Genomic DNA, 136,463 nt, shown 5'->3' with positions numbered 1-136,463 from the left:
TGTTCCCTCTCTCGCTGTGTCTCTCTCTGTCAAATAAATAAAAATCTTTAAAAAAATAAAAAAATAAAAATAAAAAAAAGGTTACAAGAGCTCAAACTTCCTTGTCACCAGTCTTCCAATCCTATTCCTTCCAAGTCCGAGACCATCCAGCCAAACCATTAGCAACTGCCCCTGAATGAGTATAGCTGTGTACCTCTGGCCCTTTCTCTTGCCAGACACAGTAAACAACCAAATGCTCTTCCTGAAGATCTGTCCACTTTTCTTCACCCCCATCCAAGTGGGTCTGGTGTCCTGCCTGTCCCTGTCAGGTCACAACAGCATATCAGACAGACTCATTTGTATAGCCTTGAGTTTTTTCTTCCTCAATTAGCTGGGAATAAGGGCCACCCCAGGATGTCATAGGCATTGATTGAGGGAGAGAAGACAATGCAACAGGAACCACCTGCTCATATAAATGGCTCATGCCATCTGGATCTTTCCAAGCCTCGTCTCTTATATACCATTTTCACTTGATAATACATTAGTGCTGTTCACACTCAACATTTTGATTATGTTGGGCACACAACACTCAATTCATGATGAGAATCTCAGGTTGCAGGGTCACCTGAGGTCACCCAGGTACGTGTTTGGTCCCTACTAAGTCCCAAGAGCAAACCAGAAACCGTTTCTCAAAAGTAGAATAGTTGTGTGTAGAAAAGGGCCTACATTAATCAAATATCCTGTAAGTCTGGCTTTAATTCTGCTATTAGTGAATACTGACTGGTTCCTGCTAGAGGATCCGTATGGTGTCCCTGTTTGCCATGGACACTTTGGGTATCATTGGCTCTGCTAGATCATTAGCACCAAGTGGCAGGGCGGCATGAGCTGCCCCCTAACTGCCTGCACAGTCTATTCTTAACTCTGGTCCCTAGTCCAAACTGGCCCCCCATAGGTGACTCTATTGATGAGACATGTTACCTCCAAAATCCATGGGCCTATACCAACCATAGTGCCTCTTTTGGAGTAAGTAGTTGTATGAGGTGCAACTTGTCTTTCACCTTGGAGGGGACAGCCTTATATACTCTAGACCATTGGATTCCCAGAAACTTCACTGAGTTGGCAGGCCCCTGAATTTTTTGTGGGGTTTATCTCCCACTTTCTAGTTTGCATATGTCTTACTAAGGCAATTAAAGTATTTGTTACTGCCTGCTCATTAGCTCCGATAATGCCATCAGTAATGGACCAGTGGGATGTTCCGTGGGATGTTCAGGTGATCAAGATCTCTGCAGATTACATTATGTCAGAGCAGAACTGACATAGCCCCGAAGCATGCAGATGCATGATGATGGCCTTGCCAGCTAAAAGGAAACTGCTCTGGTGGACCCTTTGTACTGTCACGGACAGCAAGCCAGGTAACAGCTACATGCCAAATACCAGGGGCTGTGCTGACTTGCTCTGGGAAAGGTACTAAATCTGGGACGGCAGCTGCAATTGGAATCATCCCCCAATTTCAGTTCCTGATGGTCCACAGTCATTCTCCAAGGTCCATCTGACTTCTGCACAGGCTATACTATGGCTTAAGTGAGTATGTGATAGGACTCACTACAACTGCTTCTTTCAATTCTTTGATGGAGGAATCCATGGCATGAATCTCTACACTTTTCCCAGGGATGTGGTATTTTTACTGGGTTGTTGTTTTTGTCGGGAGGGGAAATTTCCAGAGGCTTTCACTCAGTCCTTCCTACCCTATTGTCCCCCAGTCTGTGGGTAAGAGAGCCTATGTGGGGGTTCTGCTACTATGTTAGTTTTCAATTTATTGCCTCTCAGCTCCAAATTCACCCTCCAGTATCTGCTCCGAGATAATGGGCTGGACCATTTATGCATTTCTCAGTGCACTGAACGTGATGTTAAGCTTTGCCAGGAGAGGGCGCCGGAGGGCCACTGAACGAGGAAGGGGATGCCCTTCCTGGTTCTAGTCCTGTTGAGGTTTCAGTTTTCTCATTTTTGCTGTGCAGTTTTGCAGGGCTACATATATGTGGGCACATCTAGTGGGCCTTAGATGTGTGTCCAGAGTAAGGAGTTCTTTGGGGGAGCTCATAGACCCCACCTTGCAACCACCTTGCTGCACCTCCTCTTCCTGGACTCAGACACCAAAAACCGCAGACCACATGCTGCCTTTGTGGTAAGTGGATTCCTTACACTTGGACTCCTTTTGCACACTCACCCATCAGTCTTGACCCTTGTGTAGCCTTCTCTAGCACTGAACTTCTGCAGAGCAAGCTCTTTCTAGAGCTTGACTTTTTTTTTTTTAAGATTTTATTTATTTGACAGAGACACAGCGAGAGAGAGAGAGAGAGAGAGAGAGAGAGAGAGAGCGCACAAGCAGGGGGAGTGGGAGAGGGAGAAGCAGGCTCCCCGCTGAGCAGGGAGCCCGATGCGGGGCTCGATGTGGGGCTCGATCCCAGGACCCTGGGACCGTGACCTGAGCCGAAGGCAGACGCCTAATGACTGAGCCACCCAGGCGCCCCTAGCACCTGGCTTCTGTAGTGATCTGGTTTTCTCCCCCACTGTGCTTTACCAAGTGCACTTTCTGTTTGAGTCCTGCAATGGCACGGCTTGCTCCGGCGCTAGACTCCTGTGTTGGTGCAGTTTTCCCCAGCACTGGGCTCCTGCAGAGTACGCATGCTCTAGCGTGACTGCTGTAATGACATGACTCTTTGCGGTGCTTGATCCCTGCCCTGCAAAGTTCCCTCCAGCACTGGGCTCCTGCAGAGTATACTTCCTATAGTCTTAGTTCTACAGCAGTGCTCAGTAATTAGCAACTTCACCTGACACTCCAGAGAATAGATTTCCAGGAAGTCCCATTGTGTGGGGGTGCCCATTACTGACTCTTCTGTCATGCCCTCTTTTTTTTTAAAGTTTTATTTACTTTAGTAATCCCTACACCAAGCATGGTGCTCCAACTCACAACCCTGAGATCAACAGTTGGATGCTCTTCTGGCAGAGTCAGCCAGGTGCCCCCCTGCCATGCCCTTTCAGATAAAGCCTGGATCTTGGACCTGGTGGAAGAGGACTCTGCCTTGGGTGTTCTGTCTCAGCCCTAGAGATAAGTAGCTGATCTTTATGTCTGCTACTTCTATATTCTTTAGAATTGTCTTTAGCTCTCATTAGCCTATTCTCTAATCTTCCAAGCCCCTATTAATAACTCTTTATGTTAAACTTTCCCATTGTGGCTTCTGTCTCCTGATTGGACCTTGACTGATCTAATAATTGGTACTGGGAGTGGTCCTAGGAGACAGACCCACAAAGATAGGGTTTTGCAATTGATTTGGTCACATTTGGACTTCAGCAGTGCTGAGTTCTTTGCCAATGGGAAATGGTATGCTAGTAATCCACAGTATGCAGTCACATCACAGTTAAAGCTGTCACCTGTGGCTGATTGGGATGAAGCACCTGCCTTGGGAACTCAAATGACCACTGCCCTTGACTGTGATGGCAGTGGCAATGACTAATGACAATGGATTCCTTTCAGTGCGTTTGATCACAGAAAATGACAAGCTCAGGTCTACTAAGTCCCAACACAAGTCAGTCTGAGAACCAGAGTGCTTCCATGACTGTTCTAGAACAATCCCTTACATAGACCCAGCTATGTAAGGTCTATATTGCTAATATTGCTAATATTGCTAAAAGTCAAACACAAAATGTGATCGTATAGTTGCTGAATTTTAAAGACAGTTGAATTCAGTATTATCAAATACGTCATGGGAAAACTAGAGCGTTGATCAGGAAAGAATAGGATCTAGAAATCTAGAATGGTGCATCTGGTTGGACCCAGATGAAGTGGACAATATTGAACTTCCAAGTCATTTTGTGTCTCTCTTGCCAGTGGAAGTAGCTTCCCTCCTGTCTGAAGAGACCACATTTCCTGTCTGAAAACTCGGTGATAACCTCACTTAAGGCAAATGACTTCCCCTCAAGTCCAACACAAGTTCCCTGTTGTCACGAGACCTTTAACTAGGGTCAAATCTCAGCATGTTCTAGGGGGACAGATGCACACTACGGTCCAGCAGGAAACAGTTTATATACCAAAAAGAATTGCAATACGTTGCTAATGTGTTGGCAGAAATCTGGGGAATGTGTGGGAATGGATTCTAAGGGTCTTAGACCAATGAGAGTAGAATATAGCACTAAATCAGGCCAAATTTATCAATATGGGTGCATTTACTAGGGATTCCAGACTTCATGCGCTAGCTCATGCACCTGAAGTTGGCTCCAAAAAGTTACTTGAGGGTCACCTGTGTAGCTCAGTTGGTTAAACATCCCCAACTCTTGATTTTGGTTCAGGTCATGATCTCAGGGTCATGAGATAGAGCCCTGCTTAGGGTTCCGGGCTCAGCGGGGAGTCTGGCTTTCTCCCTCTCCCTTTGCCCCTCTCCCTGCTTGCATGCTCTCTCTCTTTCTAAAATAAATAAATAAAAAGTTACTTGATTCACTGACTGAACTTTGGATTTGATGGTCTCCTAATGTTAGTGAAGTTGAGATGCCAGAGTTTTCCTGGCATCATGTGGAAGAAGGAATCCAAAGGCTTAGGGTAATAGACTTGATTTATCTTGTGCAACCTGTCAATTATATTCTATGAGAGGATCCAGAAGACACTACCTTTGCTAAGGCATTGAAGGGAGGATTTCCATCCTTGAGAAGTTCTATGGTTACTCTCCTTTGTAGGTTAGGTGTGGCTATAGACATGTGACTAATGAGTAATGATTACCATCATTGAGATAGGCTCCCTGATCTCAGTGGATGGGATCCAGACAAGGTGGACACATCAACTGTAAAAGGTGGCAGGGAACATCAGACAATCTGATTTCTTGGCTTGCAGAGGTCTGTGATATGGGTAATTTTTTAAAAGATTTTTATTTTTAAGTCTCTCTACACTCAACCTGGGGCTCGAACTCACAAACCTGAGATCAAGAGTCGCACATTCCACCAACTGAGCCAGCCAAGTGCCCCAGGTAATGGATAATTGATGACAGTCCCTAGGAATGAAATAGATAGGCAAACTTTGCTAGTATTGCTCAATCTATTTCCTTGTTGATCTTCTGTCTAGTTATTCTATCCATTATTGAAGGTTGGGTATTGAAGTCTCCCACTATTATTGGTGAATTATCTATTTCTCTTTTCAGTTCTTTAAGTTTTTGTTTCATGTATTTGGGGGCTCTTTTGTTAGGCACATATAAGTTTATAATTATTTTGTCTTCCTAATGGATTGACTTTTTTATCATAAAATTTTTTTCATCTCTAGTAAAAAGTTTTGTTTTAGTTGTTTTATCTGATGTTAGTATAGCTACTCTACATCTCTTATGGTTCTTGTTCTATCCTTTTACTTTCAACCTCTTTGTGTCTGTGATTATAAAGAGCATATAGTTGGGAGCACCTGGGTGGCTCAGTCGGTTGAGCATCTGCCTTCAGCTTGGGTCATGATCCTGGAGTCCTGGGATTGAGCCCCACATCCGGCTTCCTGCTGAGCGGGGAACCTGCTTCTCTCTCTCCGTCTGCTCCTCCCCCTGGCTCGTGCTCTCTCTCTCTCTAGTAAATAAATAAAATCTTTTAAAAAAAAGAGCAGGATGCCTGGGTGGCTCAGTCGGTTAAGTGACTGCCTTCGGCTTGGGTCATGATCCTGGGGTCCTGGGAACGAGCCCTGCATCGGGCTCACTGCTCTTTGGGAAGCCACATCTCCCTCTGCCTGCCGCTCCCTCTGCTTGTGCTCTCTCTCTGTCAAATAAATAAATAAAATCTTTAAAAAATAAAATAAAGAGCATATAGTTGGGATTGTGTTGGTATTTTATTATTTTTTAGGGGGCAGGGGCAGAGGGAGAGGGAATCTTTTTTTATTTTATTTATTTGAGACAGACAGACAGACAGCAGGGGAGGAACAGAGCGGGAAGGACAAGCAGACTCCACTCTGAGCACAGAGCCTGACATGGGGCTGGATCCCAGGACCCTGAGATGATGACCTGAGCCAAAATCAAGAGTCTGACACCCAACTGACTGAGCCACCCAGGCGGCGCCCTTGTGTTGGTTTTTAAAAAATCCATTCTGCTAATCTCTGTCTTTTGACTGAATTTTTAGTCCACTTTCATTTAATGTAACTACTAACAGGATAGGATTCATGCCTATCATTTTGTTATTTATTTATGTGTTTTATCTTTTTTCCCCTATGTTCCTCCATTACTTTCTTTTGTGTTAAATATTTTCTAGTATTCCATTTTAATTCCCTGTTTCTTTTACTCTGTTCTTTTGAATTACTTTCTTAGTGGTTTCCCTGGGAATTACAATTAATGTCTTAAAGCAGTCTAGTTTATTTTAATGCCAACTTAATTTCAATAGTATATAAAAACTTTGTTCCTATATATCTGTTTCTTCCCTTTTCCTTTGTGCTATTATTGCCATACAAGTTACATCTTCATATAAACCCATAAACACAGTTTTACAATTATTGCTTATTGAAGTTGTCTTTAGAACATATAAAAGAGGGGCACCTGGGTGGCTCAGTTGGTTGGGCGTCCCAACTCTTGGTTTCAGCTCAGGTCATGATCTGGGAATGGTGGGATCAAGCCCCATGTTGGGCTCTGTGCTCGGGGTAGAGTCTGCTTCAGATTCTCTCTCCCTCTCCCTCCTGCTCTCTCTCTCTCTCTCAAATAAATAAAAAGAACATATAGGGGCGCCTGGGTGGCTCAGTCAGTTGAGTGTCTGCCTTCAGCTTGGGTCATGGTCCCAGGGTCCTAGAATCGAGCCCCGCATCGGGCTCCTTGCTCAGGGGAGAGTCTGCTTCTCCCTCTCATCTGCCTGCTGCTCACCCTGCTTGCTTGTGCTATCAAATAAATAAAATCTTGGGGCGCCTGGTTGGCTCAGTCATTAAGCATCCGCCTTCTGCTCAGGTCATGATCCCAGGGTCCTGGGATCGAGCCCTACATTGGGGTCCCTGCTCAGCAAGAAGCCTGCTTCTCCCTCCCCCACTCCTCCTGCTTGTGTTCCATCTCTTGCTGTGTCTCTCTCTGTCAAATAAATAAAATCTTTAAAAATAAATAAATAAATAAATAAATAAAATCTTAAAAAAAAAGAACATATAAAAGAAAAAAAATTATAAGCCACAAAATACTTATAACATTTCTAGTATTTATATACTCTTTTATTGATGTTCTTTATTTCAAGTGGATTTGAATTACTGTCTAGTCCTTTCATTTCAGCCTGAAGGACTCTTTTTATATTTCTTGTAGGGTAGGTCTGCTAGGACCAAATTCCTCCATTTTTATCTTGGAATGTCTTAATTATTCTTGAAGAATGGTTTTGCTGGATATAAATATCTTGGTTGATGGGTTTATTAATTTAGCACCTTTTAAAAATATTTATTTGGAGAGAGAGAGCGAGCGTATGAGCACGAGCAGGGGAGGGGCAGGAGAGGGAGAAGCAGACTCCCTGCTGAGTGGGAAGCCCGACAGGGGGCTCGATCCCAGGACCTGGAAACCATGACCTGAACCAAAGGCAGACACTTAACCAACTGAGGCACCCAGACACCCCTCTGTTAGCACTCTGAATATGTTATCCCACTTCTGGCCTTCGTAGTTTCTGATAAGAAGTCAGCTGCTAATCTTATTGAGGATCCCTTGTACATGATGAATTACTTTTCTCTCTTGCTGCATTCAATATTCTCTTTGTCTTTCAAAGTTTGGCTATGGTGTGGGGCGCCTGGGTGGCTCAGTTGGTTAGGCGACTGCCTTCAGCTCAGGTCATGATCCTGGAGTCCCTGGATCGAGTCCCGCATCGGGCTCCCTGCTCGGCGGGGAGTCTGCTTCTCCCTCTGGCCCTCCCCCCTCTCATGTGCTCTCTCTCTCTCTCTCATTCTCACTCTCTCAAATAAATAAATAAAACTTAAAAAAAAAAAAGTTTGGCTATGGTGTGTCTAGATGTGAAACTCTTACAGTTTATCCTATTTTGAGCTTCTTGGATATGTAGATTAATTTTTTAAAATCAAAGTTGGGAGGGTTTTGTCTATTATTTCTTCAAATATTCTTTCTACCCCATTCTCTCCTCTCTTCTGGGACTCTCATTATATGTATGTTAGTACACTTCATGTTGTCCCACAAGCCTGTGGGGTGCTATTCATTTTTATTCATTCATTTTTCTTTCCGTTTCTCAGACTGAATAATGTCAACTGACTTGTCTTCAAGTTTGCAGATTCTGCTGCTAGGTCAGATCTGCTACTGAACCTCTTTAGTGAATCTTTCATTTCAGTTATTTACTTTTTAACTCCAGAATTTTTATTTTACATATATATAATTTATATTATTATATTTATTATATATAGATTACATATATGTAATTTTATCTGCTTATTAATATTCTCTATTTGGTAAGACATTCTTATACTTACAGTTTTTTAGACATGATTTCCTTTAGTTCTTTAGCTCTTTGAATATTAAGCTATATAATAGCTGATTTAAAGACTTTTTCTAGTAACTTCAATGTCTAGACTTCCTCAGGGAGTTTCTTTTTACCGCTTTTTACCTTTGCATGGGCCATACTTTGCTGTTTCTTTGCATGTCATAATTTCTTGTTGAAAGTGACATCTTAAATATTATAATATGGCAACTCTGCAAATCAGATTCCACCCCTCCCCAGACTTTGTTGTTGTTGCTGTTTGTTTGTTTAGTGACTTTCCTAGAGTAATTCTATAAAAAACTGTGTCCTTTGCTCTGTGGCCACTGAAGTCTCTACTCAATTAGCTTAATGGTCAGCTAATGGTTGGACAGATTTCCTTAAATGCCTCAACCAGTAAGTCTCCTGTGGGGCCTTGTGTGTGTGTGTGCGTGTGCACTACTGCTTTAATCTTCACTTCTTGCCTGTACAGACCCTGAAGGTCAGGTAGAGGTGAAAGCTTAGGATCTCCTTTGGTTTTTCTTGGGTATGCACACAACCCTACATTTGCTTGTGAACATCTAGGAATTCCCAGGAACATGTCAAAGCTTTTCAAGGACCTATGAATATCTCTCATTCTGTAGTTTTTCCTTTTAAGTTGTTTTGTCAGCCTCTCCTGACCACCAACTGGTATGGTCACTTCAGGCAGCTGTAATGTTAAACAGTTGCCACTGATTGTTTTCTACACATGCCCTACAGTTATGGCTATTAGCACAGGGAGAGTTCTGACTTAGGGACAAACTCACAACAGGCTTTCCAGAGAGCTAACAGGTCAAATAGTGGCACTTCTCTGAGGATGGAGCTGTTGTAGAGCTTCAAGCCTGTTCTGCTTCCGCTGGTGGCTGCTAAGCCATTGGTTTTCACAGCTCCCTTAGTTATGAGGCTTTTAGTTTTCAAGGTTTCTGTGGACTTGGGGAGAGGAGAATGGGACTAGGGCAAGTTAAAATTTCACAAAGTTTGGAGTACCTGGGTGGCTCAGTCCTTAAGCATCTGCCTTTGGCTCAAGTCATGATCAGATCCTGGGATCGAGCCCCGCATTGGGCTCCCTGCTCAGCTGGAAGCCTGCTTCTCCCTCTCCCACTCCCCTGCTTGTGTTCCCTCTCTCTCTGTGTCTCTCTCTGTCAAATAAATAAATAAAATCTTAAAAAAACACACACACAAAAAAAGTTCACTGCTCTCACTAGGATACAGCTATTTTTTTTTTTTTAATAAGCATTCCTTGTATTGTAGCTAACCTTTGGTTAGTTTTCAGAGTTCTGAAAATGCTTATTTTGACAATGTTTTTCCAGAGTTCTTGTTGCTTTTAAGGAGGAGTAGTTTGTTTGTTTGTTTGTTTATGTATTCATTCGAGACAGAGAGATACAGAGAGAGAGCATGAGCAGGGGGAGAGGCAGAAGCAGACTCCCGGCCGAGCTGGGAGCCCTACCTGGGGCTCGATCCCAGGACCTGGAGATCATGACCCAAGCTGAAGGCAGACGCCCAACCATCCGAGCCACCCAGGCGCTCCAGAGGAGTGGATTTTTGGAAATCTTTACTCCACTATTCTGGAAGTGTTTCTCTCCTGCTTGATCTATCTATATAATTGGAGAAATCCTAGGTCTGGTAGCCAAAACAGGAAGTGGAGAGTCACAGCCTCTTACCAGTTCCCAGACACAAGTCAATCACAGACCCAGAGCCCTTTGATTGAAGGTGATGCCGAGTCTCCTAAGGAAGGAACCTGCATCATTGTTGCAAGTACGCATAAACTTTCCTCCTAGCCTTCCCCAGAGGGACCTACAGCTATTTAGTAGGGTATCTGTGCACTGGAAAAAAGGACATACCCAGATATTTCTGGGATCATTATACATTGGCTCTAAATGTACTTATTCCTGGGGACCTAAAATGCCACTGTGGTCCATCATTCAAAGTAGGGGCTTATAGCAATCAGGTGATAGATGGGAGTCTTTTGACTCCAGGCCAATTCAGTGGGCCCAGGTAGCTCATAGGCTGGCCCATCCTGTGGTTATTTCCTCAATGCCTGAATTTATAATTAGAATAGATACACTTGGTAACTGGCACAGACAATAATGAGAGACTCGAAGATAATGGAAGAAATCTTACAACACATCAGACATATAAAGGAAAGGAAATCATACCATTACATGTAAATTTTAAGGACAAATCCAAAAGACCTAATGCAAATAATAGGAGTTTCCCAAAGAAGAGAAAAGTAACAGATGGAAAGGGAGATTTGAGCCTGGAGATTAAAAGGACTCATATGAATAAAGATAAGTATCTAGACATAGCCTGATGAAATTCCTGAACTTCAGAAATAGAAAAAAACAAAACAAAATAAAACAAAAAACCAAAACTTACAAGCTTCTGGACTAGGTTATTTAAAAAGAATGAGGATCAGACTAGTTTAAAGCTACCCATCTGTAATACTATAAGCTAGAAGACAGTAGAATACAAACTCCAGGAGAAAAGAATGTAACCCAAGAATGAAAAGTGGCAATCATGTCACTTCCCAACCAGGGCAAAAGAAGGACAACTGGCATACAAGATTCAGTGCATAGATCACGTGCATGACCTTTCTGAGGGAAGGGCTCAAGAAATCCTCCAGTTGTGATGGAGAGCTCAAGATAATGACAGATGAAGAAGTGAGGTAGCAGAGGTGAGCAATGAATCTTGCAATACATAGATACACAGATATAGATATAGATATATAGATAGTTCAGCTTAAATGTTAGCAGTAGACTGGGAATTTGTGCTTTAAGTGTTAAATAAGGATTCTTTTGTATAAGTGATTAACTTTAATGAAAAACCTAATAATAGATTAGAACAAAAAATTGTAAGCTATCTTAGCAAAACTCTTGGAGAGTGAGGAAGGTCAATGCATTCTAGAGCGATCATCTCTTGGGGGTTTGTGAAAGAGTGGGCAAGTAAATTACTTGATAAAGGAGTAGGATTATGACCATGCACTGATAAAACAATTTAGAACAATTGTGATTGCTAGGAAAAAGAAGATAAACACTGGCAGGTTTACAAAGAGGGGAAAAGGTAATAAATAGAAACTTGACCAATCCCAAAGAAGTTTTTTTTAAAAAAGCAAACAGGAAAACATTAATGAAAAAATAAATAGTAAATGTAAAATAAGGTGGAAAGAAAAAAGTATATGGATTAATGCAATAAACAGGAACACACTGAATTAACATTATGACAGAACTTGTCGGACTAAGTTACTTTTAAGACCCTCTATAAGCAGAAGAAAAATTAAAAAAAAATTCTTTTAATCTGCTATGAGCAATTTATAAGAAACACACATAAAACAAAAGTGAAAATATATTGGAAATAAATAGATGGACAAAAAAATTTCGGGCAAATGCAAACAGAAAACATGATTAAGTGGGGGGGTTTGCGGAGATTCTGGCAATGTTTATTTCTTGGTTTGGACAATGGTGGCTAGGGTATTTTAATAACATTATGTTAAAATGTCTATTTTCCTCTGAATGCTTATGCATCTGGATGATATTTCATAACTGCCATAGGCAGAATAATCGCCCTTGCTCTAATTCCTAAAATGCCCATGCCCCAAACCCCAGGACTGGTGAGTGTGTTACTTCACATGGCAGAAGGGACTTTGCAGATGTGATTAAGTTAAAGACCTTGAGATGGGCGAGATTATCCTGGATTATCCAGGTGGCCCTGTGTAATCACAAGAGTCCTTAAAATCAGAGATCCTTTTCTGGCTACAGACAGCGGGAGAAGTGACAGTGGAAGAAGGGTCACAGAGAAGTGACACTGCTGCTCTGAAGATGGGGAAGGGGACCATGAGCCAAGGGCTGTGGGTGGCTTCTGGAAACTGGAAAAGGCAAGGGAGTGGATTCTCCCCTAGATCCTCAGAAGGAACACAGCCTTGCCCACATCTTGATTTTAGCCCAGTGAGACCCATGTCGGGCTTCTGACCTATAGAATTGTAAGGTAATAAATGTGTTGTTTTAAGGCACTAAATTTGTAGTAATTTGTTACAATAATAAAATACTAATACTACAACAACAACAAAAAAATATTTTAAAAATTTGCCTTCCTGGGGCACCTGGTGGCTCAGTAGGTTGAGCATCTGACTCAGCTCAGGTCCTGATCTCAGGGTCCTGAGATCAAGCCCCGAGTTGGAGTCTGCACTCAGCATGGAGTCTGTTTCTCTCCCTCTGCCCCTCCTGCTCATGCTCTCGCTCTCTAAAATAAATCTTTTTTTTTTAAGATTTTATTTATTTATTTGACAGAGAGAGACACAGCAAGAGAGGGAACACAAGCAGTGGGAGAGGGAGCAGGCTTCCCACGGAGCAGGGAGCCCGATGCGGGGCTCGATCCCAGGACCCTGTGATCATGCCCTGAGCCGAAGGCAGACACCTAACGACTGAGCCACCCAGGCGCCCCTAAATAAATAAATCTTTAAAAAATTTTTGCCCTCCTTGTCTTCTCAGTATCACTTTTAAATTAATCTACAGTTGGGACATCTGGGTGGCTCAGTCAGTTAAGCATCTGCCTTCGGCTCGGGTCATGATCCCAGGGTCCTGGGATCGAGTCCTGCGTCAGGCTCTCTGCTCAGGGGGGAGTCTGCTTCTCCCTTTTACTCTCCCTCTCTCTCTCTCAAATAAATAAATAAAATCTTCAAAAAAATTAATTAATCTACAGTTTTCTCAGCCATAACTTTGCAAGGCAGCAGTCATGGGGAGAGAACAAGTGGAGAAAGCATGGAGCTTGAAGATAAAGGACCAAAGTTGTAGTGCTAGCTTTGCATTAACTTGCTGTGTGACTCTGAGCCTATTGCTTTCCCTCTCTGAGTCTGTAACTTTAATTATTTTATTTTTTTTAAGATTTTATTTATTTATTCATAAGAGACAGAGAGAGAGAGAGAGAGAGGCAGAGGGACAAGCAGGCACCCCGCCAAGCAGGGAGCCCGATGCGGGACTCGATCCCGGGACCCCGGGATCGTGACCCGAGCTGAAGGCAGACACTTAACTGACTTAGCCACCCAGGCGCCAATATAACTTTAATTATTTTAATTGGATTTGTAACTATAATTATAAATTGAACAAAATATTTAGCTAGGCATTGTTCAGGAGTATAATCCTTTCCTAATCACAAAGTCTACTTATACAAAATTCTTAAATATGTGGGTTTGCTTCTTTCTGTTCAACTTTTAGACAACTGTGAGAATTTCAGATCCAGTATATACAAATCTCAAATCATTCTTTGTCATGACTTTGGGACTTGAAGCTGTAAAATTAAAAAGACAGCAAACATCTCATAGAATATCCCTCTTACAGAGCATGTTACCTTTCTGAAAATAAACTATGGAAAGAATGAATCCTAAAACATTTCAAGAAAATAAGGAAGGGTATGTAGAATACCCCTTAATGGAGGAAGTAGTTTCACATGATTTAAAGTGTCACTTATTGGGCGCCTGGGTGGCTCAGATGGTTAAGCGTCTGCCTTCGGCTCAGGTCATGATTCCAGGGTCCTGGGATCGAGTCCCGCTTCTTGGGAGCCTGCTTCCCCCTCTGCCTTTCTCTCTCTCTCTGTCTCTCATGAATAAATAAATAAAATCTTTAAAAAAAAAAAAAGTGTCACTTATTGCCTATTCACTGACTTTCAGTAAAAAAAAAAAATATTTTTTTTTTCATAGGTTTATGTATCCCATCTAGCTGCTGAGTGCTCATGGTACAGTCTGACAGACCTGGGATATTGGTCATACCCCATGAGACTCATGAAAGTCATGGGGTCCCTAGAACATCCTTGTTCCAACTTAGAAGTGACACATTCATGGGGCGCCTGGGTGGCCAGTCAGTTAAGCATCTGCCTTCAGCTCAGGTCATGATCCCAGAGTCCTGGGATCGAGTCCCGCATCGGGCTCCCTGCTCCGTGGGAAGCCTGCTTCTCCCTCTCCCGCTCCCCCTGCTTGTGTTCCCTCTCTCACTGTGTCTCTCTCTGTCAAATAAATAAATAAAATCTTAAAAAAAAAAAAAGTGACACATTCATTCCCAGAACAGTGAGCCCCCCCCCCCCGACTCCTGATATGGGTTTTCATGGTTCCCTGTTTCAGTCTACTTTTTCTGGGTCTGGTTTTCAAACTTTCCAAGACATTAGCTGATTAGCTGGGTGGGCATGATCCAAATAAGCAGCATTTCCAGGTCCAGACACTTCACCAGGTCACCAGGCCACCCATAGGAATCTGCTGCCTAGTGAGTTACAAGATGATCAATCAGCCTCCCTTGGCCTGGCTCACTGCATGCCTCTAGCATCCTTGAAAGTTATGACAATCAAGTCTGCCCTCATAACTTTCCTAATGCTCAGGCCCAGGACCACCCTGTTGAGATTCCCTGTTATGGAAAGTTGGGTTCAGATGCCAATCCCTAGGACTATCAGGGATTTGAGAGAAGTGGGGTGTCATGACATTTGGTTCCTTTACTCAGGAGCTGCAGATGTGGCTGCCACTTGAATTAAGGGTACACCCCTCTAATACAAGGTCTTGACTTCTTTAACTGGAACTTCTCCCACCATGGGGGTTGTGAGGCATGTAATCATTTAAATTGTAGAAAGAGTACTGTAATGAGTAGAGGCATTCTATGAGGGAAGGGAACTGATCATTATCATAAAGGCGGAATATGTGCATTGTAGAAAGTTAAGAAATACAGATAAGCAAAAATAAGAGTAACACTATAGTCATACCACCTAGTGATTCCTATTGCTAACACCTAGAATTGGTCTTTTCTATCTTTTCTAAGAGCCTGCCATGGGGACTAGCAGAGAATAGAACCATCATGACTGTTGGATTGAGCAGAAGTGATTCCTCGCCTCTAAATTAGGAGGTAGGATGAAGTGATATCAATAGAACTCCCCTCTAAAAATGTAGAGTAGAGTGGTGGGTAAAAACATGACCTTTAGCATATGTGCTGTGACTGCACGCACATCATACACACACACACACGCCTTAGCCCAGGGCCTGGCACGTTATTAAGACCCAGTAAATAGAAGCACTGTTACCGTCTTGTCCTTGTTCCCCACACAGGCTCAAGTGTCCCCATCTTTTCCCCAAATTCCAACTCCCCAGTCTAACTGCTGTTCTAGAACCCTAGGCAGAAAATGTCTCCTTAGAGCAGACTGTATGACTCCCCAAAAGGGAAACTCCTTTATGGGAACACCCTCTTGACAGCAGTCTTTGAGTCTAATTTTGAAACTGAAAACATAACAAAACAGGAGCACCTGGGTGGCTCAGTCGGTTGGGCAACCGACTCTTGATTTCAGCTCAGGTTGAGATCTCAGGGTCATGAGATCGAGCCCTGCACCGGGCTCCGCTGAGCACTCAGTGCTGAGTCTGCTTGTCCCTCCCCTCCCCCCCCCCCCCCCCCGCTTGCATGTGGATTGCAAGGTCAATGCATTCTAGAGCGATCATCTTTTGGGGCTCCCTGCTCCTGTTTTTTAAGGATTAATAAAATCCTTAAAAAACAAAACAAAAAACTTTCCCCTACTTTCATTAGGAAGTTGAGAAACAAGAGGAAGGTAAAAAGAGATTTTGCAAATAAGGAAATGGAGCCAGAGAGGGTGAGAGACTCTCTCAGGCGCCACAGGTAGTCATCACCTCCCAGGAACCCATTCATGTGGCTCTCAACTCTGTAAGGTCACTAAAGCGTTAACAGAGCAGGAGACTCAGAAATGGGCATCCAGGTTCCAATTCTGTTGCTCCATCCACTAGCTGTGTGATCCTGGGCAAGTCACTTGGCCTTCCTAAACCTGTTTGCTTATCTGTAAAATGGGCATAATTCCTTGCTGGGCTGTACCAAAGAACAGAGAAATTATACATCTACCTAGCCGAATGTGGACACATCACAGTAACTTGGGTTGGCAGTTTTGGGGCAGGGAGAACAGCTTTAGTTAACACATGCCCAGAGAGGCAGGAGCTGGGGAGGGAGAAAGGTGTCCTGAGTTGAGAGACCCAGGTCTCAGAGTGCTCGGACTCCTCTTTGGGGAGGAGAGTCCTCTCCAATTCTGCTTCCCAAGTAGCTACAAACTACTTTCCAATATATAAGGAATACTAAAATGTTGCTGTAAATGATAGAGGAAAGAGAGCACATACTCTGAAATCAGACTATGTGGATTGAAATCTGCCTTTACTATTTACTAACTGTGGTGCCATGGACAAGAGACTAAACTTCACGCCTCAGTTTTCCCACCTGTAAAATGGACACAATAATAGCACTTACCTCACAGAGTTGTTGGAAATGATTTTTGTGACATTATGCATGTAGAGCTCTTAGAATATTACCTGGATCAAAGGTAATTATTTTGTCTTACAATGGTCAAAAATTACTCTTAGATCTAAGTTGTTTGGAGTTAGGGCTGAGACTCACTCAAGCTGAGTAACAAGTCTGGGTCCAAGTTGAATTGCACAGCTATGAGATGAGAGGATTGAGTTGCAAAGGTGTTGACAACAGTGTGGCAGGAATTGATTGTTTTGTCTTCTACTTGCTACTTTTTGCTTAAGTTAAGGTTTAAAAATTAAGCTCTCTCCGCCCTTGAGGAAAAGGAAACTAGTTTTATTGAAAATGGGCTGTGAGTTTAATGTGCTATTGAAACCCAGAGTGAAAAAATACGAAGTGGAATTCATATGAAGAAGGGTTTGAGGGGGGGAGGCAGAGGATCTTGGTGAAGGTTCCTGGCCTGGAAGAGGCAAGAGGGAGTCCTAGTGCATGCCCCATGGCCGTGCGCCAGAAAGTAGCCAGCCTTGAGAGCAGGTGGCTGCCTGATCTTCTAGGAAACACGGGACCCTACATACAAGGAGTCTCGCCGGCCCAGAGATTCTGGTGCCCCACACATGATATAGGGCAGAAGCCATGAACTTGAAGGGAACAGTGTGGGCTTGGACGGTGATTACCAACAGCAATCAAGATGGACCAAAGATTAGAGTCTCCCCAGCACCAACATACACATGTGCTCAAACACACACACACACACACCTTCCCCCCCTCCCCCCCGTTATCCAGGCAACACCTCCTGGATTCTGGTGTGCCCTTAAGAAAAGAAGAAAGCCCCAACAGTGACTGAGATGGGATTTCTGTTTAAAGTCACAGATTAAGTTATTTTATAGAAATATGTGAATATTTGTTGGGATACCAAAAACAAGGTCACCAGCCTGGTCCCCACATGTTCTGGTATTTTGGCTAGAATCCTCCCTCAAGCCTGCTCATCCATTCCTCACCCCGTTTTAGGTCCAGATTTGGTAAGCAGGTGGTCTTCGGAATTAGACCTTAGGTTAAGTCTAGGTTCTGTCACTAGCTGTGTGACCTTGGACAGGTTACCATACTTAACTTTTCTGCATCTGTTTCTTCCTCAGTAAAATGCTGTGCTTCCTTACAGAAGTTGTGAGGAGAGCGAAATGGAATAGTAGGGTGGTTTTCAAACCATGTCCTGGAGAACCTCAAATCAGACAATCTAGTGTTTTCCAAACTTCATTCACGTCCTATCTTCCCACCTTTTGGACATACTTGTGTACCACCTCTACTACTGTTTATTTACTCTTGTCCTTTAAAAGTGTCAACTCACTTTTTTGTGGAAACAAATTTATTCAAAAAGGAAATTTTGTATCACTATCACAAACAGGAAATACCTATCATTCACCCCGGAGTGGTAAAAATAAATACAACAAAATCTAAACGGTGCTATTCAATTCTAGCTGGGTATGGTTACAGGCCAAAGCTCTGAGCTAAGGCCGGGACTTTGTTTAAAAAAGATTATCTCAGTCACAAAAGGCCTTATCCGGCCTTATAGGAAATGTCTGTAATAGGCAGATCTACAGAGACAGAAAGTAGATTAGTGATAGTTTAGGGCTGGGGGATGGGGGGGGTGATAAAAATGTTCTAGAGTTGACTGTGGCGATAGATGCACAACTCTATGAATATGCTAAGAACCACTGAGCTGTACATTTTACACGGGTGAGGTCGGGTTCCGTAGGTAGCAGAGACTGACTCAAAAGTCAGCCCTAGACACAAGGGTTTGTAACTAAAATAATAAAATAAAATAAATAAATGGGTGAATTGTACGATATGTGAACCTTATCTTAATAAAGCCGTTACTAGAGAGAGATGTTACAAATCTGTTTCTTTCACCTTGAGGAAAATGATGCAAAGGGATGCAAAGGCACTTGACCCAAGTGGACCCATGTTCCACTATTATTTAACTTAGCCCAGTCTGTGACACTCCCTCCCACCCCCATCATCTCTCAGCTTTTGCCCCTTGTGGAAGGATTCAGTCGCAAGCACTCAGGATTGGCTACTATTCCCCCAAAACAGATCGGCCAGTCAAGTGAGACAAACCTGAGTTTATAGATCTCGCTACTCAGCCACTGACCTGCATCATGACTCTGGAGAAAATCGCTCTGAGCCTCCCTTTTCTTACTTGCAAATGTGGACAACAGCACCTGCCTCAAGAGGCTGTAATAAGGCTGAGAGGAGAGAGGCAGGTGCGGCTCCGGACACACTCAGATGTCCTTAGACGCCCCTGCGGCGGCGGCGGCGGCGGCGGCGGCAGTGCTCGAAACCAGGAGCTACGGCTTGGAGCCAGGCGTCCGCCCCGACTAGAGAAGCTGGCGGCAAAGCATGCCTTGGCTGTTCCAAAGGAACTTCGAGCTCCTGGGTCTCGGTTTCCTTGACTGTGCAACGGGGATACCCTGGATTCCAGGGTGCAAGCAACTGAAGAACCCGACCGTCCTCGGCCAGGCCCCGCATTCCAGCGGGGGAAACCAAGGCCCGGAGGGGCTCAAGCGCCGCCCACGGTCGAACACCGCTAGTCCGGAACTCGGGGACTGGGGCAGGGGGCGGCACGCTGGCGGGGGACCCGGCCTAGATGACCCCAGGATGCCGCCGCCGCAGCGCGCGCCGAGCCTCAGAGGCACAGTCCTCCACCCTGGCACCGGCGGCCTACGGAGAAACCGCAACCGGGGGACTTGGCGGGGTGGGGGGGGCACGCCGTTCCGCCGCCCACCGCCCTTCCCGAAGCGGCCGCGCGCGCGGGCCGGGAGCCCCGAGCACCCCGCGCCGGAAGTCCGCCGCGGCCGCTCTAGGCCGGGAGCGCTGCGCTCGGTGCCCTTAACCCCTGCGACGCCGCGGCGCGCTCGCCCGCGCTCGGCCGTTTCGGAGGCCCGCGTCCCTCCTTTGTTTCCTCCGCGCTTCACAAAAGGCTGCGAGGGGAGAGGGCCTGCGGATCCCATTCTACAGACGAGGCCACTGAAGTCACACAGCAGCTGAACCAGAGCCCAGGTGCCCCATTTGGGGCTGTTCCCATTTACCCCAACCGCCTCTCTGGCCTCCCTCACTGTATCTTAAAAATATATACATTAAAACCTGGACTCAGGGTGGGAGCGCCTGGGTGGCTCAGTCGGTTAAGCGGCTGCCTTCGGCTCAGGTCATGATCCTGGGGTCGTGGGATCGAGCCCCGCATCGGGCTCCCTGCTCCGCGGAGAGCCTGCTTCTCCCTCTCCCTCTGCCTACTTGTGCTCTCTATCTCTCTGTCAAATAAATAAATAAAATCTTTTAGAAAAAATCTTTAAAACCTCGACTCGGGTTATTACAGACTACCACGGACTTTGACTTTTCCTTGGCACTGCATTTCTAACTTCCTAGAGTTCCTGCAATCCTAGCGGTGATTCTAAAAATTAAAGGTTGGAAATAACTGTTACTTTACAAAAATCTGGTTTACGTACAGCTTCTCAGGTGTTCTGCGCTTGGTTCCCACTGTTCCTGACATGTTCAAAGATGTTTGACCCCCAAAGACGAAGAAAAGATTATTGGCCCCATGTTTCAGATGAGGCAACTTAAGTCCAGGCCGGGAAGTGACTTGCCCAGGATTACACAAGTTAATACAAATCAGCTGAATCTGAAAAGCTCCATTCCTATCCTATCCTGACCATTCACTACACCACAGCTGCCTCTCTGAGCTGATTGGACGAACAAAGGAGGGGATTGGCAGAAAAGCCATCGCCAACTGAAAATCAATAAGACAAATGTAAGGGAATGGAAAGTAAGTTACTACACTCTGCCCTTGTGCTTGTCCTGTGTGGGGGGCCCTAGGGGGCCCACAAGACACAGCCCTGCCTTCACAGATGCGCAGAGACCCAGTCAACCGATGTGTGGATTCTGTAATTGCGGCTCCAATTATGCATTCTGATACTGGGGAAACAACCACAGAATGGGTTTGGTGACCCACTGGACTCACTGTGCGATAGACCTGAGCTTAGTGAGGTTTGGGGTCGAGCACAGAGCTGAATACTATAGTAGAAATGCAACCACAAGAGTAGAATTTTGCCAGTGGAGGAAGGGAGATGTGCTTCCCCTTTCCTTCTTATATTCATTTGACATTGATGAACACCTACTATTTACCAGGCACTACACTATTTACCTAGACCCTAGGAGGACAGAGATGAACATCATAGCCTTATTCTAGCAAGGGAAGTGAGATGTCAAGCAAAAGAGGAAGTACAGTGACTATCCAGTGACCTGACCTAGTTCTTTGAGGGTCAGGGAAGCTTCCTGAAGGAGGTGAAATCTAAGCCAAGGCCTGAAAGAGAAGTTCGCATTGGCCAGGAAGAAAGAAGAGAGGGAGAGAAGAGTTCCCCAGGCAGAGGGAGCAACAACCGTGGGGATGGGGACCAGGCTGGCCAGCCTCGGTGTGTTCGATGACCTTGGGAAAGAGTGGAGAGAGAGGCGGCAGTGGCCAAACTGAGCAAGGCCTTGTCTGCCTTGATGAGGAGTTTGGTGGAAAAACTGCCTGGGCAAAAGCCAGTGTAGAAAGGGCCTCCTGAGGCCCACGTGGCCAGAGGGCAGGAAGTGAGAGGAGTGTATGGAGCAGTGTGAAGAGGCTGCGGAGCTGGGGCCTTGGCCTGTAGGCCATGCACGTGGACAAATGGGAGCAGAGGAAGCACTAGGGAGTGGTGGAGATTGCGGTGACCAGAGGACACATGTGTTGTCTCCAAGAGCAGGCAGTGCTCCACACCCCCTGGGATTTCCATCCTTGGAAGCACTCACTGTCTCAGACCTTCCGCTTTGTCAAAGGTAGCTGTGAGTTGGGGCACCTGGGTGGCTCAGTCGGTTGAGCATTTGGTGGCTTCGGCTCAGGTCATGGTCTCATGGGTTGTGAGACTGAACGCCGTGCTGGGATCCATGCTTAGTGGGGAGTCTGCCTGGGATTCTCTCGATCCCTCTCCCACTGTCCCTCCCCCGTCTCGTGCATGCACACGTGCTCATCTCTCTCTCTCTCTCTCTCTCTCTCTCTAAAATAAATACATAAATCTTAAAAAAAAAAAAAGGTAGCTAGGAGTCTAGATTTTTATATGAACTCTTTTGATTTTAAATGTTGGCAACATAAGCAAGCAAATCATATCCATAGGCCAGTGGTTCCCAAACTCTGCAGCCTATCAGCCTCACCTGTGGAGCTCTTAAAACTCCTAATGCCCAAGTCACATCCTAAACCAATTAAAATGTCTGGGGTAGAAGCCGGGCCTCAGAATTCCTCAGGTGGTTCCATTGTGCAGCAAAGTTCAAGACCCACTGCCATAGGTCAGTACATCTTTTGGGTTGCCAGGCAAAGCCATGGGGAGCTGTGGGAAGTTTTCGGGCAGGAAAGAAGCAGATCAGTTTAGAGTTTACAGAAAATCAGTCCTTAGGAGGAAGGGAGTATAAGTGTAGTCTGGGGTGAGAAAGGGCCTTGGGCCCTAGGGGCAGTGGTGGGATCCTGCCAGGGCAACCACCCATCCCAGTTTTCCCAGGGTTTCCCAGGAACAGGACTTGAAATGCTAAAACTGGGAAAGTCCTGGGCAAACCAGGATGCTTGATCACCCTACATCCTGCCCCTGAAATAGTTCTGTCTCCCTAGATTTCTGGGGGACTGAAGTCATGGACTGACTACATTCTAGAAAGGTCCTGGGGAACAAGCTGTCTGTCTTCCTAGGGTACACTCATCCAGGGCTCTGATCCCCAGGCTTGACAGGCTTGTGCAAGGAGCTAGAAACAGGGAGAGAGGACTTGGACCTATCCGTTCTCCATCCGGCAGAGCGTTCCTAGTCAAAGCCAAGTCTATGGGCTATAACCTGGCAATAGAAAGGAGCATACTATTGATCCAAGCAACAGTACAGATGACTCTCAAAAATATTATGCTGAGTGAAAAAAAAGCAAACGCAAAGAAGTACACACTGTATAATTCCATGTATATGAAGTTCTAGAACAGGTTAACCTACTCAAAACAAAACCAGAACAGTGATTGCCTCTGGGGAGTTGGGGGTGGAGGGGAGGGAAGGGGCAACAGGAAACTTTTCAGGAGGGATAATGATGTATTTGGTAAGAGCTTGCATTGTGCAGATGTGTGCATTTGTTGGAACTCATCGAATCATACAATTAATACCTGTGCATTTCACTATGTGGATATTTTGTTTCGAGGGAAAAGAAAGACAAACCTGTAAGTAAATACTGGACTCTAGTTAATGACAGGCATGCTCAAGTACTTAAGAGGGAAGTACACCATTGTCTGCAACTTATTTTGAAATGTATCAAGAAAATAAGCTAGATTGATAGATGGATGGATGAATTAGAAGATGTGATAAACAGATACGGTAAGATGTTATAGAATCTAGGTGGTCAGTATATGGGTATCATCGGTATAATTCTTCCAACTTTGCTGCATGTCTGAAACTTTTTATAATAAAATATCGTGGGGGAGGGGAACCTAAGTCTGATCATGTGACTCCTCTGCTCAGATCCTTTCCATAGCTCTTCATCTCGCCCAGAATAAAAGTCCTGACAATGGCCTCCAAGCAGGATGGCCATACATTTTGGTTATCACAGGTTTCACCTGTTACCTGGGCATAATTATTAATACATCCTCTTTTATTCTCAAAGTTTGATTGACATATTATGTGCCTGCCGTGCCTATGAGGCCCTACATGACCTGACCTCGCTTCCCACTGCTCTCTCCCTGCCTCCCTCTGCCCGCCTGCTGCACTGATCTCATTTCCAGGCACACTCCCCCTCAGGGCCTTTGCACTGGCTATTCTCTTGGCCTGGAATGCTCTTCCTCGAGATATCTGTATGGCTCTCTTCCTCACTCCTTCAAGCTTTTCTTCAAATGTTTCCTCAGTAGGAGGATCTCCCTATTTAAAATTGCAATCTGCTCTTTTCCCATCTCCCTGACTCTATTTTTTTTTTTAACAAGGTACTTATAACTTCCTACAGATGGTATAATTTATTGAAGGTAAACTCCACGAAAGCAAAGATTTTTTCCATTTTGTTTATGCTTTATTCCCGGGACCTAGAATAGTCCCTAGCAAACAGTTAAGTGCACAATAAATACATGTTGCTACGGGGCGCCTGGGTGGCTCAGATGGTTAAGCGTCTGCCTTCGGCTCAGGTCATGATCCCAGGGTCCTGGGATCGAGTCCCGCATCGGGCTCTCTGCTCCTTGGGAGGCTGCTTCTCCCTCTGCCTCTCTCTCTGTCTCTCATGAATAAATAAATAAAATCTTTAAAAAAAAAAATACATGTTGCTACGAGTAAAGGAATTCTCCTGCCCTTGTTGAGTGGCAGTCTGGTGCCAAAGACCGAAGCCAACATAGACCATCACAAGGCAATACCTGATGTTCTGTGAAATGGCAGAGGAGGAGGCAGGGGACGTGACAACAGAAGTCACCAGGAAGCCAAGCTTGGAAAAAAAAAAAGAATGCATTCCCCCAGATGAAGGGAGGATAAGAGGGGCACTCCTGGCTGAGCAAACAGCATGAGCAAGACCCCACAGGTGAGAAACAGCGAGGTGCGATTATAAGCAGTTCTCAGGGGAGCAGTGTAGGGGTGGGGTGGAAGGGGCAGCGGGCAGCTCCATCCTGCCAGGAAGGAGGACAACAGCAGGGTTTTCGCCCAGGGCAGTATTGGTGGGTTTCTGAGACTGCCCAGCTGCTGGGTGGAGAATGGACTGGGGGTGGGCAAGAGTGAAGTGGGAAACCCACCAGGAGGCACCTAGCAAAGAGGAGGGCCCTAAAGAAAGGGGCAGATGGGGGAATTACTCAGGATAGAGACTTGCTCACGGGACTCTGACCTCCGGATGCTCCAATCTGGGCCAACTCTGGGGGATTGAGGGGCCATTTCTGGGTACAGGCGATGGGAGGAACAGGTTGGGGGGGGAGGAGGAGGCCAAGGGTCTGGGCATCCCAGGGGTCTTTGAGTCTAGAGGGAGGGTGCACCACTTGGATGCAGAGACTTGGGAGCCATTCATTCCAAGAATAGGTGGATCTGGCAGGGAGCGTTCACGAAGAGAAGAGCTAGGCCAGGACAAGAGATATTTAAGGGATCAGGAGGAGGAGAGAGTGACAGAGCAGAAGAGAATGGGGGAGCACCAGAGGCCAGGACCTCGAGAGCCAGGGGTGGAAGAATTTCCAAAAAGAGAGCGTGGACATTGGGAGGGGGTGGGAAGGGGGTTGGCAGGGAGGGCGTGGTAAGGTGATGACTGGGGGGGGGGGTCGCCATGGAAGAAGTGGATTTTAAACCAGGTCAGAGTGGATCACAGAGCTGGAGGGGGCAGGCCTGGGAGTGGGGACAGACTGTTGGGGTCTGGGGCCAAGAGAGGGACAGGAATGGGGGTGACACAAACTTCAGCCTTTCAAGTGTGCTCAGAAATGGACTCTCCTCCCCAGTCTCACCAACAGGCAAGTCTCTGGCCTCTATCCCTACACCCTCGTATCCTCATCTGTAAAACGGAATAATAGGAAAACGGCTGCCATTTATTGAGCACTCACTATGTGTCAAGCCAAGGACTCTCCCCACGTACTTCCTCATCTAATCCTCACAACACTCTCACCAGGCTGATGTTAATATTATCCCCAGTTTACAGATGAGAAAACTGAGGCCCAGAGAGGTTAAGTCACTTGGCTCAAGGTCACAAGTGAACAAATGGAGATGCCGGTATTCAAACCCAGAGCCTGTTGTCTGGGCTTTCACACTGTACTGCTAACCCATAGAAGGCACTCTGCACTCTACAGAGCACTCACCTCACCTCCTGCGGTGGCTGCAGGGACTAGTGAGAGGACCTCCCCACCCAGAAAATGCTGAGATTATTACCACATGTAGTAGGCTGAATAATGGCCCTCCGAAAAGGCCCACGACCTAATCCCCGGAACCTGTGAATGTTATTTTACATGGCAAACGAGATTTTGCAGGTGTGATTATGTTAAGGGTCTTGAGAAGAGTCTCCTGCATCATCCACATGGGCCCAATGCAGTCCCAGGGTCTCTAGAAGAGGGAGGCAGGGGAGGCAGAGCCAGAGATGTGATGATGGAAGAAAAGACAGAGATTGGAAGAAGCCATGCTGAAGATGGGGAGGGGAGGGGAGTGGTGGGGAAGGGAGGGAGAGGGGCCCAAGTCAAGGAATGTGGGTGGTGTGTAGAAGCTGGGAAAGGCTGGGAAACAGATATTCCCCTACAGCCTCTTGGAGGAACCAGCCCTGCTGATACCTTGACTTTAGCCCAGTGAGACTCATTTTGGACCTCTGGTCTCCAGAACGGTAAGATAATGAATTTGTGTTTCTTTAAGTGACTAAGTACATGTGTGGTAATTTGTTGTAGCAGCAAGAAGAAATGAATATACCACGTCACTCTACATCTGGCTCCCCGGGCTGGCCCTGGCTCAACTATTACAACTTTAGCTGCTATCAGGAAACAGCCCTACATTTTAAAATGTTCTTTAAAGTTCCAGTTTGGTCCCTCTGAACCTTTTAACCTTTGTTAAAAATAAAAACAGGGCTAATGCACCTAACTCTACCACTTTGCCAGGCACAGAGTGCAGGTACCTTGTATTATTTGAAGGTTCCCAAAACCACTAGGGCAGATGAGCCCTAGTTATTGTCCCCATTGCTCAGATGAACAAACTAAGGCTCAGAGAGGGGAAATGGCATGCATAGAGCCACATACCTAGTGAGTAACAGAGCCAGGATTTGAACCAGGACTTCTGACTTCAGATCTACCACACTGAGGTTCCTATCTCACATTCTGCCTCCTCAGAGAAGCCTTCCTGGATAGCCTCAGCACATTCATTTACTCATTCATTCACCGAACAGTTGCTATGACTGCTCTATGCCCAGTGTGATGCTAGATAAGGCTGGGGACCAAGATCGGCCCGCAGGAGCTCAAAAGCTAGTGGACAAGACAGACACACAAATGAGCCATCCCAAACAGCCTGATAAATGCCAAGACAAAGAGGAGGAGACACAGCAGGTGATGGAAGCCCGAAAGAAAGGAAACTGATTGAGCCAGGGGTCAAGGAAGACTTCCTGGAGGAGGTGGTGATTGAGGGGAGGACAAGTAAGACTCAGCCAGAAGTGTGGGCAGGGGTTCCGGTGGAGGAATGGCTAAGCAGAGGCAGGGGGTACAATGTTGTAGCTTCTTGAGGGTGAGGAACAGGTTAGGTCAGACCCCAAAGTCCCTCCGAGCCTCTGCGTTCCTGTGTATGAACAGGAATCATGGGCAACTGCCCAGAGCTTGGGTAACTGCTGGGCCCAGGGGAGGGCTGAACAGGAAGAAGAGGGATCCTGGGATTCCCAGAGGAGGGCTGAGGGTCAGGAAGGGTCAAAGGTAAGGGGACAGGGCAGGGTGGAGGGAGTTTGGGGAGGCAGGGTCCTGGCTCAAGCTCCCATTCTATGTCTGACTCATGGTATGACTATAGGAAGGTCCCCTTAGAGCCTCAGTGACTCCATCTGAGAAATGGAGCATGAGACAAAACTGTCTCCAAAGACCCTCCCCAGCCCTGACGGGGAAATGACATGACACAAAATTACAAAAGGGTCTTTATTTGTAAAAAGCCAAAGGGGCCCTCGGGGTGACAGGACAGGCAGGCCAGCTTCTCAGGGGTCAGGGGCATTTGGGCAGATGCGCTTGAGTGGGGGGGCGCCCTCCGAGTCCTCTGTGTCACCCTGGGCTGCCTCGGGGACAGGTGGCACTGGCTCAAAGACGGGGTAAGCTTCAGGGGCCTGGAGAGGAAGGGCGGACAGGCATGAGCTCCACCCAAACCCAGGAGTGCAGCCTCCTAGCCTCTGCCTTCTCCAACGCCTCCACTCCACTCCCCTCCTGGACCTAGGAGTCTGGTCGGGGGACCCAGGAAGCAGATTAAGTAGGGTACCAGAAACAACAACAACATCGTTTTGGGAAAAGAAGGTGATACTTGATATTTCTGGAAAATGCATCAAGGTAGTCCTTGTGGGAAAAGTCAGAAGTTGTAGGGGACTGACTCTCTTAAGCTCATTTGATAGTTTAGGACTAAAATAAAACAAAATACTTGGAGGAGCACCACGATCTTTTCAGGCTTTTAATGATCTTAAATCCGCCCCAATCCAGCCCACAGGACTTTGTCTTAAAACACCCTTTCCTTTTCCGTCCCCAGAACCCAGCCTCTGAGACTTGATCTGTGCCAGAGGTCTACATGTCCTGCCTGGACCTCAGGAGTGCAGCCCCCTAGCCGTTAGCTGCCCCAGAGCCCCCACTGCCTCAGAGACCCGGGAGTCCAGCCTTCTGGCCTCTCTCACCTCAGCCTCCAGCAATTCTGGAACAGGCTCCTCCTTGGTCAGCATTGGGGGTTCATCAGTGCTGCCCGCGGTTATGCCCCCAGGATCTGGAACATCAAGTTAACAGACATCCCCTGAGCGGCTGCTCTGTGCCACAGCACAGGCCCAGGCTGGGGGACACTGAGGAGGGAACTGGGAACCTGGCTGCAAGCCAGGAAGAAGCCACAGGAAGGACGTGGAAGTGGGATCTTGACAGGTGAGTAGGATTTGATCAGGGAGACAAATGGGGCACATTTTAGGCAGACAGAACATACGTTTAGTGAGTACAGATTCTGAGACTGGACTCCCTGGGTTCAAATCCTGACCTTGGGCATGTGACTTAATTCCCCTGGGCCTCAGTTAACCCATCTGTAAAGTGGGGATAATGATAAATAATCACCACGCGAGACTGTGGTGAGGATGAAATGAGATGATACAGGTAAAGCCCTTAGTACAGTGTTTGGCACATAGTAAGTGCTCAATAAAGGCCCGTTGTTTTTATATTAGGAAAGGTACACCAGTGCGTGGCACCATCTGGACACAGCCCATAGGCCCAGGTCATGGTATTCTTGGAAAGGAACAACGAGACCGGCAGGGGTAGTTCACAAAGGGCCCAAAGTACCAAGTGGAGGAGTCAAAGGCCATAGGGAGCCATTGAAGGCTGTGAAGCACAAACATGAGCCTGCCAAAATGTGCTTTAGACAAAATTGCTCTGGCAGCTGGTCGAGGTGACCAGGGGAGAGGAGACCCATAAGGAGGCTGGAGCCCGGGGAGGGAGTAAGAGATGACTCTTACAGGAAGGTAGACACATTTGGGAGGTAGTTCTGACCAGGCAGGGGATTGACTACATGGAACAAAGAGGAGCCGAGGAGGAATTATGCCCAAGATGCTGGTGCACTGGCTATGTGAGCTTGGGAGACTTAATTCTCTGGGTTTCAGCTTCTCATCCACATATGAGGATCATAACCCTCGTAGGGTTATAGTGAGGATTAAATGAGCTAAAACATGTTCAGTGCTTAGAAGGAGATCTGGCACACAGAGCTCAATAAGTCTTAGCTGTTATTTTCACTTATTAATCACCCTCAGGAATATCACTATTATTTACTCCTCAACAAATACTTATTGAGCACATTCTATGTGTCCCATGTTGTTCTGAGCATTCAGTAATGAACAAGAGTAACGTGGGCCCAAGGTTCAGGAAGCTGACATGAGGTGGGAGCAGGGGAAGAAATCTGAGTAGTAAAAAATAAAATTTACATGAAAATCTCAGACGGTGATGAGTTATCTAAAGACCCAAAGAAGCCGGATGAATGAGACAGACAGTCACTGGAGGTAGGACGGTGACTTTCTGCAGGAGTCAGGGAAGACCTCTGGGAGGGGAGAACACAGGAGGAGAGTACGTGTAGGTAGGGGTAAGCTGGTGGCTTCAACTTTGCAGAAGACTCAGAGGAGAGGGCTGCAGGGAGTCACCTAGTCCTACCTCTCTCTTGGCCCAGCCGTGGGGGCTGAGCATCCTCTGGGACCCCTTCTGGTGGTCCAGCAGGTGACACAGGGCGGCTGGGCTGGGGGGTGCCCCCAGGGCTGGGCTCGGTGCCCTTTTGCAGAGAGCCTTCCGAATGGAAACTCTGGTTACTGTTCTCATCTGTGGGAGCAAAAGCCAAGAAGTTTGGGCCTGAAGGTCTCAATCCCCTCCTTCAATCCCCCAGCCCACACCGCCCCCCGAAATCCCAGGATCCCTACATACCATTGAGATCCAGCAGGATGAGAGGGCCACCCCCTCGGGGACTGGCGCCCCTGCCCCGCCGCTCCCGACCTCGGGATCTCTCTGCCCCGCCACCTGCCCTCCGTCGCTCCTGGGGGTTAGAGGGGTAAGGGTCAGTGACAGTTTTCCAGTTAGTGCTTGCAAAGCCCCCACTGTACAAATAAGGAAACTGAGGCACAGAGAAGCAAAAGGCCCTGCATGAGGTGACAGAGGCTGGCACCACACCGTTGGGTTAGGTCTTGAACTCTGGGGTCTGAAGCAAGAAAAAGGGAGAAGGGGGTGGAGTTGCTAATAATTGTTAACATCTGTCTCGGCTGCTGCATTTGAGGTCTCACAGTGGGACTGGAGGTGGAGGCCAGCGTTGGGAGGGGCTCGCCTGGGGTCGCACAGATGAAAGGCTTGGTGTGGGAGAGTTTGCTCACCTCCTCCTGGGGGTCCACCACTGGCACCCACTTGAAGATACGAAGGGAAGTGTCGCCCACAGTCACCCAGCGCTTCTCCCTGTGGGAGGGTGGGGGGGGACTGGGTCAGAGTTCTGAGGAGAGAACCCCCCCAGGAGCTGAACACATCTGGGGAGACCTGTCGAAGTGGGGGTGGTGCGGTTTTGCTAATGGGGCATATAGTTAGAAGGAGAAAGAGAGTCCTGCAGAGCCCAGGCCATACACAGGGGTGCCTCTGGGGAGAGAGTACGGCTTGGGGCCATGGCTCTGCAGACCCCTGGGGTATACAAGGGAGCAAGGCTGAGGGCCCGGCAGGGAACCATAGCGAAGAAGATCCTGGGCATACTTGAAGGAGGAGTGTCAAAGCTTTAGGGGGCGGGGCATAAATGAGCGTACGGCTTGGGAACACGCTTTGTAGACCCTAGGGTGTAACCAGAACGGGGACAGAGCCCTGCAGCTCCAGGGCGCAGCTGGGGGGCACACCTAACACCTGGGGGCCACGGCTGGCGAAGGGAGGGTAGACGCATTTGGGAGAGAGTGGTCCCGCCAGGTCCCATCCCTGGCCCCCCGGGCAGCGCTCACCATCTCCGGACCTTCTCGATGGTCGCCATCACCTTCTTGATGTCATCCTTGGCCCGGCTCCGGGTCTCGGCCCGCACGGTCCGGCCGGCCATGCTGGCGGGACTGGGGCCGAGGCCGAGCCCGCGGCTGGGCCGCCTCCCGTCCGGCGGGCTCAGGCTCGGCGCCAGAGCCGGGCGCCGCTGTCTCGGCCTGCCGTCCCTCCGGGAGTTGGCCGCGCCCTCCCTCGCTCCCCAACGCCTCCGCGAGTCCCCGCCCCGTTTCCTGCTGCCGCGCCCCGCCCCGGCCCGTCCCCGGAGCGGCCCGGCGGCGCGGGCGGCCAGAGCCCTTGCCTGGAAGCCGGCCAGCCCCGCCCCGACCGGGCCCGCCCCCTCGGGGCGCCCCGACGCGCAGCGCCCCCTACCCGCCGCCAAGAGGGAGGGTTGGGGACAGCTTGGCGCCAGGACTCGCGCGGCTGGGCTGAGGAGGTGCGTTCAGACCACGTGGGCACGGGGAGGGGGAGGGGGGCGCGAGAGGGTCACTGTCCCGGCCCGCGTCCTCTGCGCGGGGGCGGGGGGCGGCCCCGAATGCTGTGTGCAGGGTGTGTGTCCAGCCTCCCCTGGCTGTCACTCCCGCACTGTCCAGGTCTTTCTCCAGCCATTCATTCAGCGGTCTATTCACTGAGTGCCCATGACGGGCCAGACGCCGCAAATATGAGTAAGTCTCCACCCACCAGAATGGCTAAAATGAGAACGACAGACCATATCAAGTGTAGACAAAGAAGTAGAGCAACTAGACCTCTCATGTCTCTGGGGGAGTGGAAATGGGTAGCGACGCTTTGGAAAACTGGCAGTTTTCTAGAGAAGCTGAACTCACACGATCCAGCAATGCTACTCCTAGGTCATTAACAGCCAACAGAAATGCGTGGGTATGAGCACCAAGAGATGTGTACTGGAATGTTCATAGCACTGTCCATAGCGGCCTCAAATTGGAAACAGCCCATCAAGAGCAGAGTGGAACTGAACTGTAGCCTGTTCATACAGTGCACAGAGCAGAGTGATGTCCTGCTACAGCCCACAACAGGGACATGTCTCGTGAAAGAAATCAGATACACTGTGTAATTCCTGTTATATGAAGTTCAAAAGAGACAAAACTAATTTGTGGTGTGAGAAGTCAGAATAGTGGTCACCCTTGGGAGAGGCTAAAAGGGAGCCCCTGGACTGCTCGTGTTCAGTTTCTTAATCTGGTAATCTGGTGCTGGTCCCCCGCCCCCCAGTATATTTACTTTGAATAGTCATCAAATTGCACACTTTTCCCTATGTATATTATACTTCAGTTAAAAGTTTACGTAAAATGAGTGTGTTTTGGTTGAGTTTATTTGAATCTGTGTTTGCTGGCAGATATGACATGTGTTACTATGTGTGTGTGTTTCAAGGGTTTGGCTCTTGTCCCTGTGTGTTTTGGTGTGATTATGTCCGGAGGGGTTAAGGTATAGGAGGGGGATTATGACCGAATTTCTGGAGCCAAACGGCCCCTGGGAAAATCCCAGCTCTTCTTGTCCAGTGACCTTGGACAACTCACTTATCTCTATTCCCTCAACTATAACATGAAAGTAAGTTAACATGTAACTCCTGGAACAATGCCTTGCACATAGTAAATGCCCAATACATATTCACCGTTAGTAAGTGTGTGATTGTGGCCCCTACCAACAGTCTGACTTCAATGGCATCTCCTATGCTCTCTGCCAGTTAATACCTTCCTTTATTCTGGCAGTTGTCTGCTCATGGTAATATCCTCACGGAAGGAACACAGGCCTCCCTCCCAGTCCCTTCACTCACAAACCCCATTACCTGCTCTTGGTTATGGTCGCCTCCATCAGACTGTGAGCTCCTCAGGGGGCCAGAGACCCAAGTATGGATCGTCTCTGGGTCCCAGAGCCCAGGACAAGTAGGTGCTTGGGAATCACTTATGCGTATTAAGTGCGTGCAGACCTTTCATCGTTTATCTGCACCAGGTCAGTGGGGTTGACATGTCGGTATGACCCCCTGTACCTGACTCTGAAGCTTGTTCCCGGGTGAGAATGAAGGTCTACATGCAGTAGATCAGAGGGGTTCTCGTACTGGGCCTGGTAAGGTGAAGTGAGCGGCTGTTATCTACTCCCCGTCTAGTAGGTGTGCCGAGAGAGGGCAAGCAGAAAGTATCTAAGATAGGCCAGGAGGTATTTGTCTGGGCAGGTGTGGCCCAAGCCTGAGGGCCCTCAGCGAGGCCTCTCTCGCACCCAGCTTCCCCCTTCCCCCCCAGACAGGAGGGAGGACCAGCACATTCCTGTCTTGCCCGCTCCACCCTCTCTAATCCACCGCGCCCCCCTCCCAGCTTTCTCCGAAAAGAAGCTCGCTCACTAAGCCCTCGCCTAAGCCTCCTCCTCCCGGCGGTACCAGGGCTGCTTCCCAGGCCCCGGCACACCCAACCTCAAGGTTTTGAGCCCACCACGCAGACAACCTGCCAACCCCCCTCAGGCCCCCTTCCTGACTGGGCCGTGCAAGTAAGGAGCTGAGCTCAGAGCCAAGGAATCCAGCCTGGGGCGGGCGGCGGGTGGGGGGGGATTGTTTGGGGTCTGAGCCCTGATTGGCTGCGCCCGGGCCACGCCCCTAGCCCTTTCCCCCTCTTCCCCCCCCTCGGAAGGGGGGCGTGTAGGCAACCGGGATCAGCCAGGGGCCAGCATGAGCCGGAGGGAGGGAAGTCTGGGTAAGGGGCTGAAGGGCTGGATGTTGAATGCCTGAGGGGAGCAGGGGTCAGAAGGGCTGGAAGCTGGGGTCTGGGTCCCCACCACCCCCGGGTCCGGGAAGGGAGCGGCCTGAGCTGGGGAGAGCAGGGCCCGGGTGTCAGGTAACGAGCGGGTGAGCTGTGGGTGAGCTGTGGGAAGGGACAAGCGCCAGAGTTTAGCGGAGGCCTGGTATGTGACTTCAGGGACCTGGGCTCAGGGTTTAGATCACAGGTTCGAGTACACCCTGGGAGAGAGGACTGGGGTCGCAGCTGGGGCTGGACGCCTGAATCCTCTGAGTATTGAGAAAGAATCAGAACTGGGGACCAGAGGGAGGGATAGAGTTAGGGAAGGAAGTCTTTGGGCCTCAGGAGCTAATGAGTGACAACAGGAGACGAAAGTCGAGGCTGTTAAGGATAGAGACAAGCGGTGGGAAACTCTGGCGCGGGGAAGGGGGGGCGGGGCGGGAGTTGCCGCGCCGGGACTACATTCCCCAGCATGCCTTGGCACGTGCGCCGGCATCTCGGGAAATGTAGTCGTCCTTCCGGGGCTCCACCCCCTAGCTTGCGCTAGGAAAGGTTAGTCATTGATGCTGCAGGTGTCCAGTCCAGCGTCTTGCACAGACTGTCCATCAGTTTCCCAATCTGTAGAATGGGTTTAAAGGAGCATTTCGTTTTGAAGTTCTGTGCTTCAGTGATGTTAAATTTCACCAACAATCAGTGATGTACGGGGATATATGAAATCTTCCCTCAAAGGGTTCCCAGGCTAAGGCCAGTTCACACAGATAAAAGAGCTGTCGAAAAAACAACCTTGGGAGTATGAACAAATGGCCTTAAGTAAAGGAAAAGGTTAATTTAAGGAAGAGGAGAATCCGGAGGCCACACTGAGGAGGCAATATTTGAATTTGGCTTTAATAGGATTTAACAGTGATTTGGGGTCAGGGAATACATTTCAGGTGGGACAACTGTTTGGCAAATGTCCGGTGCCTCGTTTACCATCAGTTGGAATGGGACAGAGGCTGCCTGGCTTAAAAGTTAGAGAATTCAGAGCAGAACTTGTGGATTCAGGAAGGAAGAGCCAGCCTGGAAGAAGTAGTCAAGGAGCAGCGGTCTGGGCTGCCCTCATTCCTCCCCCTTTTTCCCACCAGAAGATCCACAGGCTGACTCCTCAGTCTCACCCCTTCCCCACTTGGAGGCCAAGATCCGTCAGACACACAGCCTTGCCCGCCTCCTCACCAAATATGCTGAGCAGCTGCTCCAGGAATATGTGAGTGGGAATGGGGGTGGGGGTGCCAGAGGCCTGAGGAACGGGGAAGTACAGATCACAGAGGTTCCTGACCACCCATTTTTCCGACCTCATTTCCCAGATACAGAAATTGGAGCAAACCAGAGGACTCTCCCTGTGCTCCAAATGCCCCTCTGTCTGCCTCAGCTTGGAGGTTCCCCCCACAGTGCATTAAGACAGAGGCTGAGGGGCGCCTGGGTGGCTCAGTCGTTAAGCGTCTGCCTTCGGCTCGGGTCTTGATCCCAGGGTCCTGGTCGAGCCCCGCATCCGGCTCCCTGCTCAGCGGGGAGCCTGCTTCTCCCTCTCCCGCTCCCCCTGTTTGTGTTCCCTCTCTGTCTCTCTCTCTCTGTCAAATAAATAAATAAAATCTTTAAAAAAAAAAAAAAGACAGAGGCTGAGAGAGTGAAAAGAATTCTGATCTGGGAGTCAGGAAACCTAGGTTCCAGGCTCTCTGTGGTCTTGTCACCTCACCTCCATGGGCCTTGGTCTCCCCAGCTATAAAAGGAGACAGTTTGACAAGATGAGTTGTGAACTCTTCTACCTATGCTATGCAGAGAGACCGAAAAGGGTTTCAATCTGGGGCAAAAATTCCAGCCCAAGAGGGGACTTTAACAGAGGAGGGGAATCTGCTAATATCTTTGGTTGGGCATAGGGCCGTGCCCAAGGAAGGAGGATATTTCCATCAGTTACTCTAGTGTAATGGAAGGAGGGTATAGGCCTGCTAACTTGCTGTGACCTTGGGCACTAATGGTAATATGAAAAAATAATGATGTAACAATTATGCAAGTGGGGTAATAGAAAGAACTAGCTTTGTAGTGCTATGAACTTTGGTTTCAAAATCCAGCTCTGTCCTTTCCTGGGTGGATGACCTAGGGCAAGTCAGTTTACCTCGTCAGCCTCCATATCCTCATTTGTAAAAATCATCATCATAATCATCATACCCATTTGGAAAGATTAGGAATAATGTGTTTAAAGCAGCAAACAGTGCCTGAATCAGAGACAAGATGTTAGCAAAGGATAAATGGTATTGTTGTAGCATTTTTACAAATTACAAATCTCCTTTAATTTCTTCGTTCATATAACAGTTATTCATTGAGCCCCTGCTCTGTGCCAGACGGGCGCAGAGGTGGTGGAGGATGGGGGGAGAGAGTGAAACAGACCAGGTTTCTGCAGTATCTGTGTGGATTCTCAGGCTGGGGAGCCGATCCCCCATTTTACAGATGAGAAGACTGAGACTTAGAGAAGGGAAATGGTTTCGCATGAAACTGCACAGCTAGCAGGTGGTGGAGACTGGATCGGCACCCCGCTCTGTAGGATAGCATTAATAAAATCGCTGACATTTATTGTGCCCCCTCGGTGGGCCAGGATTTGCCTGAACCATTTTAACATGCTCATAACTACTCTTATGAAGTTGATACTGTTGTCTGCGTTTGAGAGACGAGGAAACAGGCGCTGGTGTAAAGCCCACTTTGTGTGTGTATATGTGTGTGTGTGTGTGTTGTAGTATCTCAAACGCAACAGCTGTGTTGGGACGAATGCGTCATTTGCGAGGGGGTAAACTGAGGCCCTAGAGAGCGGAGGAGGAGCGGGGAGTGGGGGAGTTCCGTCGCGCCTCGCGGGCCCCCCTTTCGCGCCTCCCCCCCCCCCCGCCCCTGACTGCCGTGTCTCCGCAGGTGCAGCACCAGGGAGACCCCTTCGGGCTGCCGGGCTTCTCGCCCCCGCGGCTGCCGGTGGCCGGCCTGAGCGCCCCGGCAGCGGGCCACGCGGGCCTGCCCGCCCCCGAGCGGCTGCGGCTGGACGCGGCGGCGCTCACCGCGCTGCCGCCGCTGCTCGACGTGGTGCGGCGCCACCAGGCCGAGCTGAACCCGCGCGCGCCGCGCCTGCTGCGGCGCCTGGAGGACGCGGCGCGCCAGGCCCGGGCCCTGGGCGCCGCGGTGGAGGCCGTGCTGGCCGCGCTGGGCGCCGAGACCCGCGGGCCCCCGGCCGAGCCCGCCGCCGCCGCCGCTTCTGCCGCCGGCCCCGCCGCGGGCGTCTTCCCTGCCAAGGTGCTGGGGCTCCGCGTGTGCGGCCTCTACCGCGAGTGGGTGAGCCGAACCGAGGGCGACCTGGGCCAGCTGGTGCCCGGGGGCCCGGCCTGAGCGCGGGGCGCGGGGCTGCAGCTCGCTGTCGTCCGCTCGGCGTCCGTCTCCGTCTCTCCGTCGGTGCCTCGGGAGCTCCGACCGTCTCCGTCTCTCTCCCTGCCTCTGTCGTCTCTCTTTGCTTTGTATGCTCTCCGTGCCTCCCTGTCGGACCTCCGTGTGTTCGTGACTTCCCGTGGACATCCTTTTCTTGCTTTGCCCCGCTTCTTCTCCACCGCTTGGGCCTGCCTCCGTTTCTCTTCGGTCTCCCCCTTCACCCATCTCTGGGGGGCTTCTTTGTCTCCCCCTTTTCTCCATCTCTTGGCTCTCCTTGGCCCCATGTGAGCATGTGTACCTCTCAGCCTCATCTCAAGGAGGGGACACCTCATCAACTCTGGCCTTCCCTGGCCAGGGAGGTGCCTGCTAGCCCGGGTGGGAGGGCTCCTCCAGACAGATTTCGGCCACCTTCCCACAGTGTCACTCCCCCTGCTGCGCTCTCCCTCCCCCATCCCTGCCCTTTGGGTGGGCCGTGCTTGCTTCTCCCTTGGATGTCCTTCCCCTCCTTCACCTCCTCTGCTCTGTCCCTGCACCTCCCCTCCCCCCAAGCCAGGTCTCTGGAGAGAAAAGATCAACAACACCTTAAAAGAGTTTATTTCTGAGAATAAATTAATTTTTTGTAAATAAAATGTTTAAAAATAAAAAGAACACTAGAGTTACCGGTATATATAGTTGTTGAAAATGGGGAGACACCTTTGAGGAGAACAGAATCCTTGGGGCACAGCCTGGTCCCCCAGACAGACCCAAAGGCCACAGTATAAATAGGAGAGTCACAAATGCCCCCAGGCCAGGGATAACATCAGTCACTCTAGAACAGGAAGTGGATGTGCCCCGAGCTGGAAACATCTACAGGAGTCTTCCTTACTTTTTTCAACTGGACTTCCATGGATCGGGAAGTGAAGTCCCTCAAGATGGAAAGTTGGAACAGTGGCCCTAGTCAGGGAGGTAGACTAGGGGAGGCAATGAACTCCAGCAAGAAGGGAGGCCTCTCTGCTCAGAAAGCCCATAGCTTCCCACAGGAAGTGAGGTAGAGACAAGAAGGCAGCCCCTCGACCTCCCCAAACTTAGAGGAAGAGGAAGGTCTCAGGGAGAGCCCAGGAAAGAGACCAGCTGTCCTCTCCCTGCAGAGTGGGAAGTAAAGCCTCTTCAAAAAGGCACTTCTTTCCACCCAGGATGTGGGCAACCAGGACCACTGGCTTGAGACTCCACGAAATGATACCTGTAGAGTCCTACCCAGATCTGGAAGGGAGGCCATTGGACCTAGGCGGGAAAGGCCCAGGCAACAGGGACTTGGGGCCTGGTTCCTAGGAAATATTCCCAAATATACACACCCTGTCTGCTAGACAAGACGTGTCTCCTTTCTAGCCAAGAAGCAAGGCAGAAAAGAGTCCATTGGGAAAGAAGTGTTGCAGCCTCTGACAGGATGTCCTGCCTCCTCTATCCGGGGTATTTGGCCTTGAGCAGAGCCAAGTCCCTCACAGCTCGGTCTGTCCAGTGGCCATATTCCCGGGTCACTACATAGCCTCGACATTTCCTCTCAAAGGCTGAGGCTCCGAAGGGGACAACGCCGAGAGTGTCCTCCTCTGGGGGGATGGGCAGGCCCAGAGCAGTCATGATTGCAGCCATGTTGCCCAGCAGGCCTTGGGCCCTGAGTCTTGCAGCCCCGAGCTGGGCCAGCAGCATAGGACTGCCAGGGTTCAGGTCTCTCTGGTCGTCCCCCACGAGCTGGAGGTGCTGGGTCAAGGCCAGGAAGGCCCCCTGGGCATGGTTCAGCCGCTCCCTGTCATCCAGGGCATGCCAGGTCTTGAAGGAGACGATGGCAGGAGGCAGGCTGCTGAGCTGAAGCTCAGGGGCTGAGAAGCCGGGGTCACTGAAGGGGCTGCCCTGGTACTGGAGCTGCATGAGAGACAGAGACAGACGGGAGTGCAGGGACTAAAGTGGTCCCCTGGGGCTCCCCCGACTTCACATCTGACATCTTCCCAGGGGGAGTTGGTGGGCATCTCCTAGCACAGAGCCTCGCAGTTTCATGTACAAGTTGTACAACTTTGAATCGCAGCTTCAGTAATTGCCAGGCGTCAGTATTCTCGTGCAAATGATAAGAAGTAATAGATAGAAAGCACTTAGCACAGCTCCTGGCGTACAATAAGGGCATAATAAGCCACTGTTTATAACATCTTAATATCATGACACTGTGATTATATTATTTATTATACTCTGTTCAGTCTAAATAATTGACAATGTAGTTAGAGTCTATATGGTTCTTTTTTATTCATAGCATTTAGTTGTTTGTGCTTATTTTATTAGAATCATTAATAAATAATTGTTAACATTATTAAATTTAGTTGAGTGCCTTCTCCATTAAAGTTCTCGCCTCCACAAACCTAGACCCACAGAATCTTGGTGCACACTGATAAATCCCCAGATTGATAGACCTCCTAGTCCTACATCCCTATTTCACAGGTGAAGAAACTGAGGCTTAGGGTGCCCAAAGCTACCCAGGGAATGGTGGCAGCTATGGGACTAGAAACTAGATTTAGTAACTTCACATGGGCCTGGAATATAGTACAGTAAGAGGAGTCACAAACCCTGGCTAGGGGCCAGGCGGATCGTGTAACTTGGGGAAGAAGGCAGAACTAAGATGGGGTGAGGGGCTAGGAGGGCCCCTGTGCCTGTTTGAGACAGGCAGCCACGTTCAGAATTTGAACAAGTATTTCATGGCCCGAACAGAAAACATCTGTGGGTCAGATTCAGCCAGGAGACTGCTAGTTTGAGCTTCTAGACAGTGTGGGGGGTGGGGGAGGCGTCCGATGCCACAGACCTGGCTTAAGATCCTGGCACTGCCAGTGATTTAGCTGTGTGACCTTGAGCAAATTATTCACCCTCTCTGAGACTCAGTTTCCTTATCTGATTATAATTCCGTCCCTCAGAACTGTTTGAGGAGTCAGCGAGATAATGGGGATGAGTGCCCAGCACAGCATAGGGCTCACGTGAGCACCCAGCACGAGGTGGTTGTGGAAATAATCACGACCCTGTAAAGTCTTTCTTTGTTCGTGCTGCCTTTGAATCTTTTTTTTTTTTTTTAATTATTTATTTATTTGAGAGAGAGAGAGAATGAGAGAGAGCACATGAGAGGGGTTAGGGTCAGAGGGAGAAGCAGACTCCCCGACGAGCAGGGAGCCCGATGCGGGACTCGATCCAGGGACTCCAGGATCATGACCTGAGCCGAAGGCAGTCGCTTAACGAACTGAGCCACCCAGGCGCCCGCCTTTGAATCTTTTAACAGTCCTGCAAGGTGAGCAAAAGCAGGATCACAGTTCCATTTTGCAGATGAGGGAGCTGAGACGGAGAGAGAGAGAAGGAACGACTAGCCCTGGGTCACCAGCTATCAGTGACACTGTCCGAGCGAGTCTCTAGTTGACAGAGCCCCGGAACCCTCAGACTCACGGAGGGAACCTTCTCCTGGCCTTGCTCTGCTTCCGCACCCAGGGCTGGGCCAGGAGGGCAGTGTCCCGCTGCCCTCGTCCCCTGCTTGTGCCCAGTGTCACTCACATAAGTCTGCAGCAGCGTTGATGTATTCTTCTGCATGTAGAGGGCCAGGCTGTAGGCTTGACTGATGGGCTCAGCTGGGGAGATGGGGGCCCCCGGACTGAGGGGTGACAGCAGCAGGGGCAGCAGGCAGAGCTGGGCTGGTGGAGGAAATCAAAGGTCGGCATCCAATCTGACCCTGAGCCCGCCTGCTGGTTCATTCATTCTGTGTCACAGCTCCTCAAAGCGGCACAGCCCTTGTGGCCTGCAACAATTTTGTGGATCCAAGTCGGGGCAGCAGCACCCTGTAAGATTATTTCCCGCCCAGAACGTTCCCCTGAACCCCAGACCCGATGTATTCAACTTCCTGCTTGACATTATTGGGTATTAGTAAGCATCTCCACTCGAAGTATCCAATACTCAACTCTGGGGTCCCCTTCCACCCTCCTCCCCCAGCCTTCCCCACCTCAGGCAAGGGGGCTTCCATTCTTCCCTTTGCTCAAGTCAAAACCTGGGGTCCTCTTTGGTGCCTCATTTTCTCTTGCTCTCCACATCCACCCCCACAGTAAATCCTATCGGCTCTGTCTTTAAAATGTAGTCAGCCCAGCTCTGTGTTTCTTGATCTGAGTGCTCATGACAAGGATATGATCACTTTGTGAAAATTCATTGAGCTGTACGCTTCATGACTCGTGTACTTTTCTGTTTGTTCTTTTCAATAAAAAGTTTTAAAAGTTGAAAAGATGCATCCAGAATCTATCCACTTTCCCCCTCCTTCCGTTGCCACCCCCCTGCGTCCCAGCCACCAGACCTTCTCCCTGGACTCTTAGAGCCAGCAGCCTCCCCCACCCCCGTCTCTGCTTCAACCTTTGCTGCCCTCCCCCCAACAACCCCCCAGTTCAACTAGATCCCTCCTGTGCCTGAACCCTCCCTCTGCTCGCACCTCACACAGTGGAAGTGTGTAAACCAAAGCCCTCCTGCGGCCTACAAGGCCTGGCCCCTCTGTACTGGCCTCCCATCCCATTCCCCCTCAGGCCTTCCTGGGCCCCACCCTGGCCACCCCCAAACCTCCCAACCCTGGCTCCTTCTTGTTCTTCAGGTCTCAACTCAGATAAGCTGTCCTGACCGGATATCAAAAGCCCCCTCCCCATCCCTGATTTATTTCTTATTTCTTTTTTTTTTTTAAGATTTTATTTATTTGCCAGAGAGAGAGAGTGTGAGAGCACAAGCAGGGGGAGCGGCAGGCCGAGGGAGAGGGAGAAGCAGGCTTCCCGCTGAGCAGGGAGCCCGACACGGGGCTTGATCCCAGGACCCTGAGATCACGACCTGAGGCGAAGGCAGACACTTAACTGACTGAGCCACCCAGGCGTCTCCCTCTCCCTCATATATAGTCTTCAGAGACTTGCTATTTCATTATTTATTTATTTGTCTGCTTGTTTGTTACTGTCTCTGCCCCTAGAATCTTGTCTCCAGGAAAGAGGAAACCTCCCCTGATTCATTTGCTGCTGGTTCCCCAGCACCCAGCACAGAGCTTAATAAATATTTGTTGAATGACTGAATGCTGCCATGAACATCCTTATCCCAGACTCTTTGGGCACTTTTGAAAGTGGGAATAAGGGGCGCCTGGGTGGCTCAGTCGTTAAACTTCTGCCTTCAGCTCGGGTCATGATCCCAGGGGCCCGAATCGGGCTCTCTGCTCAGTGGGAAGCCTGCTTCTCCTTCTCTTACTCCCCCTGCTTGTGTTCCCTCTCTCACTGTGTCTCTCTCTGTCAAATAAATAAATAAAATCTTTAAAAAAAAAAAAGAAAGAAAGAAGGAAGGAAAGAAAGAAAGAAGGAAAAAAGAAAGGAAAGAAAGAGAAAGAAAGGAAGAAAGAGAAGAAAGAAAAAGAAAGAAAGAAAGAAAGAAAGAAAGAAAGAAAGAAAGAAAGAAAGAAAGAAAGAAAGAAAGAAAGAAAGAAAGAAAAAGAGAGAGAAAGAAGGAATATCTGGATTGGAGGGTGTGCTCATTTTAAATTTGAGTAAATGCTGCGAATTGTCCCCTTACAGCTCAGGCCCAGTTACGGTCCCAGCTGAGGCTCAGCGGGGGTGGAGGGGTGGGGGGGGGAATTGCTTAAGGTCACCAGCGGGAAGCAATGGAGATGAGAGGCAAATTGGGATGGCCTCTTTTGTTCCCCTTTCTACATTCCTGAGTTCCCTAAGTTCAGAACTTAAGGGAAGGCTGAAAGTGAAGGCCCATTCATTCATTCATTCATTCATTCAAAAAATTGGCTCACTGCACTCACCTTATATCAAACTGGCATTATAATTTACGTACTTATTATTTTTTTTAACGATTTTATTTACTGGGGGTGCCTGGGTGGCTCTGTCGTTAAGCGTCTGCCTTCGGCTCAGGTCATGACCCCAGGGTCCTGGGATGGAGCCCCACATCGGGCTCCCTGCTCGGCGGGGAGCCTGCTTCTCCCTCTCCCACTCCCCCGGCTTGTGTTCCCTCTCTCGCTGTGTCTCTCTCTGTCAAATAAACAGAGAGAGGGAGACAGAGAGAGGGAGACAGAGAGAGCACGAGAGGGAGCAGGGTCAGAGATCATGACCTGAGATCATGACCTGAGCCGAAGGCGCTTAACCGACTGAGCCACCCAGACGCCCCATAATTTACTTACTTATGACGATGATGTGTATCGTCTGTCTGCAGAATGAAATCTCCATGAGACCATAGCTTTTTGTCTGTTTGTTCACTGCTGTGTCCCCAAATGCTTAGAAAACTACTAGCACATAATAGGCACTCAGTAATTCTCTTGAATGAATGAATGAGTGATGAACGAAGCCTTCTGTGTGTAAGGATTTGGAGGTTCCTAGCAAGCAAAGACAGCCAGGTACCTGAGTCCTAAGGGCCAGAGAGTCCAGAGAGTACCCCTCCCCTCCTGGTCTCTAGGCCCTGGCACTCCATCCGCCCCCCACACTCACCTAGCGGATAGCTCATGCTCTCTCCTTGGCTCCTTCCTCTCTCCAGTCTCTGGGTTTTTCTGGGGCACCTGTCCTCCTGCCGCTCAGGTGGCTTTATACCTGGGCTGAGCGCTGAGGCCGCCCAAGAGGGAGGGAAGGAGTCACACCCTAGGGCGGGTGTGGGGGGCACAGGTGCAGAAGCCCCAGAAGCAAGGGACAGGCAGGGAAGGGGACACTGAGGTGACACCCTAGTCCCCTACAGTCCCCAAACTCGACCTTAAACCCTGGTTGCTGGGAGGGAGGGGTCAAAGGCGGGAGGGGATTATCGGGGGACAAAGGGGCCGCCCTGCTCCCTGCTGCTCCGCACGTCCAGGGATCCAGTTTCTCGTGAGGAGGCCGCCTCCTGCTCCGCCCCGCTGGGACCCAGGCCTTGGGCCCTGGCTTCCGAGGAGTTTGGAAAAGGGGTGGGAGTGGTGGCATGTGAGCAACATCACCCACGCCGAGGTACACGCTTAGACACAGGAGCGTGCGCACGTCTACACACACACACACCACACGTTGGCACACGGGCCCACACCAGACACGTGAGCGCACTCACATTCATTCATTTAAATAGTATCGACACCTACTGTGTGCTGGTCCCTGTTCCAGGTGCTGGGATAGAACAAAGAACAAGTCAGACAAAATTCCCTGCCCTCGGGGCACCTGGGTGGCTCAGTCGTCAAGCCTCTGCCTTCGGCTCGGGTCATGATCCCAGAGGGATCACGGGTGTGGCTCTGTGTGCACAGGTCTGCATGTACCCGCGTGGACACGTTCGCACCCTCCTTCCGTAGCATGTGTAGGCCCGGCAGGGTGCGTGTGGTTCCGTAGACACGGAGGCCACGTCACAAGAGCATCAGCTCCATGAGGGCAGGGTTTTTGTTTTTTTTTTAAAGATTTTATTTATTTATTTGACAGAGAGAGACACAGCGAGAGAGGGAACACAAGCAGGGGGAGGGGGAGAGGGAGAAGCAGGCTTCCTGCCGAGCAGGGAGCCCGACGCGGGGCTCCATCCCAGGACCCTGGGATCATGTGGCGCAGACAGGTACATACGTGGGTGGACACACACACACACAGGTGCAGCTGGAGGGCAGGACTCCTGAGATCGAGCCATGTTTTAGCCTCTGCTGTCCTGGAAGATCTTGGGCCAGGGGCTGCCCTCTGCCCAGACACAGCACCGTACAGACACACGGACACAGACCTAAGGCCCTTCCCAGCTGGGGAAGCCTCGCGGCCCGAGGGGGTAGCTGAGTTCTGGTCCTTCTTCACAACGTCCCCAGTCTCTCCATAAGGGAGCATTGTCCAGTTCTCAGCCCCTGCCCACCCACTGGGTCAGAGTGCTCAGTCAGACCCCCACCCTGCTCTTATCCAGTTGGGGGATGGAAGACTGCTCTACCTTCCTCCCTGGTGTGGAGAAAAAAGGCCCACAGCCTTCCTGCAAAGGCGGGAGATACATCCGTTCACTCCTTCACCCATGTCTACATTCAGTCAGCAGATTTGATGGGACCTCTACTGTGGGCTGGTACCAGGGTGAATAATAAGATGGGTCCTGTCCCTGTCTCACAGGGGTGCCCAGTCCAGAGGGGAAGACCAACAACAAATGTGTGAACTGATAAAAACAAAATTTCCTGAAGCAACAAAGTGCTGAGAAGAAGCCAAAATAGGTTGATATGATTACCTGGTTGGGGGGGGGGGGCGATTAATAAGGAGCCTGAGGCCCAGAGAGGGACAGCTACTTACCTGGGGTCACACAGTAAGGCTAGAACAGATCCTAGACTCCCACCTCCCAGCTTGGGACCAGGTCTGGGGTGTCTCTGATCTGAACTGTGAGCTGAAGGAGGGAGAAGGTTGAAGGAAAGTTGGGCTCTGAGGTGGGGGATCCTAAATTGGATCTCCGAGGCGGGGGGCTGCCAGGGCTGCCAGAAAGGGCCTGTGCTGGGCAGCGGTGATGTCAGGGGATTAGACTAGGCCCTTTGAGTGGGTGCACTGAGGCGTAGGCAGGGCCAGGTAGTGAAGGGGGAGGTGGAGGAGGAGGAGGAGGGCAGGAGGGGAGGAGGGGAAGAGGGAGGCAGATACTCGATCTGGTGCTATTCACAGGTGGAGGGTGGACGTGGGGCTGGGCCTCACCCCAGAGGCCAGGCTCACCCTCACCCAACCCCACCACCTCCTACTTCTCTCGGGGGCTTCTCTTTCTCTCTCTGTCAACCCCTAGGTGCCCTTCACAGCTGGAGGAACTGGCCCCTAGCCCAGGCCCAGCTTTATCACAAAGCATCTCTCTTGGCAAAGGTCATCAATTCTGCCACCCTGACCATCCCCACCTTGCAGCCCATCTGTCTCCATCACTGTTTTAGTCTCACCAGAAGCTGATGCCTGGGGACCCCCCAACTCAGGAGCAGACTCGGGTGTGAGTCCTGCCTTTGTCCGTCGCTAGCTGGAGCGAACCCCCCAACCTCCCTGAGCCTCAGTTTGTTTCCTCATGTGGAAACTGGGTAATACTTCGCACCACCCTACCCACCAGGTGCCTTGATCCCTGCTATGAGGACCCTCCTAGGTCCCTCAAGGGTTACCCCAATGGCACAGAAAGCCTCCAACCAATGGCAAAAGCCTTGATGCCACATGACCCCAGGCTTGGAGGCCAATCCCCACCTGCCATACATATGCTTTCAAGAGATCTATCCTGTCCCTCCCTCAGGACACTGAAGCCTGACCTCAGTGTCATCCAGCAGGTCACATAATGAGGCCCATTCAGAACAAACAAATGGGAACTCCAAGCCAGATCCTCACCCTGACCCCCGGTATTAAGCCCAACCCCATCCCCCCCACTACAAATCTTCACCCCTCCCTCTCCAGGCAAAGGGAATAGCAAGTACAAAGGCCCTGAGGTGGGAGCATGCATGAGAGGTTTCAGGAACAGACAAGGCCGGCAGAGAGGGCAAAGACACTGGTGGTTGGTGAGATGTGACAGGTGGGGAAGAGCAAGACACTCTCCCACCATCTCCACATCTTCCTTGACTCCCCAGTGCCCTCAGGATACAGTCCTAACTCTGCAGCCTGCCCTCTGAGGCCTGCAATCCCCCAGTCCCCGTGCAGCCTTGCAATTCACTTCTTGCTTTTCCCCACCTTCTACCTGAGGCCCACAACCCACTTACAGGCCTGCTCAACACTAGGCCTTCCTCAGGTAACTCTCCCTGCATAGAAAGCTCTCCTGCCCCCCCTTCACCCAACACAATCCTTCTCATATTTTAACCTTCAACTCGGGGTTTTACCTCCTCTGGGAAGCTTTCCTTGTCTCCTCTGCCCCCTCGGGGCTCCCACAGGTCCCCAGGTTCCCCTGTCCATTTATTGATCACCCTACGTTGTCGTTCTCGGTCTCCCAGTCTTTCTTCCCAGTGTGACAGGAGGCAGGGACTTCTCAGCTCTGCAGCCCCAGCACCGGGCCCGGTACAAGGGTGACACCTCAGTGAGTGTCAGGTGAAGGAAGGCAGGAGTACCATGGTTCCAGCCGGACGCTCTGCAAAGCCAAGCCAAGGAGGTTGGTCGGCTGAGCAGAACACCTATGTGAGTGCCTCATCCTAAGGGGGCGGCAGGCCAAAGGGGCAGTGAGGGTTTGGCCTGGGGTTGTTCTAAGCTCTTCTGTACAAAATCTCACGCTTCCTTTACAGAACCCCATGGAGTGGATAGTATTGTCTTCCCATTCCACAGATGAAGAGATTGAGGCACAGCAAGGTTAAGTGATCACTTCGGGGTCACGCGGCTGGCAGGGAACCGTGCTAGGATTTGAACCCCAGCTCCAGAGCCAGGGTTCTTCATTGTTATCATCACTTCTAGTTTCTGGGGCTTGACACTTTCCGGCTCCTGGGGCCTTCCCCGAGCTCCTGTTGCCCTGGTTTCCCTTCAGGGTTATCTGACAAGGGCCTGGCATCCCCATTTTGCAGATGAGATGTAAGAAGGAATGAGATGAGAAGATAAGAAGGAAAAGAATCACATTTTTTAGCCTCTTTTGTACTACCAGTCACTTTATATGCAGATGTTATTTCATTTAATCCTTGTAACAACTCTGGGAAATGGGTTTTATGATTACTAATGAGGTTTGGAGAGGTTCGGTGACTTACGAGGATCACACAGAGAGTGAGTTGTAGAGGCCCTGAACGCAGGACTGGCTCCAATGTCTGAGCTGTTCCCTGCTATCCCCAGACGAAGCTCCTTTCTTGTCCCATCATCTGCACCACCGTCTGTCCCAAGCTGGTTGGACACCACGATGACCAAGTGAGACTCACAGACCCGCCAGTGGTCTGCCCGTATGTCCTAATCCAGGCCCAACTCAGCCCTCGGCCACCTCTGGAACCCAGCCAAGCGTTGCGTCTGCTTCCTGAGCTGCCCTCGACGGGAGGAAGAGGGCCCGAGGAAGAGGTGTACAAGCCCTGTCCTAGGAGCAGAGTCTGGTGGGGAACTAGGGGTTGGGTTAAAACTGGGAGAAAGCGGAGTTAGAACCGGCAAGGCTGTCCCTCGGCTCAGCAGTTACCCACTGAATTCTCACTCTGCGACCTGAACTTCCCAGAGAAGTAACACATAAACAGAGTCTAATCAGATGAGCAGACTCTACCAAATAAGAAAAACTACTCCGAAGCTCTACTATATGAAACACTGTGTGACGGAGATACAGAACGGGACAAGTAGGTTAATGGAACAGAATAGCAAGACCAGGAATACACCCATGGATACATAGCAATTTAGGATATGATAAAAAGGTCATTTAAAATGAGGGAGGATAAGGATAAACTATTAAAATAAAAGGCAGGGCGCCGGGGTGGCGCAGTCAGTTAAGCGTCTGCCTCCTGGTTTCGGCTCAGGTCCTGGTCTCAGTGTTGTGAGATCGAGCCCCACGTCGGGCTCTGCGCTCAGTGAGGAGTCTGCTTGAAGTTCCCTCTCCCTCTGCCCCTTCAGCTCATGCTCTCTCTCTCTCAAATAAGTAAATAAATCTTTAAAATAAAATAAAAGGCATTAGGATAGCTGGAAAATTATATGGAAAAATTTGAATGGGATCCTGTAATGCACGCAGCCGGTGTCCCACTCAGATCCCTTTGACTAGCAGAGCACCTAGCTCCTGGCTGATGTGACTGCTGGTGACTGATGACCCACAGCTGCCTCCTTCTCCCTCTGACCAAGGGACCCATTTACAGCAAAGGAAGCGTGGTGATGGACACACTGCCATTTGCTGTACCATCCGGAAGCTGCCGGCCTCTTAGGGTAAAGGAAGTCTCTGGAAGGTGCAGCTCGAATGCCAGCATGAAGAGGACCCAGCACTATTTTTTAGGATGCAATATATACCTTAAGCCAATGGCTGTTTTATGGGGCTGTGCCCCAGAGCATAGGTATATGAGTCTGGAAACCTAGGATTGGAAGCAGGAGTGGCCCTGCTTACCATCACTTCCAGTAACCTCCTTGGGGAATTTGTGCTGCCAGCCCCCTAACTTCAGGCCCTGTGCATCTAGAGATCCTAATTCCCAGAGTGGGGAGGAACACTTCTGCCAGGAGCCATGCGAGAGTCCCAGTGAATTTTGAGCTACGCCTGCTGCCTGGTCACTTTGGTCTCCTTGTGCCAACAGACCAGCAGTCAAAGAAAGGACTTGTCCTACTGGCAGGGTTAACAGACCTTGGTCATCACCAGGAGGTAAGACCGCTGCTATGCAATGCGGTCAGCAGGAAGATGTTTAGCACTCAGGTCATCCCCTGGGACATCTCCAGATAGCCATGATGAGTCTGATTTGTACCATGGCTTGATAGGGCATGGTAACTAGGGACTCGCCCCTTCAGGGTTGAGGGCCAGGGTCAACCCACCAGGTAGGCTATCGAGACCAGCAGAAATACCAGCTGAAGTCAGGAGTAGAAGGGAAGGGAGGGCTAAAATGAGTGAGTGGCAGAGGAAGGAGATGATGACTTTCAGGGGAGGCTCTAGAACTAATTCTCCTCTTCTAAGTTTACCTAGAAATTGTGACCCATCAGAATCCTGGAGAAGCTGTACCTGGATGGAGTGAACTTCAGGGGGAAAGCAAGTAGATCTGAGCAGTGCAAAGGTGAACCGTAGTGCACGCTCTTGGGGCCCCACCAGATCCCTTTACAATCGTACACCCATCACCCAGCTGCCCCCCCGCCCTGTCTCTGGAGAACTGCCCAGCACCCCTCCTCCTGGCTGACCCTGGCCAATGGCAGACTGGCACAGATGTAAGAAAGGCCTTACTACTAACCTGGTAGTACAGTTTGGGTTCCAGAGCTTTCTCTAGGATTAAACCAAAGCTAGTCCGCAGCCAAGACCACCTTCTTGCTCCCATTTCCTCCCTGCCCTATCTGATGACCTCATTCTTCTTCTTCTGAGAACCTTGTCCCAGTTGGTCGAGCCCATCTCAGGCTGTTCCTGGGGAAACCTAACCTGAGGCAGATCCCTTTCTAATACCATTAGGAAGAAATAAATGATAGATTAAAGATTTCCATGTGAAAGAGATCTCTGAAATCACTAGGCAAAAATATAGAAGAATATTTTAAAAGCTTGGGCTTGAGCGTTAATTACAATAGCCAAGACAAGGCAACAACCTAAGCGTCCATGACAGATGAGCGGATAAAGAAAATGTAGTATGGACATACAATGGGATACTATTCAACCATAAAAAAGAAGGAAATCCTGATATTTGCAACAACATGGATGGACTCTAAGGGCATTATGCTAAGTGAAATAAGTCAGACCAAGAAAGACAAAACTGTATGATCTAATTTATTTGTGAAATCTCAAAAAAATGAACTCATAGAAAAAGAGATCAGATTTGTGTTGCGAGGGGCACCTGGGTGGCTCAGTTGGTTAAGCGACTGCCTTCGGCTCAGGTCATGATCCTGGAGTCCCGGGATCGAGCCCCGCATCGGGCTCCCTGCTCAGCAGCGAGTCTGCTTCTCCCTCTGATCCCCCCCACCTCATGCTCTCTCTCTTTCATTCTCTCTCAAATAAATAAAATCTTAAAAAAAAAAAAAAAAGATTTGTGTTGCGAAGTAGGAGTTGGGGGTGTGGAGGAATTGTGTGAAGATGGTCGAAAGGTCTAAACTCTGGTTATAAGATAAATAAGTAGTGAGGATATAAGACATGATGACGATAGTTAACACTGCTGTGTGATATATTGGAAAGTTGCTGAGAGAATAAATCCTAAAAGTTCTCATCACAGGTAAAAACATTTTTGTGTGACCACATGAGGTGATGGATGTTAACTAAACTTTTGGTGGTAATCATTTTATATATATATATATATATGTATATATATATATGCACCTGGGTGGCTCCGTCAGTTAAGCGTCTGCGTTAGGCTCATGCAGTGATCCCAGGGTCCTAGGATTGAGCCCCTCATGGGGCTCCCTGCTCAGCAGGGGTGTCTGCTTCTCCCTCTCCCTCTGTCCCTCTCTGGGTTGTGCTCTCTCTCTCACTCACTCTCTCAAATTAATAAATGAAATCTTTATATATATATATATACACATATATATATACATATATGTATATATATATATATATATATATAAAGATTATATATATATATAAGGTATATATATACTGGGCAACTGGGTAGCTCAGTTGGTTAAGCATCTGACTTTTGGTTTCTGCTCAGGTCATGATCTCAGGGTCATGAAATGGAGCCCCATGTCAGGCTCTGGGCTCCACTCAGAGTCTGCTTGAGATTCTCTTTCTCCTTCTCCCTCTGCTCCTCCCCCTGCATGCTCACTCTTTCTCTCTCTAAAATAAATAAATAAAATCTTAAAATATATATATATATATGTCAAGTATTTATGCTCTACACCTTAAATTTGTACAGTGTTACATGTCAATTGTATCTTAAAACTGGAAGAAAAAAATAAGAGAAAAGCTTGGGCCAAGAGAAAGCCTTCTAAATCAAGTCACAAGACACAACACCCATAAAGTAAAAAGTAAAAAGTTGATAAATTTAAGTACATCCCTCTCTCTCTCTTTTTTTTAATTATTTTTTTATTTTTTATTTTTCGACAGAGAGAGAGAGAGAATGCAAGCAGGGGGAGTGGGAGATGCAGGCTTCCCACTGAGCAGGGAGCCCGATGTGGGACTCGATCCCAGGACCCTGGGATCATGACCTGAGCCGAAGGCAGACGCTTAACGACTGAGCCACCCAGGCGCCCTCTCTCTTTTTTTACTATAAGTACATCCAAATATTGCTCCTAATAACTGACATGCACTGTCTCACAATACAGAAACTCTGATGGGTTATGCTTCCACTGATATTTTCATTCGTAAAAAGATGATTTAAAAATATGTCCATAAATTCTTTGACATGCCTCACTCTGAAAGGAGGAGGCTGACTTCTGCCCTCGAATGTGGGCTTGTTCGAGTGACTCACTAGTAACAACCAGGATGAGGCAGGAGTGATGTTGTGTGGCTTCTGGGGCTAGGTCATGAGAAGTGTCTCTCTGGACACTTGCCCTGAAAACCCAGGCCCCATGTTGTGAGGAAGCCCAGGCCACATAAAAGGCCACAGGTAGGTGTTGGGGCTGAGAGCCTTTGGCTAGACCGTCAACCAGCAGCCAGCATCAGTAGCCACACATGTGAGGGAATGAACCTTCGGATGCTTCCAGCACCCTTGCTTTCAAATCTCGCTGAGACGCCCGATGCGGTGGAACAGACCCAAGCCATTTCTATTATGCCCTGACTCGATCCTGACCCGCAGAAACCATGAGATATCACAAGATTGTTGTTTGGAGGTGACTAAATTTAGGAAACAATAGAGAACTAAAACAAGGACCGTGTGAAATATTTGGCATAAAAATGGAGAGTAATTGAATGACATAGACTCAGTAGCAATTTGCAGAAAGAGTTCAAAAAAGGGTGTTTAACATTCTGGACTCCCCAGAATGTCTTTTTTTTTTTTTAAAGATTTATTTATTTATTTGAGAGAGCGAGAATGAGAGAGAGAGAGAGAGAGTACATGAGAGGGGGAGAGGGTCAGAGGGAGAAGCAGGCTCCTCGCTGAGCAGGGAGCCCTATGTGGGACTCGATCCTAGAACGCCGGGATCATGACCTGAGCCGAAGGCAGTCACCTAACCAAGTGAGCCACTCAGGCGCCCCTCCCCAGAATTTCTTAAGTCTTCAACAGTTCATATGCAGTTGGGCTGATTTTCCTACAAATAGTTTAAGTTGCCTTAGCACACAGAAGAAACCTTTGGCAAACTGAAAAACCAAGTTGGCTCTCCTGTGCAAGGACTTGAGTGTGTCCGTGCTTAGCAGGAACACTTGAGTGTGTGAGGCTGCGTGTGAGAATACCTCTAGGCCCAAGTCCCCCACTCTACCTATAACCTAATCGCTTTCTTTCTCACAATGAGGGCAAAACCATGAATCGAGAGTAGGAGAGGGAAAAGCTAGGCACACCATCCTACAGAGTAAATGTTGTGAGAATCCTATCCTGCAGAACAGAAGACAGAGGTTCAGAGAGGTGAGGTTATGCAATGCTCCACAGAGAGGGTGAAAGCCAAGCCTCCAAACCAGCTCTGTCGGCTTCCAGCCTTCAGTGGACAAAAGAATCCCCCAGGATGCTCTTAGAGGTATAGATGCCTGGTCCCCACTCGGAGATTCAGGAAGTTTCAAGGAGCCTGGGCATCTGCATTTTTGTATGGGAGCCAACTGCTACCCCATCTCCCGGGGGAGTCTGGGTCTCACTTTGAGGGACACTGATTAATACTCATAACTGTGTCTTCCAAACAGGACCAGGCCTGGCAAGAAAAAGACCACAAGAGGTAGGCAAACTGGTGTAGATTAGAGATTCAGGAGACAGAACAACAGGATTAGTTATCTACTGCCGTGTAACCAGTTACCCCAGAACCTTGTAATTTAAAATAACATTCATGATCTCCATTTTGGTGGGTCAGGGACCTGGGCTGAGAGGCTCTCACAAGCCATCAAACAATGTCAGGGCTGCAGTCATCTTGAGGGGCACAGGTAGCTGCTTCCAAGTTCACGTAGGTGGTGTTGGCAGGATTTGGTTCCTCAAGGGTGGTGGGTCTGGGGGCTTCAGTCCTTTCCCGGCTTTTAGCGGGAGGCTGCTCTCAGTTCTTGCCACATGGACCTCTCGGTGGGGCAGCTCACAGCATGATGTCTTGCTTTATCAGAGAAGCAGAGAAGAGCCGGAGAAGAGTGCCAAGATGGAAGTCACAGTCTTTCGTAGCCTTATCTTGGAAGTGTGGTCCCATCACTTTTGCCAATTCTAGTCATTATACAAGCGAGTCACTAGGTCCAGCCTACATCAAGGGGCAGGGAAGACCAGCAGGCAAGGATCATTTGGAGCCATGTCAGAAGCTCCCTATTTCAACAACCAAATGCAATGTGTGAACTTGGTTTGGGTTCCGATTTCAACAAACCAATGATACAGAGACATTTAGGACATAATCCGAGAAATTTGAACATGGACTATGTATCAGGTGATATTAAGGAATTACCATCATTTATTTAGATGTGACCAATGTCTGTGGTCATGTTAAAAAAATTCCTTAGGTCTTAGAGGTATATCCTGAAGATATATATATTTTTAAGATTTTATTTATTGATCTGAGAGAGAGAGGGAAAGCATGAAGGGGGTGTAGGGGCAGAGGGAGAGGGAGAAGCAGACTCCCTGCTGAGCAGGGAGCCTGACTCAGGGCTCCATCCCAGGACCCCGAGATCATGACCTGAGCAGAAGGCAGACGCTTAACCGACTGAGCCACGCAGGTGGCCCTATCCTGAAGAATATTATAAATGAAATTTTATGATGTCTGGGATTTGCTTTAAAATAATACAATAGCGGTTGGAGGAGGGGAGGCCTGGGGTATAGTGGAAACTAGATTAGTCATATGTGGGTAATGGTTACATGGATATGGGGGGCTGTTATACTGCTCCTACTTTTATATGTGTTCAAAATTTTCCACGATAGAGTTAAAAATCAAAGTGAATTGAAGCTAATAATGGTACAGTGCAAGTTGAAAGAATGTACAGTTTCTAAAGCTGTTACATATCGATTGTATTTTAACTATTAGAAAAGACAATAAAAAAAGAAACATCAGATGACCATAAATTTGAAAAAAAAAAAGGAAGGAAGGAGGGACAAAAAAAAAAAAAAAAAAAAGAAGGAACGATAGAATTAGGCCTGGCAGGCAGCTGGCTGTGGGAGGTGGCTGATTCCTGACCTCTGTTTAACCAAAGGAAGTGGGATTCAGGTCATTCTAGCAGAAGTGAGAGCTTTGGGCTGCAGCAAATCGAAGCCCCCAGGGACTATTAGTATCTTTGAAGGACCAACTGGAGTTTAGAGTTTGCCCTGAGCCTACAGGGACGGGGAAGCTGGGCTCATTTCAGAAAGGGCACGGAGGCAAGAGGCCCGGTAGCAGCCAGTGGGGAGGTATTACATGGGAATTCAGGGCTCTCCATGGTGCTTTAGATGGATTCGGTATTGTGCAAGAGGTCACAGTCTGTTTTACAGATCCTAGAGTATGGGGAGAATAAATCCCAAACCCTCATCTCTAGACATTCTGGATTAGGCCAGGAATTTTGCATCATAGCTGCCTAGCATGGGGCTTGGCATACAAGAAGTGTTTAATACCCATTTATTCAATCTAGTGGTTGTGGTCCTCAACCAGATATGTACCTTAGAATTTTCCAGAAAACTTTTTACACTATTTGATTTTTTACAGTCGTGTGTGATTCTTTACAAAGGTAATGTAGTCATTCTGGGACAGGTAACTCATTTGATTCAATATGCAAAAGGGTCAAAAAGGCATCTGATTAGGGGTGCCTGGGTGGCTCAGTTGGTCGGGTGTCTGCCTTCAGCTCAGGTCATGATCCCAGGACCCTGGGACTGAGACCCACATCAGGGTCCTTGCTCAGCGGGGAGCCCGCTTCTCCCTCTGCTGCTCCCTCCGCTTGTGTGCTTTCTCTCTGTGTCAAATAAATAAATAAAATCTTAAAAAAAAAAAAGGCATCTGATTAGTGCAAGGGTTTCCTCCCACCTCTGTTCCCCAGCCACCCAGTTCCTCTCCCTGGAGGCAACCAAAGCTACTTGTTTCTTCTGAATACATTCAAGGACGTATTATGTATATGTAATCAAATATGTATGTTTGGATTTTGCCTTTTTAAAACAAACAGTAGCAAATCATACACATTATTCTGCACCTTTCTTTTTTCACTTAATAACGTTGCTCAACCATTTGCAACGACATGGGTGGAGCTAGAGAATATAATGCTAAGTGAAACAAGTCAGAGAAAGACAAATGCCATATGATTTCATACATATGTGAAATTTAGGAAACAAAACAAAAAAAGCAAAGAGAAAAAAGAGTGTGAGAGAAAGACAAAGAAAGACTCTTTTTTAAAAAAGATTTATTTATTTGAGAGAAAGAGAGTGCACAGGCCCAAGTCGGGGGAGGATCAGAGGGAGGGAATCTTGCTCAGCAGGGAGCCCGACAGGGGGCTCTATCTCAGGACCTGTGCGATCATGACCTGAGCTGGAACCAAGAGTGGGGCGCTCAACGGACTGAGCCACCCAGGTGCCCCCAAAGAAACAGGCTCTTCTTCTTCTTTTTTTTTTTTTAAGATTTTATTTATTTATTTGAGAGAGTGAGTGAGCAAGAGAGTGCAAGTGAGAGAGAGTGAAAGACAGAGAGAGTGAGCACGAGCAGGGGAGGAGCAGGGAAAGAGCGGGGGGGGGGAAGGGGGGGGAGGGAGAAGCAGACTCCTTGTGGGGCTCGATCCCAGGACTCCAGGATCATGACCTGAGCCGAAGGCAGACGCTTAACCAACTGAGCCACCCAGGGGCCCCTAGACTCCTAACCAACAGTTGAGAACACACTGATGGTTACCAGAAGGGAGAGGGGTGGGGGGATGGGTGAAATAGGGGACGGGGATTAAGTAGTGCCCTTGTCCTGATGGGCAGAGGGTGATGTATGGAATTGTTGAATCATTATATTGTACAGGTGAAACTGATATAACACTGTATGCTAACTAACAGGTGAAACTGATATAACACTGTATGCTAACTAACAAAATTTTTTTAAAAGTTGCTCAGTCATTTCATACTAGTTGTTTTTAAATTACAATTTTGTCTCTTTATTCTGTTATTACAAGAAAGTGAACATGGGCGCCTGGATGGCTCAGTCGTTAAGCGTCTGCCTTCGGCTCAGGTCATGATCCCGGGGTCCCGGGATCGAGTCCCACATTGGGCTCCCTGCTCGGCGGGAAGCCTGCTTCTCCCTCTCCCACTCCCCCTGCTTGTGTTCCTGCTCTCGCTGTGTCTCTCTCTGTCAAATAAATAAAAAAAAATCTTTAAAAAAAAAAAAAAAGAAAGTGAACATGACTGGAATATAAATGTGAAAAGTTTCCAAGTAATATTCTGAGTTCATTGCATAATTTAAACCTGTATCTTCTATGTCTATTCTAAACTAGAAAACTTGGGGCGCCTGGGTGGCTCAGTTGGTTAAGTGTCTGCCTTCGATCGGGTCATGGTCCCGGGGTCCTGGGATCGAGCCCCGCATCGGGCTCCCTGCTGGTGGGGAGCCTGCTTCTCCCTCTGTCTCTGCCCACCTGCCCCCCCAACGCTCGTGTGCTCTCTCTCTCCCTACCTCAAATAAATAAATAAAATCTTTTAAAAAAATAAACTAGAAAACTTGTTGCAATTCTGTTCTTCTTCCCCCCTTATTATAGTGGTTTGTTGTTGATTGCGGTCAAATAAACATAACATAAAATTTACCATTTTAATCATTTCTAAGTGTACAGTTCAGTGGCATTAAGTGTATCCACATTCTTGGGCACCATGACCACCATATGTCTCCAGAACTTTTTAATTTTCCCAAATTGAAACTCTGTACCCATTAAATAATAACTCCCCATTCCCTCTGCCCCAGGCCCTGGGTAACCACCATTCCACTTTGTCTCTGTGAATTTGTCCAAGTGCCCCAGATCAGTGGAACAATACAGTGTTGGTGCTTCTTTTTCTGGTTTGTTTCACTTAGCATCCTGTCTTCAGGATGTTGTGGCGTGTATCAGAATTTCATGCCTTTTTAAGGTTGAGAAATATCCCATTGTATATACACACCACCTTTTATCTACCCAGTCACCCATTGGCAGGCATTTAGTTTGGTGAATGTGAATAATGCTGCTATGACCGGGGGTGTACAAGTATCTGTTCAAGTCTCTGCTTTCAATTCTTTTGGATACATACTCCAAAATGGGATTGCTAGGTCTTATGATAATTCTATGTTTGATTAACTAATTAATTACATGTCAATTACACGTTAAATTCATGGTTTTTTTATAAAGATTTTATTTATTTATTTGACAGAGAGACAGAGCGAGAGAGGGAACACAAGCAGGGGGAGTGGGAGAGGGAGAAGCAGACTTCCCGCCGAGCAGGGAGCCTGATGCGGGACTCGATCCCAGGACCCTGGGATCATGACCTGAGCCGAAGGCAGATGCTTAACCACTGAGCCACCCAGGCACCCCTCATGGGGTTTTTTTTGAGGACCTGCCATATTGTCCTCCACAGTGGCTGCAGTATTTTACATTCCCGTCAGCAATGCACAAGGATTCCAATTTCTCCACATCCTTGCCCACACTTGGTATTTTCTGTTTGTTTGTTTTTATTTATTTTTAAGATTTTATTTGAAAGAGAGAGAGAAAGAGCAGTGGGGAGCGGCAGAGGGAGAGAGAGAACCAGACTCCCTGCTAAGCAGGAAGCCCGAGATCATGACCTGAGCCGAAGGCAGATGCCCAACCGACTGAACCACCCAGGAGCCCCTGTTTGTTTGTTTCTATTTTATTTATTTTTTTAAGATTTTAAAAACATTTATTTGAGAGAGAGAGCAGAGTGAGAGAGAACACAAGTGGGGGCGAGAGGCAGAGGGAGAGGGAGAAGCAGGCCTTGTGGAGCCACACCCATTGCTGAGCATTTCACTTCTGGGATCTTCACTAATCAGATCCAGGCAGCTTTTGGGGCACCTTGCCTTTTTTTTTTTTTTTAAGATTTTATTTATTTATTTATGTAAGGAGAGAGCAGGAGGAAGGGTAGAGGGAGAAGGAAAGAGAGAATCTCCAGCAGACTCCAAGCTGAGCACGGAGCCTGACTTGGGGCTCGATCTTACGACCCTGAGCTCATGACCTGAGCCAAAACCAAGAGTCGGACGCTTAACCAACTGAGCCACCCAGGTACCCCAGGGGGCACCTTGCTTTTTGTGATGATTGATCCCAGGGCTGACCATCAACCTCTCAGAGGCATTTTCTGTTCACTTGTCCACTTTAGGTCAATGTATATCAGACTTCTCTCTCCTTCGTGTGGATGTTGCCATCCCATATGACAACAGAAGAGCTCACTCAGCAGGTGTCTCCTAGTGGGTGCTTGCCCAGAAAATCCACTATATGGTGGCACTAACTTCCCCTAAGGCCCTTAGGAAGCTGTCCTTGTCATTAGGGTTGCTCACAAGTATTCCAGTTTTTCCAGGCATGTGGAGACATCTCTGTTCTGCCCCCTTTGAAGTTAGGTCAGGTTATGGATTGGTCAATACAATGTGAGCAGAACTGTCACATGGAAACTCATATCAAGATGGAGCCTCTTCCCTGAGTGACTGGAAGGAGCAGACCACCCCCACTAGACATGCAGCATGAGTAAGAAACAGACCTTTGTTGTTATAAGCCACCCAAACTTAGGTGTTATTTGTTATCGCAACTTAACCTAGCCTATCCTGGCTGATATAGAAGCTATGAACATCTACAGAAATCTAGAAGAGATCGAGAAGGACAAGCAGCAAACAGCCTTCAGGATAGGGAGGAATTTCAGGATAAATGGGCTGCTCCAGCTCCTGAATTCAGTGTGCTCATTCCAAGGTTGCAGATAGTTCTGAAAGTAGGCAAGTGCCCTTCATTCCTTTTCAGCAGTTCCTCTAGATACTGAGTGGTCCGACCTATTTCTGAAACTGGTCTGTAGGCCTACAGTCCAGGCCCTCACAAAGAAAACCGCACCACTGAGTGGTCCTAAGCGATCCACTTCCAAAGTGTCTTAGACAAAATGCATAAATAAGGTTTATGAGCCTGGCACTGGGGTGCTATATATACAGTGTAAGAAATGGTCTTTACCCTCAACAGGCTTATACTGGTTGTCTCAGTTAATGGAGTGGGGCCCATAATGTTTACATTAGAACTGAAGCAAGCTGGGGGGGGTGGGGAGGGGACTGTGTTGAACTGGTGAGTACATGTCTTATCCAAAGGGGCAGCCATTTGCTCAGGTCCACTTGTTTCTTGTACAAGGAACAGGGCCTCAGTATTGCTAGATTTCAGGAAAGTGGAAATCCATTTTTGCAGGAGAAATTTGTTGTTGTTGTGCCAAACTAAGCATACACATCTGGCTGGATTTGATCTGTTTGTGGATGTTGCAGTAGTCCTCAGGATGGGTTCTGGAGTTCTAGGTTTGAATCCTGGCTCTACCACTCATCTGTCTGGGCCCCAGTTTCCTCATCTAGAAAATGGGATTCTACCTCATAGGATTCTTCTGAAGATCGGATGAGATGCTGAAAGCACTGAATTAATATGTGAAGTGGACACCTCATAAAGCTTACAGTGTAGTGAGTCAATAAATGAATTTCATCTGGGAATTACAGGAAGACTTCATTGGGGCAGTGGCATTTAAACAGAAACCTGAAGGATGAAGAGTAGAGAAGCGAGATGGGGAAGGGGAAGGACCTAACAGGCAGTGGGAAAAGCCCTTGAGAAAGTCCTGAACAATCATCAAGCCAACGCTAAAGCAGCGAGGACACAGAGGAGACAATCGTGTGGGAGCCAAGGATTTCCTGATAAGGTGGGAAATGGAAGGAGCCTCAGTTCAGCCTCAGGCCAGTCCCTGCAAACTTAAGACCCCACTACACTGGCCAGAGTTAACTTCCCCGGACAGAAAAACCACACCCACCAAGTCTTCCGCAGGGCCCTCTAACCCTCTTCTCTCAAACACAGAAGAGAGGAGAGCAGGGGTGCTGGCTTGGGGTCAGAAGTGAGTAGTTTTCCGGGCAGAGGAGGAAGATCAAGAAGACAGGTAAGAAGGCACAAAGGTGAGAAGCAGTCTCATTTGCTTTGGCAGCTGAGACGTCTAGAGGGATGCCTCCAAGCCGGGTTGGAGCTCAGGCTGGGCAGGACGCACAACCTACAACTTCAGGTTGAGCAATCTGGCGAGGCTGCAGGACCTCAGTCAAATGGAGAATGGGCGCCCCCTGGGAGCAGTGCTCGGTAGTGGACGCTGGAGGACTCAGATGAGGGGGGCGGGGGGTGGTGGTGGAGGAGGGGGTGCGGCTCAAGATGGGGGCCGACTGCCTGCTACAGTTTTCTTCTCACAGCAGCTAACCTCTTCCGGCATGATGGATTCCTGGGATCCCAGAAGAGCTGGGCAGGAAGGGACCTCGAAAAAGGAACTACCAACACGTGCCCCGTGTCAGGCCCAGAGCTGGGCACTTTCGTGAACATTGTCCTAACACACCTAACTCTACTTGGAGGTAGGTATCATTATCCCCATTTTTCAGATGAGAAAACCGAGGTTTGGTGACTTCCCAAGGAGGGGCGGGGATTTTTTATGACTTCAGAGCCTCTTTCTTCCCTGGCGTCCTCACGACCTGGAAGATACCGATTCCATGAGGTTTGGGGGAACAAACATCGGGTGTGAGGCGCCCAAGCTTTCCGAGGGGACAACAGCGTGATGGTACTTTCGGCGAGAACCACGCCTCCCTTGTCGCGACAATACGGATTACTGTTGCTTTCCTTTAAGAGCCTTACCCTCAAATATGAAGTCCTTGCCACACGCGGGGGCGGACATTATATATTCCTTAGATCTCCCGGACGTCTTTCTCCCTCACCCGCACTGAGCCCCACTAGTGACATAAATTCTCCCCCTCCACTAGCGAGTGGAGGCGTGGGACTACAATTCCCGGCAGGTCGTCCAGAAAGAGGTGGTGGCGAGAGGAGGAAAGACACTCTCGCTTTCCGTAGGCTCGCAATTTGGCGTGTCCGCCGTGATGCACATTTCAACAGCCCACGTCCTTTCTCTGGAGAGCTAAGGAAGGGACTACGTCCCCCAGCAGGCACTGCCGCAGAGAACGAGCCATGGGCCGCCATCACCATTGTAGTCCTTCCCCGCGTTTCCACAAGGGAACAGTCTTAGCGCACGGACTACAAATCCCAGGTCGCCGTCTCCCCTTCCCTTCGACCGCCATCTTTGCTGGTTGTCCCCGCCCCTTTCCCCTTCCATTGTCTCGACCAAAGATAATAGAGCGGAGCTGGGAAGACTGCAACTCCCGTCAGGCTCTGCACCACCTGGAGGGGGATTTCGATGTTTCAGGCGGGCGAGGTGCCCAAGGTGGTAGAATGAGGCGACGGGGAGAGGCCAGGTAGCCTGCCATCTTTATGGTAGTCTCCTTATTCTCGTGGTTCCGCCATTCTTAAGGCACACTAGAAGGCTACAAAACTACTATTCCCATCGCACCTCAAAAGACCGACTACTAGTCAGGTGTACGCCCCTCTTCCGCCATCTTGCTTGTAGTTCTCGTTCCTTTTCACCTTTCCATTGTTCCTGACGAGTAGAAATGGCAGCGGGAAGGCAGCAGATGGACTGCGACTCCCGTCAGGTACCACACACGCGGAGGGTTGTGGACAGGAGGGCGTGTGAGTGCCTGGGAAGGAGGTCGGGTCGGGGGAGAAGGCCATCTTGTTTGTAGTCATCGTTCCCGCTCCTTCTCTATCCTCTGCAACGGGGAGCCTCGGGGCAACCGGACTATAACTCCCGGCATCCTCGGCTCCCGGCTTGGCACGCCCTCCGCCATCTTCTTTGTAGTCCCCGCTGGCCCCAGCATCCCATTGTTCCCACGGTACCACCAGCGTCCGCAGGACTACGATTTCCGTCGTGCCCTGCGCGTGTTCGTCCTGGAAAGTGGAGGTGGTGGGGAGAGGAGGGGGCAGGGGGCGGGGTTCCTCTGGGAGAAGGAGGGAGTAAAGAGGAGGAGGAGGAGGGAAGGAGGAGGGAGGGGTGGGGGAAGAGAGGAGGAAGGAGGAAGGAGCTCAGGAGGGATGAGAGAGGCGGCCAGGGCCCCGGGCCGAAGCAGCGCGGGGCCGGGGGACCAGGGGGGCTGAGGCACCCCAATTGCCCCCTCCCCCTTTCCCTGCCCCCTTCCATCCTTTCCTTCCACCCTCCGGCTTGAGGAAGGGGATTTATTCAAATTTTATTTAAATCCCTATCTCTGGAGGGTCGCGCGCTGGGGGGAGGGGGAGAGGGCGGGGGCGCGCGCAGGCTGGGGGGGCGGGGCCGGAGCAGCTTCCTTCACCCCCCTCCACTCGCCCGGTAGCCCTAGGGCAGGGGGCCGCAGTCTAGGGGCGGGCCCAGGGGAGGGGGGCAGGTTACAGGGACCCCCCCCTCCCCGGGAACCGGCGGTGGGCGGGGCTTGAACCCCGGAAACGGTGGGGGGCCCAGGCCTGGCCCTGGACCCCTGGGCAGTGGGGGCCGGGAAGGGGCCAGTTAAAGGGCCGGGGGCGCTGGGGAGAGGCGGGGTGGGGGGAGGGGAGCTGTGACTCGGACCCCGGACTGAGTGGGGCCCGGGCAGAAGCTGAGCACCCTGCGCCCGAGGAGCCCCCGTTGGCCTGGGGGGGCTGAGGGACTGAGCCCCCCAGAGCAGGACCTCCCCCTGGAAGGGCCGCGCCGCAGCCCGTGGGAGGGCCTCGCCCCCGGCGCCCCCCATCTCCACTCGCCGCCGTCCCGGCCTCCGCCGGAGGGAGGGGCCGAGCGCCCTCGGGGGGCCGTGGACCCCGGCGTTCTGAGCGTTCCGCGCCCCGCGCCGCCCGGCCCCCCCGCCGCCGATGGCCGCCGACCCGCCGGGAGCTGCCGAGAAGGGAGAGATGGCTCCCGGGACACGTGTGAGGTGGGTTCATGCGGCTCCTCCTCACCCCCAGACCTGGGCAGCTCCCACTCCCATTCATCCTCAGCCCGGCCTCTCTCTACCTTCCCCGCCCCCAGCCTCGCCCTCTCTTTGCTCCAAACTCCTCTCATCTCCAGCCCTCCTTCCTGTTACCTCTCAACCCTGGGGAACTGGCCTTCCTTCCTAGACCCTGCTTCCCCTTGCAGACCCCCATCCCCGCCTGCAGTCGCCGCCCTCCAGGCCCCTCCCCTGGAGCGCTGGAGGGCCCCTTCCCCCCATGGATGGGTCTGGAAGTCCCTGGAAAGGGGGAAGCTAGGGTAAGACTCTGGCCACGAAGAGACCCCCTCCAGGCCTGCTGAGTCTGTATGGGATCTTGGAGGATCTGGTTTCCATGGGAAGGGGAGCCCAAGGGATTCTAGACAATTAGGGATGGAAAAGTAGCCTGGGAAGCTTGGGGGTGGGGGAGAAGACATGTAGGATTGAGCCCATCCTGAGTTCTGTGGAGATGTCAGGGTGGATTCTAGAATCCCAGGGAATCTGGGAGATTGCCCAGGCTGACCTGAGAGATCCAAGAGGAGAATGTCTTGGGGCAGAGGGAGCTCTGTGGGGAGCAGAGCAGTTGAGATCTTGGGCTGAGGAGGGGCTCTGAAGCAGCATGGGGGGGTGGAGTGTCTCAGAGCCCTGGGGATGGGGGAGGGCAAGCATCCCATTGGATCTGTTGACAATGTATAGGTTTTGGGGGAAGAGAGATTGGGTGGTAGTTGTGTGCCAGAGAGAGAAAGGAGGGAGGAAGAAAGGTCTAGAGCTTCTACCCAGGAATTTGTGGGTATCTTGGAGGTAAGTCTGGGGGAATTTTAGGTGGAGTGCATTTGGATACCAGGGGAAGAGTTGGGGCCTCTCTAAGGTAACTCCACAAACTAGGAGCCCTGGCTTTCCAAGGAGCTTTGGTGTGGGGATGTCAGTGCAGAGGCCCCAGTCCCTTTCTCCCCCGGCTGGGCAAGGGGATGCTGAGGAAGTGTGAGGAAAGAGGAGTGAGGTCAGGAAGCCAGTTCTCAGGCTCCCAGAGGAGCCAGGTGAGCGCTTTGGAGAGAGGCCTTGAGTAGAGGGAGTGGTGCTCCCCCCCGCCCCAGGAGGGACAGTCTCCTTGTTCCTTGTCTCCCCGGGGTAGGAGAGCAAGCTCTGGCTGCCTAGGAATGGGGGGAGCTACCAGGAGTTTCCCAGGCCAGGGCCTTCCCTGACCCTGCTTCCGTTCACCCACAGCCCTCGGCGTTGCTGACGCCCCCAATGTCGTCGAGCAGCCGGGGGCCGGGGGCCGGAGCGCGCCGACGCCGAACCCGCTGCCGCCGCTGCCGGGCCTGTGTGCGCACTGAGTGCGGGGACTGCCACTTCTGCAGAGACATGAAGAAGTTCGGGGGGCCCGGGCGCATGAAGCAGTCGTGCCTGCTCCGGCAGTGCACTGCCGTGAGTTCTGCCCCCAGCCCACCCGACACCCCCGGGGCTTTGGGTGCCCTTCCCCAGCCGGCCCACGAACCTTTCTGGGCTGGCCGCTTCCTAGCACACACTGTAGAGTTGCTGTCTGTTCAGATGACCACCAGGCCTGTTTTTGTCTCCAGTTGCAAGCGGGGGGTGATGTTAGGGCACCCGGAAGAATCTAACCCCGTGCTTACCTTCACGTTTTTCCCGGCTTCAGAGGCACAGACCCATAGAGAGCTCAGCTCAGCCCCTCTTGTGCTCCTTCCTGGAGGAATCTGTGCACAGGGGCGCGCTTCCAGAGCTGGCCCAAGGGAAGAGGTCTTAGCCTTCTCTGGCCTCTTCCTCACCTGCCAGAGTGGTCTCGGATTTGAGGCCAGGCTTACCCTTTGTGTGACCTTGAACAGACACTTTGAACCTCAAGGTACCTTTCCTGTGAAACATTTCCTCTGCTGAGTTGTAAAGATGAAGCAAGAGCGTGGATGTGAGTGTGCCCAGCACACAGTGGGTATCAGTGAACATGGGTTTCTTCCTTTGAGCCCCCTTTGTGGCCCTTCTCCAGCAGCCTTGAGGAGCCAGCTGCATCCTGCACCCCCTCCTGGAGGACCGCCACCTCCTTTTTCCTCCAGCCCCTCTGCTGCCTCTTTACCCTACAGCCCCCCTCTTCTCTTTCTTTGTCCTCCAACCCTTGCCTCACTTTCCTTTTCCTCCTTTCCCTACCTCTTTTTTTCCTTGGGCCTGTCTCCCAACCTTCAGCATCCCTCATATGACTCCGTATTACCCTGTTCCTCCCGCCAAAGTCAAGTTGTCTGAGGGCTGCTCTCCCCTAGGACCAGCCAGCTGCCTTTAGCATGCCCAGGAGTCTTGCCAAAACCTGATTCATTGTAGGGTCCAGAGCAACCCTTGGGCTGCCCATTGTGCAAACTCAGAATCATCCCAAGCTGCGGCCACATCCCCTGCAGCTCTCTCTTTCAACAGTATTGTCTTGTTTGCCATGGTTTCTATCCTTCCCCAAAGCCAGCAACAGTTTCAGGGTCACACACACAGACCCTGATTCCAGCTGCAACATTTGCAACAGCGATAACAACTATGTATCCAGTGTCTCCCCGAGTGATCTCATTCTTCCAGAGGTCTTGCAAAGGAAAAATGCCTAGCCCCATTTTACAGGTGGAGAAACAGACGCAAGGAGGTTAAACCACTTGCTCAAGGTCATACTGCCAAAAAGGAACAAATTCAAGATTTGACCTAGCTTGACCCATGGGTTCTGAACCTCATCCCGCAGCTGGCCAGGCTCCCCAGAAGAAAGGATCTTCCCCCTATCGCTTGCTTTCGGGGTCCCTAATACTCCCTCTTCCCCAACAGCCCGTGCTCCCACACACAGCTGTGTGCCTCTTGTGTGGGGAGGCTGGGAAGGAGGACACAGTAGAGGGAGAGGAAGAGAAATTTGGTTTGAGCCTCATGGAGTGTACAATCTGCAATGAGATCGTCCACCCTGGCTGCCTGAAGGTGATGGCCCTGGGGGCCCTGGAGTCTGAAGGTGATGGCCCTGGGGAGCGCTGCCTCTGGGTTTACTGGCACCCTACATCCACTCCCTGCCCTCTGCCTACAGATGGGGAAGGCTGAGGGTGTCATCAATGCGGAGATCCCTAACTGCTGGGAGTGCCCTCGCTGCACCCAGGAAGGCCGGACCAGCAAGGTAGGGGTAGCGGCTGGGCTGGGTGCTGGGTTCTGCGTAGACAGTGGGTTGGGGAGCTGGAGAGAACCTCAACCCCAGCTTCCATCTCCCCAGGATTCAGGTGAGGGACCAGGCCGCCGCAGGGCTGACAACGGCGAGGAGGGCGCCAGCCTGGGGAGTGGATGGAAGCTGACGGAGGAGCCGCCGCTTCCACCACCCCCACCCAGGCGCAAGGGCCCCTTACCTGCTGGGCCCCCCCCAGAGGACGTGCCTGGGCCCCCCAAAAGAAAGGAGAGGGAGGCAGGGAATGAGCCCCCCACCCCAAGGAAAAAGGTGAGCCAGGAAGCATGCTCATTAGGTCCAGCCCAAGGGATTCTGGGAACGGTAGTGTAGTTCCTTTTTGGGGAGGGTGGGCCTGGGAGGCTGCGCTCTGTGGGTTCTCCAAGGGGTTGTTGGGGGATGTAGTTTAGGAAATGTTGGGCGGGGGAGGGTGGAGCATGCTCGGTAGGGAGGAGAGGTACAGGTGAGGGGCAACTGGCACTGGGCAGGGAAGCTTTGGGAGCCCTGGGTGCTTCAGGTAGGAGGGAGAGAGCATGCTCAAATTAGCTGCTACCGAGGAGGAAGGAGGGGCTGGAAAGGGCCTGAGGGGGAAGAAAGAGAAGAGGAGAGCATGCTCAGTGAGCCAAGACACTGGTTGGAAGGTGAGCATGCTCAGAGTTCTTCCTGAGATGCGGGCTTCTGGGATTTGTAGTCTAAGAAGCGAGCATGGATCTTAGTTTTGTGGACAATGAGGGGCTAATGGGGCCTCTCCCTTTCCCCATATTTCCCTCTTGCTCTGGTAGGTGAAAGGAGGCCGAGAGAGGCACCTGAAGAAGGTGGGTGGAGACGCCTGCCTCCTCCGAGGATCGGACCCAGGCGGCCCCGGCCTTCTGCCCCCCAGGGTTCTGAATCCGAGCCAGGCTTTCTCGTCCTGCCACCCTGGGCTCCCTCCCGAGAACTGGGAGGTGTGCCGGGGACCTCCACCCTCCCCCTCCCATCTTTCCTTGCCCCACCCTCCACCCTGGAGACAGAGATCTGTCCCTTCCTGCTCACCTTGTCCTGCCCCTGCCCCATTTGGCCCCAGTGACATCTGGACCCCTGGGAAGAGTGGAGGGGGAGAGGTGGGTTGGGGCCAGGCCACAGGACTTTCCAGGAACCCCTCGGGTGTCATCTGACCCATTTGCGTCATCTTTCCAAACCTTAAAGGGAAAAGAACTGAGTTCAAATCCCTGCCCACTGACTCCCTGTGTGGTCTTGGCAACTTGTCAGCTGCTCTGAGCCTCGGTTCCTCATCTGTGAAGGAGATGATACTACCTATCTTATCCACCCATCCCACAGAACTGTTTACATCTAATGAAAGTAAATGAGATTTGTGAACTGTGAAATGTACTTAGATTTGAGGAAGATGAGGCCCAGAGAGGTTAAAAGACTTGCCCAAGGTCCCACAGCAAAGCTAGAATTCAGATGTCATTTTGCACTGACACATGAATGCAAGGGTCTGCCTGATTGTGTTCAAATCCTGCTTCTGCCATTTGTCAGTTTGTAACCTCGGGCAAGTCACTCGGTCTCTCTGAGCCTCAGTTTCCTCGAGTGTAAGAAGAGTGGTCCAGGTTGCCACTCCGTTGGAGCACTGTGAGGATGTGAGTCCGTGAGTATGAGGTGCTCTGTCACTCTCACATCGTTGAGTAGACACTTGGAATCACCTAGTCCAGTGTTCTGTGTTGTAGATGATGAGGCCGGGGCTTCCCAAGGTCACACAGAGAGGTGGTAGCCGAGCCGATACTCAAAATGACATCTCTAACTGTTCTCCGTATTTCACTGCTTTTGGAAACTCATAAGCTATTGAAACCTGGAAGGCTTCTAATTCTTTGAATCAGTGCCTTCACGTGACAGATAAGGAGACTGAGGTCCAGAGAGGGACATGATGCGGCTGAGGCCTCACGTCGTTCAGGGGCAGAGCCATGGCTGGAACCCAGGAGTCTCTCGGGCTGCTCATCCCCTGCTGACTCCTCAGGGCAGGGAGGTGGGCAAGTGCGTGCCAGGCCCTAGAACAGCCTCCCCCCATCTCCTTGCAGAAACCAAAGCCGCCTTTGGCCTCTGCTGAGGGCCCGGCAGTGCCATCCCCGTCCCCACAGAGGGAGAAGCTCGAGCGTTTCAAGCGCATGTGCCAGCTGCTGGAGCGGGTCCCTGACACCTCCTCGTCCTCCTCGGACTCGGATTCCGACTCTGACTCTTCAGGCACATCGCTCAGTGAGGAGGAGGCCCCTGGCGAGGCCCGGAATGGGCGACGGCCAGCCCGGGGCAGCTCGGGCGAGAAGGAGAACCGCGGGGGGCGGCGGGCTGTGCGCCCCGGCAGTGGGGGGCCCCTCCTCAGCTGGCCCCTGGGCCCCGCCCCACCGCCCCGGCCCCCACAGCTGGAGAGGCACGTGGTCCGGCCCCCACCTCGAAGCCCTGAGCCTGACACGCTGCCTTTGGCCGCTGGATCCGACCACCCGCTGCCCCGAGCCGCCTGGCTTCGTGTCTTCCAGCACCTCGGGCCCCGAGAGCTGTGCATTTGCATGCGAGTCTGCCGGACTTGGAGCCGCTGGTGAGTGGCCTGGACGGGCCTGGGTTCCCACTTGCCGTATGACCTGCGACAGCCAGTTATGATCTCTCTGGGTCCTGTTCTTATGTTGATCATACTCTTGTAGTATGGATGTTTTCTAGTCTGATACTTCTGTATTTGCTGCGTGCAAAGCCACTTTCCGTTGTTGGAGCTCATTTAACTCTCATAACAACTTTGTGAGGGTAGGTCCTATTATTCCTTTTTACAGATGAAGCTGAGGTCAAGGTTGTGGAGAGGAGGTAGTAGAACCAGGAATTTGAACCCAGGCCCCATGGCTCCAGAATCTTTGCTCCTAATAACCGTCATTTATGAGCGTTAATGTGGCAAAGCAGAGCGCTAAGTGCTGTCGCACGTCACCCCGTTTGCTTTGCACAGTCCTTTCTCTGAGGACGGGCTCACTAGAGGTCCCATTTACACATGAGAAAGCTCTTTGCTGAGGTGGCCCCTGCCCTCTCAGAGGCAGCCATACTTCAGGCTCCTGACTCCCCTTGTCACTTTTCTATGCCCCGGAGCCGCCACCAGCTCCCTCTGCCTATCCTCCCCCCATCTCCCCCCTGCTTCCTGAACCTTGCTTGTTCAGACATGTCGGTCATCCTCCCAAGCCCCTGGTTTCCCTCTTCGATCCTGCCCCCGACAAAGTCCTCCCCCAGTCCCATCAGACTCCCACAGCACCCTGTTCCCCTCACAGAGCACACAGAGGCCTTCCACACGTTGACGAGCCTTCACTCATTTATTCACACTCATGTTCTCATCGCTTGTTAGAGTGGGGCAGATACTGTGTCTGTTTTATCTGCGTGTTCCCAGCACAGGACGAGGGCAGTGGAGGTGCCCGAGAAGTAGTTCATTAAATGAGTACATTCAGGCTCTTTCCCAGGCACTTCTTGTGCAGCAGGCGTCCTGGTGGGCACTTTGCAAATTGTGGGCTGCCTCGTTCCTCGTAATCGCAGCCCTGTGGGAGGATGAGGGACACCTGAAGTCACAGCGCAAACTGATGGCTGAACTTGAACTCCACTCCTTTTCCTTGGGACTCCGGGGCACTAGCTCGCACCTCTGGTCTCTGTGGAGGCTGGAGAGCTGAGAGGATGGGAGTGCGGGCTCTGGAGGCAGATTGCCTGTGTTTGAGTCTTACTCTTCCCCTGATAAGCTGACAGCCACTGGGCTAGTTTCTTAACTTCTCTGTGCCTCAGTTTCTTCTTCATCTGTTAAGCCAGGAGAACCAAAGCATTTACTTCGTAGTGTCTTTATTTTTATTTATTTATTTATTTTTATTTTATTATGTTGTGTTAGTCACCATATGTTACATCATTAGTTTTTAACGTAGTGTTTCACGACTCACTGTTTGCGTACAACACCCAGTGCTCCATTCAGTACATGCCCTCCTTAATACCCATCACCGGGCCAACCCAGCCCCCCACCCCCCTCCCCTCTAGAACTCTCAGTTTGTTTCTCAGAGTCCATAGTCTCTCATGGTTCGTCTCCCCCTCCGATCTCCACCCCCCCTTCATTTTTCCCTTCCTGCTATCTTCGTTTTTTTTTTTTTTTTTAAACATATAATGTATTATTTGTTTCAGAGGTACAGGTCTGTGAATCAACAGTCTTACACAATTCACAGTGCTCACCATAGCACATAATCTCTCCAATGTCGTAGTGTCTTTATTAGCTAATGTACATAAAGAACCGAGGACAGTACCCAGGAAGTAGAAACTACTCAGTGCCCTAACTGTAACCTGTATTATTCATTCAGTTACAAATACTGACTGAAAGCACAGACTTTCTATCTTCAGAGTGCGGGCCTGGGCCCTTGAGGAGCTCCCAGTCAGCCTTCAGCACAGGAGCAAAGAGAGCGGTTGCTGGGGATCACCATCCCTGCACATGTAGTGTTCGGGGATATGTTGCTGAGGCCTCTTCAAGGCCAGCTCTGTGCTTGGCACGGGGGATCCAGGACTGAAGAGGCCTTAATTTCTACCTCAAGGAGAGACTTGTGACCGGAAGTGGACAAAGCAGAGAGGTTGGACGGCACAGTGATTTCCAGCTTGGGCCCTGGAGTCTGGCACCCATGGGTGTCATCCACTGTGACTCCTGTCCTGCTTGAATATATAGCCGTGGATGGATAGCTCTACTTTTCAAGGCTTGTTTTCTCATCTGTAGTCTGGGGTTCATACTAATACCCTGTGGGGATTAAATGAAGTGGTTCTTGCAAAGCACTTATCGCAATACCTGAAAGGTACTAAACACTCAATAAAATGGTTGTTTTTGGTAAGGACGAGGGTAGGGCGGAGCAGAGGTACAGTGGGACCAGTCAGGAGGCCCTGTCAGGCCTAGGCACAGAAGTAGGGGCTGGAGGGGTAGAGAGGAGGGACTGGGGCTGAGAATTTTTTAAGAAGCAGAATGGCAGCAGGGTGACAACTCTTCAGCTGAGTTTCTGGCCCACAAGCCTGGGTGGGCAGCAGCGCTATTCCCCAAGCTCGGGAATACCAGAGGAGGAGCAGGTTCCGGGAACGCGAAGTGCTCAGATTTGACACATTTGGTCCGAAAGGCCTGTGGGCCAGTCAGGAGCTGGCAGGACGGCAGATGCATGTACAGGTCTGATGCTGGAAGGATCCAGGTTTGGAAGTTTTCCCCCTGCAGGTAGCAGCTTCCAGAAAGAGGAGAGAAGACAGAATGTCAGTATCTGTGAGTTAGAGAAAGACCAACCAGAGACATGAAGGAGATGGTGGAAGTGTCCTGCAGGACAGAGATTGAGGAAGGAGTGAATGATAGAGTGTAGGATGTTGGCAAGAGGTCGTGGGAGACCAAGGACCACAAGCGGCAGTTGGATTTGCTACATGAGGCCCTGGTGTCCTTGGCTGTACTATGTGGGAGTAGGGCACCAAAGCCAGGTCACATGGGGTTGAGAACATCAGCTCCAAGGCAGGCACTTGATCTGTTCGTTGCTGTGTCCCTAGTTTCTAAGATGGCGCCCGGCATCCAGTAGGTTCTAAGACAATACTGGATGGATGGATGGATGGATGGATGGATGGAAGTGAGGAAACCAGGATGGTGTGAGGAAAGAGGCAGTGAGGGTGGAGCCAGAGAGAAATTTGTAGGTGGGAGAGCAGGAAGTTGCAGGCTTTCCTGTCTGGTGGCTTTTATCTCCTCTTGGAACTGGGAGGCAAAGTGAATGTACCAAGAGCGAGGGGAGGGGGGCAGGCAGAGGAAGCATGGTAGAGTTGTTGAGGCACAGAAAAGAGGGTTGGAACTTTGGGGGACATGGGCAGAGGGTGGCAAGGAAGGGACTGGACCCCAAGGTCAAGGCCAGTTGGGGCTGGGAATAAAGGCCTGGAGACTGGTGGATAGGAGGACAGTGGTGGCATCGGGGAGCCCAGCGAGCTGAGAGGAAAGAACCAGGCTGTGAGCTCCTGCCTGGCACCAGTTGGGCTGGTACATCGCATCCCCAAGGGCCTCTGCAAGACAGAGGCTTAGGACCAGAATTTTGGATTTGGGAGGTGGGCTTAATAAGGGGCTGACTGGGTCGGGGTGGCTGGAGGCTAGGGTAAAATGAACTGGGTTAGGGAACTCGGACATCAAGCCCTGATGCCCCTAGATAAGGGCAGGCCGTGCCTCTTAGCAGTTCTTCCTGCCCCTCACCTCAGTGTCATTCCGCAGCTTAGAAAGGACCCATGCATGGTTCCCTGCTGCCTTCACAGTGAACTCCCACAGCCCTGTTGGACATTTGCACACGTATAGTACCTCAGTGCCTGCACTGAATGACGGTCCCACCGGGCATTGTGGCTTCCTTGCCACGGTGTGCCACCCCAGTCTCCTCTGCAGTCTCCCCCCTGCCCCTTCCTCAGACACAACTCAGGCGCTCAATCCAGACCAGCTTGGGTTAAAACCTGGTTCTGCTGCCACTTAGTAGCTGTGGGACCTCGAACAAGTTTCCCAACCTCTCTGGACCTCATTTTCCTTAACTCTAAAAAGGAGGTTATAGTAACAGTATTTATCTCCTAGGGCTGTTGTGAGGTTACCTGCCTAATGCACAGACCAGTACCTGGCCCATAGTAAACCCTTGATGAACACTAGGTATTAATGCCGTAGTCCTCCCCATCTTCCTCATTATTAAGGTGAGGTGTGGATTGCCCTTTGTTCCTGCTGCCTAAGTTTCTCAGAGCGCTCCGTTTTCTCTCTGTATCCCAGGCCTGGACACTGGTTCTTCCCCATCTGGAACATACATTCTCTTCCCTCTTCTCACTGTCTCCCTGGGAGGCGCCCTGTCCAGTCCCCTTGTTGATTCTGACTATATCCCTTGCTGCTTCACTTACCGTGGACTGGCTGTGTTTCCTGCAGTTTCCTGACAGTGCAGCGGAGGCTGGACACTTAGGATCTGTAGGGCCCTGAGTGATTATTGGCTGCCACTCTGAGCTTTAAACCCAGTGTCCTGGTCATTCAAGGGCAAAGGGACCAATTAGTTCAAGCCAAGAAAAGTCATGGGAGACTTCCCAGAAGAGGAGACACTGGGACTGAGTGTTGAAAGCTCTGGGTTGGTTGGCGTTTCGGGCAGAAGCACAACATGTGCCAATATATGTTGGCACCAGGCAGCATTGTGTGTCTATCGGCGGGCAGGTGGTTGGGTGTGGCTGTTGTGGAGTATGATACAGAAGCAGTTGGGGGCCTGTGTGTGCCCCCAGGGGGGAAGGGTTCCTTTCTAGCCATGGAAGACCCAAGGGCTTCAGGGTGATCGTGGCAGTTGAGCTGAGACTCAAGCCTGGGTTGGAGTGGGCAGGATTTCACCGAGGGGAGTGAGAAAAGGGGCAGAAGCTCGGTTGAGGGTAGGCTGGGTTTTTTCCTTTTCTGTTTTGTAATGGGAGAGACTTGCAAGTGGTTATTGGTTGAGTGGAAGGAACCAGGAGAGGGAGAGGCTATAATACCGGGAGAGGGGGGAAAGGGGGGAAAGGGGGAAGGGGCGGCAGGCGGGACCGAGAAGTGGGGTTGTTTGGATTAAGGCCTTAGTGTCTGTGCCCCCAGTAATTCCCTAAAATGTCAGATGGGGCTCTGTGGAGAACTCCTGGCAGTTTCAAGTGGCACAAAACCATGGCTTAATCCTTCTATTAGTTTTGAAAAGGAAGTCTCTCCATTGGGTGCTATTGTATCTTTAACACCTCTCTAATACTTATCTCCCTGTTTAACAAAAATAGTCTTCAGGTGGTAGCCTAAAGCCTAATAATCCCGGTCGGTTTTTATTGTACGTATTTCCAAGGTTAACATTTTTATGTGAAACAATACTGGTTTTAAGTGCAAGGAGGGGATCGATTGAAAGATAAATTCACATTCTGAGAGAAGGGGATAGCAACTAACTGGAGTTGGTAACCACTGCTCCAGCCCAGGGCTTCTCGAAGGGAAAGCCCTCAGAATGGGGGGGTGGGAGGGAGGTCACACACAGCTTCCTGGGCCTTCCCCACCCCTGCTGCTTCTGGCACAGTCCGTCTAGCCCAGTGGGAATTTCCTGACATGCTTTTGAGAACTGGAAGAGAATTTTCAGACTAAGTCTTGATGAACTCTAGTGTGCCACAAAGTGTTCACAGATGACCTTGGGAGAGGTGGGGAAGGGTTCCTTGGTAAAGTTAAGTTTGGGAGGCCCTTCTCTGGTTCACTGCATGTTGGACCCGTCAGGGCTCTCAGGGATCAGGAAAGCTGTTTAACTTTGTGTAGGCCTCATTCGTCTTTGGAACTTTGATTCCTGGGCCCTACCATGCCTTCCATAAACATTGAGTGGATAAATGAAAAGCTGTAGATGATGTGTGTTGTTGGGGAGCGCTCAGTGGAAGCTTCAGGGACTTCATGCCAGCTTCGCACCATTCATTCATGCAACAAATGCGCAACAGATAACCCCTGGCACAGTGCCAGGTACTGGCGCTACCAAAGGGGAAAAGCCGTCCTGCCCTGGTAGGGCCTACATTCTAGTTGGAGGGACACAGTAACCCGAGACAGGAGGTAACAGGGCTGTAAGTCGAGCCTTAGGCAGCTGGCCATCAGAATGGGCCAGATGTGGCTCAAAGGCAGAGATGAATAGAGGAGATGAGAAGTTCCCACGAGTCACCATAACTTAGCCAGGGAGAACTCCAGAAGCACAAGGTGGGGCTGGTGGGGGCTGCTGACAGATCCCTTTGGTGTTACATCAAATACAATGTGTAGGGTGTTTGTGTCTTTGGCAGAATGCTTTATAAGCTGTAAGGTCTACAAACTGCAGTGACCTCATTTGATCTCACAGTAGCCCTATGGGGCAGGCTGAGTCTGGATCATTATCTTCATTTTACAAGTGGAGCGTCTGAGGCTCAGGGAAAGGAATGGGCCTGCCTGGGGTCTCACATCCAGTTAGTGATGAAACTGAGCCCCAAACCCAGTGCCCTTGGCCCGAGGCTGAGTACTTCCTGCCACCCCTGCTGTCTTTGTGGGCCAGGACAGAGCTGTGGCCAATGAACCCTTGAAGTAGGGAGTTTCGCAGGCTCCCTAAGAGCTGAGGGCTCTGTCTCCCTCTTGTGGCTGATAGGTGCTATGACAAGCGTCTGTGGCCTCGAATGGACCTGAGCCGGCGAAAGTCACTGACCCCACCCATGCTCAGTGGTGTGGTTCGTCGCCAGCCCCGAGCCCTGGACCTCAGCTGGACAGGTGTCTCCAAGAAGCAGCTCATGTGGCTTCTGAACCGTCTGCAAGGTAGGGTGGGATGGCGAGGTAGGACAGGGTGAAGAGGGAGCCAGTGCTGGGATGGAGCACCAACTTCCTGACCTCCCCTGCCCAGGCCTGCAGGAGCTGGTGCTCTCTGGCTGCTCCTGGCTCTCTGTCTCTGCCCTGGGCTCAGCCCCACTGCCGGCCCTGCGGCTCCTGGACCTCCGCTGGATTGAGGATGTTAAAGACTCCCAGCTCCGCGAGCTGCTGTTGCCTCCACCAGACACCAAACCAGGTGTGGCGTCTGTTGGCTCATCTGTAGAATGGGTTGGGCAGGGGAAGGGGGCGGGTATGAGGCCTCCAAGGTCTCTTCCGGCTCATGCTGGATGTTAAGAGATTTGAAGAAAGGGCAGAACGCATGAGTTTGGTTAGGAGGCCTTGCTTGGCCACTGTTCATTCGTTTACTTCCCTGCTATGCATTGGGCCCTGTGATAGGAGCTGTGAGGGAACAGGGATGAAGGGGAAGTGGCCCCTGCGCTCCAGAGGGGAGATGATTATGTGATGAAACACGGTATAGGACAGGAAGATGGCATAAGAACTCTGGAAGAAGCCAGTGGCCTGGCCGATGGCAGATAGGAGTGAACTCACTGGGTGTGGTGGGCGCTCCTGAAGAGCCTCCTCCAAAGGGGGCAGCGGCAATGGCCATGGAAAATGCAGGCCCAGGATGGCCAGTCACTTCCATTCGTCAAGAGAAGCCAGACACGTGGATTTTCCTGTGAAATATCCTTGATTTTAAATGACAGCAGTTAATTTAACATTCTTTTAAAATTCATGTGTGGATCAGTACGTATATGGCTGAGCAATAGATTTGGCCCCTGTGCCCCCTTGCCCTATGGGAAAAGGATAAGGGTTTTCCTGAGGGAGTGGAGCAGAAAGAGGGATCCAGTTGACTTGGAAGGTTGCATCAGGGTGGTGGTATCTTCTCCCATCAGGCCTGCTACCTCTTCACCCTGGGTCAGGCCCGGGTACCCTGTCAGGTAAAGACAGCTTTTACTGTTGGACACATACTGCAGCCTTGGCCCTATGTAGGGCCCTGGAGACCTCAAACAGCCCCAGTCCCTACCCTGGTAGAACCCCAGTAGTGCAGAAGAGAGAGAATCAGAAACAGAAGGTTACGGGGTGGTACAGTGGAGGATGTGGTTGGGCATGGGGAGCAGAGAGAGAATCCCTCCTTGAGGAAGTGCTGTTTGAACTGAGTCCTGAAAGGGACAGGGTTGTCCCAGGGAATGTGAGGCAGGAGTAAGCACTTTCGTAGGGAATGAGGCCCATACTGGTAGAGGGGAATGCTGGGAGCAGAGGCTGGTCACAATGGAGGTGTGGGTTAGGAGCACTGAGGCCTGGGGGCTCCTTCCTTGTCTAGCCAGGAGATGGGATGCTCACAATAGCTTCTCTGGCCAGGGGAACCATCCAGAAGGGCAGATCTGTCCGTGTCAGCCCTGTGCTCTAAACTCCTCCGCATAATCTCTCAGTGCTCTTTGGATAAAGACTAATACATTGTCACTAAGGCCTGGTGTGGTCTGGCTCCCACTGACCTGTGCCATCCCCACATTTCAGCCTCTTCAGCCTCCTTGCCAAGGTTGCCTCCAGCCCTCAGGCCTTTGCTTAGTCCTCTTTGTCTAGAATGCTGTACCCCCCTTTGTCTAATTAACACCTAATCATTCTTCAGGCCTCAGCAAAAATGCCACTTCCTCCTAGGAGCCCTCCATGATCCTCCTCCCCCCCCCCGAGATCAGGGTTCCTTTAGAGCTTTGAGAGCAGTTCCCTCCCAGCTATCACTGCATGGTGGTGAAGTGATTTGATGAAAACCCACTTCCTCTCCCTGAGTTCTAAGCTTTGGGAGGGCAGGGGCTGTGCTCACCCCAGAGCCTTGCTTTCACAGCTCACTTTTCAGTTCCCTTCTTCCCACTCCACCCCCCCTTCACAGCAGCCTTGGAAGGAGGTAGAGAAGCATCTAGGATTCTTCTTACTATCTGGACAAGGCACCAGAGGCTCAGAGGGGTTGACTGACTGCTGCAAGTCACACAGAACTAGACCGGAGCACTCCCCGTTGCCCACTCTTACCGGAATCGGACTGAGCCAGGAAGATTTGGGTGGGGGTGAGGGTGGGCACTGGGAACTGTGGATTCCAGAAGGTGAGAAAGTGCTGGTTGGCGGACACCGTGATACCAGTTCCTCCTGCCTGAACTACCTCAGGAGCTTGCAGAGATGAGCCTTCCAGGCCCTCAGACCTACTGTAGTGTTGGGACTCGACACCCACTTTTCTTATCTTGGCTCCCTGGCTCTGGGCAGCATTCCTTGAGCAAAACTTAAAGTTCTTCTATTTCCTTGTTTTTGTCCCTGCTGTTCTCTGCCTGGCCTGCTCTCGTCCCACTTCTCACATTCAAATCCTTGAAAGCCCAGCTTAAATGCTGCCACCTCAGTGAAATCCTTGCAGATGCCCACTTCCCCTGCCCAAGCCAGAAGTGACCTGTCTGTCCTCTGCTTCCCTCTAATGACTTTTCGCTGTGGCCCAAGATTGAGGGCATCTGTAGATGTAGCCCCTTCCCAGGCTCTCAGCTCCTCAAAGGAAAAAACGAGGCACAGTTCAGAGTTTGCCAAGTCAAGTGCCCACAAAGATGGCCTGGCAGGTGACAGAGGGGATGCGCTTGGGGAATGGCTTTAGGGAATAGCATCTTGCAACCCAGTTCCCAGCTAGTCCTTTTCAGGTGAAAGGGATAGCCAAGTGGTGCCAGATCTTATAATTTTTCAGAGAAAAGCTCTATCTAAATTTCTTTATGGAAATGCCCCTTTTGTAGCATTCGTCATTTGAGAAAAATTTCAGCACTGTGCAAATTCCATAACGCATTTGTGTAGGCTAGTTTCATGAGTTGGTGGTATCTGATCTGGTTTATCTATGGGCTAGGCTGGTGCCTGGGAGGCAGATAGTGTTGTGGTATGTTTGGTCTGGCGTCCTCTGTTGTTTCAGTCATGTGACCTCGGACAGATTGCTTTAATGACTTGAGCCTCAAAGTTCTCATCTGTAAGCAGGAGTGATAATCACATAGCTGTGGTTCTTAGAGCGTGGTCCAGACCAGCAGCATCACCATTACTGGAGAACTTGTTAGAAAAATAAGCTCTGAGGCCCTACCTTAGATTCCCTAACCTCTGGGTGGGTCCAGCAACCATTTTAGGCAGCCCTCCAGGGGACGCAGAAGAGCCCCTGGCCTAGGGGCAGGCCGCCACTTGGCCCCCTTGGCTGGTGCCTGGCCCACACTGAGTGCTCAATTAATGGTGGCTGGTGTTTAGGCACTTAGTTTAAAAAACAAAAAAACATAGGGGCGCCTGTGTGGCTGTCGGTTAAGCGTCTGACTCTTGATTTCCGCTCAGGTCATGATCTCAGGGTCGACAGATGGAGCCACCCGTTGGGCTCCATGCTGGGCATGGAGCCTGCTTAAGATTCTGTCTCTCCCTCTGCCCCTCCCCTCTCCTCTCAAAACCCAAAATGCAGGAATGTGGTAGATACAATAAAAGAAAAGCAGGCTACATGCCACATGCTTTGGCTGTAGAGATGAGGGACATGAGTTCTTCTTCCGTGGAGATGAGGGAAGAAGTGGTCTCTAACCTCAGATCTAAAAGCCAGGGACACCAGCCAGGCATAGGATTGAACATTAGGTGTCCGTGGGCAGAATCTCAGAGCAGGGTCACCTGTGGAATTTGGCCCAGGTGTTTGGGAGTGTGGGAGGGGGGTTAGGAACAGAGACAGGGATGAACCTTTATAGCAACTGGAATGTTCTAAACAAGGAGGTGCCCTCAGAGTTTTTAGTAGAGGAGGGATGGTGCCTCACTTTTTTTAAAAAAATTTTATTTGAAAGAGACCGAGATAGCGAGAGAGAGCACAGTGGGGAGGAGAGGGAGAAACAGGCTCCCTGATGAACTGGGAGCCGGACACGGGGCTTGATCCCAGGACCCCAGGATCATGACCAAAGCCGAAGGCAGATAGATGCTTAACCGACTGAGCCACCCAGGCGCCCCCTGCCCCACTTGTTTGTGAGCACAGCTCTCTTTGAATGCCAGGAAGGAGAGGAGAGACTGGACCGGGTGAGGAGGCTGGGGCAGGAGTTGAGGCAAGAGTGGTGGTGTCCCCGAGGGGCGCCCAGGGAATGGAGAGAAAGGGATTCAGCTGGTGATGTTACTAATGGAAGGAGAGGGAAGTAGGAGGGGGGCCTGGGGTGGCATTAGGGATGGCATTTGTCAGATGAGTGAATATATACTGAGCACCTATGTCTCAATTGCTAGGGATAGAGCAAGAACAAGACAAAAATTCTTGCCTTTGTGGAACTTACATTCTAGTGGGAGGAGAGGAAAAAAATAGGTTCCGTGGTGAGAAAAGGGGGGGGGGGACAATAATGGCAGGGAAGGGGTAGGAGTATGTGGAATGTTACCGTATCAAAAGGAGTAATCATGGAGGGTCTCACCGAGGAGGTGATGTGAGCAATGGACAGATTAGATGAGGTCAGGTTGTACGGGTGTTTGGGAGAAGAGCAAGCCCTGTAGAGAACACAGGTGGAGGCTCTGTTATTGTGGAAGCAGGTTTAGGGGGTGGCGAGCGATAGGTGTGTGGAGAGACGGCTGGTCTGGATGCCGAGGGGCAGGCACAGGAATAGCCGGGGGTGCTGACCTCTTAACTGCCTGCCCAGGGCAAACGGAGAGCCGTGGGCGGCTGCAGGGGGTAGCAGAGCTGCGCCTGGCAGGCCTGGAGCTGACAGATGCCTCCCTGCGGCTCCTGCTGCGCCACGCACCCCAGCTGAGTGCCCTGGACCTGAGCCACTGCGCCCACGTCGGGGACCCCAGCGTCCACCTCCTTACAGCCCCCACTTCCCCACTCCGCGAGACCTTGGTGCACCTCAATCTTGCTGGTAAGCATCCTGTCTGTCCGTCCTGCTAGCGTGTTGGTCCCCGTGGCCAGTGCCCACCCCCTACTCACCTTCGTGGTCTCCGCCGCCACTGCCCCCCCCAGGTTGCCACCGCCTCACGGACCACTGCCTCCCGCTGTTCCGCCGCTGCCCGCGCCTTCGCCGCCTAGACCTGCGCTCCTGCCGCCAGCTCTCACCTGAAGCTTGTGCCCGGCTGGCAGCCGCTGGGCCCCCTGGCCCCTTCCGCTGCCCAGAGGAGAAGCTCCTTCTCAAGGACAGCTAGTTGGGTGCCCCCCACCCTCCCCCAGGACTCATCAGGAGCCTGGACCTCGGGCCTTCATTTTATCCCTGCCAGGAGGCCAGGTTACCCACCTCATGACTTGGGATTCCTGCCCAGGGACTCGAGCCAGCCTCCCCCCTCTCTACCCCCTGCACTGATATCTCTGGGGGTCTCTCCTTCCCATCCCCTCTCCCTTCCACCTGCTTCATTGTCCATCCCCTGGGGGGAGTGGGTCAGAGGTACAGGGGGGTGCTGAGCCAAAGGGATGGTGGGGGGGGGTAAGGTGCAAGTTTGAGGGAGGGAAATGGGGAAGGGGTACCTGCACACAGGATACTGGGAGCCAGGGGGCTGGGGGAGGTGGAGGATGGGCTGGGGGCGGGGGGTGGGGGGGCAGAAAGCAGACCACCAAGGGTTCAGGGAACAAAGACCAGATACTTGGAGTTGGTGGGTGGGGGTGGGGCCAAAAAGGGAAACCAGAGGAGCAATTGGGGATCCACGTGTCAGAGATGGCGGGGGACTCGGGGAACCAGGGGAAAGCCAGGGCTGAGAGAGGGGTGGGGGCAAAGAGCAGGTGTGGGGGCAGTAGTACCCCCTCAGGGGGTCACACCCCTCTCCTTACTCCCTCCCCAGATTTCAGTTCCTTCCCCCCCCAACCCTGACTCCTTGAACGTCACTGACAATGGCAGCTATTGCGAGGAGTGGGGCCCGCGGGCCTACCCGCTGTTCAGCGTGGCCCAGGGGAGTGGTGAGGGGTACCCCAGCCCCCTACCTGTCTCCCCGCACAATACTTGAACATTCATCTGTACTGAAGTGTTACTTGAACCGGGGGAACCTCGGACCTGGGGGAGCCGGAGTGAGGGGACTGATCGGCTTGGACTGAGACTGGACTGGTGGTCACCCAGCTTGGACTGCGCCACCCCCAGGCTCTCTCTTGCTTTACTGTATTGAGCAGCTCCACCCCTCCTGACCTAAGGTGGGGGTGGGGGTGGGGTGCCAGCCCAATGATGGGGAAGATGGGACTCCTCCAGCTTGGCTCTTCCCACTCTTTCATCGTCATGGAAACTTGTATCCCATTTGCCCAGGGAACTGCCACTCCTGGTTGCCATGGAAATAGCAGCCAATGGACACCTCCCGAAGCCAGTGCTAAGGCTGGAAATGGCCCCTCTTAGTTGCCATGGGAACTTAGTAACAGACTCTTGGCCCTCCCCCACCCTCCTGGGGTGGGGGCGGGGCTTGGGGAGCCAGGGGGAGGAGTTGGGGCCAGGTCCCGCCCCTCAGCCCAGGCCCCACCCCGGGGGAGCCGGGTTGTACCATGTAGGGGAGGGGGGATCTATCCACATACCTCAGGTAACAGGGAGGTGCGAGGGTGGGGGGAGGGACTGGGCGGACCAAAGGCCGGAGGGGAGGGGGTTCTGGGTATCGCGAAAGGCTTGAGGATGGGGCCGCTTGGGGGAGGGGGAGGAGGCAGCCCGGCGGGGGCAAGTGGGGGTACCAGCCGGGCTGGGCCCCTGGGCCCCAGGTCTGTACAATACGGTTTGCTATAAAACTCAAAATCTTCCAGCCAGGGCCGCCGCGTTTGTGTGTCTCTCACCGGCGTTGGGGTGGGGGGGAAGAGCTGGGACGACCGGAGTGCTCATCCTTTGGGCCTCCCGGATGGATCTGGGAGTCCTTAGGACCTCCCAGCTTCTCGGAACTGAGGATGCCGGACACCCTGCGGTGCCTACAGGTGGATGGGTTCACCTTCACCCAGCTCACTACTTACGGGGAGGGGTTTGGAGGTCTGGGCATCTAGGTGTCCAAGTGTGCCGAGTTGTCCAGGGCCCGGGAACTCCCAGTCCTAGGCTGGGGTCCGGGCGCCTGGGTGATAGTGAAGTGGCCTGGGGTCGCGAGGTCCCTCGGGATCTCTGCCGACGGTCTTTCGTTCCCCGCCCCAACCCCCGCCCGAGCTCCACCCCATCCTGTGGCCGTTCGTGCTCCGCCCCCGCCCCAGTTCCGGTTTCGGCCTCTGCTATCCGGCTTCGGCCCCTGGGGCTCCTCGCAGACGCCTGCTTTCCCTGCTCCACACGGGCACCTCTTCCCGGGCGCCCGCCGCCGGCATCCCCGCTCGCCCCGCCCGGGGATGGGGCCTTCCACCGGCCTGGGCCGGCCCTCGTGGGGCCCCCGGGGCGACTCGGCGCCCCCGTGACCACCCAGCCCGCCTAGTGCTGCGGCCCCCAGGATGAAGGGCGGCGAGGGGGACGCGGGCGAACAGGCCCCGCTGAACCCGGAGGCCGAGAGCCCCGCGGGCTCGGCCACGTACCGAGAGTTCGTGCACCGCGGCTACTTGGACCTCATGGGGGCCAGTCAGCACTCGCTGCGGGCCCTCAGCTGGCGCCGCCTCTACCTCAGCCGGGCCAAGCTCAAAGCCTCCAGCCGCACGTCTGCCCTGCTCTCGGGCTTCGCCATGGTGAGGGGAGGGAAGGGGCGCACAGGGTGGGGGTGAGGCACATGGGGGCAGGGGGTCGCGGGCCAAGGAAACGGGTACCCAAGGGAGATGGGACAGAGGAAAGGGAAAGCAAGGGTTTTTAAGAGGTAAAGGGGTACAAACAAGGTCCCAAGGGACTACTCGAGTCCCGTTTTACGGGTATGCGTGCGTGTGTGTGTGTGCGTGTGTGTAAACAGACCCCTAGCATATACTGGGCCATAGGGAGTATAAACAAGCCCCCAAGGTGTCATGAGGGGAGACAAATCACCAAGGGGGATAGATATGCGAGGGTGGGGCAGAGAGGTCCAGAAGGAGCGTGGTCCCAGACAGAAGTCATTACCAAGTTCACCGGAGAGATTCAAAGGCAAATCAGAGCTGGGCGGGGGCCCTGTAAACAGGACTGGGAGAGTCAAAGAAAATAAACTGGATGCAGTAGCCCCCCACTTGAAGGCGGCCCCATCCCCAGGAGGATGGCCAGTCCCTAGCAGGCACAAAGAGGGCTTGGTGTAACCCAGGACAGCTTTGAGCAGAGAGGATGCCCCTGAGGAAGCTGCTGGGGAAAGAAGGTGATTAGGAAGCTGATACGTGATTCCTGATCTGATAAACTGCAGGTGTGGGAGGATGATATCAGCTAACGGTCCCGAGGAGGCCTCATAGGAAATGGGACTGAAGGAGTCCCAAGGTTAGGAGGAGTCAGCAGACACAAACCCTGCCTCCTCTGGGCCTGTGGCCAGCTGTGTGACCCTGGACAGGCATCCAACCCCTCGAGGGCCAGTGGGAAACTGTGAGATCATAGAGGCTGTGCCCTCTGTAGCCTGCAAATAGCTGCCCCAGAATGAGCTGATTCTTGCCAAACTCTAGATCCCAGTGTGTCAGAGCAAGACACTCATCAGAGGTGGCTCAGACTACCTGTTTATTGGGCAGGCATAGAAACCAAGGCCCAGAATGGGGCAGTGCCTCTGCCAAGAGTGCTCAGCAGATGAAAGCTGCAGAATGATCTAGGACCCTGGATCACTGAACTGTTGTTAGTCCAGAGTTTCTCCACCATCATGATGGGAAGGAGAAAGCAAGCTGGAGGGGGGGTCTTCATAGGAACCTATGGAGATGGGGATGGAGGGATCACAGCACTAGGTGATTTGCGTTAGTCTCTGCCCTGCTCTTTACCAGAGCCTCTGTATTTGAATGATGAGAGGAAAAGTCTATCCCTAGGCGTCATCCAGGGTCTATGGTTTTCTCTTTGGGGGCCCAGTATCCATAGGCCAGCCCACTTTTCCTGATGTGGGGTCAGCTAGGGACAGGGAAGTGACTCCCTTTCACCTGTATAGACTGCAGAGGGAAGGAAGCAACTTCATGGACCTGGCTGAGGGAGGTCCCCCACCCCCATCCATCCCATGGTCCAGCCTGTTCCCAAGGGGACAATCCAGCCTGCTGCTGGACTTGCACGTTGCCGGGGTGACAGCTTAAACGCCAGGACCTTCTCTGCAGGATCAAAAGGCCAGATGAGTGGGTTCTGGGGGCAGGACTGGCCCCAGTCCTGCCAGGGGAGAGCAAGGCTGGGTCAGGCTCTGGGAGAAACCAGGCCTAGGCCTGGCCCAGATCTCTGTCTGTGGAAACTGCTAACACTCGCCATGGCCCAGTTTCCCAAAATACTTAGCTTTGTCTTCCTAACCACCACCCTCCAGACTGTACCTTCTTCCTTCCCCCAGCCCCAGAGCAATCTAATGGGTCCTGCTAGAACCAGGCATGGGGAAAGATCCAGATTCTGGTATTTGGGTATCCTGGGTTAGAATCACATTATACAAATTGTATTGCCCTGTCATGCAGTACCAGGTAATGTGTATCCCATGTCATGCAGTACCAGCTTTTATGTGTATCACATTTATTATTCTGTGAAGTAGGTACCACTACTATGACCATTTTACAGATGAGAAAACAAATCAGAGATGTTAAGACACCTGCCCAGGATCCCACAGCAAGTAAGTGACAGAATTTGAACTTAGGTAGTCTGGCTCTGGAATCCAAATTTATACAACTCTAGAATAGGATCATCAACGCAAATGTTTGCAAAGGATAGGCAGGTATTATGGACTGAGTGGGGATGGCTATCAGGAGACCCCATGACCTGTCCAAAGGGAGCAGTCATGACTCAACTCTAGCTGATAGTTGACATGTAGGAATGTGGGTCTGGTGTAACCAGATCTTCCAAATTTTCAAGGGGATCTAGAAATAGGGATATTTATAGGAAATCTCTTGAGTTTTAAAAGTGCAACCTAGTTCCTTAAAAAACACGCTGTATGAGCCAAGCAAAACATGTGTGCAAAGTTGGCCTGGGTTCATGGTATACCAGTTTGCAAACCCTGGCCTTGGACTTCATTCAGTGTTCTTAAGAGCCTTGCTCTCCCCTAACACTAATAATAACACTAGTATTAAGAACAGTTAATAACCGTAATAATAACAACAAACACCTAGCACTTACTGTGTGCCTTATACTATTCTTGGTGCTTGGTGTACATTATCTCATTTAATTTTCACAACAACCCTGTAAGGTAAGTAGGTATCATTATCAATCCCCACTTTCCAGATGAGGAAATTGAGGCATAGAACTAAATCACTTGCTCAAGATTCCGCAGCTTGTAGAGCTGAGAGTAAACCCAGGCGGCCCAGCTCCAGAATCTGCTTTAAAAAAAGATTTTATTTATTAGAGACAGAGAGAGAGAGTGTGTGTGTGTGTGTGTGTGTGCGCGCGTGCGTGCAGAGGGAGAGGGAGAAGCAGACCCCTGCTGAGCAGGGAGCCTGATGTGGGGCTCAATCCCAGGACCCTGGGATCATGCCCTGAGCCAAAGGCAGCCGCTTAACCGACTGAGGCACCCAGCCACCCCCAGAACCTGCTTTTTTAACCCCCCTAACAAGGTAAGATTTTCAGAAATGTGTCATCTAATGTGTCAGCCCTCTCGATAGCCAGGTGCAGAAACCAAAGCCAGAACAGCACAGAGCCTTACCAAGGTGGCCGGTTCATTCACTCAACAGAGACTAAGCACCTTCTTCCTGCCGGGCACCGTTCTAGGCCCCAGGGATGCCCTGGTGATGTACACCAACGGGCAAAACAACCCTCTCCTGCCAAAGAGGTGGTGGGCACTCAATCCGTCTCCTCTGTCCCCATAGGTGGCCATGGTGGAGGTGCAGCTGGAGAGCGACCATGAATACCCGCCAGGCCTGCTGGTGGCCTTTAGTGCCTGCACCACCGTGCTGGTAGCCGTGCACCTCTTTGCACTCATGGTCTCCACGTGTCTGCTGCCCCACATAGAAGCCGTTAGCAACATCCACAACCTCAACTCTGTCCACCAGTCGCCACACCAGCGACTCCACCGCTACGTGGAGCTGGCCTGGGGCTTCTCCACTGCCTTGGGCACCTTCCTCTTCCTCGCTGAAGTTGTCCTGGTTGGCTGGGTCAAGTTTGTGCCCATTGGGACGCCCTTGGGCACACCAGCCCCCGTGGTACCTGCCTCCCAGGTGCCTGGGACTCTGTTACCACTGACCACCTCCCTTCGTCCGGCTTCCAAGGCATCCTCTACTTCTGTAGCTCCATCACGGGCCGAGCCATCTGAGGCCTGCCCACCCCGGCGAGGGTGTGTTGCTGGAGGAGGGGCCCATGGGCCAGGCTGGCAAGCAGCCATGGCCTCCACGGCAATCATGGTACCCGTGGGGCTTGTGTTCGTGGCCTTTGCCCTGCATTTCTACCGCTCCTTGGTGGCACACAAGACTGACCGCCACAAGCAGGAGCTGGAAGAGCTGAGTCGCCTGCAGGGGGAGCTGCAGGCTGTGTGAGGCCCACGTGCGCTACCGCTGTAAACACTGCCGCCCTCCGGTCTGCAAGAGGACCCCGGTCCGCAGACCCCATTCCCTGCCCCTGCCTGGAGCCGCTTCTTGTGGCCACTCTCAGGCAGAGACCAGATTCCTGCCTTCAGGGTCCTTTGGGCTGGGCCTTGGGGCAGCTTCCACATTCCCAGGGATTCTCCCTGTCAGTCTATCCCAGTCTGTCTACTCTACATCTGGGCTGGGAGGAGCAAGCGAGGAAGTAGCAGGTCTTCAGTCCAAGGATCATGGTAGGTAGAGGGGAGGCAGGGAGATCCTGGTCAGACCTTTGGTGCTGACCCTTAGCCACTTACCCCTGTACAGGATGTGGAGGTCAGAAGGTTACACACCCAGCCAGCTGCCTCAGAAGGCAGTCAACCCTTGCTTTATTTCTGTAGAATCTACTTTGTGGTTGGCATTTGGGGGAAGCTTTCCCCCATCTCCAGATTTTGATGGGTTCCACATTCTTGCTTTAGTTGCCGTAGAGAAGGATTTGTGTGGTTCTACCACAGACATAGGTCCAGCCTTACCTAGGAGGAGCCTCCCTATTTTTGGAGGTTCAAGTGCCTGCCCCACTGCCCTACACCCACTTAAGCTTCTATGTCTGGTTCCCACTCTCCTAGGCCAGGGCTGGAGATCTTTGGAGACTGAGGGCCCATGTGCCCAACCTGACTCCCTAGAAAGGGTCTTGGGGTGAGAAGGTTTTAAGGGAGAAGGTCCAGTCACTAGCCCTTGGAATACAGAGCTATTCTGACACTGAGTTTTTGATGCACCTTGTTTTGTATAATAAAATGTGTTTCACAGATGTCTCTGTGGCTTTGAATGGGGTGAAGGAGAGGCCTCCTTGGGATCAGGTGACTTTCTCTCTTTTTTTTTTTAGAGTTTATTTATTTGAGAGAGAGAGTGTGAGCAGAAAGGGAGAAGGAGACTCCCCACTGAGCAGGGAAGCCGACATGGGGCTCAATCCCAGGACTGTGGGATCATGACCTGAGCTAAAGGTAGATCCTTAACAGACTGAGCTGCCCAGGCGCCCCCAGGTGACTTATTCCTAAGAGCCAGGTGCGAGCAGGTATACCTGGAGGTGGAGAATGGTTCCAGATATGACCCCCTTCTGGCACTGACAGGGGCCAGTAGCTCCTGATTTGGAGACTGAGTTATTCCAAAGCCAAAAATGTTTGCACTCTTGTTCCTGAGCCCAGAGTCTCCATCTCTTCCGTTGTGGATTTAGAATAAGCTTCTTTTGGTGTAACTTTCTTGAGTGACTACTACATACTAGAAGCTAGGTAACCTTATCTAACTCTCACAACCACCTCAAGAGACAAGTATTTATCATTTGCATTTCAGAGATAAGGAAACAGACCTGCGAAAGCTGAGGGAGGATCTTGCCCAAAGCCAATGAAAACTTGGACTACCTTTACCATAGCACGGGGAATCTTTCTGATATAAAAAGCCAATACCTTTCAACTGAGACAAGAGAAAGGAATCTGCTCTCATCGCCATGCGTTCATGAAAATTCTTTTCAGCCTAATTTTCCTCAAAATTTTAAGGGGTTCTAATCCTCTCATCTATTCTTACCACGTTGCGACCTCGGTCAAGTCCGTCTTTTCTCTTTTCCTGTTACTTAGAATTGTGAATTTGCATGAACCAGGCCTACCTTTCCTGCACTGTTCCGACGCCTACAGTAGTCCTGCGTGACAGGAATTAACATCTTTTCCGAGGAAGAATCTTAAGTTTAGAGAGGTCAGTGGCTTGCCCAAGGTCACACAGCGAGGGACTAACGTAGATAGAAATGTCTGAAAGCTAGGGCATCCTCAGCTCAAGCCGAGGGGTCTCCTGGGAGTGCCATTACCCAGAAACCAAGATGCCCTGCGTCCCAGCGAAAGAAAAGGATGCCCAGCCTCGGTGACCTCAGCGCCTGGGCCGGTGCTGCCCTCGAGCGGCGGGACCACGTAAGCTTAGCACCCCCCGCCCCCCCCCCGGCTGAAAACGGTGGGCACTGGGACCATGATGCTTGAAGAATCGACCATCCCAGCTCCAGTACGTACTAGTTTATTTTTCACAAGACCTGTTCTAGGGCCTTTAAGCCCCACAAGTCTTAAAACATTACTTTGAGGTAGCCTTCGATTGAATCACGAATGGTGGGTCGAGTATAGGTAAAATGCGGCACCTTCTGCAGGCCTCAGTCTCCCAGTCTGTCAAATGGGCATCTTAAACAGCTATAGGCCCAAGGGGGATGGCGACAGGCAAACCTTGCCCGCATTATGTGCGACGCCAGACAAACGGCCTGAGTCACCACTGTTGGTTGTATTTTTCCACCTCCTGGGCACCCCTCCCAGCCCGCACGGTTTCGGTGGGTCCTACAGGAAGCGCCCCCGCGACGCCGGGCTTTACACGCCCTGGCCACGCCCTCTGCGCGCCGCGCCTTGGCCCCGCCCACAGGAGGGTCCGCAGATTCGCCAGGCCGGCTCTTCCTCAGAATTACTTGGGCCTCTCTATACTCGGCCGAAAATTCTCATAGTACTCCGAGAGCAGCTTTGGGCCGTAGCCATTTCCCCAGGGTCGGAATTGGGCATCCCCTAAGCTGCGCTACTAAGAAAGATCCAGAAAAAGTGGCCAACTCTGCCAACAGGGCTTGGCTAACCAGGCATTATTTTCTTGACTCCAGCAAGGCGGGTGAAGGGAGGCGACAGTGAGGCCAGGACCTGTGGCGAATCTGCAGCCTTTTAGGTCTTTGGCCGCGCGAGGAAGAAGCAGAAAAGAAGAGAGAAGGAGCGCGCATCCCGTCCACCGATTCGCCCCGCCCGCCTGACGAATCTGCGTCTGTTCAACGCGCCACTCAAATCTCCCCAGCTCTGGCTGGCCTCCTCCCCTCCGCCCCGCCCCCTTTTTCCTCAGGGATTAGTCGCTGCTTCCGTCGCCGCCGATTCGTCAAGGACCCCAGGCCAAAGCAGCTGGATAGTCGTGGTGAAGCCCACTCTCCGGGGAATGCGGCCAATCTCCAGGCTCCCTGGGCCGCACCTCTCGAGCCTTAAAGGGCGCCGGCCGAGGCGAAGCCGCTCTCCTCGGCCCCGTGGATCTCCTGGCGGCACCCGTGGCGAAAGTGCGAATGTAGACGCTGTGCCCGCTGGGCCTCGCGCAGGTGGCGGTGGTGTTTGGTGCGCGCGCCGGGGAGGTGGTGGTGGGGGGGCGCCGCCGCCGCCACCGCTGCGGGGCCGGGTCTCGCGCTGCCGCCGCCGCCGCCGCCGCCTCGCGCCGCTGAGGTGCCGCGCGGGGTGGGGGGAGGGGGAGCCGCTCGCCACGAGCGGGTGAGTGAGGCCTCGCCGCGCGTGCGCGGAGATGGGGGGGCAGATCGCGCCGGGGCGGGAGGAGAGGGCAGCGGCGCGCGTTCCCCCCACCCCCCCCGCCCGGATTCGGGGCCGAAGCCGGGTCTCGGGCTCGGTCTCGCGGTGTTTCCAACGCCCCGAAGAGGTGCCACCTCTTGGCCAGAGGATCGGGGCGCGGGGACGCGAGCGGGTGTGTGGGAGCGAGAGCCGGGCTTGGCCCGGGCCGCTGGCCGGTGAGGAGGCGGGAGGGGGCGGGGCCTGCCAGGGGGCGGGGGAGGGGTCTTGCTCTGAGGCCAAGTGGGGCGCGCGCTAGGCAGAGCGGGAAGGTAAGGGGGCGCGAGATGGGCCTGGGGGCCTGAGGGGAGAGTTGGGAGGTGGAGAGAGAATGGGGTGTTGTGGTGAAAGAGGGTACTTGGGGGAAAATCTGGGGGAGTCACGGGTCATGGTGAGGTGTGGAAACTGAGGTGATGAGAGGACCTGAAGTCGGGGCTAGTCGGTGAGGGGCAGCAAGGGAGTCAGGCCTAAGTCCTGAACCCCCTTGCGTATTCCTCTTTCCTAACAGTGTAAATGAGCAAAGATGGATCAGGAAGGTGGGGGAGATGGGCAGAAAGCCCCGAGCTTCCAGTGGCGGAACTACAAGCTCATCGTGGATCCTGCCTTAGACCCTGCCTTGCGCAGGCCTTCTCAAAAGGTGTACCGCTACGATGGAGTCCACTTCAGTGTCAACGTGAGTTCCCCAGGCCTTGCCAGCTAGGGAACTCTGGGCCCCATTCGTCTCTGTTACCTCTGTTGAGCACCCTGACCTCCCATACCCATAGCCTGCCTTCTTAAAAGTGGGCAACCAGAACCCTGCTCTTTTGCATGTGGGGCTCCAGATGCGCTTCCTAAAGCTCAACAGCACGGCTTTTTCACCTTGAGCTGTCTTTCTGTTCCTGCTTTCCTTCCTAGGACTCAAAGTATATACCAGTGGAAGACCTCCAAGATCCCCGTTGCCACGTCAGGTCCAAAAACAGAGACTTTTCCCTCCCAGTCCCTAAGTTTAAGGTATGTATCTGCTAGACTCTGGGTGTGGTGGCCCTTGGGGGGGGATGTGTGGAGGATCCATCCTGTTAGTTTAGTCTCAAGATAGGCTAATGAAAGGGGGAAGGGGCTTTTCTATGAAGGGATCATAACCAGATCTTATAATCTCTGAGGCTGTGAAACTGAGTTGTTCTGGAGAAGAGTTGTGTTTATCTTCTAGAAAGGTATAGGTGAGGTGTTCCAAGCAGGGGTGCTGATTTCTTGAAGAATGAAGTAAAGGTACGTTTAGTTGCTGTAGCCGTCACTGCGTACTCCTAGAAAATGCAAAGCATTACAGTGCCCTGGTGGTACCCCAGTTTCTCAACAATTAAGGGGAGTGACAAGGCCAGGGACTCCATCCTTGGGAGTCCTCTGCTCCTTACCCCTCGTTTGGTCACTTGATCCTCCATCTTGTTTCTTCAGAAGATTCCTATTTCCCTGTCTAGGCAGGATATTCATCAGGCCTTGGACTGGCCCTCGAAAATTGAAGGTTCTCGGTTTCCTTCACTAATTCTTTACTCTCCTTCCTTTTTAAATAAATCATTTGTAAGGTAGTCTCAGTCCATTTTTTTTTCACTTTGTATATTCTCTCTGGACAGTCTTTTTCATACCCATAATTTTGACTGTAGCTGAAACATTGGTGACTTCCAAATTTCTGTTTCCAGCCAAAATCAGTCTCCTGAACTCCAGACTTGTATGCCCTGATAGAGGGACAGCTTCATTTGGAGGCCCCACAGACATAGCAGACTCAAGAGATCGAAAACAAGTTATCTTTACTCCTTAATCCCGCTTTCCCTTCCATTTCCCTTTTACTGATGAATGGTAAAACCATCTATTTAGCTGCACAAACTGGAAACCTGGGAGTCATCTTTTGATTGTTCTCTCCTGTATTATATAATCTGTTACCAAGTCCTGCTGACTCTTTTTTCCTAAACCCATTTTCTTTTTAATCTTAATTTTCCTTTTTCTGTTGCTGTTTTTTTAATGCATATTCTTATATGTTATATGCCTCTGTTTTCTTTTCCCATTTCATGTTCCACCCTGCCATTTGTCTTTTTTATTTTACTCTTACATTACTTTCGTTGCCAAGTCCCACGTTTTGTGCATTGGCACATATGATTATTGATCTGGCCAAGCCTCATCTCCTGCCACATACGTGTTCCACTCTACCGTACGTTTTGCAGCTCCTAGAAAATGCCAAGTTATTTTACAGTTCTGTGTCCTACAAGTCCTTGTCATCTGGTGAACTCTAGCTACCCAAAAAGCCAAACAGGAATGACACCACCTTTATGAATTCTTCCCTGCCTCCACTCCTTCGCTGGGCTCCCAGACACCCTGTCTATACTTATGCTGACATTTGTGTCCTGTTGTGACTGTGTGTGTGTCTGATTTGCTTTTCTGAACAGGAATCTTTTTTTTTTTTTTCATCTTTGTATTCCTAGTGCCCAGTCCGTGGCAAAAGCTAAACTAGTGAGTTATTCCCTACAATTAGTTTTTTCCACGTATGTTTATTTCTCAGTTGTACGTTTCTTTTCTTGGTTCTTGCGTTATTCGGTGATGAGAAGAACTCAGAGCAGAGAGGGGTCGGTCTCACGTTGCACTTGTTGGGGCCCTTTCCCCCGTTTCTTTGCCTGTGTTTCCTGGTCTTCTCTCGACCAAGTTTCCCAAAGGGCAAAGGCACCGTGGTCAGTATTGAGACCCCAGACTCAAGACTCCTGTCCTCTCCACAGCTCGATGAGTTCTATATCGGACAGATCCCACTGAAGGAAGTGACTTTCGCGAGGCTGAATGACAATGTGCGGGAGACCTTCCTGAAGGATATGTGCCGAAAGTACGGTGAGGTGGAAGAGGTAGAGATCCTTCTTCACCCCCGTACTCGCAAGCACCTGGGCCTGGCCCGCGTGCTCTTCACTAGCACTCGGGGAGCCAAGGAAACAGTCAAAAACCTCCACCTTACCTCCGTCATGGGCAACATCATCCATGCCCAGCTCGACATCAAAGGTGAGGGCTCTCTTGCCTGCTGCCTAAGGTTGAGCTCCAGCAGAGGCTGCACGTGCAAATGCCTGTTTGGGGCCAGGCACACGGTCAGGTTCATGATTCCTCAGCTGAAACTCTTGGGGCCAGATGTGTTTCTGAAATTAGAACTTTACAGAGGCTTTTATGTGTTTTCTGTCTGTGTGATCTTTGGCAAGGTTGGGTAGCGTCTTACAGTCTAGCACGTGACTGTATTTGTAAGAACGTAGGAAGGGTCACGCTAGGTATGATCAATAAGAACTAGTAAATCGCCTCAGCTCAGATCAGATTTTGAGATCAAATTCCAAAAAATGCTTGGTCTGGAGTTTCTTGGGGTTTTGAAATTTTGGATCAAGAATTTGGGACCTGTACAGATGAGTGAAGCAGCCTGGGGTTCTGTGTTAAGAGGCAGTAGGGAGGAGCGAGGGACTGTGGCGGGGGGGGACGGACTGTAGAGTACTGTGCCATCGAAAGGAGGCAGCTGTTAGTTGGTATTAGCCAGTTTGCAAGTGAGAATGAGGACTAATGTTGCCAAGTAATGTTTTGTTATTAAGTCAAAAATCTAGGTTTTTGTGTAAATCTCAGGGTTTTTAAATGCTGCAACCCCCTCCCCCAAATTTTTTTAAGTGATTTTGTAGGGCAAATAAGACATCTGTGGCCTGGATTTACCCCTCAGGCTGCCATTTTGCAACCTTTAGTTTGTAGGATGAAGAGCATGGTGGGATCTAGCATCAGACGACCTGGGTTTGAATTCCAGTCTGCCACTGACCAACTTTGTGACTTTGTGCAGGTCAATTTTCTTTGAGCCTATAAAATAGGGGTACTGATGCTTCTCTCTCCTGGTGATCATCCAACTTAGTAATATAAGTAGAGGCATTTATTTATAAGCTGCGAAGTGCCATTCGGCACGTCGTTTGTAGTATCGTTAGGTAGAGATGAGATAGAAGGTCCCAAAGATAGAGGTAAGGTAACTGAAATCCCTGAATCCAGGACTCCAAGAAATTGTAGGAAACTTGAAGTCTGAGAAAGAAGTGGGAAAAACAAATCAGGAAGGAGGAGTTTTTTCTGTCTGACTCTGATGGTTCCCATCTTCCTCCCTCCAGGACAACAGCGAATGAAGTACTATGAACTGATAGTCAACGGCTCCTACACCCCTCAGACAGTGCCCACGGGGGGCAAGGCCCTGAGTGAGAAGTTCCAGGGCTCTGGTGCAGCCGCTGAGGCAGTAAGTAGCTCGTGGTTGCCGTGGCCCTCGCCGCCTGGGCACAGTGCTTGGGTGCCAGGAACAGCATTTGGGAGGTTCTGGACTTCCCCGTTAAGGATAGCAAGAGCCAAGAAAAGATGCTGAGATGCTTTCAAAAGACAGGGAACTGGGGTTCGTGGTTTGGGGAAGGGCAAGCTGTCACATGGTACTTGATCTCTTCTTTTCTCCCTGCTCTACTTTTGCCCTCCAGACTGAATCCCGCCGCCGCTCCTCCTCTGACACAGCTGCCTACCCGGCAGGCACCGCCGGTGTGGGCACACCTGGCAATGGCACCCCTTGCTCCCAGGACACAAGCTTCTCCAGCAGCCGACAAGACACCCCATCTTCCTTTGGCCAATTCACCCCTCAGTCCTCCCAAGGAACCCCTTACACATCTCGGGGCAGCACCCCCTACTCTCAGGACTCTGCCTACTCCAGCAGGTGCAGAGTGAACACCCTCTGGGACCCCCAGATTCTGGGAGTTGCCACTAGGAAGAAGAAACCTGAAGTCTCTTTAAAAGGGGAGTTGGGAGTCATTTGTCCTGGTTTCTCTGTGGATTCAGCCAACAAATCCCTGTCCTCAGGGAACTCACTGTCTAGCTAGAAACCCAACAGCGTTTAGATCTTCCTTTGGGGGCGTTGACTCAAGGGGCTTTGGGTCCTGAGAACCAGGACACTAGGGTTCGGTCCTACAGAGCTGAACCCAGCTAACTCCTGCACTCTCTCTCCAGCACCACTTCAACCTCCTTCAAGCCCCGGCGCTCGGAGAACAGTTACCAGGATTCCTTCTCCCGCCGCCATTTCTCCGCATCTTCAGCCCCCACGACCACCTCCACCGCTGTCTCCGCCACGACTGTAGCCACTGCCTCGTCCTCGTCCTCCTCCTCCTCCTCCTCGTTGTCCTCGTCCTCTTCGTCCTCCTCTTCGTCCTCCTCCTCTCATTTTCGTGGGACTGACTCTAACTACCCAGCGTATTATGAGAGCTGGAACCGCTACCAACGCCATGCTTCCTACCCTCCCCGCCGGGCGACTCGGGAGGAGCCCCCTGGGGCATCTTTTGCTGAAAACGCAGCTGAGCGCTTCCCGCCTTCCTACACCTCCTACTTGCCCCCTGAGCCCAGCCGGCCTGCTGACCAGGACTACCGGCCTCCTGCCTCAGAAGCTCCACCCCCGGAGCCTCCAGAACCGGGTGGAGGCGGGGGTGGGGGGGGGCCCAGCCCTGAGAGAGAAGAAGCTCGGACCTCCCCCCGCCCAGCTTCACCTGCCCGCTCCGGCTCTCCGGCCCCAGAGACCACCAACGAGAGTGTGCCCTTCGCTCAACATAGCAGCCTGGATTCCCGCATTGAGATGTTGCTGAAGGAGCAGCGCTCCAAGTTTTCGTTCCTGGCCTCTGACACGGAGGAGGAGGAAGAGAACAGCACCACAGGCCCTGGGTCTAGAGACGCAGGGAGCGAGGTGCCTTCTGGGTCAGGTCACGGACCCTGCACGCCCCCTCCAGCCCCAGCTAATTTTGAGGATGTGGCACCTACAGGGAGTGGGGAACCAGGGGCTACCCGGGAGTCTCCCAAGGCCAACGGACAGAACCAGGTGAGGTTGGAGGTCAGCCAGCAGAGGTGCCTGGGATCCGGGAGGCAGGGTTGGGCCCGGCGGGGGAGGGAAGGGAATCAGGCAAGAGAACGGATTTGAGAAAGAGCCCAGAAAATAGGCAGAAGCTTTCTGTGACCCTTCTCTGCACCCCTGCAGGCTTCTCCATGCTCTTCTGGAGAGGACATGGAGATCTCCGACGATGACAGGGGCGGCTCACCCCCTCCGGCCCCAACACCCCCCCAGCAGCCTCCACCCCCTCCTCCTCCACCCCCTCCTCCCCCTCCCTACTTGGCTTCCCTGCCCCTTGGTTATCCTCCCCACCAGCCTGCCTACCTCCTTCCACCACGCCCTGATGGGCCACCACCCCCTGAGTACCCCCCACCTCCTCCGCCACCCCCCCACATTTATGACTTTGTGAACTCCCTAGAGCTCATGGATCGACTTGGGGCTCAGTGGGGAGGGATGCCCATGTCCTTCCAGATGCAGACCCAGATGTTAACTCGGCTTCACCAGCTGCGGCAGGGCAAGGGATTGACTGCTGCCTCAGCTGGTCCCCCCGGTGGAGCCTTTGGGGAGGCCTTCCTCCCATTCCCACCCCCCCAAGAGGCAGCCTATGGCTTACCCTATGCTCTGTACACACAAGGGCAAGAAGGCCGAGGGGCCTACTCCCGGGAGGCCTACCACCTGCCTTTGCCCATGGCAGCCGAGCCCCTGCCCTCCTCCTCGATCTCGGGAGAAGAGGCCCGGCTACCTCCCAGGGAGGAGGCAGAGCTGGCAGAGGGCAAGGCCCTACCATCAGCAGGCACCGTGGGACGGGTGTTGGCCACCCTCGTCCAAGAGATGAAGAGCATCATGCAGCGAGACCTCAACCGCAAGATGGTGGAGAATGTGGCCTTTGGAGCCTTTGACCAGTGGTGGGAGAGCAAAGAAGAGAAGGCCAAGGTGAGGGGCAGTGCCTGGGACTGGGGAAACCTTGGGGCTCCGTTGGAGAAAGTAGACTTCTGGCTTATGTGAGGCCCTTAAATCTCTGAGTTTTGATCTTCAACGTTTCTGTTTGTAGAATGGGAATGATAGTAGCTGCTTTGTAAGAGGGGTGGACTAAACGAGCAGACTTTGGAGAAAATGCCTGTACGGGGCTGGTGCAGGGGGGTGTGGCATAGATCTGTGTCAAATAGAGGAGTGAGTAGATGCATTTCTGTATTCCTGGGACCTGGGAGTAGTTCTCAGGCAGGAGGCAGGAGGGAGCGCCTGGGTTCTGGGGCTCAGTCCCCCTACTGCCTGCAGCCATTCCAGAACGCAGCCAAACAGCAAGCCAAGGAGGAGGATAAAGAGAAGACAAAACTCAAAGAGCCGGGCCTGCTGTCCCTCGTAGACTGGGCCAAGAGTGGGGGGACCACGGGCATCGAGGCCTTCGCCTTTGGGTCAGGGCTGCGAGGGGCCCTGCGGCTGCCTTCTTTCAAGGTACCCAGAACTGATGTTTCCTCAGAGGGAGGAGAGGGCGGGCTGGGGACCTCCCTTCCGTGGGGTAGGTAGGGGTGGTTGGGATCTGTGAGTGTTTGAGTTCAAAACAGGCCCCATCTCTTCCCACGCCCCAGGTGAAGCGAAAAGAGCCTTCAGAAATTTCAGAGGCCAGTGAGGAAAAGAGGCCCCGTCCTTCCACTCCAGCTGAGGAAGATGAAGATGGTGAGTGGGAGGTCAGGTGGGAGCAGAAAGGGGAAAGGGTACTAGCTTCTGATAGGAATGCAGGAAGCAGTGAGAAAGGGGGAAGGTGTCTGAGGGCAAGTGGCCAAGGAGAGGTTTTGCTACGGAGTTAAAGCAGTGCGGAGAGATGTGAGAAGCTTAAGATAGGGTTATTCCTGGGTCCTGGTTGTGGTTCTTACTCTGGCGTGCTCGTTGAAGCTTCCTGTATTTCATAGTTCCCCCGTAAAATAGAAACGGTAACTTTAACATCTAGAATCCTAGAGTTTCAAGGTTAAACAGGTCGCTTACCTTGGTTTCCCATCTAATGCTTAAGCTCTTCTCCAACCTTCTTTCCAGTTTGCCTAGGTCTGAGCTGTGGGTTGATGGCTTACGTGGCTAGGCAACTTCCTTACTGAGTCCGATTGGCTTCCCTGGAGACCCATTGGCTTAGTGCTATTTTCTTGGGGCAGGCGTAACAAGTCCGTTCCCTCTTCCACCCGACCCCAAAAAGGACAAAAGGTGAAGCGGGTGCGGTGTGGTTAAACTATAGAAAATGCTAGGTAGCTCTGGGGTTTTTGTATTTCTCTGTTGAGCTTCAGCTTCTTGTCTGTAAAATGAGGTCTGTCTGGTCGGACCGTCAGGAAGATCAGGGGTGTGTGCAAAGCTCTTTTCAGACCAGGGGACGGGAACTGTTCCTACTGATGGTAAATTGCCCTCTAACTGCCACTCAACTGCGCCTAGACCCTGAGCGGGACAAGGAGGCCGGAGAGCCTGGACGTGCGGGGACCAAGCCCCCAAAGCGAGACGAAGAGCGAAGCAAGACCCAGGGCAAGCACCGCAAGTCCTTTGCTCTGGACAGTGAGGGGGAGGAGGCATCCCAGGAGTCCTCCTCAGAGAAGGTGAGGGGCCATTGGCGCCTGCTCCCTGCCAAGATTTCCCGTCCCCGTAGCCGCCGCCTCTTTGGCCTGGAGCCCAGGTAGCAGTGGCCTCCTGGAGGACAACTGTCCTTTTCTTGTTAGTCCCTATTTGTCCTTTTCTTTAAGGAGGAGGAGGAGGATGAGGAAGATGAAGAAGATGAAGAACGTGAGGAAGCCATGGACACTGCAAAGAAGGAGACCGAGGCATCAGATGGTAAGTTACAGACAGGTCAGCCGAGTTCTGGCTTGGGGAAGAAGGGGTTCCGCTGCCTGTCTAGCCCTTCCCTGAGTCCGCAGAAACTTCGTGCTGGATGTTTTGGCCTCCTTTGCTCTTCCCCAAAGCAGCTGTCTTTCAGCCCCATCTTTTGGAACCCTTGGCCCATTGTAAACAGTAACTCCGACACCCAGACCGCTCCCTTCTGTTTACCTGCTGTGCTGACACATGGCTCTCGCCTGATGACAACCCAGCAGAACTAACTTATTTTCTCAGCCCCTCAGGATGAGGGGTCCGAGTTCTCCTGCTGCCCCCTGGTACTACCAGACTGTGCCTTTCTGCCTTTGAGCACTGCGCGTCTTTGAAGGCCCGGCCGCCGAGCCGTGCGCCCCCTCATCTCCTCTCCCCCGGCTGCCATCACCAGACACAACTCCGCTCTTCAGTTGGACACCTGTTTGTCCATCCACATCCATTGAGTCTGGGGCACATGGTTTAGTCTTGCTTCTCCTTCATTTGTTCAGTGCTAGCTGTTGAGCCCCTACTCGGTACCAGACACTGTTCTAGGTATTGGGGACACATCTTTTATGGAACTTGGGATCGATTGGAGGGGAGGAGGAGACTTGACAAATGAACAGATAGCACCTTGGAAGACAGATGCGTAGTTTAAAGAAGAGAAAGTAGGTTACTGGGGTAGAGAGTAACGGATGGGGGAGCTGGGGAAAGATGGGCTGTTCTAGATATCTTGGAGAAGGAGCACCTCTGAGAGGTGCCATTTCAGCAGAGGCCAGATGGGAAGAATGATGATCTGAGAGGCTGTCTTTTCATGAAGGCAGAGGGTGGGGTCACCTGCTCTTAAGTGGGGAGACTGCCACACATCCACTTGGTCACCGCTTTCTGTCCGTTTCACCACCTCAGTGTTTCTGGGATTTGTTGCCTTCTTTGTTCCTGCTGGCCTGTCGTTCTCACTTAGAGTCTTTTGCAGCTGTGTTGACTGATTTCCCTGTCTTTGGTTCCATCCTTCCTCCTCCATTCAGTCCATTTTCCAACCTGCAGATGGAATTCTCTTCCCTCCAGCGCACACCTGACACTGTTACTTCCCTCCGTAAAGTCTATTTCTTTTTTTTTTTTTTTTTTTTTTAAAGATTTTATTTTATTTATTTGACAGACAGAGACACAGCGAGAGAGGGAACACAAGCAGGGGGAGTGGGAGAGGGAGAAGCAGACTCCCTGCAGAGCAGGGAGCCCGATGTGGGGCTCGATCCCAGGACCCTGGGATCATGACCTGAGCCGAAGGCAGACGCTTAACGGCTGAGCCACCCAGGCGCCCCCGTAAAGTCTATTTCTAGCTCCCTATTTTCTAGAAGATGACTCCTCAGCCCAATACTCTGGGCCATTTCTAACCTAGCTCCAATTTATCTGTTGAGCTCCATCTTGCCATCCTCCAGACCCATCGCAGGCCACCACCACCATCTATTCTAAATTCATCCACTTGTGTCAAATAAATAAATAAAATCTTAAAAAAAATAAAAATAAAAAATAAATTCATTCACTTGTGTTCCTCAGACATTTTAAAATTCTTAATTTCTTATAAAGTCCTTCCAACATATTGCCATTTCTCAGAGGTATAGAGCATATATAACACCTTTTTTTTTTTTTTAAGATTTTATTTGACAGCACAAGCAGGGGGAGCGGCAGGCAGAGGGAGAGGGAGAAGCAGGCTCTCTGAGGAGCAGGGAGCCCGATGCGGGGCTCCATCCCAGGGCCTGAGCCGAAGGCTGTCGTTTAACTAACTGAGCCACCCAGGCGCCCCATGCATATAACACTTTTAAAGCTCATTTTACCCTGGACTCCTTTTTATGAGTCTCGCCCCGGCAGCTTCTCTAAGACCCGCCTTGGGAAAAGCTTTGGTAGTTAAAGCAGACCGCTTAGCGGTCTCTGGTCTCCCATCTCCCTTCACCTCTGACACCCCTGTTTAGCCCTCGTGTCTTCCTAGTGCATTTCTACTTGTCCTTCTCGACTTGAGCATCTCCCTCACAGGGATCCCTCCCCTGACTGGATCTTCGGCAGAATCCAGGACTTCCCTTTGCCTCGCTCCCCTGGTCTTTCATACTGAAGCTGGTCTCACTGTGAGCAAACAGTGTACTTATCCAACTCCTTGAGGGTTGCACTTCCCAGCACCTAGCACCTGGCACAGAGCCTAACCTATCCATAGTAGTGAGTCAGTGAGTGGACCCAGGGCTTGGCCAAGTAAGGGGTGTTCCCACCTCGCCTGATTGCCCCTTCTGGATTTCCAGGCGAGGACGGGGAAAGCGATTCGTCCTCCAAATGTTCTCTGTATGCTGACTCAGATGGTGAAAATGATAGCACGTCGGACTCCGAGAGCAGCAGCTCATCCAGCTCCTCATCTTCCTCATCTTCCTCCTCCTCGTCCTCATCATCCTCATCATCATCTGAGTCCTCCTCAGAAGAGGAAGAGGAAGAGGAGCAGCCAGCAGCCGTACCCCCAGCATCCCCTCCCCCCCGAGATGTCCCCGCGCCCCCGCCAGCACCCGTGGAAGAGCCCGCGCCAGAGCCGCTTGCGGGCTCCCCAGCCACGCCTCTCCCTGAACAGGAAAAGTCTCCAGCAAGACCTGCGGGTAGGTGGTGCCGAGCCGGTGATTTGGTCTTTGTTTATGTTTGCGTCTGTCCTTGTGAGAACAGTGGGGTCCACGTTTATGAATGATGTCCTAGTACGTGGCTTTGTTTGAAAGCATACAAACTGGACAGAAGTCACCATCTCCTGTCAGTCCTCCCTTGGAGACATTTATGGCCCCGTTCAGACTGTGCTGTGCTGCCAGCGGCGGCTCGCAGAGCCAGAGCAGGCGTGTGGCTACCAGGGACAGCGGTGGTCTCTCAGCGCTCCCGCACCCCGCCCGTCCCAGAACGGTCTCTTTCTAAGTTAATTAAGGAGAAAATTCCCAATTTAACAAATTCCCCCTATTAATTTTCTTGAGCTTCTGCTTTAATGTGTTGTGTGTACTTGCAGGTGATTAAATGGACAAATAGGTGGAAGACACCTATGAACAGCTTTGGCTCAGAAGTTAATTTTACCTTTGCTTTGCCTTGTGGATTTGTATGTTTGACTGTTACTTTATAGTATGTATGCTGTTCATTCAGGCAGGGGATATTTATTTACTGAGTATAGTTGATCCCTGAACAATGCAGGGTTAGGGGCGCCAACCCCCTGTGCAGTTGAAAATCCACCTATAACTTTTGACTCCCCAAAAGCCTAACTGTTAATAGTCTACTGTTGACCAGAAGCCTTACTGATGACATAAGTAGTCGGTTAACACGTTTTCTGTATGTTATACGTATTGTGTACTATATTCTTACAAGAGAGTAAGCTAGAGAAAAAAGAAAAACCTTAAAATCGTAAGGAAGATATGTTTATGATACTCAGCCGTATTTCCCAGAAAAAGTGTGTGTGTAAGTGGCCCTGCACGGTTCAAACCTGTGTTGTTCTAGGGTCACCTGTGCTTCCGGCAGGTGCACGGGGTGCAGCGGTAGGCACGACAGGCCCTGTTCTCAGCCTCCTGAAGCTTACGGTCTATAGGGAGAGACCGTTTAGTTGAGTAATAAATACCTCAGAAAGTCTCTCAAATCTGATGGCAGACTGATAAGCCCCATAAGAGAGAAGAACAGGGTTCTCTGAGAACCTGAGCACATCTGTGGGGATGTCTTTGCTGGTCTTTTCTGCTGAAGCATCCTTGGGCTGAAATCAAGGCAGAGCAGGCAGCTGGGCTTGATTAGAATGTGCAAAGTCCCTGAGGGCAGAGGAAACAGCATGTTGGAGACATAAAACAGGCCTTCTGGATGGTGGGGAGCGAGGGGAAGCTGGCATGGCTGGAACTGGAGAGGTGAGCAAGGACGGGGCCGTACAAGAGGACTCGGCCTCATTAGGAATTTGGTCTTTATCTTGAGGGCAGTGGAATGCCATCAGAGGAGTGACGTGATCTTATTTGTGTTTTAAAAAGATGCAGTGCAGAGAGAACTTGGAGAGGGGCCAGAGTATGTGTGGGGAGGCTAGGAGGCTGTTGCAGTTAGTAAGTGAGGCAAGCAATGGCGGTAACTCGGAGTAGGGTGTTCTTAGCATGGCATCAGTAAGTCAGTTTTCAAGATAGGCTTCGTAAATGCATGTGGCCCTCCAGACACCTCTCTCAAATGGTACTGAGAATCTGTGGTCTGAGATGAACAGTAACTGCATAAAGACCTCCCAGCGCTGTTGCACTCTGCTCTGGTGCAGGCCTCTCAAGAGGAGTCGAGGCTCTCATTAATCCTGAGACGCCTCTCCCGGCCTTTCCTAAGCCCATCGGTAGCAGGAGAGCTGGTGATCAGAGGGCATCACTCTCAGTAGGGTAGCTAGAAAGAGTGGGGCATGGTCCGTTTTGCATTTCTCCAGAAGGATCATCCTGGTAGGAAGGGGGGGTTTGGAAGGGGTGAGGAAGGAGGTAGGGTGACCCATGTGAGCGTTTGAAGAGATGCAGGTAAGTGAAGGGCATGAACCAAAGCAGGGCTGGTTACAGTGAGGTGCAAGGAGTAGAGGTGGGGATGAGGATTTGAGAGAAATTGAGGAGATGAACCACTTGGTTAAACGACTTCCCAGGAAAGGGAAGACGAGGAGGACCGGCATTAGGAAGAAAGCTGATATGCTTCCTTGGGGTTGACTCTGGTATGCCTTTGGGGCCTCCAGGTAAGAAACATCCAACAGGCAGTTGGATCACTAGATCTGAAGGTCAGATGGGAAGGAAATGTGGCAGCTTGGTTTTCCAAAGGAGGGAGTGGTTGTGTATGAGCAGGCCGAAAGAGAGGTTGTTAAGATAGGAAGAGCTTCTGTTGGATTTGGCAGTTAGGGGGTCACTGGTGACCTTATCGTTTTCAGTAGAGTGGGTCAGACTGGAGCCAACTTACGGGGTGTTAAAGGAGTGAGGGGAGGTGACAGAGATAACCAGTCTTGTGGAAGGGTAGACTACTCCTCTGAAGAAGAGTCTAAAGGCCGTGATGAGTGATACTAGGTAACGTTTTTTGAGTGCTTCCTGTGGGCCAGGCTCTTGGCTTAGCACACTGCTGATTGTTTCCTCATGCAGGCCGCACACCATCCCTGTTACTCCCGCTTTCCAGATGAGGAATTTGAGGCTTAGAGAGATGCTTGAGGTCAACCAGCTGGGATCAGAGAGATGAAAGAGAATGCAGGGTTGGTGGAGGGTTAGTTTTTCAAAAACTAAAAAGGTGAAACAAGCATGTAGATTCGGGGCAGGTAGACGGGCCAGGAGAGAGCGCAGCACCTGTCAGGGTGGCTTACCTGGGGGTGGGCGGGTGACCTCCAGGCCTGACGCACGTACACCCATAATTGGGGAGGCAGAGAGATGTGGGCTTTCATGCGCAAGGACGCCCTGTTTCACTCTGTAGTAGGAAGGAAGGGCATTTTCTGAGCACAAAGGGATGGGTAGAGGAGGAGCCTTGGGGAAGGAGAGTGAGGAGTGAGGATGAAAATGGACAGGGCTCGCGACCCAGATGCCCTGCTGAGACTGGGAGTCGGGTGAAGGAGGAGAAAATGCAGGTGGCTGGGCAAAGTTAGGGTTGGGGGTCTCCAGGGTGGCGGCGGTGGCTGAAGGCTGTGGAAAGTGCTGTGAAAGGGGAAGACAGAGTGAGGGCCCTGCTGGCGGGCACAGGGGGCAGGCACAGGAAGGAGAGTGGCTCATTTAGGAGGAGGGTGACAGGCTAGGGGGAGCCCGAAGGTGGGAAATGGAACAGGTGCGGTGGCGTGAACTGAAAGGACCTGAGGACTTGTGATCAGAGGGCAGGGTGTCAGAGGGTTAAGGTCCTGGGTGGGGCCATCTGGGGGTTACCAAGGTCATGTGTGTGAGTGGGGAAGGCTAGCTGAGAATGAGTGAAGGAGGGCACTGGAGAGGGAAGAATGGGGTGAACAGTCCTGGAAGTAGATGGCAGAGTTGGGAGAGGGGAAGAAGGTTAAGGCAGGTCCCTTGGCTTTTAGAGAACAATGGGGATGTTCGAGTTCCAAGGATGCAACGGGATAGAGGGTATGTGGCCCGATGGCAAGAGAGGGCTTGTCTGGTGAAACCCAAAGATGGGACCTGGACACCTTTGGGATTTGCCTTTCTTCTGTCTTCCGGTCTGATTCATTCCTCTCTCCTGCAGATGGGCTTCCCCTGCTTCTGTCCACCCCTACGGAGAAACCCACTCCTATCTTAGATCCTTATTCTCAGGGAAGTTTCTGGTTGGCCTGGCTTGGGTCAGGTTATCAGTTAATGTTGGCTGGGGGCAGGGAGTGGGGCAGGTCATGTTGTAGAAACCTTGGCTTTTGGGAGTTGTATAGACTGGGCAGGTATCCCAAAAGTTGTCTCCCTAAAGGAAAAGCATGGCCAGGTTTCTTTGAGAACAGGAAGCGAAAGAGAAATCTGTGTGAAGAAGCTGAGCCAGGAGGGGAATTCGTTCTCCTCAAGAGCCAGGCTTCCAGAGGGCACAGTGGCTCGGTTGGGATGATGGGTCAAAGGCAGGGCTGCCCCAGAACAGCAGAGAGAAGGAGACTTGGAGAAACTGGAGGGCCTGGGACGAGCACCCGGCGCCTCACTAGCTTCAGAGTGTGGCTCACTGCTGGCTGAGACTCCGGCTGCTCTCCAGAGCCTCGGGAGACAGCAGGCAGAGGGCCTTGCTTGGGGTGCCTGGCTGGTGAATGTCTGTTAAGGTCATGGACACAGGTTGGCCTGGAGCTGGCTGCCCTTTAGTTCTGGGAGTGCTAGAGCCAGACGTCAAACCACCGAGTCCCACTGCGGGATGCCCAGAGCAGCATGGGGCAGTTGAAGAGAGCTTGAAGTTCAACCCCGGCCGCCTGAGGTGCAGATCTTATTCTGGCATTTGTGAGCTGTGTGACCTTGGGCCAGTTAACAACCTCCCTCTGCCTCAGTTTCCTTATTGGTAAGCTGGGTTTAATAATAGTACCCACCTCACGGGGTGGTTGTGGGGAATGAAATAAGTAGTTAACATACGTCAAAGTCTTGGATTGGTGCTTGGTGCAAAATACTAGTTACCAGTCTGCTGCCGCCCTGAAGCCTGGCACTTGAGAACCACCGGCCTTCTGGTTCTGAGAGGAAGTTACTACCAGTGTCTTGAGAAGTTGGGGTAGCCTTCACAAAGATGGCGTTGAGCTGGGGATAAAAGCCGCATGTGAGCTTTCCCAGTAGGCAAGAAGGGAGAGGCAGGTCTGAAAGGCCATGCCTGTTCCGGTGGCTGAAACCTAGGAGCGGAGAGGGTCAGTCCGCAGGACAGGGTCTGCCCCAGGGACAAGTCACTGTACGTCTTGAGCTGTATTCAGACCCCCACACTCAGCAACAGACTTGGGGATCCCAACAGGGAGGATGTGCTTCCTGTCTGGGGGACTGGAGAGAGATCACACCACCTGCTCAAGATGGTGTGTCCCCTCCGCAGGCTATCCGCCCGTCCTTGGGATCTCAACTTCACCCTCAGCTTCTTTAGGGGAGTCTTCCTGAACCCTCCCCACTTTGGCAAACCTTCCTGCTACTTGGCAGGTGGTGGGAAGGAAACAGATTTTATGCAGTGTTTTAATACAAAGATTCAGCTGCTTACATTATATCTTTTTCACATCACTAAACAGAGAACATTGTAGTTGAAATAACATACTTTAATTCAGAGAGGGTTAATTGCATCCCCATCATGCAGTGCGGCCGGCAGAAATAGTCTTGGCCTGTGTGCCTAGTCTTTGGACATAGTTCAGTCACTGCCAGTCTTGGTAAAAAGGCTGGAGCCTAAGCGTTGGTTTCTCTAGAGCCCCCATCTCAACTCTGCGCAGTTTGGGCTGTGCATTTGTTTCCTGTCATTGTCCCCATTGGACTGTAAGCTCTGTTGAGGGTTTTGAAAGTGTTTGCTCGACTTGTTTACCCCGTGCCTGACACGGAGTTGGTGCTCCGTGAATGTTTGTCGACTGTGTGAACGAGCAGGTGCAGAATCTCCTCCTGCCAAGGGAGCCCACGGTGCCGAGGACATGGCGGGCGTGAGGCAGCTCTGTCGGCCGAGCGAGGACAAGTGACCGCCCGAAGCGGAGGAGAGCCGGCAGCCGGCGTGCGGCCTCACGGAATCCCCCCTGAGGACGGCTGGCCCGAGTTGCTGACCCTCTGCTTCTCCCTATGTGCTTCCTTCCCCAGGTTCCACTGAGGAGCCGCCTCCCAGCGTGCCCCAGCCGCCCGCCGAGCCGCCGGTGGGGCCCGCGGCCCCCGTCCCCCGGCCCGATGAGCGCCCCTCCTCTCCTATCCCCCTCCTGCCCCCACCCAAGAAACGCCGGAAAACTGTCTCCTTCTCTGCCCTGGAGGAGGTCCCGGCGCCAGAGCCGCCCCCAGCCGCCCCTCCGCAGATCAAGTCTCCTGGCCCCGTCGCCCGCAAAGCCCCCCGGGCCGTGGAGCGGACCATTCGAAACCTGCCCCTGGACCATGCGTCTCTGGTCAAGAGTTGGCCTGAGGAGGTGTCCCGAGGAGGTCGCAGCCGGGCTGGAGGCCGCGGCCGCTCTGCTGAGGAGGAGGAAGCTGAGCCAGGGACAGAAGTGGACCTGGCGGTGCTGGCCGACCTGGCCCTGACCCCAGCCCGTCGCGACGACTCGGAGGCCACAGAGACGTCGGACGAGGCCGAGCGCGCGGGCCCCCTGCTCAGCCACATCCTCCTGGAGCACAACTACGCCTTGGCCGTCAAGCCGCCGCCTTCCACACCGGCCCCTCGGCCCCTGGAGCCGGTTCCTGCCCCCGCCGCCCTCTTCAGCTCCCCAGCGGATGAGGTCCTGGAGGCCCCCGAGGTGGTGGTGGCCGAGGCAGAGGAGCCGAAGCAGCCGCAGCCGCAGCGGCAGCCACCACAGGAGGAGCGGGGGGAAGAGGAGGAGGAGGAGGAAGAGGAGTCCGAGTCCTCGGAGAGCAGTGGCAGCAGCAGCAGTGACGGGGGGGGCGCCGTGCGGAGGCGAAGCCTCCGCTCCCATGCCCGGCACAGGCGGCCCCCCCCGCCCCCTCCGCCCCCTCCGCCCCCCACCTTCGAGCCCCGCAGTGAGTTTGAGCAGATGACCATCTTGTATGACATTTGGAACTCGGGCCTGGACTTGGAGGACATGGGCTACCTGCGGCTCACGTACGAGCGGCTGCTGCAGCAGACAAGCGGGGCTGACTGGCTTAACGACACCCACTGGGTCCATCACACCAATATCCTGGGCCCTAGCGGCCGGCCTGCTCTGGACAGGAGGGCAGGCCTCAGTGGTGGGGGCAGCAGCCCCGTCAGGTTGCAGCTAGCCTCTGGGTTTATCTCCCTGTCCGGTGCTCTCTGCCACGGCCAGCCTGGGTATTTCTCACCTGGCCTCCAGGCCATTCTTTTCTTTCTGCCTCCTGCCCCTTCTCTGCCTCCCAAAGTTTTTCTGGCAGAAAAGGTGAGGTCTGAGACTTCCTTCTCTCCATCTTTCTGTCCTCACACTAAATAATGTTTGGGACCTCCAGCTAAGGTCAGTCACCCTTTCCTTGGGCTGGGACTGGGGGGATAGAGGGGAGGGGGTCCCGGGGATCTGGCCAGTGAGGAACCCATTTTCTTCCTTAACACCCTGCACTCACCAACCTGAGCACTCCAAAACGCAAGCGGCGGCCCCAGGACGGGCCCCGTGAGCACCAGACAGGCTCCGCCCGCAGTGAAGGCTATTACCCCATCAGCAAGAAGGAAAAGGACAGGTACCTGGATGTGTGCCCTGTTTCGGCCCGGCAGCTGGAAGGAGCGGACACTCAGGTAAGGCTCTGCCCTGGTACCTGGCCCCCTGGCATCTCTTCCCGTGGTTTCTCCTGTCACTCACCTCCCCCCCCCCCCGACCCCCGTCCTCCTCCCAGGGGACTAACCGCGTGCTTTCGGAGCGCCGGTCTGAGCAGCGGCGGCTGCTGAGCGCCATCGGCACGTCGGCCGTCATGGACAGTGATCTGCTGAAGCTGAACCAGCTCAAGGTGAGGAGCCGGGACTCGGGGGGAAGAGCGGCTCGGAGGGAGGGCGGCATCCCGAAGTCGCCTGGGGGCGGGCGTGGAGGCGCGGGGCCAAAAGCGCGCTCCTCCCCTCGGAGGGGGGGCAGCCACGGCAAGGGGTTAGGTTGAGGGAGGCAGCGAGCAGCACCGTCTGCCTTCTGCCCTCTAGTTCCGGAAGAAGAAGCTCCGGTTCGGCCGCAGCCGGATCCATGAGTGGGGTCTGTTTGCCATGGAGCCCATTGCAGCCGACGAGATGGTCATCGAATACGTGGGTCAGAACATCCGCCAGGTGAGGCCCTGTACCCAGCCCCCGGTCAGATGGCCGCACGGGACGCTGGCATGAGAACCACCTCATCGCTGGGTAAAGCCCCACGTGACCTCCCGGTTCCAAGACGTAGTTGGTGAAATCTGCCTCTTTGTGTTTCCTTCCTTCCATCAACAGTTAGTAATGGGTACTCCTAAGCTAGATGGGAATGATCCAGGAAGAAGCAAGACCAGTGTTCTTTCTCGCTTTAAGGGCCTCCTAGTTCAGTGGGGGAAGACAGCCGCTGCACAAGGAACTGCACCGAACGATGGCATTTGGTCGGTCGGGAAGGGGAAGTTCGGGGAGGCCGCAGCGGTGGGCGCACAGTGATGTGGAAGCCAGGAGCTGAAGGATGACGACGAACTCCCAGACTCAGATGAGGGGAGGGGTGCTCCAGTTGCCAGACAGCGTGTGCAAAGGCCCAGAGACAGGATAGTCTTAGGAGGGCAAGGAGGTCAGTATGGCTAGTTGGAGAAACCAGGGCCGGCGGCCGCAGTGAAGGTTAGAGAGGCCAGTGGAGGCCAGATTCCGCGGAGCTTAGGAGCCGTGGTGGTGAGCTGGGGCCGGCTGTAGGGGGAGGGAGGCCGTGGCCAAGCGCCCAGCGGTAACGGGCTTTGCAAGCGTGAGGGGACAGCCAGAGGCCACGACCGGCGGGGGCGCTGTCACAGGGATCCCATAGAGGCCCAGGTGGCCCGGACTAGGCAGTGGCAGCCTAGTGGCAGCCGAGGTAACAGAGGAGCCTGTGGGTCCAAGGCAGCTGGCAGCACTGGGCCACGGGCTGGCTCCAGCGAGCAGGCCCCGGGGGGAAGCGAGGCCATTTCTCAGCGCTGCTCGGAGCAGCTGGACGTAGCTCGGGCTGCCAGCGAGGTGGGCAGTGAGGAGGAGCAGCAGCTGTGTGGTCGAATGGAGTTCCAGTCGGGGACGTGTGCCATTGCCGGGCCCCGGGGACATCTAGAGGATGACGCCCAGCGGCTCCACCGAGGTGGATTTTGGCTGGAGATGGAAGTTGGGGAGGAGTCCCTAGCACTTATCTGGCAGCTGAAGCCGTGGAAGAGAGTGAGATCACCCAAGGAGAGAGAGCAGAGGGTTGAGCGTCCCATTTTCTGGGAAATAGGAGTCACTCCTCATACAGGACAGTGGGCCCTGACGGCACCGAGTGGCAGCCCGTGGGTGCCTGTTTGGGAGAGGGAGGGTCCTAGGAGAAGAGATGAGTAGGGTTCAGCCTCTGAAATGGCCTTGTCATCTCGGGAACTGGCCTGGCCCCACTGTGGGCCAGGCAGGGGCTCCTGCCCACTGACTCCTGCAGACTTCCCCGAGGTGCCCTTTGGGAGACTCAGAATGGCAGCCAGAGGTATGCGGGGCAGGGCCGGGGGGGTACCCTAAGAGACAGGGCTCCCGGAAGCAGACAGTCAGCACCTTGGGTTGGTGGGAGCCAGAGGAAGAGCTGCAGGTCCAGGATGGGTCGATGTGGCTCCCAGGGTGGTAGCTGGGGACTGTCCGGGGCCCCCTCACGGGGGCTGGTGGGGTCAGGCCTGCTCTGGCCGGCAGCTGACCGTGGCGGCACCCCGTTCTACCAGATGGTGGCCGACATGCGGGAGAAGCGCTACGTGCAGGAGGGCATCGGCAGCAGCTACCTGTTCCGGGTGGACCACGACACCATCATCGACGCTACCAAGTGCGGCAACCTGGCGAGGTTCATCAACCACTGCTGCACGGTGCGCGGGGTGGGCGGTCCCGGCCGGGGGTGGGGGGCGGGGATCCCGGGGCAGGGGCCACGGCTCACACTGCCCTCCCGTGTGCAGCCCAACTGCTACGCCAAGGTGATCACCATCGAGTCCCAGAAGAAGATTGTGATTTACTCCAAGCAGCCCATCGGCGTGGATGAGGAGATCACATACGACTACAAGTTCCCGCTGGAGGACAACAAGATCCCGTGTCTGTGCGGCACCGAGAGCTGCCGAGGCTCCCTCAACTGAGGGGCAGGACGGGTGCCCGCGCCCCTATTTATTCCCCTTGGGGCTCCGCAGGCCTCACCTGCCCCGAGCCCAGTGAGGGAGCCTCAGTTCCTTGAGGCAACGTCTGCCTGCCCCGTCGCCCCTGCCCACCCGCCCCCTAACTTTTTTTCTTTGCGGAGAAGAAGCTGTAAATGTTTTGTAGCTGCCAGCAGCTGTTTCCTGTGGAAACCTGGGGTGCCGGCCTGTACAGATCTTGTTCTTGGGGGGCTGCTAGCCCCCTTGCTTTGTGTTAATGGGGACTTCCCCTTTGTGCCCTGCGTGCACCCCTCCCCAGTTTAGGGGTCTCTAGGGGCAGTGGCCATGTTCTCCCCCTGGGGGGGGGCCCTGTGCCCCCAGTCCTAGGGACTCCGTGCCTGGAACCCTGCCTCATCTTCTGTTCCTGCCAGACCCTGTGGGTCACCCTCCCACCCTGGCGTCTGGAAGCTCCTGTTCCGTCAGGCCAGGATGGTGGGGGGTGGGCCCTTCCTGTTGGGCTGGATTGTACATATGTTAATAGCGCAAACCCAACGCCACATTTTTATAATTGTGATTAAACTTTATTGTACAAAAGTGCTTGGTCAGTATCTTTGGGGAAGAGTAGGTGGGGGATGGGGGTTTAAGGACAGAGGATGGGTCGAGTGAAGAGAGGGGGAAATGGGTGGCCTGAGGTTTGGGGTGGGTAGACGTACAGACTCAACCACCATTGCTCTGGGCCACCTATTAGGCTGGAATGGTCATCCAGAAATCCCCCACCTCGGTCAGCTGGAGCTGGGCCAAGGTCGGCCTCCCTTCCCTTCCCAGAACCACAGCTGCTGCTGGGCTTCTGGCATCCTGGGAAATCCAGCAAGAGGGGTGGACTGACGTCATGCAGTGGGAATGAGGTCACCGCACCTGCTCCGTCCTCAGTGCCAACCAGCAGGTTGTGGCTTCCCCAGCTCCCTTCCCCAAGTTCTTTGCTGGAACCAGCTGCCGGCGGACTGCAGAGTGGCCGCCAGGGGGCGCCCTATGGCAAGAGTGCTGGGGACGGAGGGGTGGAGGCTGGGCTGGTGTCTGTTCCTGGAATGGGCCAGGAGGGAGGAGGAGCAAGCGGAAGGGGACGGTGTGTTGGTCGGCTGGCCCAGGCGTCGAGAGAAGACGGCCCGTCCGGTGGCCAGTTTGGGTATCTTGGGAGCGTGGCTGCAGGTAGGCCGAGGTGATGCCAGGGCCCCAAGGTCCCTTTCCCTAGTCACAGCCCTTCCCGTCTCCCTCTCCTTTCTTCCTCAGCTCTTGACCTCCTGCCTTCCATTTTTGTCCCAGAACCACCCCCTCCAGCTCAGCCCCTGAGCCCTTCCCAGACGCCAGGCCCTCAGCCTTCTCTCAGGAGCTGCGGCTGGCGGGCTCAGAGGGCAGGTAGCCTGGCTGCTGCAGCCCCGGCTGCAGGTTCGGGAGCCCACCAGGCCAGAGGCGGCGGCGAGGGCTAACAGGTGTGCCCGCGGCACCGGGTACGTAGGGGCAGGCAGCTCGGGTTCTCTTCCCCAGCCAGGCATGGCCGAGTCCACAGAGGTCCGGAAGCTGGTGTACCTGGTCACAGGTGGCTGCGGCTTCCTGGGGGAGCATGTGGTGCGGATGCTTCTGCAGCGGGAACCCCGGCTCTCGGAGCTGCGGGTCTTTGACCTGCACCTGGGCCCCTGGCTGGAGGAGCTGAAGAAGACAGGTGACCATGGTGGGGAGGGACGCGAGGGTGGGGTGGGCGGACTCCGCTGGCCGGGGTGGAAAAGATGATGCGTGTTTATATCTTCCAGTGCACATGGATGGGATGAATGAGTCACCTTGGGAACATGTGGCTCCTAAGGGTGTAGGCTGAGGCCAGCAGCTGGCCGGCGGCCCCAGCTCTGACCCTGTCTCTGGCTGCCCCCATCCCTACCAGGGCCCGTGCAGGTGACTGCCATCCAGGGGGATGTGACCCAGGCCCACGAGGTGGCAGCGGCTGTGGCTGGAGCCCACGTGGTCATCCACGCAGCTGGGCTGGTGGATGTGTTTGGGCGGGCCAGCCCAAAGACCATCCACGAGGTCAACGTGCAGGGTGAGATGGCTGCTTGTTCCCCACCCCCTCTTTGACCTTGACTTCTGGGATTCTCCTGTGAAAACCTGTCCTCTGGACACTCCTGCCCCCGCCGTAATGGCGGGTCCGGCGGCCCTCAGCCCCGCTGTGGTTTTCCCTGGACCCGGGGAAGGAAGCCCAGGGCCGTCATCCAGATTTGAGATGCGGGGTGGGAAAGATGCAGAGAGGGAGGAAGTTTTAGCTCGGGTCCACCCTTCCCCTCCCCACCACCTCTCCCAGGCACAAAGAACGTGATTGAGGCTTGTGTGCAGACTGGAACACGGTTCCTGGTCTACACGAGCAGCATGGAAGTTGTGGGGCCCAACATCAAAGGCCACCCCTTCTACCGGTAAGCTGAGGTTCCCCTCAAGACTCTAGGAGCCCCATCTCCCCTCAGCATTAAGAATTTTCCCTCTCGGGGCGCCTGGGTGGCTCAGTCGTTAAGCGTCTGCCTTCAGCTCAGGTCATGATCCCAGGGTCCTGGGATCGAGCCCCACATCGGGCTCCCTGCTCCACGGGAAGCCTGCTTCTCCCTCTCCTACTCCCCCTGCTTGTGTTCCCTCTCTCGCTGTGTCTCTCTCTGTTGAATAAATAAATAAAATCTTTAAAAAAAAAAAAAAAGAATTTTCCCTCTCCCTCAACTAGGGGCAATGAGGACACCCCCTATGAAGCAGTCCACAAACACCCCTATCCTTGCAGCAAGGCCCAAGCTGAGCGGCTGGTCCTGGAAGCCAATGGAAGGGAGGTGAGACAGGAGGCGAAGAGACACGAAGCTGGGGTGGGGAGGGCCGCCAGTGCTGGCGGGACTTCTCCGCAGCCTGCCCTGGGCACCTCCTTCCATCTCCAATTTGAGGAGGCCGGGCCAGAGGGCAGGCTGCCGGGTCCTGGGCCTTCACCACGCCTGCCTTTCGCCCCCAGGTCCGTGGGGGGCTGCCCCTGGTGACGTGTGCCCTGCGTCCCACTGGCATCTACGGCGAAGGCCACCAGATCATGAGGGACTTCTACCACCAGGGCCTTCGCCTGGGGGGTCGGCTCTTCCGGGCCATCCCAGCCTCTGTGGAGCACGGTCGGGTCTATGTGGGTAAGGCCCCGGCTACACAGCGGGGAGGCTGAGAACGGGGCAGGGCCCGTGTGGTCCTGGGTGGGCGGTGTGCGCCCCCGGCCAGCGAAGGGTGAGCCACGCGTGGGCCGGAGCAGCCGGATGCGCGGGCCTTGCCTGCCCGACCAGAGAGGAAGCGGCGGCCGTGCGAGCTGGGAAGGCGAACGGAAGAAACACGTCCCCGGCCGAGGACAGGAGCGCGGTTACGGGAGCCGCATCTCCCCGGGAGAGGCCAGGGGCAGCACCTGCAGGGGAGCAGCCGAAGCAGTAGCCTCCACCCAGGCTGGCCCCGGAGGGCAAGTGGCTACAGGGGCTGGGGAGAAAGCAGCCTTTACAAGGGCCGTAGTTACGCGGGCATGTGCACGTGAGCCCGAAGCCGGGGGCGGGGGCCGGCGGGGGGGGGCGGCTTGGACACCGGCCGGCCCGGGAGAGGGCAGCCTCTCCGCGGGCTCCGGGGCACCCGGGGCCACAGCCGCCTCCCTTCCCCCACCCGTAGGCAACGTGGCCTGGATGCACGTGCTGGTGGCGCGGGAGCTGGAGCGGCGAGCGGCACTCGTGGGCGGCCAGGTGTACTTCTGCTACGACGAGTCGCCCTATAAGAGCTACGAGGACTTCAACATGGAGTTCCTGGGCCCCTGCGGGCTGCGGCTGGTGGAAACCCGCCTGCTGGCGCCCTACTGGCTGCTCATGCTCCTGGCTGCTCTCAATGCCCTCCTGCAGTGGCTGCTGCGGCCGCTGCTTCTCTACGCGCCCCTGCTCAACCCCTACACGCTGGCCGTGGCCAACACCACCTTCACTGTGAGCACCGACAAGGCTCAGCGCCACTTCGGCTACGAGCCCCTGTTCTCGTGGGAGGACAGCCGGACCCGCACCATCCGCTGGGTGCGGGCCATGGAGGGTTCAGCCCAGTGACGGTGGAGCTAGGGCCTGGAGCATCCCTCCGGGTCTGGAGCCCTCAAACCCTGGAGGGGGGGGGGTGCGGGGGGGGGAAGGCTGCAGTCTGGAGCTGGAGCAGGGGTCTGGGGCCAGCCCGGCTGTCCCTACAGCTCTCCCCGTGTCGCATCCATGAGCCTTGAGTCAGCGTCCTCGTGCCTCTAAGTTCTAGGGCGGGGCTTTGGGACAGGCGTCTCTGCACTCTCAACCCAGGCCTGACGGCTGGTGGGCGAATGTCCGATGCCCCTGATGATCTCATCTGCCCCGTCCCATTTCTGGCTTTTCAAGCAGGAAGTGAGTAGGACTTCCACGGGCTTCATGCTGGCCTTCTGAGGTCCAGGCCCGGATTCGGGCCTCCATTCGGCGGGAAGATTCTTTCTGGCTCCTCCCACCACATTTGGCCCTCCTTGGGGGTCATAGTCCCGTTCTTTTAAAAATATTTATCACCTTTAGACAGCTCTCTCTTCTCTTCAACGAAGCCTAAGCAGATCTGCGCATTTTCCCTTCTTCTGCCCGCTCCACCCAAATTAGTTCCTACAATATTGTGCTGTACCTGGCCAAGCCCTGGATTAAAGCTCCCTATCCAAGCCTGTGTCCATCTACCTGTCCGGCTCCCCCCTCCTGCCTCCCACCCTGTCTCCCCCTCCCCACGGCGCCTGTCCCATGTGGGGACAGAAGGAAGTGAGCACACAGCACGCCCGCTGTTGGATTGGTTGCTATTTCTCCCGTCCCACGGGGCCCGACCCGGCCCGGGGTGGGGGTGGGGGGACTCTGGGGACAGGACATGCAGGGCGGGGTGGGGGGGGCAGAATTTTCCTGTGTTTTATCCATTTGCAACTTGGTCACCAATAGAGAGAGATGGGACTCTGAGGGCTAACAGGAGAGGGTGGCCTGGCTCTGGGCCCCCAGCCAGGCCCCAGGAGTCCTGTCCCCTCCGGAGAGGAGAGGGAAAGAGCTCTAGAAACCAACGGAGAAACAGAAGGGGCAAGGGCTCATGTCAGCAAACACGGCTACGTCACGTGACACGCCAGCGACACGGAAACACACGCCAACGCACACGGCTGCACAGCGGGCGGGGGGTGGGGAGCCGGGGGCCACCCATTTTGTCCTGTGCGGGGCGGGCTGGGGGGACAGGGCGAATGCATAGAACACATCATGTACACACGCTCAACGCGTGGCAAGAGCGTGCATCGCCTGACAGGCACATGGGATGGACACGCAGTGTGCTTTGTGAGAGGCAGGGCTGGGGGGGGAGGGGACGGGAAAGCAGCGAGGCCCGGCCAGGCCCAGGGCCACCCACGGGGCACACATGGGCTTGGGGGCCGCAGGTGCATGGAGGGAGAGCCGCACACACTCGTCCGAGAACATGCGTGACACCAGCCCCCAGACAACGGTCCAGGACACACACCGACACAGCAGCCGACAAGCGGCCGTCACATGATGTGGGGACTTGAAGACGCTGCCGCACAGCAGCCCCTCGGGGATCCTCCCAGAGACGTGGGCCTGACACCACTCACGGAGGCCACGGCAGCACTCCAGCCGCGGCTCCGCCCTCGCGCTCGTGGCCCCAGGGCTGTGGGAATTCCGGGAACACCGGGGCTGCAAGGCTGTCCTGGCGCGGCGGCAGGAAGGAAAAAGGGCGGGGGTGCCGGGGCCCGTTCTGATGTCGCCAAAGAAGGCTGACATGGGAGCACGAGGGCTGTAATTAGATGCCGGGGCAAACTTCCCGTCCTGCAGAAGGACATTCTTGGAAGGGACGGGCAGGCTCCCCTCCTCGAGAGAGCCCACCGTGGGGGCTGTAACGACCGGCCTCACACAGGCGGGGCTCAGACAGCTCAGGCAGGGAAGGGCTCAGCTACAAGAGCTGGGGGGGGCGGGGGGGGGTATTGTGTTCTGGAAGGCCACATCTGCACTGGCTCCCTGTCTCTGTGTCTCTCACACTCACACACACACATACACACACACTGCACAGGAAGCGGGACCCTGGGAAACAATCTGCACACACGTACGCGACCCCTTCACCCTGTGCACACGCACGCCCAGCCCCGGGCGTACACTCCCGTCCATGCGGGTCCTTGGCTCAGGCAGCTCCCGCCTGCCACCAGCCTCGCGGACCCACCCGTGCCTCGGGCAGGTGTGGTCCACGCAGCGAGGGAGGCGCTGGCCTTTTCCTCGCCCTCAGACACCCGGGCCCGTGCGTCACCTGTCTCCACCCGGGGCACGGGAGGGGGCGGGCAGGGTCCGGGACAGCCATGGCCAACATCTAGCAGGAGATGTGTCCGGGGGAGGGGCCCCGGGACTCAGCTCCCCTGGGGCGGTGGCTGCCACACCGGCCATCCCGGTAGGCCGGGAATGACAGTTCCAGTCCCGGAGGCAGAGCCCGGGCCATCCAAGGGGGTGCTGAAGACACACACTGGCCTCTCCCAGTTCTGAGGGAAACGTGTGCAAGGCGCGAATGCCCTCCTTTTCAATCTGTCCGGGGCAGCCCTGGACATGCCCCGCATCGGTACCATCTCCCACCAAGAGCCCTTCCAGGCGGCACCGGCGTGTGGGCAGCTCGGCCGCGTCGGCGGACATGGCCGCGCCCGGGGCTGGGGGGGCACCCGCGCGGGGCCTCCTCGGCCTGGGCACGTGTGAGCACACGGACGTATCCCCGCTCTCCCAGCTGCAGGGCTACCCTCTGGCAGAGACATAGAAAAGACTGGCACGTGGGCATGTGTGCACAGGGGCTCGGAGACCTGGCAGGGCAGGAAGCGCCAGTTGCACAGTGTTGGTGGAACGGTGTGTGGCCACACCAGATGCTGGTCAGCAGCTCTGGGGAGAGAGGGAGAGGGCAAATACAGCTGGATGAACAACCCTGGACGGGGCACACAGGTTTAAAGAAGCACACACGTGTGCATAGGATACACAGGCGGGCAGAAACACACTATGTAGAAAGCCTCACACTCACACACACACACACACACACACACACACATATTCTACATAGCACAGAAATACAGATTTTTTGTGCCCACCCAACACGGAGGGCTCCGTCCGAGGAGAAGACCTATCAACACTTGAAGCACATCCTTGACACACATGCACACGCACGCACGCACACGCCCACACACACGTACTCCTCACACTACCTGCTGGGAGAAGTGCACACGTACATACAGGCTGAGCTGGGTTACGGGTACGTGTATGCTTCCACTCGCCTTGGTTACACTCCACAGGCTCACAATGCACACACATGCGTGCACACACACACACACTCCCTGGGGTTTGCTCAACATCACACCGGGGTGTCTGCCATGGCCTCTGTGCACCTGGGCCGACCTGGATCGTCCGCGAATGTGAGTGTGAGCCCCCGAGCACTCACAGCCCGCCGTCTCTAGAGCAGGCACGGCGGAGGCGGGGGTCGTGGGAGGAAGTGCTGTTGTACCGGATCCACACACTCAAACACAGAATTCCATGTACACCGATGGCGTCCGTGGAGCTGTGGCCACACACACACACACACACACACACCTATTCACAGAAGACAGAGCGGGGCTTGGTGGGCTGCTGTGGTACCCCTGGCCACAGTCCACACAGGACAGCCCAGGTGAAGGGGGGAAGCTCAGACGACACACAGACTTGAGGTGGGGGGCCAGAAAGGTGATTTGGTGCTTCTACACACATCTACACACGGACACACACACACACACACACACACACACACGCTGGGGTGTCCACACGTCTTGAGCATGTGCCGGCGGCATGCATGTTGGTGTGCATGTGTAATCACGCCTGCTGCTATCTACGTGCGGGGCCGGGGGTGGTCCATGGCGGGGTGAGGTCCAGGGACTCCAGGGTCTGACAGGAGGTGGGGAAGGGGGGGCTGCCTGGGTCTGTCTTGGGGGTGAGCCTGGAGCAGGGGATGGAGTGAAAGGGGTGGTGGGGGTATTGCTCCCAATGTGGTGGGGGAAGGGTCTGGGAGAGACAGGGGTGGGGGGCCTACAAGCCCAGCGTCCCCCCAATGGATGACGCCAAGACCACCCCCAGCACCACACAGCAAATGATGATCATGATTTTCTTCTGCAGGCAGAAAGGGTTGACAGGGAAGAAGGACGAGAGAGACAGAGAGATAAAGAGAGACAGACAGATGGGGCAAAAGATGGGGGAGGAGGTGTGAGGGAAGAGAGGAGGGGAGAGAAAACAGAAAAAGGAAGAGGTCAGAGCCAGAGATCAGAGATAAGGCCTCCCTCTGGATTTCAACACTCAGGTCAGCCCTGGCCTGAACCTAGCCCCAAGCACTCCGCTCCAGCCCACCTGCCCCGCCTGCCTGTCCCCATCCACAGGCCTGCTCGCCTCCCCCAAGGCCAGCCTGTTCCCACCACCACCGCCCCCCCCGCCAGGCGCCGGCCCACTCGTCACCCCCCACCCTCTTACCCTCCGGGCCTTGCTCTGATATTTCACAGCTTTCTTGGTGTCGGACACAGCTCGCTCCACATAGTCCACGGAATGTTCCACGTTGTACTCGATGCGGTCAATCATCTCACCCTGCAGAGGAGATGTGCATAGGATGGGGTGGGGCCTGGGCTGGAGGAGGGGGCACCCCAGGGATCTGCAGGAGGCTCCTAGAAGGTGGGGGAGAGGCTGTACCTGGCTTTCCACGAGCATGGCCATGTCCACAAACATGTCATGCAGCTCTCGGATGCTGGTTTCCAGTTTGATGATCTCGTTGTGCCTCGTCTCGATCTCATTCAGTGCCTGCTTTGTCATCTGTGAGTCCATTTTGATCTAGGGCAATGGGGTGGGGGGCAGGAGGGGAGGAGCTGCAGAGCCCCCTTCACTCCCGTAGCAGTTTGGATTCCGAAGCCAGAGGGTCTGGGTTCAAATCTGACTGTCATTTACTAGCTCTAACTGTGGGCAAATTGTTTAACCTTTCTGGGCCTCAGTTTCCACACCTGGAAAAGGTGGATGATAGCAGTGCCCACCTCCCAGGGTCCTTGTGAACGGTAAGTGAGTTACTATGTATCCACCAATTAGAACAGCATCTGCCTGGTACACAGTGAGCACTAAAGAGAAGTTTGTTAAGTTACAAGAAATAGAAGTTGGCCTGAGCCCACCACCTCACCCAGGGCTTCCTCTAACACACACACACACACACACCCACACACACACCAGGGAAGCCCAGGGAAGAGCAATAGGGGGTGTAGAGTCACCATTAGTACTGGGGGCCCCTGTCTGGTCAAAGGCAGAGGACACAGCAGAGAAAGCAAATAGAAGCAGAGAAGGCCCAGATGAGAAGGCAGTGTGCCCACTCTGGAGCCCCCATGACATTAGGTGGGGGAGAAATAAAGAAATGCACCGCAGCCCTCAAGAGTCAGGGAGAGAGATTAACTCCAACCCACAATCAGATATTCCTGTCCCCCCCACACACACACCTGGCCTGAGCCAGGCCGCTCGCTTCCCAAACTGCTCACTGCTCAGACCTCATCAAGCCATTCCTCTGCTCTGAAACCCTCCAGGGCTCCCCACGATTCCTCCCTGCTCCCCCCCACCGCAGGCTGTACACCTCACTCTATCCGGGGCTCGTTCTCCCTTTCCGGCTTCATCTCCTACATATCCGCTAAGAGCCAAAATCATCCAGTGGCTGTTTGGCAAGTGGTCCTCTCTCCCTGTCTTTGTTCAATCTGTTCCCTTTCTCTAGTGGGCCTTTCGCCCAGCTCACCATGTCCAAATATTCCCTGTTTCTTAAAGCACAGCCCAATGCCACTTCCCCCAGGAAGCCCTCCCTGGCTCCAGTAGTTAACCACTACCTTAGAGCCTGTCTGCAGGATGCACAGCCCTCAGGCAAGATCCCGACCACCCTGCATTGTAACGATGGGTTTCCATTGTAATGATGGTGGGTTCATTGGCAGGGATCAGATCTGTCGTCTCAGAACCCATCAGGCTCCCCTCCGTTCTCAGACAGAAGCCTGGGCAGAGCTGTTTGGGAGGGCTCCAGGCTAACTGGCCCTAATCAATTTGCTCAAAGCTAATTTAACAAAGATCAGTTCTCTAAGTAACAGTTTGCTGAAAACTGCTAAACAGTCACTGAAGAGACTCGAGTTCTGGTCTAGAAATCTTAACCAGAGCCATTCTGCCATCAGAAGCAGAGACAGAACTGGGCAGGCCAAGGCAAAATATACAAAGAGAAAGAAGAACTACAGGGGGGGAAGCCCATCCACTCACATTTAAGATGACAAGGGCAGGGCAGGGCGTAAAACTTTAGTAAAACTAAAACTGGTATTTTTTAAAAAATTTCATAATGTAGGCAAGTTAGTCATTTGGTGAAATGACCTGCTTCAGTAGGAAGACGTCAGAGCCCTAAGTGACAGGAGACGGCGGATCTGAATCCTGGCTCTGAGGCCTTGGGCAAGTTATTTAACCTCTCTGGTGAATCTCTGGGTCAGATGTCCTCATTGGTGAAATCTGGCTCCCTCAGAGGCTGGTGGTGAGGACCGAGTGAGATAGCAGGCAAGTGTAAATATGTAAAAGTGCTTAGAACAGTGTCTGGCTACTCAAAATGCTGACCATTTTTATGGGGGTGCCTTCCTGCAGGCCCTGCTCCCATGGAAATCCCCAGCTCCAGGTCCTGACTTCCCACTGTTTGTGATTCCAGGGTGGACTTAGGACCTTAATTCAACCTCAGCTCGGGGAGGGAGGAGAAGTAAATGTTTTCCAAAGCCAGACCCACCCCCACCCGGGGCTCACATCATCCGTGAAGATGGCCAACTTCCCGCTCTCCAGCATGTCTTCCAGTTCTTCGTTCGTCGTGGTCCTTCCAGCTGTGGGAAGAAAGGCCTCCGTGCTCAGGGACTGGGCCAGTCTGGGGGCCTGAGGTGGTGGGATGGGGCAGAGACCCAGGAGCCCACCCTCCCACCCGGCCTTAGGCCTCCACGGAAGGCCCGGGGCAGCCACGGAAGAGCGCTGGGGCAAGCCTGGGAACTCTGCAGCGGGGCACACGCACTGATCTCCAGCTGCCGCTGGATCCGGTCCTTGCAGCGGTCCCGGTACTTGGACTGGGTCGCGTTATATTCGGTCATTACTTCCACGAACTTCCGGGACAGTGTGGAGTGCTAGGGTGGGGGTACAGACACATCAGGAGACCGGGACAGAGCGGGGCGAGAAGGCCAGTGGAGGGATGCAGTGGGGAGGAGAGGCTGAGCTGGCCTACGGCCCTTCTTCAGCTCGCGCCGCGATCCCAACCCCGGTCAAGTGCTCAGTCCCAGGACGCCCCCGCCCCCGCGCCCGGCCCCCCCCCCCCAAACCCCCTAGCGTGCCGCGGCCCCGCCAAACGCGCGGAGATATGGCCCGGCCCCGCCCCCCGCCAGAACCCCGCCCAGGCGCCTCCTTGGCCACGCCCCGCGCCCTGCTCCGCTCTGGCCCGCCCACTCTCCTCTCGCGGCTCCCTCCCGGGCTCCTTTCCCAGTCCGATCCGATCCGGTCCGGTCCCCGCCCCGCCAGGCCGCGGCCTCCTACCTGGGTCTTGCGGATGCGCAGGTCCGCGGAGGAACGGTTCAGCCCCTCCTCTTGTTCAATGCTTTGTTCGATTGCTGCGGGAGAGAGGGTGCAGTGACCGGCCGGGAGACCCGGGGCCTGTGGGGCGGGGGTCCGGGACGTGGGAAGGGTCGACACCCCGAGGAAGGCCCCGGGCCTGTGAAGAGATGTCACACCCATGGCAGACAGTAAAGGATCCAGGGTGCGGGTGAATAGAGGACAGGCGTTTCAGGGGGAGGGGAGATGAGGGTCGGTGGGTCACCAGGCAGAAAGGGGCTACTTGTTCTGGCGGAAGGGTTGGGTCTTAGAAAGTCCCACAGATGTAACTCCTGCTTGACCCCACGGGGGTCTCCAGTACGTGGGGAACTCTCCACTTCCTACAGCCTCTGGAAAGAGGGCAGGAACCCATCCTGCGGTTTTCCTGGCGGAAGGCAGGCACTTCCAGATGGGTCAGGTTCTAGTGGCCTGCCTTTTTCTTGGAAAATTCTACGCGGAGGGAGGGATGTCCGCCAAAAAATAGCTCTCCCCCCCAGCCCTGGAAGGTGATCTCTGTTCCGGGAATTCCCACGTCTAAAGGATGTTCTGGAAAAGCGCACAGATTAACTGGGATTCCTGCTTCTGGATCATGCACTCCTGACATCTATCCTTCAGATTTTCTAAAAAAAGAGCTTGCCTGCGATAAGATCTACAGTGCTCTGAAAATGCAGCAGGGATGAATCACCAGGCCCTCCAGACCTGGAAGGGCCTCCAGGCCATTCTTGAGAACATCACTTCTTTGTTCTGCTGGCAGCGGGAAAAGTTGGGGGCTGAAAAGCACCCCAACGCTCCCCTGCCAGCAATGGTGGGCACAGTGACCGAGTGATACCTGGCCCACCTGCTGCAGGAAAGGCCAGGAAGGCACAGCACACCCAGGGAGGTCGCAACCTCTGGCCCCTACGGGGACCCTGTCGTCAGACTTGGGGCTGGAGCCAAACCCTGTAGTGGAAGGTCCTTTAGAGGGTCTCATTGACTTCTTACAAGAATCCTGAGAGTTCAGTGGTATCAGCCCATGGATCACACTAGAACCTGAGGTTCAACTGGGGAAAACGACTCACTTAAGGTCACACACAAAGCCTGAGCTCATGCCACCAAATAGCTGGAGAAAGATGGGGGAGAAGAGAATCTTCTCTCTTTTTCTGGAGGTCTGGAAGGTCAGCTTCTCTATGTCACTGCTACTTTTCCTAGCTTCCTTCTTGGTCTGTTCCCGGACTCCTAATCCGTGGAGCCCACCTCATGGTCTTACAGAGAGTGTTAAGGTCAGAGCTCGGTGGGCCCAAAGAAGTCTTTAAGCTCAGGGATTTTTAAACGGTGTTCCATGGAACCCTGCTTCTGGGAAAGAACCTCAGGGGCTGTTGCTGGGAGTAAAGGGGAGACCAGCTAGGTAGGGCCCTGGGCCTCCCAACCCCAGTTCAGCCAGAACAGCCTGTCTTTTATGTATTGTATATATTGGAGTTCTTTGTAAGATTTCATTTAAGGAAAAAAAAAATTTGCTACCCCTTGAAAAAAAAAGCCTGCTTTGAAGTTGCTTCTGTTTTTCTTACTGTGCCAGTGAGGAAGCCGAGGGGAGGAATGAGTTGATGATGGAAGTTGTCCAGAATTGAGTTGATGATGGAAGTTGAACTCCCTCTGCCTGGATTTGTACTTAATGTGCTCCCAGTTTAAGTCATTTTCCTTTCCAGGATACAAGTGTAGAAGGCTTATTTTTACAGATCAGGACTGGAGGCTCACACATGACCTCCCACTGAGTCCGGGAAGTCCCTGTTCTCAACTCTCTGGACCCAGGTCGGTGTGTCCAAGGCCAGGTACCTAACATGGTACCTTTTCCCCAATGCCCCGCAGTGGGCCTCAGACAAAGTACGTGCTTGGCAAATGTTTTCGGATGCTGAATCTACCACATCACGGTAACGCTGCTATTCCCCTGGCACCGGCAGACAAGGAGGTTCCCAACCCACAGTGCTTTGGGGGAAGGTGGTTATTACCAGCACCCAAGTCCTTAAATTAGAGTGAATACATAAGGATTTGGCAGGTCCCTCCTGAAAGCTTGCCAACTCCTGATGTCCGCCACACAGTCCAATCTGTCCTGAGCCGAGGATACCAGTTCAGAAGCATTTGCTGAGCCCACCTACTGGGTGCTTAGCACTATGCCCGGCACCTGTTCTGGAGAAATAAGGATTTAATGAAACTGAAGCCACTTGGAAGACTCTCTTTTCTGGTGGACCTTCATGCTGGTGGATCCAGCAGCGCTCAGACGCAACTTGGGCAGAAACCCTCCTCTCCCTCATTTCTTTGCCATGTATCTTTCTCCAAAGAATCTGGAGCAAGGGGCGGGGGGCGGGGGGGGAATCTGGGGTTTTGTGCTTTCTCACTGTTTAGGAATCTGGGTCCTGGAAATCTGTAGACACTCCTTACAGAAAGACATGTTTGGTCTAATGAGGGCAGAGTTGTTTTTCTCCTTAGTCTGGGGATTGCATTCCTCACCTTTCAACTTGGACCGAACCTTGTTGGCTGTCTTCTTGATGTCTGCAGTGAGGTCCTCCAGCTCCTGTTTGGTCTCTGAGGGGAGAGCCAGAGCAGATGAGAAGTCTGGATGGGAGCCCAGACCCCCTCTCCTCCCTCCCCCCACGCACACTGTCCGCCCCCATCCCCCTCGCAGCTGCCCAGCAGCGGTACTCACTCTCATCTGGGTTGGGGGCGGCCAGGATGGCACTATGCTGTTTTTTCACTTGCTCCACATCCTCTGACAGCTTCTCAATGCAGCCCCGGATCTCTTCCACCTGGGGCAGCAAATCAGCTGTGCCCAGCCAAGTCGCTGAGCCAGGCAAGGGGCCCTGAGGGCTTAGTCAGGGTTCGGGTAAATGGGCCAGAGCCGAGGGATGGGTAAAAGGCCAAGAGGGGGTAGGAGTGGAGAGCAGGGGTGGGAACAGGGCGAAGGGAGTCGTTGGCCGGGGGCCAGCTTCTGGGTCTGGGAGCACTGGAAGCTCCGTTACCTGTTCAAAGAACTCGTCCATGAAGTGGTCCCGATCCACATGGACCACCTCCTCTTCATCATCACTGTCTTTCGCCTGGGAGGCAAAGAAAGGCAGAATCCTACCCTGAGTCGGATGCTCCCAGCTCTAGGCTCAGAGCAGGGGTCTGAGGAGGTGTCATCTGCAGGGGGCAGGTCATTCGCAGGGCAAATGCAAGGGCCCCAAGCGGTCCGAATGAACACCGGAAATCTTGTGGAACAGGGTCCCGGAGGCCAGGCACCCGAGGTGCCCAAAGGACACGTTGGAGGGAATTAGCAGAAGGCACCCTTTCAAGGGTGGAAGTGGACCTGAGAATGCAGTCACCCTGGAGGTGGGTGACACCCAGGACAACTGCCATTAACCGGTCTCGTCCCCACCAGCTAAATGTCAGCCTTGCAGGAACCGGCTCTGGGCTCCCGGGAGGGGTCTGGAGTGGAGGCCCAGGAGGCTGACCCTGGCCGCTGTCTCCCCGGCCGCTCCTGTCCAGGCCTCACTTTGCTCCCTTTCTCTTCCCCTCCAGCCTCCACCCAACCGGCCACGTCCCCTGTGCAAGGTCACTTCACTGGTAGCGGCGGGCGCCGAGCTGAGCAAGCACCATCAAGCCCGGGGGGGCTGGAGGAGAGACACAGGCAGCAGCCCGACCCCCCTGGCTCCCCGCGCCTGCCTCCTCCCGCCTGCTTTCACCCCCTCCGCTGCTCTGCCCCTCTCGTGTATTCACTTGCTTTCATCCAGCCTCTCCCAACTTCACACCCACCTACTCTCACTTGCCTGGATTTCCCAGTTGCAACCTGCTGCGGCTCAGCCCTCCGCCCCCCGGGCTCAGAGACACAAAGGGATTTACCCACCCACACCGCCACCGCCAGACAGACCAGTGACACAGACAGAAGGGCTGACACACAAGGCACACAGAAATAGGCCCACTGACACCCACGCGGAGATACACTGACACGCTGACGTTCACCCACACTCGGCCCCACGGCAAAGCTGCCTGTTGCCCTGCGTGGCCCCACAGATGTGTCCCTGTGCCCCCAGGGACATTCGAGAGGGCCCTGTGGGCCTGTTCTCCCGGGCTCCCCGAGCCTCAGGCCTGCACACTCATTCAGGGCCAGGTAAGAAGACGGGGGCGGACTGGGCTGCCCAGGGCTGCACGCTCCGGACTTGAGGCTCTTCTCCACTTGGGGCAGAAGTCAGAGAACAAAAGCTGAGCCCGGCAAGCTTAATTAACGTGCGGAGCCCTCATCAGCCCCAGTGGACATTTAAACAGAGTTCAGCCTGACTTCCAGAAAGAACCTATAGCCCAAACAGGACGGAATCGGACTACCGGAGCCTGAATGGTATCCAGACGGGATCCGAAAGTGTCCACCTGGAGCCTAGCCCGCTGGGATCTAAAGAGAGGAGCTCCCATGGAACCTCGACAGGGTCCGAGCAGATCGCAGACAGGACCTGCCCGAAACCAGACAGGCTCAGCCCCAGCTAGACTCGGGCAGACGGATCCCACCAGACAGCTCAGATCGAACCTAGACAGAGCCAGATGGGACCGAGATGCAATCTAGGCAGCCAAGTGAACTCGGAATCAGCAGAGCCCCGAGAGCCCCAGGAGGAGCCTGCAAGCCTGCGGGAGCCCTCTAGCTGCACGCTCTCGATGCCCCCCCAGCTTCCTGCCCAAACGGAACGCGGGGGATTCTCCCCGCAGACGCTGGGTCCCACCGTACCGCAGAAAATGTATTCAGCACTTCCATTTAATTTCCACAATCCCAAACATCCACTGGGAAAGGGAGGCTCCTCTGTCTCTGCCCACAGCTGCCCTCGGAAGGAGAGATGGCACAGGCGGGGCTTGGGTATTCTGAGAGGGCCTCCGGCTTCTCAAGTCTCCACCAGACCCAGGGCTAAGCCGATAGACCTTGGCCCCCAGAGGCTCTGGGAGGCTCAGCTCATCTCGGAAGACCCTGATGCCTTGTCCTCAAGCCAGCTGCCCCACGGGGTCTCCTTCCCCTAGAGCCAAAGCCGTTCCTCTGCCCCTTCTCTGACTTCGGCCCCCTGCCCAGCTGCCCACAGGTCATGGGGCGTCTCTCTGGTCTGGGTGCCTGGGAACTTTCCTGTTCTCCACCTCTTCCCCAGGCTGACTTTCGACTTTCTAAAGTTTAATTTCCCTCTCTCTCTCCTGTTTGTCCCCAGAGCCAAGTTCCCTTAGATTCTGCCCCGGGGCATCCCTGGCTGCCTGTTTACTTGTCCTTGAGAGAGGAAGAAAGGTAGAGGCCCAAGTATGACTTATTTGGTATAATAATTACAGGGAGCTGAGAGCTAATAATCCTCTACAGTTCACCAACACTTTTACATCTCTAATCCCTTTTGATCCTCACCACACAGCCCTGAAAGGAAAGCCCGAGCAAATATCATTGTCCCCATTTCACAGATGAGGGAACGGGAGGTCAGAGGGAGGAAAGGGAAAGTGACCTGTCCAAGGGCGCCTAGGCTGAATGGGCTGGAAATTACAAGCATCTATGATAGACTCCCTCACAGCCCCTTCTAAGGCTCGAGGCCAGGCCACCTCCTTCCAGGGGCTCTGCCACAGCTGTTTTCCTCTCAGCTCAGCTCCTGCTAAGGCCCCATCTGGTTGGGCTCCGTGCCCTGTAATCCTAGGAAAATATCTTTTAACAGCATCTTCGGGGCGCCTGGGTGGCTCAGTCAGTTGAGCAGCTGCCTTCGGCTCAGGTCATGATCCCAGGGTCCTGGGATCAAGCCCTGCGTCGGGCTCCCTGCTCAACGGGAAGCCTGCTTCTCCCTCTCTCTCTGCCCCTTTGCCCCTCTCCCCCTGTTCGTGTTCTCTCTCTCTCAAATAAATAAATAAAAATCTTAAAAAAAAAAAACCCAGCATCTTCTACATGGGTCTTACATCCTCGTTATCTCATTGAATCTTTCTTTAAACCCTATAAGGACCACTGGGCAGCATAATTATAATTACGGCAAACATTTACATACATGTGATCATGAGCTGGGCACCGTTCTATGCCCTTTGTATATATCTGTCCATTTAATTCTTACAAAAGCCTCCTGAGGTAGGTATTATTATAGCTCCCTTTTATAGATGGGGAAACTGAGGCACAGAGTGGCTAAAGAACTTGCCCAGGCTAGCAGCTACAAGGCCACACGATTTCTGCCTTCTGGGCTTCAGCCTCTGCCTTGGCCAAACAGCAATAACGTTTGCCCAAATGCTGGGTAGGTGGAGGCAATGAAACCAGGCAGGAAAAATGCCTAATGCTACCAGAAAGACGCAGTGTTTAGTGAGGGTTGGCTAGGACCCCCTGCCCCTCCCGTGTTACAGATGAGGAAACAGGCTCAGAGAGGTTGCCTGACCTGCTGAAGGTTTCACAGCAAAGCGGGCCAGAGGTGGGACCTGAACTGCCTAGTGCTTAATCCCAGGCTTCCCCTCCGCAACCGTCCCGCTCTGCCTGTCCCCAGTACTGCTGAACTCCTGTGGCCGGGAGAGAAAGCCAGGAAGACGGGCCAGGCTGCAGGAAGAGCCCAGGTAGAAAGCCAGGCGTTCTACCTCCCCTCGCCCTGCTCTGTGATCTGCCGAGGCAAATCTCAGCCCTTCTCTGCGCCCCAGATCGTCTACGGAAAAGGCAGGCCGGTGCACCAAGGGCCCTCACTGCTCTGAGGGGTGCACATTTAATAATGAGCGCGGCCTCCATTTCCGGAAGAAGCTGGCCAGCCTAAAAGAACGAAGGCTGTGGGCAAACGAGATCACCCAGAAAAAGATGATCATATGCCCCCGATCCACTTTATGGACAATTCAAGCCTCAGTTTCCCCATGTGCAAAATGAAGAAGATAAGAAATCTAACACGTGTGTACTGATTACAGTGAGCTGGGCCCTGTGACAAGGGCTTTGTGTGTCTCCTTTAACCCTTATAAGCGCTCCATGAAGCAGATACTATTCTTATGCCCACTTGACAGAGGAGGAAACTGAGGCATGGAGCGATTAAGTGACTTGCCCAAGATGACAGAGCAGGCGCTGTATGGGGCGCTGACAGGGTGGCACCTGGGTTCGAACCCAGGCCCTCTGCTCTCCCTGCTCACCAGCTCATCAAGCGCTTGAGAGAATGACATGAGAGACTGCAGGGGTCCCGGGCACTTGTGGCTCCGCCTGGGCGTCGGGGGCGTCAGATCCAAGCCTCCAGCTGCAGTCTTTCCCATCAGAGATACCAGGGGCCCTCGGGCGCGCCGGTGCGGGGGGACAACACAGACAGATGTGTGGATGGAAAGAGAGGGACGCAGTGAGCCAGCAAGTCAGGGACCAGAGACAGCTGGTGAGAAGGTGACTAACACAGCGGCAGAAAGAGCCTGGTGTTGGGTGACAGAAGAGTCAGAGAGTGTGTGTGTGTGTGTGTGTAAACACACGTGCGCACAGCACACACGTGCTCACATGTTCTCCTCGGGGGCGCAAGCGTCATCTGATCTGGAGGCAGGAGCCTCTTTCCGCCGCACCCCTGCTCCTGCCCATCTGTCTCCCTGACTGGGCCTTTCCGCCCTCCCACCCCCACCTTGCCAGTCTGCCCTCCCTCCTTACCCACCTACTCCCTTCCTCGTCCTCCCTCTGCCCCACTGAGTCATTCATTCACCTGGCGGAGAGGCATGAGCTGAGCCAAGCTCTCTGGCTGCTTCTGAGAACACAGTGGTGGACAAGACAGGACGCAGCTCCTGCCTCCAAGTAGCTGAGGGAGGGGGAGAACCAACAAGACCGTTTGGGTCTGTGCTAACTAGCAGGGGGGAGATGGACCCGACGTGAGACAGAGAAGCGGCCATCAGGGGTGTCCCTTTACAGGATGGTCAGGGAGGGCCGTTCCGGGGGTGGGTGACATTTGCTGACACAGAATTTAAGGCGGAGGGGACAACGGTCCAGGTGGAAGGAAGAGCATTCGAAACAGAGGGACCAGCAAGGGCCAAGGCCCCGAAGCAGGGCTGAACTCGGTGGGTTTGCGATGGCAGAAAGGAGCCCTGCGCAGCTGGGGGACAACAGCCCGTCACCGGGGCTCTGCCGGGCCCTGCGCACTCACGCAGGTCGCCCCTCCCTGCTGTCATTCAGGGGTACCATTTAAAGCCCTCTCTGTGCCTCGCCCATACCTGAGTGCTACCCAGATGACTCAGTCCCTGCCTTCAGGTGCGTGGCTTGTCCCATAACAGCCCCCATGCCCACCCGGCCTCAAATTCCAGCCTCCCTCACTACGGGCCTCACCTTCCCCACCCCCCAGGCCACTGCACAGTCCACAACACGACCCCACACGCTTCCCTCTCTCCCCAATCCGCCTCTCTGCCCCACCTGCTCCCCCTTCTCTCCTCTTGAGCCCCGTCCCTGGCCCCGCCCCTTGGGCCCTGGGACACCAATCCGGCCAATGAACTCCAGCCCAGCACCTCCCAGCTCGTGCCCAGAGGTCCTTGGTGAACTGGAAAACAGAAAACCCTGTTTCAACACCAGCTCTGCCATTACCAGCTGTATGACCTTGGTCAGGTTGCCTCTCTGGCCCTCAATCTACTCCAGAATAAATTAGGGGTCACATCCTGCCCATCCCAGGGGGCTGATGTGAGGTTCAAGGGGAAAAAGCAAGTCAGCTGTAGAATAACAAACACTCAAGGGCACTACTGTGCCCAGGCTCCTTCTGGACACTTTTTGCCTATTACCTAGTTTCAATCCTTAGGACAACCCTGCGAACAGGTACTATTATTATTCTCAATTCACACGTGAAGAAACTAAGGACCAGAGAGGTTAAGAAACTCACCCAAGGTCACACAGGAAGTAGCAAAGCTAGGATTTGAACCCAGACAGTCTGACTCCAGTCTCTGTGCCCTCACCGGCTATGGGATAAACAGATCTGAGAACCCCTGGGGAACTCTAAAGTACTGCTGGAAAGATATTCAGCTCCCTTGAGCTGACGTCCCCTCCCGCCACTGCCCCCCATCCCTCTCAGCATCTCAGAGACCTCTTTAGCAGGCCTCTCCCCTACCCTGCCTGGTCTCTTCTGCCTCCCAGTTTCCTCGCTCTCAACTTTGGTGGGGAGACCCTTGCACTCCTTGCATCTGGCAGCTTCTTTCCGCCCTACCCATCCCCTCCCAAACTGCCAGTCTCCCTGAGCTGTGACTAACACCAGAGCCATTTACCCAGACCCCTTTACCCCTCCACACCACCTCCCACCTCCCCACCTGACTGCCCACCCCCTGCAGCCCCAGCAGCCAGAACTCCTTGCCTCTGGGCGGAGGGGCTCCCTGATCCACTTGGATGAGGATGCCATGCCCTGCCCCCCCATCTTAGTCTTAGGGTTTTCCCTCCCTCTCTCTCTAATTATACCACAATTTTGCCACCACCTCACCTCAAACCGCTTTCCCTTTCTCTGGGTTTTGGAGTCATGGGATAGTGTTGGCAGCAGGGGATCTGGGTTCAAATTTGCATTCCTGACTTGAGAGCTGGGTGACCTTGGGCACGTTATTTAACCACTCTGGGCCTCAGTTTCCTCAGCTATAAGATGAGGTAGTCTCTCAGTCTACATACCTTACCAGGAGGTCAGTGAGGGGCTAATGAGATTATGGATGGCAGCCCGCTTTGAAAACTGCCTGGTGAAAGAAGGGGAGTTTAGAGCACGGTGCTGGAGCCAGCCCGCCTGCCTGCCTTTTCCTGGCTCTGTGACCGATCAAGTTACTCAACCTCTCTGGGCCTCAATTTCCTTACCTACAAAATGGGATCATACTAGTACCAGGGTTGAGGTGAGGACCAAAATGAGTAAATATGAATAAAATGCTTAGGACAGTTTCTGACTTTAGAGGGTTGATTATTTTTATTATTGTCACTTAGCGGATGCCTGGCCCCCATATTCAGTGAAAGTTGAATACAGAAACCTTGAAAATTCCCTTTCAACCACCAGTTTCTTCTTCCTTCCCATTTGCCAACATATCTTTCCCCGGAGACAACAACAGTCACTTTATCTTCCAGCCCCTTCCTCCTATCTTTCTGTAGCCTGGTTTCCCACGCCCATATCCCGGGGGCTCTCCAAAGACGGGGCTTTCTACCCCGAGTGTGGAGACTTCTGTTTCAAAGATCAAAAAAGCAGAGACCCATGTCAACTTGCCAGACTGGGAACCCAGGTTCCAGTCTGATCCTCCCACCCACTTGCTTGGTGACCTTGGGCAAGCTCCTGCTATCTCCACACCTCAGCTTCCTCATCTGTCAAATGGGGTAATAACCCTGGGAGCGGGGAACAACCAACAGGCTCCTCCTGGCAGAGACCCAGTGCATCAGGATACATCACGGCTGGGGCTAGTACTTCATGGACATAACACCACAGGCCCTGAGCAAACAGCAGGCAGGCAGCTTCGCCTCCTCGGCCCCCAGGTCATCCCCACAAATGCCCCAGCGTTCTCCCGACCCTAGAAACCATTCTCATCAAACCCCCACTGGCCAGCCCCTCCAACTGGCAGCCTCCACTGCGGACATCAGCGCCTCCCTCCTCCCCCCTGTCACCCGAACACAAACTGCCTGGCCAGACTCCGGAGCTGGGCCTCTTCAGGCCTGCAAACCAGGGGCCCACCTCGACCTGCCCCTGCCCCACTTCCCCCCAGCAGAGCACACTCCATGTCACACAACCCAATTCCATGGCCCTGTGCATGGAGCCTCCTCCCCCTCTCCTCTGCAACCCATCTCCCACCTCTGGGGTCACCCCATCTCAAGCCCTGGCCCTCTGGCTGTCTCCTGAGGCCACCCCTTCCCTCCTTGTCTCTGAGAGGCGCCCCCTCCCCACAGGGAGCAACACACGCGTGTGCACACACACACACACACTTCAGTCACTGCCAGGTGTTGGCATCTCTGTCCCAACCTGTGTCCTTCCCCCTAGCACCCCCAAACCTTGGTCCCGCAAGACTCAGCCTGGCCCAGTAACCGCCCCCATCTTTCCAATTCCGCAAATCTGCCCTGGGGATGACAGTACCCTCCAGTTCTCTCCTGATATTCACTCTCTCCCATCCCCGGATTAGACCCTCGGAGCCCTCCTGGGAATGTGGGCACGCAAAGCCCCTGAAATCTCTCCTGCCCCCTTGAGCCTTAATGGCCTCCAACCTCTTCCAGCCACTGTCCCCAGAATGCAGGTTCATTGGAGACATCAGGTGCCTCCAGATTCTGGGGTGCCCCTACCACCAGCCTCCAGTCCCATCATTTGCCCCCATGTCCCAGCACCTCCCCCCACTCCACCCCCACGCGCTCCCCCGATATTGGGGTCCCGCCCCCCCTTTCCCCCCACCCCCAAGCTCACACTCCGCAGCTCCTGAGTCCGATCCTTCATCCTGCGACGGCTCCTTCTCCTCCTCCTCCTCGTCCTCCTCCTGCCTCCGCTCCCTGCCTCCTGCCTCGGTGCGGGAGGCCGGAGTCTGGGGGCGCCGGGGGGCACCCGAGCCGCTGGGGGGGGGCCCGCGGGCGGGGGCGGGGCCGGGGGCGGCGGGCCGAGGGCCGGGCAGGGGCAGGGGCCTGGGCCGGGCTCGGCTCTGCCGGGGCTGCGGTGGCGATGCGGCTGCGGCACAGGCTCGGATGGAGGGATGCGGGAGCCGAAGCGCGGGGGAGGGGGGCGGAGGGAGGTAAGGAGGAAGGGAGGGAGGGGGGAGCCGGGAGGGGGCGGGGAGCAGGGGGCATGCGCAGCGCCGGGGGCTGGGGGCGCCTGGGGCTTGTAGTCCGGCTGAGGGTGGGGGGGGGGTCCGGGGAGGGGGAGTGCAGAGGCCTAGAGGCGGGTGGGGAAGGGCAGAGCCGGAGAAGGAGGGAGAGATTGGCCGAGAGACCGAGGAGCTGCGGCGGGAGGCAGCGAGCTGCTGGGTTGGGGGTGGGGGGGACGGCAGAAAGGGGGTAAGGGCGTGAATTCAGGGAAGGGGTGCTGTGGGAGGGGAGGGGGTGCTGTGGATCCCTTTACACCAGGAGATCTAGGGAGATTTTGTGTTTGGTGTCGAGTATCTGTGTGAGCCTGTGCACGACCACCTCTGTGTGTGTATCCCTGCAGGGGGTTCTTTGGACACTAGAAATAGCAAAACTGACCCTCTAGGTGGCTTTTGTGATGCAAGGAATCAGCCAAGCCTGAGAAGGACAGGGACTTGTTTGTTTTGGGGTTTATTTTGCACAGCCTTCCCCACTCTAACCGTGACGATCTCCCGGCAGCGATGGGTCTCAGAGCTCTGCTTGTCTACCTCCGGGGACAGGGGGCTCACTACCTTTCCAGACCTCTTGGCTTATCTTTACAGGGCTCTGACTGTTGAAAAGGAAATTCGTCCCCATTGGGAAGGGAATGCTGGTACACCGAAGGATCCAAGTACCCGCCGTCCTTCTCCTTGATGCCCACCTCTCCTCTCCCCATCTCCATATTTTAACATCACATCAACTATTCCAACCCTGCAATGGGGCTTTCGCCCCTGACAGGCCTTGAACCTGCTTCTGCCAACTTACCCGTTGACCTCCTTGGTGCCAAATCCATCGGCCACTGGTCAGGCCTCACCCTTCATGATCTTTCAGCGACATACGACCCTAATGACCTCTGTCTTCTTGAAACCCTCCCCTCCTTGTCTCCCAGCCTGCCTCCTGCCTCCCTTCCCCTCTCCCCCACCCCCAGCCTCTGAATGTTGTTTTCCAGCCTCCTTCCAGATCCATCCTTTCTCCCACAACCCCTCTATATCAGGGTTCCCTGGGCCCCACCCTGCGTTGTCTCTCTCTCTCTCTTTTTTTTTTTTTTAAAGATTTTACTTATTTATTTGACAGAGAGAGACACAGACAGAGAAAGGGAACACAAGCAGGGGGAGTGGGAGAGGGAGAAGCAGGCTTCCCGCGGAGCAGGGAGCCCGATGTGGGGCTCGACCCTAGGACCCTGGGATCATGACCTGAGCCGAAGGCAGACGCTTAACGACTGAGCCACCCAGGCGCCCCTTCTCTTCTTTCTT

General features: G+C 53.2%; 8 protein-coding genes and 2 long non-coding RNA genes across 34 annotated transcripts in view; 6 read left to right on the top strand and 4 right to left on the bottom strand.

Moving 5' to 3' along the window:
- The window catches only part of BCL7C (BAF chromatin remodeling complex subunit BCL7C), a 40,543-nt gene extending 9,453 nt beyond the window's left edge, over positions 1-31,090 (bottom strand). The window contains exons 1-6 of one of the 2 annotated variants that reach the window (XM_036074294.2): positions 30,843-31,083; positions 30,243-30,321; positions 29,803-29,911; positions 29,539-29,700; positions 28,041-28,126; positions 27,293-27,488 (exon numbers count right to left, since the gene is read on the bottom strand). In XM_036074294.2, coding sequence (XP_035930187.1) covers positions 27,363-27,488; positions 28,041-28,126; positions 29,539-29,700; positions 29,803-29,911; positions 30,243-30,321; positions 30,843-30,934 — 654 coding nt within the window. In that variant the 5' untranslated portion in view covers positions 30,935-31,083 and the 3' untranslated portion in view covers positions 27,293-27,362. Of the gene's footprint in view, positions 1-27,292; positions 27,489-28,040; positions 28,127-29,538; positions 29,701-29,802; positions 29,912-30,242; positions 30,322-30,842 lie in introns of those variants that run through there. The other variant, XM_078074587.1, reaches the window with a different exon arrangement.
- Positions 31,091-33,507: 2,417 nt separating this feature from the next.
- Positions 33,508-42,528, top strand: LOC118524208 (cardiotrophin-1). 2 transcript variants are annotated; one of them, XM_036074295.2, is made up of 3 exons: positions 33,508-33,563; positions 34,727-34,845; positions 36,537-42,528. In XM_036074295.2, the coding sequence occupies exons 1-3, from the start codon at positions 33,539-33,541 to the stop codon at positions 36,999-37,001; spliced, it is 609 nt and encodes a 202-aa protein (XP_035930188.2). In that variant the 5' UTR covers positions 33,508-33,538; the 3' UTR covers positions 37,002-42,528. The 2 variants fall into 2 exon arrangements, with proteins under 2 accessions (XP_035930188.2, XP_077930714.1); XM_078074588.1 differs by having other exon boundaries at positions 33,522-33,563; positions 34,730-34,845.
- On the bottom strand, positions 38,475-43,538 carry LOC118524185 (cardiotrophin-2). Its single transcript, XM_036074245.1, has 3 exons — positions 43,523-43,538; positions 40,587-40,723; positions 38,475-38,933 (listed from the first exon to the last, which is right to left on the bottom strand). Exons 1-3 carry the CDS (start codon positions 43,536-43,538, stop codon positions 38,475-38,477), a joined length of 612 nt encoding a protein of 203 aa, XP_035930138.1.
- Positions 43,539-59,887: 16,349 nt separating this feature from the next.
- On the top strand, positions 59,888-62,515 carry LOC144382231 (uncharacterized). The gene is made up of 3 exons (XR_013448747.1): positions 59,888-60,399; positions 60,552-60,630; positions 60,929-62,515. It is a non-coding gene; the product is annotated as an uncharacterized LOC144382231 (long non-coding RNA).
- Positions 62,516-63,361: 846 nt separating this feature from the next.
- Positions 63,362-81,430, top strand: FBXL19 (F-box and leucine rich repeat protein 19). Of its 12 annotated transcripts, none has more exons than XM_036074280.2 (11): positions 63,362-63,493; positions 64,751-64,951; positions 66,323-66,466; positions 66,570-66,656; positions 66,750-66,968; positions 67,478-67,510; positions 68,750-69,261; positions 75,806-75,969; positions 76,055-76,216; positions 80,658-80,876; positions 80,978-81,429. In XM_036074280.2, the coding sequence occupies exons 2-11, from the start codon at positions 64,775-64,777 to the stop codon at positions 81,154-81,156; spliced, it is 1,896 nt and encodes a 631-aa protein (XP_035930173.1). In that variant the 5' UTR covers positions 63,362-63,493; positions 64,751-64,774; the 3' UTR covers positions 81,157-81,429. The 12 variants fall into 12 exon arrangements, with proteins under 12 accessions (XP_035930173.1, XP_035930171.1, XP_035930172.1 ...); XM_036074278.2 differs by having other exon boundaries at positions 67,478-67,639; XM_036074279.2 differs by having other exon boundaries at positions 66,735-66,968.
- On the bottom strand, positions 70,761-83,110 carry LOC118524210 (uncharacterized). The gene is made up of 3 exons (XR_004911506.2): positions 82,916-83,110; positions 76,570-76,951; positions 70,761-71,914 (listed from the first exon to the last, which is right to left on the bottom strand). It is a non-coding gene; the product is annotated as an uncharacterized LOC118524210 (long non-coding RNA).
- Positions 83,111-83,132: 22 nt separating this feature from the next.
- On the top strand, positions 83,133-88,274 carry ORAI3 (ORAI calcium release-activated calcium modulator 3). The gene is made up of 2 exons (XM_036074293.2): positions 83,133-83,599; positions 86,780-88,274. The coding sequence occupies exons 1-2, from the start codon at positions 83,372-83,374 to the stop codon at positions 87,440-87,442; spliced, it is 891 nt and encodes a 296-aa protein (XP_035930186.1). The 5' UTR covers positions 83,133-83,371; the 3' UTR covers positions 87,443-88,274.
- A 1,654-nt stretch (positions 88,275-89,928) lies between these two features.
- SETD1A (SET domain containing 1A, histone lysine methyltransferase) lies at positions 89,929-112,413 on the top strand. 7 transcript variants are annotated; one of them, XM_078074571.1, is made up of 19 exons: positions 89,929-90,569; positions 91,355-91,519; positions 91,741-91,836; positions 93,582-93,852; positions 94,968-95,089; positions 95,319-95,548; positions 95,839-96,694; positions 96,851-97,636; positions 97,979-98,155; positions 98,290-98,377; positions 99,116-99,273; positions 99,418-99,505; positions 101,800-102,141; positions 107,722-108,753; positions 109,149-109,321; positions 109,420-109,530; positions 109,715-109,834; positions 111,427-111,564; positions 111,652-112,413. In XM_078074571.1, exons 2-19 carry the CDS (start codon positions 91,370-91,372, stop codon positions 111,823-111,825), a joined length of 5,112 nt encoding a protein of 1,703 aa, XP_077930697.1. In that variant the 5' UTR covers positions 89,929-90,569; positions 91,355-91,369; the 3' UTR covers positions 111,826-112,413. The 7 variants fall into 7 exon arrangements, with proteins under 7 accessions (XP_077930697.1, XP_077930696.1, XP_077930698.1 ...); XM_078074570.1 differs by having other exon boundaries at positions 89,929-90,608; XM_078074572.1 differs by lacking the exon at positions 89,929-90,569 and adding an exon at positions 90,633-90,774 and having other exon boundaries at positions 99,421-99,505.
- Positions 112,414-112,856: 443 nt separating this feature from the next.
- On the top strand, positions 112,857-116,542 carry HSD3B7 (hydroxy-delta-5-steroid dehydrogenase, 3 beta- and steroid delta-isomerase 7). 5 transcript variants are annotated; one of them, XM_078074583.1, is made up of 7 exons: positions 112,857-113,035; positions 113,366-113,536; positions 113,750-113,905; positions 114,164-114,272; positions 114,623-114,668; positions 114,842-115,004; positions 115,519-116,542. In XM_078074583.1, exons 2-7 carry the CDS (start codon positions 113,368-113,370, stop codon positions 115,932-115,934), a joined length of 1,059 nt encoding a protein of 352 aa, XP_077930709.1. In that variant the 5' UTR covers positions 112,857-113,035; positions 113,366-113,367; the 3' UTR covers positions 115,935-116,542. The 5 variants fall into 5 exon arrangements, with proteins under 5 accessions (XP_077930709.1, XP_077930708.1, XP_077930710.1 ...); XM_078074582.1 differs by having other exon boundaries at positions 112,864-113,025; positions 113,362-113,536; positions 114,569-114,668; XM_078074584.1 differs by having other exon boundaries at positions 112,919-113,025; positions 113,140-113,536; positions 114,569-114,668.
- A 269-nt stretch (positions 116,543-116,811) lies between these two features.
- Positions 116,812-136,112, bottom strand: STX1B (syntaxin 1B). Of its 2 annotated transcripts, none has more exons than XM_036118946.2 (10): positions 135,976-136,112; positions 126,494-126,568; positions 126,181-126,280; positions 125,985-126,059; positions 123,450-123,523; positions 122,938-123,046; positions 122,682-122,755; positions 120,585-120,722; positions 120,372-120,482; positions 116,812-120,017 (listed from the first exon to the last, which is right to left on the bottom strand). In XM_036118946.2, exons 2-10 carry the CDS (start codon positions 126,512-126,514, stop codon positions 119,937-119,939), a joined length of 783 nt encoding a protein of 260 aa, XP_035974839.1. In that variant the 5' UTR covers positions 126,515-126,568; positions 135,976-136,112; the 3' UTR covers positions 116,812-119,936. The 2 variants fall into 2 exon arrangements, with proteins under 2 accessions (XP_035974839.1, XP_035974838.1); XM_036118945.2 differs by lacking the exon at positions 135,976-136,112 and adding an exon at positions 134,804-134,969.
- Between the last annotated feature and the right edge of the window lie 351 nt (positions 136,113-136,463).

The sequence above is a fragment of the Halichoerus grypus genome, chromosome 6, assembly GCF_964656455.1.
Source record: "Halichoerus grypus chromosome 6, mHalGry1.hap1.1, whole genome shotgun sequence".
Classification (NCBI taxonomy): Eukaryota; Metazoa; Chordata; class Mammalia; order Carnivora; family Phocidae; genus Halichoerus; species Halichoerus grypus.
Note: the sequence above shows the minus strand (reverse complement) of the source record. Positions and strands in the feature narration are given on the sequence as shown.

Excerpts from the sequence above, each read along its gene's own strand:
- LOC118524208 (XM_036074295.2), top strand. The coding sequence starts at position 33,539 with ATGAGCCGGAGGGAGGGAAGTCTGG. Across the intron at positions 33,564-34,726 it reads CCGGAGGGAGGGAAGTCTGG|AAGATCCACAGGCTGACTCC; the intron begins GTAAGGGGCTGA and ends TTTTCCCACCAG. Across the intron at positions 34,846-36,536 it reads AGCAGCTGCTCCAGGAATAT|GTGCAGCACCAGGGAGACCC; the intron begins GTGAGTGGGAAT and ends GTGTCTCCGCAG.
- LOC118524185 (XM_036074245.1), bottom strand. Across the intron at positions 38,934-40,586 it reads CAACGCTGCTGCAGACTTAT|CTCCAGTACCAGGGCAGCCC; the intron begins GTGAGTGACACT and ends TCTCTCATGCAG.
- FBXL19 (XM_036074277.2), top strand. The coding sequence starts at position 64,775 with ATGTCGTCGAGCAGCCGGGGGCCGGGGGCCGGAGCGCGCCGACGCCGA. Across the intron at positions 69,262-75,805 it reads TGCCGGACTTGGAGCCGCTG|GTGCTATGACAAGCGTCTGT; the intron begins GTGAGTGGCCTG and ends TGTGGCTGATAG. Across the intron at positions 76,217-80,657 it reads TCCACCAGACACCAAACCAG|GGCAAACGGAGAGCCGTGGG; the intron begins GTGTGGCGTCTG and ends CTGCCTGCCCAG.
- ORAI3 (XM_036074293.2), top strand. The coding sequence starts at position 83,372 with ATGAAGGGCGGCGAGGGGGACGCGGGCGAACAGGCCCCGCTGAACCCG. Across the intron at positions 83,600-86,779 it reads TGCTCTCGGGCTTCGCCATG|GTGGCCATGGTGGAGGTGCA; the intron begins GTGAGGGGAGGG and ends CTGTCCCCATAG.
- SETD1A (XM_078074571.1), top strand. The coding sequence starts at position 91,370 with ATGGATCAGGAAGGTGGGGGAGATGGGCAGAAAGCCCCGAGCTTCCAG. Across the intron at positions 99,274-99,417 it reads AGGAGTCCTCCTCAGAGAAG|GAGGAGGAGGAGGATGAGGA; the intron begins GTGAGGGGCCAT and ends CTTTTCTTTAAG. Across the intron at positions 111,565-111,651 it reads TCATCAACCACTGCTGCACG|CCCAACTGCTACGCCAAGGT; the intron begins GTGCGCGGGGTG and ends TCCCGTGTGCAG.
- HSD3B7 (XM_078074582.1), top strand. The coding sequence starts at position 113,368 with ATGGCCGAGTCCACAGAGGTCCGGAAGCTGGTGTACCTGGTCACAGGT. Across the intron at positions 114,273-114,568 it reads AAAGGCCACCCCTTCTACCG|GGGCAATGAGGACACCCCCT; the intron begins GTAAGCTGAGGT and ends TCCCTCAACTAG. Across the intron at positions 114,669-114,841 it reads TGGAAGCCAATGGAAGGGAG|GTCCGTGGGGGGCTGCCCCT; the intron begins GTGAGACAGGAG and ends TTTCGCCCCCAG.
- STX1B (XM_036118945.2), bottom strand. The coding sequence starts at position 134,833 with ATGAAGGATCGGACTCAGGAGCTGCGGAGT. Across the intron at positions 126,569-134,803 it reads GGACTCAGGAGCTGCGGAGT|GCGAAAGACAGTGATGATGA; the intron begins GTGAGCTTGGGG and ends TTTGCCTCCCAG. Across the intron at positions 122,756-122,937 it reads CCAGCGGCAGCTGGAGATCA|CTGGAAGGACCACGACGAAC; the intron begins GTGCGTGTGCCC and ends TTCTTCCCACAG.